The sequence below is a fragment of the Bufo gargarizans genome, chromosome 10 (genome assembly GCF_014858855.1).
Source record: "Bufo gargarizans isolate SCDJY-AF-19 chromosome 10, ASM1485885v1, whole genome shotgun sequence".
NCBI lineage: Eukaryota > Metazoa > Chordata > Amphibia > Anura > Bufonidae > Bufo > Bufo gargarizans.
The window spans coordinates 121,081,630-121,208,477 of NC_058089.1; the positions used below are offsets into that span (position 1 = coordinate 121,081,630).

At 47.2% G+C, this 126,848-nt stretch overlaps 4 protein-coding genes across 10 annotated transcripts; 2 read left to right on the forward strand and 2 right to left on the reverse strand.

The window, feature by feature from the left end:
• Positions 1-3,026: 3,026 nt before the first annotated feature.
• Positions 3,027-15,984, forward strand: ATXN1L (ataxin 1 like). Of its 3 annotated transcripts, none has more exons than XM_044269846.1 (2): positions 3,027-3,168; positions 13,256-15,984. In XM_044269846.1, exon 2 carries the CDS (start codon positions 13,373-13,375, stop codon positions 15,446-15,448), a length of 2,076 nt encoding a protein of 691 aa, XP_044125781.1. In that variant the 5' UTR covers positions 3,027-3,168; positions 13,256-13,372; the 3' UTR covers positions 15,449-15,984. The 3 variants fall into 3 exon arrangements, with proteins under 3 accessions (XP_044125781.1, XP_044125780.1, XP_044125779.1); XM_044269845.1 differs by having other exon boundaries at positions 3,043-3,229; XM_044269844.1 differs by having other exon boundaries at positions 3,043-3,213.
• A 9,313-nt stretch (positions 15,985-25,297) lies between these two features.
• On the reverse strand, positions 25,298-34,791 carry ZNF821 (zinc finger protein 821). Its single transcript, XM_044269861.1, has 7 exons — positions 34,635-34,791; positions 33,828-33,914; positions 32,042-32,149; positions 30,510-30,643; positions 28,885-28,986; positions 28,601-28,767; positions 25,298-26,420 (listed from the first exon to the last, which is right to left on the reverse strand). The coding sequence occupies exons 2-7, from the start codon at positions 33,865-33,867 to the stop codon at positions 25,784-25,786; spliced, it is 1,188 nt and encodes a 395-aa protein (XP_044125796.1). The 5' UTR covers positions 33,868-33,914; positions 34,635-34,791; the 3' UTR covers positions 25,298-25,783.
• Positions 34,792-41,075: 6,284 nt separating this feature from the next.
• Positions 41,076-65,004, forward strand: IST1 (IST1 factor associated with ESCRT-III). Of its 5 annotated transcripts, none has more exons than XM_044269701.1 (10): positions 41,076-41,233; positions 50,245-50,344; positions 54,219-54,399; positions 54,624-54,711; positions 54,859-54,942; positions 55,020-55,130; positions 59,457-59,630; positions 61,108-61,224; positions 64,280-64,322; positions 64,424-65,004. In XM_044269701.1, exons 2-10 carry the CDS (start codon positions 50,257-50,259, stop codon positions 64,603-64,605), a joined length of 1,068 nt encoding a protein of 355 aa, XP_044125636.1. In that variant the 5' UTR covers positions 41,076-41,233; positions 50,245-50,256; the 3' UTR covers positions 64,606-65,004. The 5 variants fall into 5 exon arrangements, with proteins under 5 accessions (XP_044125636.1, XP_044125640.1, XP_044125637.1 ...); XM_044269705.1 differs by having other exon boundaries at positions 61,111-61,224; XM_044269702.1 differs by having other exon boundaries at positions 41,083-41,237.
• An 844-nt stretch (positions 65,005-65,848) lies between these two features.
• Positions 65,849-116,196, reverse strand: LOC122920118 (polycystic kidney disease protein 1-like 3). Its single transcript, XM_044269328.1, has 32 exons — positions 116,113-116,196; positions 114,637-114,768; positions 113,593-113,760; positions 112,620-112,747; positions 110,012-110,131; positions 108,974-109,095; positions 108,378-108,508; positions 105,689-105,771; positions 105,395-105,521; positions 102,530-102,658; positions 101,609-101,825; positions 99,844-100,037; positions 98,002-98,232; positions 97,825-97,926; positions 97,480-97,655; positions 97,166-97,312; positions 95,023-95,213; positions 93,300-93,502; positions 86,976-87,159; positions 86,709-86,901; positions 86,408-86,627; positions 84,645-84,744; positions 84,419-84,562; positions 76,791-76,973; positions 74,753-75,035; positions 74,534-74,667; positions 73,983-74,110; positions 72,766-72,926; positions 70,663-70,873; positions 69,460-69,561; positions 67,911-68,042; positions 65,849-66,028 (listed from the first exon to the last, which is right to left on the reverse strand). The coding sequence occupies exons 1-32, from the start codon at positions 116,194-116,196 to the stop codon at positions 65,921-65,923; spliced, it is 4,968 nt and encodes a 1,655-aa protein (XP_044125263.1). The 3' UTR covers positions 65,849-65,920.
• Positions 116,197-126,848: the final 10,652 nt, after the last annotated feature.

Sequence of the window (126,848 nt, forward strand, 5' to 3'; positions counted from 1 at the left end):
GGCCACATTTAGGTGCACCTGTGAGGCCTGGGCCATATCAGCCAGTCTTGAGTGGGACTCGCAGACTCCTCCCTCCTCCCATTGCAAGCATGGTTACATGCTGGAGGTAACTGGTGAGCTGTTTGTGAGTCGGCCTCATGCTCCTGTAATTTGCCCACTGGCTCCTGGTATTGCCCATACGGCTCAGGTAGGAGAGTGTTAGGTCCCGGGCTACTTGAGAAACCTTGGCGTGGTGCCCGGGCTTAGACATGTTCTACACCGTAGGACATGTTGACTAATCTCTCAATTTTAAAATCAGTTTGAGGGTTTAGTGAGACTGCAGAGTGCACCTGTCTTTGCTATTGTTTTGTTATATTGTTATATTGATTATGACATCCGCACTTGCTACCTTGTGTGAGATGTCTTGTGGTACTTGTGGTTCGCCGCAGGCATCCTCCACCGTATGCATTTTGCTGGGGATCGCCATTAGCAACGGGCCACAAGTGCAGGATTTGCTCCCCTGTATATATGCACGACTGCATGTGGGTTTGAGCACCTCCTGCTAATGCCACCGTCTTTTACATTGTACTACATACAATCAATACTAATTATTACGTTTCTATATTTGATACGTGTGCAGCCCCAGGATGGCGTTCTATTTGCTGCTTCTCTTTACTTTTTAACGGCATACTATTATTCTTTTTACATTTTAATCATGTTACAATAAAAATTATATCTTTACATACGGTACTATGAGCTCCGTTCCTTTGTTTTTTGCTTGTTTCACTCGGGAGCTAGTACCGAGTTATTTTGTATGGGTGACCTCTTGGTTTCATTGGGTGGACACTGTTTTCCACTGACTATAGACCGACTGACCGCATTGTTTACACCAGACTATGGACTGACCGCAGTGTTAACACCAGACTATGGACTGACCGCAGCATTTACACCAGACTATAGACCGACTGACCGCAGCGTTTACACCAGACTATAGACTGACCGCAGCATTTACACCAGACTATGGACCAACAGAGCGCAGTGTTTACATCAGATTATGGAACGACAGAGCGCATCATTTACACCAGACTATGGACTGACCGCAGCGTTTACACCAGACTATGGACTGACCGCAGCATTTACACCAGACTATAGACCGACTGAGCGCAGTGTTTACACCAGACTATGCACTGACCGCAGCGTTTACACCAGACTATGGACTGACCGCAGCGTTTACACCAGACTATGGACTGACCGCAGCATTTACACCAGACTATAGACCGACTGACCGCAGCGTTTACACCAGACTATGGACTGACCGCAGCGTTTACACCAGACTATGGACTGACCGCAGCATTTACACCAGACTATGGACTGACCGCAGCGTTTACACCAGACTATGGACTGACCGCAGTGTTAACACCAGACTATGGACTGACCGCAGCATTTACACCAGACTATAGACCGACTGAGCGCAGTGTTTACACCAGACTATGGACTGACCGCAGCATTTACACCAGACTATAGACCGACTGACCGCATTGTTTACACCAGACTATGGACTGACCGCAGTGTTAATACCAGACTATGGACTGACCGCAGCATTTACACCAGACTATAGACCGACTGACCGCAGCGTTTACACCAGACTATAGACTGACCGCAGCATTTACACCAGACTATAGACCGACTGACCGCAGCGTTTACACCAGACTATGGACTGACCGCAGCGTTTACACCAGACTATAGACTGACCGCAGCATTTACACCAGACTATGGACCAACAGAGCGCAGTGTTTACATCAGATTATGGAACGACAGAGCGCATCATTTACACCAGACCATGGATTGACCACAGCGTTTACACTAGATTATGGGCCAACTAAGCCCAGTATTTACACCAGACTATGAACTGACTGACCGCAGCCTTTACACCAGACTATGAACTGACTGACCGCAGCCTTTACACCAGACTATGGACTGACTGACCGCAGCCTTTACACCAGACTATGGACTGACAGATTGGACTATTTTTTCTAATCTGTCAGTCCATAGTCTGGTGTAAAGGCTGCGGTCAGTCAGTCCATAGTCTGGTGTAAAGGCTGCGGTCAGTCAGTTCATAGTCTGGTGTAAAGGCTGCGGTCAGTCAGTTCATAGTCTGGTGTAAATACTGGGCTTAGTTGGCCCATAATCTAGTGTAAACGCTGTGGTCAATCCATGGTCTGGTGTAAATGATGCGCTCTGTCGTTCCATAATCTGATGTAAACACTGCGCTCTGTTGGTCCATAGTCTGGTGTAAATGCTGCGGTCAGTCTATAGTCTGGTGTAAACGCTGCGGTCAGTCGGTCTATAGTCTGGTGTAAATGCTGCGGTCAGTCCATAGTCTGGTGTTAACACTGCGGTCAGTCCATAGTCTGGTGTAAACAATGCGGTCAGTCGGTCTATAGTCTGGTGTAAATGCTGCGGTCAGTCCATAGTCTGGTGTAAACACTGCGCTCAGTCGGTCTATAGTCTGGTGTAAATGCTGCGGTCAGTCCATAGTCTGGTGTTAACACTGTGGTCAGTCCATAGTCTGGTGTAAAGGCTGCGGTCAGTCGGTCTATAGTCTGGTGTAAAGGCTGCGGTCAGTCCATAGTCTGGTGTAAACACTGCGCTCAGTCGGTCTATAGTCTGGTGTAAATGCTGCGGTCAGTCCATAGTCTGGTGTAAAGGCTGCGGTCAGTCCATAGTCTGGTGTAAAGGCTGCGGTCATATTAGTAAATATACAGCTAGGGTTGTCAGCCAGCTTTCCCAGACTTCCTTATTTCCCTAATGAAACCTCCTAAGCACTAACTGTATGAATTATAATGGACGTCACAATGTACTGTCCTTTGCGTGCACCACTGCCCTCCCGTGGCACAAACAAGAACTACTGCTGGTATTTCTCCCCCGTTTCCATAACAACCATTCAGACTGTCTTCCGGCTCGTATTGATGATGACATCGAGGCAGAGTCACGTGGGGTGCGGTTGCTAGGCATGACGTTCTGCACACGCAATTTTTAGACGTCGGTTGCTAAGGAATCGTCACGGTGACGCGACGGCTGCTGTGCCTGGACAAGGCCGCAAGGAGGCGCCGGGGCCGGATAGAGATTGTCCTGAGACCTAGAGAAAGGCCGGGAGCAGGAAAGGGAGAAGCGGGATGTAGCTGCCCGGTACGTAGCGACTGGAGGGCGACTCCATCATGAGAAGATGTGCCGGTGAGCTGCCATAGCGGTGTGTGTGCGGTCTGCTGCCTCCTGTCTTACAGCCATGTTCCCTGGAGTTGTAGCCTCTTGTACTACCTGCTCTGGATCTAGGCAGGGCATTGGGTCTCTAGGCCTGGGCTGGGTAACTTGGGGCTCTTGGGCTGGAGTGGAACTACAAGTATCAGGATGTCCCAGGGCATGACATTGAAAGCTGGGGTTAGTTGGTGCCATCTGTCATACTGCAGCCCAGTGAATGGATGCGAATAGCACAGCATGGGCCAGACAGGGCGGTGGTGCACCCCGTAAAATGTGTGGGTGTTGGGTATGAGCACAATATTTTGGGCAATAATTATTTAAAAGGGGGGCACCAGGGCCGGGTGCTGGTTCATGTGGGCCCTTGGGCGATAAATCTCAGTGGGCCCCCTTGAGGCATTTTTTTTTAACATTTATATGTCCCCCTGAGGCTCCCACACGGTATAATGACCCCCACTGGCCCCTATACAGTAAATGACCACTAATGGCCCTTTACACAGTATAATGGCCCCCCCACACACAGTATAATGACCTCTAGTGGTGGTCCCCGAGGGTCATTATACTGTATGGTGGGCACTGGGGGTCATTATACTGAATGGAAGATCATTATAGTAAATAAGGGGCACTGGGGATCATTATACTGTGTAAGGGGCCCTCAGAGTGTAATGACCCCCCCCCCCCCCCCAGTGGCCCTCTCACATACCTATCATTGATGGAGCGCAGGGGAGTCGGCGGTCCTGTCATTTACTAACCGCAGCTCATCCCCCTGCGCTCCTTCTCTCCTCCGGTCCGCTGCAGCAGTGAGACACACGTCATGACGTCACCGCCGGGCCTGGAGGAGAGACGGAGCTGTGCAGTGATGTAGCTAGAACTGACTGGGCCCCGCAGCAAATTTTAGTAGGTAAAAGGGTATAAGGGGGCACAGTACAGGGAATGACTAGGGGCACTGTACAGGGTGTGATAAGAGGGCACAGTACAGGGTGGAGGGCACAGTCACATGACCCTGTGACCTTAGAAGGTCCTTATGGTGAATGCGGTTCAGATGCCACCATAATGAGAGGCAGAGGAGTGAGACAGGGGCCCTGGATGGACAGGAGGGGTGGACACAGCAGGTAGGTGGAAGGAGCTCTCAGGGGGATTCATACAAGAAGTAGTGGCAGGAGGTCTGTGCAGGGCAACGATAGGAGGGTGGAACAGGAGCTCTGGATACATGAGGGAGGAAAGGAGACAGAAGGGGATCCATGAGGATGAGATAGGACAGGATATGAGGGGGGGGGGGGCAGGTGTCATGGAGGCAAGCTGCTTAAAGGGGTTGTCAGAGCTGAACCTGGACACTCCTCCATTTTCACCCAGGCAGCCCCCCTGACTTGAGCATCGGAGCAGTTCATGCTAAATCGTGCAGGGCAAAGGCATTTTTTTGGGATCCCGTGACGTAGCGGGCTCTCCATGGGGCTGCCAGGAAGCTCGGTGATGTCACCGGCACTGATGGGCGGCAGGCTTTAGCGATGCCCTAGCCAGTAAAACGGCTAGGGCAGCGTTAAAGCATGCCCATCAGAGCCGGTGACGTCACTGAACACACTGCAGAGCGTAAACAAAAGAGCCCTTGCCCTGTGCGATCTTGCACAGGGCATGGGAGCACATCGGTGCATGAGATGCTTCGATGCCAACATCAGGGGGGCTGCCTGGGTGAAAATATGGGTATGTCCGGGTGCAGCTCTAAACCCGGACAACCCCTTTAATGAGGCAGTAAAACAACCAAATAGCATGAAGCTGCTGGTATACAGCATCCAGCAGCAACTCCGAGCTCAGCCTGCCCACCCTCCTGTCCCACAGAGAAGAGACAGTCACAGTGCGGACGAGCCGAGTGCTGACGCTGGCCCTGGGGGGCACCATGCAATTGACGTGAAGGTCCAGATATAAAGCATTTGTATAGGGCATTGCAAGGCGCCAGAATCGGCATCCATTCTTGTAACGCTCCCCATAGACGCCTAGAGAGATATTGCACGAGCTGTGCATTCACCCATGAGCCCTATGGACGGCCACGTCTTGTGCAAACCCCTGATATTTCCCTGTGTGCCCTAATATCTGCCCATGGGTGACACAAGGTATCGTGGAGACACAGTTAAAAGCAGAACTTCCCCTTGATGGATTTAGACCTTTACATCCATTGCATGTGTTTCAGGCTCAAAATATTTTTTAATGACTGTAGGTTTATATTTGTAAAAAAAAATTGGACCACCTGTTCATCCGATGGCTCGCTCTCCAGATTCCCTCTCTCCTCCTCTGAGTGATCTTCCAAGCTGACGTTCGTTCAATTGAGGGAAGAGGGGTCTGGAGCCCGAGCCGTCAGGTGGCCAGTCTGACAGCTTTGCCAGTGCACGGCCCCCTTCAGCCTGCTATATATTGGAATATACGTCGGCTGCAGAACCAAATGATCCAACATTTTTAATGTGAACCTTTTACTAAAGAAAGATTTCAGCCTGAGATACATGAAATAAAATGAAAATCCAGTGCAGACCAGTCCTGATGACTCTGGGTGTATACTGGTGTGGGTGGTGATGTGGATTGCTTGTGTTTTACTGTATTTATGGGGTCCCGTCATCTGTTGCTGGAGCCAGTTCAGCAGTCCTCTGATAATCCACTGTTGTAGGGATCACTCTTGATTGACTTGGGCATATGTCAGATGCATCTGTAACGGGACCTCCGCCTGCCATGGGCCATTTTCAATACCGGTGTTTTATGCGACAGCAGGGCCTTTGGGACCCCCTCAGGGCCACCTCTACACCCCAATATCTACTCACCTGGGGCTACGCACAGACTTTTCTCATTCAATTTGATATGCTTATGTTTGACAAACTGGACCCTAGCCTGACATTAGAGGAAAGGCAGAGGAGCCTATGGATCGTGGTGGGAACCCGACTCCCAGGAAGAGTAAGCAGAGTGCCACAAGGTTTACCTGCATTAGAGGAAAGGCAGAGGAGCCTATGGATCGTGGTGGCTGTCGGCAGAGATGGAGAGCAGAAGATCTAGACTCCAACACTCCTGGTTTTGAATGCTTTAGGCCTTGCTAGGTCTGGAGGAAATGCATCTGAATTTTGCAGAAAAAAGCCACATGCTGCTACCTATACGGACTCGGGTGCAGTGAAATTGTCTATTTTTGGCATGGGGCGACATCACGTGCAGCTGCAGGACCTTGGTGCATTGGGCCTAGTTCACACATCAGTGTTTTGATCAGTTATTTCCATCAATGACTGTGATCCTAAACTAGGAGTGCAAGGTATCATGGAAGATTTGCACCAGTTCTATGGTCTTGCAGCTTTTTTTTTTTTTTTTTTACTCCAAAGTTTGCTAATAATAAATGACCCCTGGAGGTCGTTTTGGAAGCTTCTCGTCTGCATAAAAGAGGCTAGTTGTCAGAATGACGGCACGATGCAGAGTCAGGGCCTGGATAGTTTTCAGGCAGAGTTTTCTTCTATTTCCATGATTATCTTCCTGATAAGAGGCTTGTGTAAATGCCACCGTTATCCTGACGCTCACCAGGTTGCTATCGACACCGGTTAGCAGGCGGCGGCAGGTCCAGCCTCTGCTCCGAGAAAGCAGGAATGGAAGCTTAGATTCCTAGATTTCTTCAGTCCTGTCTTCTTCTCAGTAACGTAGAAGGCACTCCCCGCCTTACCCCTGCATGGGGGAGACTGAGATCATCTTGTTGATGTGCATGGTTTTGTAACAATAATGTCTGCAAGCGAACCTCGTGCTGTCATCGTCTGGAAGGATAGGGTTACGCTATGTACATTATTCTCTTCTTACAGGAAAGGGAATCAATAATATCCTTGAGCCGTCCTCTTCCGTCGGGTATGGAGCCGTCCTCTTCCGTCGGGTATGGAGCCGTCCTCTTCCGTCGGGTATGGAGCCGTCCTCTTCCGTCATGTCGTTAAATATTCTATTGAGTCATTTCCTAGTTGTATACATTTCTGGGAAAGCTGAATGATGACCATTATGGCTTCCATGACGGTTCCCACAGGGGTTGTCTCCTCTTTTTCACGATTATGAACAGTAGATCTGCCCAGTTTTCCAGCGATATCTTCTCTGTTGCTGCACCATTGTCTTCTCGATTTGCCATTTTGAAGGAGCAGTCCGTTTTTTGCATTCCGTATACGGACCATATACGAAACCATTCATTTCAATGGATCTGCAAAAAAACCTGAAGGTACTCCGTATGTCTTCCGTTTCCGTTCCGTTCAAAGATAGAACATGTCCTATCAGGGGCCAGCTGTTCAGTTCCGCAAAAAACAGAATGCACTCATCCGTATTTTTTTGCGGACCGCAAAATACTGAAAAAGCCATATGCTGTGCAAGAGGCCTAATAGAGGGGCTAAGGGGTCAGGAGCATTACACAGGATTTCTCTTTGGTTTTCTTAAGGTCCCTTTACACTGGCCAATTTAGCAGGCAATCGTCTGGAAGGAAGCGTTTCTTTCTGGCAAGCACCTGCTCGTCAGTGGAAGAGACCGCTGCACTTGCATGTAGTACTCCACAGTATTAGGAGACGAGAGATCGCTATTGCCATCGCTTGTCCCTATACAGACCCGTTGTTTGCCGGCAGCAGAGGCTTTTTACATAGCGCGGTCTGCTGCCGGCAGACAACGATTTAGGTGCCTACATAAACTATCCTATTACCCCATGATTGAGCGTTTTATGTGTTCATTGGGTCATCGGCGACACCTTTACCCCGCCAGATAATCATTAACTGGCCCTCCTCATTAGCAATTATCTGGTGGATTCTCGGTGTAAAGGGCCCTTTAGATCCCTGTGTCACGCTCCACCTCCTCAGACCCTGCAATGAACATAGTGTTAAGGGGTCTTCCAGATGAGCAGGAGGAGAGATATAGACCTTCACCATTCTGGTGCTGCACCCTACTCTCAATATCTAGTCCTCATTTCAACACTCATCAAATTCCTATAAACGCCCATTCAGCTAATCTCTAATTGAGGCGGCATTTCCAGCCTGTCAAGATGGGAGCTTGAAGTAGAGATCAGCAGAGACTGGCAACGGTGGGGAATCTGTGGAAGTCCGTATCTTGTTTTTAAATTTTATTTATTTTTTCTGGGACACCCCTATCTGGTAATGCAGGGTAAGAACCTCTGTAGGGAGTCATAATGGTGGCATTATGGGTTGTATGTCCCTAATCTAAATTTGCACTGGGGCGTAAAGTAATTTGGTGTTGACTGTGCCAATCCTTTCCTTATATACTCCTCAACATCAAAATTGCAACAAAGGACGAGCCGTAAGGTTCTGCAAACTGAGGAAGTAGCAGGTGATCAACATTTCAAGCACATAGCTCCAATCTGTTTAATGTGGGAGGGGCATAAAAGCCAGACTGAAAGCAAAGGTTTTTTTTTTTTAGACACATGAACCCTCAGAAATCAGATCAAATCGTATGGGATGATTGTGCGATGCCTCCTGTTCGTCGAGGTACCAGGTATCACCACTTGTCACAAAGTGAGAGGGACAGAATCTTTGACCCGAGAGGTTTATTACTCCTGCAGGTTATTACCCGCCTAGGCCGATATGTCAGCGCTGTTCAACATTGAGTGTCCTGGTGGTTGGGAGAACAATGACAGCAAGAGGTGCACAGAGGAGAACCTCTACCTGGACAAATCGTCTGACTAGAAGACTGGCGCATAGGGATCCATTCTTTACTGAAAGTGAAACTGTGCATCACATCCCAAGCCTAGGGCGGCAAACAGTATCTACTCAAACCATCAGAAGGCCTCTACACAAACCATCGGACATTGGGCTACGAGGCGGACGTCCAGCTGCAGCTGTTCACTGATCTCACATCACTGCTGTCAAAGGCTATCACGGTGCACAGCAGGACAGTAATGGATGCTGTAATGGAGGTTTATCCTCTTCATTGATGAGTCCTGATTTTGTCTTGGATACAATGATGGCCAGAGATGGGTCTGGAGACATGGGCAACGCAATGAAGAGGCCCTTACAAGGGAACGTTACACCGGTCCTACTCCTGGGGTTATGGTAGCGAGACCCCTCTAGTCTTCATTTCAGGTACACTAACAGCTCGGCCTTACATTTGGTACGGCCATTTCTCCAAAGTGTTCCAGGAGGCAATTTTTAACAGGACAACTCAAGGCCGCATGTTGTCCGTGCCACGGTGTGCCCGCCTTCGTGCCTAAACATGCTCACATGGCCTACAGTGTTTCCGGACTGGTCTCCCACCGAGCACATCTGGGACGTCATTGGCCAGCAATTGCATAGGGAGCTGCCAGCAGCGGATCTTGATGATTTGTGTGCCCAAGTGCATTCAGCATGGCAGAACTTTCCTCAGACAACCATTAATAACCTCATAGCATGTAAGTGCATGCATTTCTGCGCGTGGTGTTCATACTTGACTTTTCCTTCTCAGTGTTGAGGAGCGTAGTAACCTATTTACCCAAGCATTAGACCTGCTATAGGTGGAACAGTGTTTGCTGATCTGATCTCTACTAAACCTATATAGCCTAGGGGGAGGCCCTGACTCTGCCTCAGGAGAACAGCTGTGTATGGAGAGTTAGTGGCAGTGCTCTATGGCAAAATATTATGCAAGAAGAGAGCCGTCTCACTAGTGCCACCTGCTGGAAGTAGCTTCTTATGAGTCAGTGTTCTACTTTTTAACACACCTTGGAACATGACAAGGGAGACGAGCCAAGACAAATAACCATCTGAAGGCAACTGTGTGTGTACACACTAAAGGCGCATTTACATGCACTGACTGAGCAGGCTAATTTTGGGAAGGAACTGTTCCTTCCTGATAACTGCCTGCTCGGCAGAGAAAGTGGGAGCTGCATTTACATGTAGTGATCACCTCCACTGTATGAGACGAGTGATGGCTACTGCTGCCGCTCATACAATTTATTGTTTCTGGCCAAAAGATCCCTGTTCACACAGCACAACCTGCTGCCCAGAAGCCATGGTTTTGTGGTCTGCCTAAAGGAACATTTCATCCGACAAACGAGCGGTCAAACGTTTGTTCCCGATAATCAGCCCGGCAATTCCTGCCATTATACAAGAGAATGTAATCAATCACTGATAAGGCAGCACTCCGTGCACAACTGAGCTGAGACCTGAAGGAATGTGTCATCAGAAAATTGCCTATTGTTTAAAGGGGTTCTGCAGTTTTTTAAAACTGATCTATCCTCTGGATAGATCATCAGCATTTGATTGGCGGGGCTCCGACACCCGGAACCCCTGCCGATCAGCTGTTTGAGAAGGCAGCGGCGCTGGCAGTAGCGTCGCGGCCTTCTCGCTGTTTACCGCAGGCCCAGTGACGTCACGGCTAGTATCACTGGCCTGGGCATGGCTAAGCTCCATTCTAGTGAACAGAGCTTAGCCCCGCCCAGGCCATTGATACTAGTCGTGACGTCACCGGGCCTGCAGTAAACAGCGAGAAGGCCGCAGCGCCGCCGCCTTCTCAAACAGCTGATCGACAGGGGTCCTGGGTGTGGGACCCCCGCAGATCAGATGCTGATGATCTATTTTTGAGGATTTTTGGTGTTTTTATTTTTTTTTGTTTTAATTTTCAAGGTAACTATCAATATAAAAAAAATATAAAAAATCTAAAATCGTGCGGTTGTTGAACTGACCACTAGGCCCAAAGGATGAGATTTAGAAAAACTGGCTTAGGTGCCCATAGCAACCAGTCCGATTCCACTTTGGAAAATGAAAGGATCAACCTGATTAATTGCTATGGGCAACTAAGTCAGTTTTCCTTTACACCATTTTTGATAGAATCTCACCCAAAATATGTTGAGACTTCCTGTTCTATACAGGTAAGTGTTCATTAGCTATTGCATTATCATCACAGACTGGATTACAATGACAAGTAACACCTCTATATAGAGAAGACAGGATCCTGAATTAACAATAGGTGATATCGCAGCTTATCTGCTCCCTCCTGACCTCTGCACAAATGAGCATGCCTAGAAAACTCTGCCATAGAAGCCAATGGGGTCAGCTCGTGTCCCTTGTGTCTATTGCCCAGGCGACCGCTCTCAAAGAACAGGAAAACTTGACATATTAGGCCTAGTGGCCAGTGCGAAAACTGCAGGATTTTAGGATTATTTTAGTGACATGGAAAGTAAAAAAATCTAATTACAATCTTTTCCCATAAAACTATACCCCAATGTGCTGCATTTTGTGTTTTTGGCCATAGATATTTCTGAGCTCTGGATAATTTTCATTTTTTTTTATTATTTTTTTTTTACTCCACTGAAGCAATGTCATTTTTAGCTTGCTTGATCTGCTCTGGTGCCTTCACGTTCTTGGTCTCACTAGATCATGACTACATCTCTTGAGGGTTAGTGATACAGGGTCCGTCATTTGTGGTCAGTGTGGTCATGAAGTCAATGTAAAATGGTGCTTCACGTTCTGAGATCTTTTCTCTTGATGTTTAGGAAATTTCCAGTAGCTCATGAAAGTTGTCTCCTAACGTAGGTTAACTCGGTCTTCATATCCATACAGTTGTTGTCCACCTTTGCTCCAACATCATTTCAATTTCCGACCACCCAATTACCTTCAGCCAGCTCATCATTACCTTCTACCCTCTCTTCTTAGTTACTGCATGTTGGTTTTATCACTAGCCAGACCTGGCGATTCCTCCAACAGCTCGGTCTAGGCAGCAATATGAGAAGAAACGCTACTTTAGTCTACCCAGCCGTTCTTACCTCTGTTAATTATGCCTGTTTTTGTCCTGGTGTTTGACATCATTAAAGGGAACCTGTCTTCAGGGTTAGGCCTCATGCACACGACCGTTGTTTGGGTCCGCATCCGAGCCGCCATTTTGGCGGCTAGGATGCGGACCCATTCACTTCAATGGGGCCGCAAAAGAGGCGGACAGCACTCCGTGTGCTGTCCGCATCCATGGCTCAGTTCCGCGGCCCAGCTAAAAAAATATAACATGTCCTATTGTCCGCGCTTTGCGGACAAGAATAGGCATTATATTGACGGCTGCCCGTTCCATTCCGCAAATTGCGAAAGGCACATGGGCGGCTTCCGTTTTTTTGAGGATCCGCGGTTTGCGGACCGCAAAAAAAGGAACGGTCGTGTGCATGAGGCCTTATTCTGTCTGAATTATGGGCAGCATGAAATCTCAGCATGGTCCCACCGTGACAGAGAGCAGTGTCATAGCTTTAAAAATGAGCTGCCAATGGTGAGATGGATGTGGGCACCATGACCCGTAGGAGAAGTCTGTAGTGCAACCTCTCCCCACACTGCTTGGCTTGATTGACAAGCCTCACCCTGTTGGCATATAGGGAGAGACCTTTGGGAGAAAAAGCAGGGTGGGGAGAATCCTCCTCTCCCTGCGCTGGCATTCCTTCCCCCATGCCATAGCATTGGCACTCCTTCCCCTATGCCATAGCATTTGCGCTCCTCTCCCTATGCTGCCGGTGCTCCTTCCCCTATGCCATAGCATTGGCACTCCTCTTCCTATGCTGCTGGCGCTCCTCTCCCTATGCCATCACTCCTTCCCCCATGCCATAGCATTGGCGCTCCTCTCCCTATGCTGCCGGCGCTCCTTCCCCTATGCCATAGCATTGGCACTCCTCTTCCTATGCTGCTGGCGCTCCTCTCCCTATGCCATCACTCCTTCCCCCATGCCATAGCATTGGCACTCCTCTCCCTAAGTCGGCACTTCTTCCCCCATGCCATAGCATTGGCACTCCTCTCCCTAAGTCGGCACTTCTTCCCCCATGCCATAGCATTGGCGCTCCTCTCCCTATGCCGGCGCTTCTTCCCCCATGCCATAGCATTTGTGCTCCTCCACCTGTGCCTGAACTCCTTCCCCCATGCCATAGCATTTCAGAGTAAAACGAAGCCCTCTGTCATGAGAGTCCTGGTCGGGATTTCATGCTGGCCGTGGTTTGAGCAGAACCTGGTGGCACAGTCCGTCACTAGTTTTGTCCATCCTTCTATATTCCTGTCTCGCCTAATTTGTCTCTTACTGATGTCTGTCTTTTCTCTTCCAGTTCTTAGACCAACAAGATGCCGACAGAATACACATGGTGTCATCACCATCAATTGCTGCCAGACACCCATGAAGCTTACCGAAAGTTATAGAGACCCCATTAAAAGCAGGAAGCATCATGAAGCCTGCATACGAAAGGAGCCAGGAATGTCTTCCACCAAAGAAACGGGATCTGGCTCAAAGCACTATAAACATAGAGCCGCAAGCACCCAAGGTAGATAACTCCTCCAGTAGTGGAAGCTCAGCTAATGAGACTCCAAACTGGCACCGAGGAGTATTGGTGGCTTCCGGACAAGGACATGGGGTGAGATATGAAGTGGCTGGAGATGGGGCTGAGGCAGTCACAGTGGATCAGTATGGAAATATGTACAAAATTGCTGTGCCACCTACCTTCTCCCCTCAAGGCCTCCACTCTGTTGTGAACATGGGGTCCATCCCTCCATCCTTTAATGTAGCATCGCCATTGATCCAACACCCAGGAATTACGTATCCACCCATCCATTATGCTCCCATCTCTCACACTTCCGTGCAGTTTCTTGGGTCACCTTATGCCGTTCCATATACCGTTCCTCCAGGCTTCCTTCAACGCGCTGTAATATCTCCTCCTGCCACACTGGCTACTTCTCATGTACCCCATTATGTGCCATATAACTCCATCATGACTGAGGGAGTGACCCCTCCCCCACAGCCTCCATCTCCTCAAGCTTTTAGTAAAGTTACCACAGCACAATCCCCCTCCGTTCTCATGGGCATGGTACCTGTTGATATCACAAAGGGACGAGTCCCTGTATTTTATCAGCATTCTTCTCAAATTCCGGCGGGTTATCCTGTACATGAAATGATCCTGACATGTCCTCCTCCTCCTAATGCAGAGCATAATCCATCCTCCCCCAGCGACAAACTAACTTTGATGACTTCTACCAACGGGTCCCAGAGAGGATCTGAATGTGCCTCTACCAGAAGAGGGAGCCAGGCCGTAGAACAGTATATTCATAATTCTGATGAAGAGATGGTAAGAGGTCAAAGCGACAATCTGTTGGACTGTGATACGTACTCAGGCCATGCAACACAAAGGAGCGAGGTGGCTCTGATGACCCATAGGAGCACCCCCGATACGGACCTCGAAGTTCAGAGAGTTGTCGGAGGAATGGTTTCACAAGAATACTGTGCCCCATTAGTTCAGAGAAAAGAACGGATGAGTCCATTAAATCTATCCAATGATGTTAAGCATAACTCAAAGAGAAGTAATAGTAATCTGACGAGTCCACCAAGAGCAGATCTTCGAGGTGCGTACAGCGTACAGCACCAGCATAAATATACAGACAAAAATGCACTTATTTCGAACGGTGAATCAACCCAAGGAACACTTAGTTCTGCCGAGAGATTTTCTACAATGGCTCCACAGCATGCCTCTAAAGAGACCAGATCTCCAGAAGTGCGTGGTCGAGGCAGAGACTCGCCACCCGCGGGCCCCCCACTGCCTCCTCATTCCACTACTTTACCATCACACTTCATGAAAGGAGCAATCATCCAGCTTGCCACTGGAGAACTGAAGAGGGTGGAAGACCTACAGACCCAGGATTTTGTGCGAAGTGCGGAAGTTAGCGGTGGCCTTAAAATCGATTCCAGCACCGTGGTGGATATCCAGGAGAGTCAGTGGCCAGGATTTGTGACTCTTCATTTTGTAGTCGGAGAGCAGCAAAGTAAAGTGTGTCTCGATGTCCCTCCTGAACACCCGTTTTTTGTGTATGGACAAGGCTGGTCTTCGTGCAGCCCGTCACAGACTGCTCAGCTTTTTGCACTTCCCTGCCACCGGCTTCAAGTGGGAGATGTATGTATATCGATAAGTTTGCAGAGTATATCCAAAAACGGTGCATCACCTGCAGCCGGCGCTTCCACGCATCAGGCTCTGCCGCATACTATTGAGAAAGCAGTGTTACAATCTAGGGAGTGCCCGGCGGTATCCGAGAGAGATGGCGATAAGCAACACCCTCTTCAGAGAGACGGGTTGGCTCAGATTTCCCTGGCCCAGGCCCCGTGTCCTCTTCCCGCAGCTCCGTCAAGCTGGTCCAGCCCAGTAGTCCAAAGATATAGCGGACAGAGCACTGAAGCCCGACCCTCGCCTTCACGCCATTCTTTCATTCCACAAGAGGTGAAGCTGTCCATCGAGGGCCGGTCAAATGCAGGGAAGTAGTCTATGACTCTCTGCAGACATAATAAATTTGCACAGTTAGAGTACAGGGATAATCATTGATGTGAGGCTGGGTCCCTGCTGCTGGAGGTGGGGTAGGGGAGGGTGATGTCTTCTGCACAGGCACGCCTGTTCTCCAGTTAGAAGACGCTGAGCTTTTTATTTTCTTGGTAATCATTGGAACCCTATTGTACCATATTTTTTACATATATATTGTACATTTCCATGAATTATTGCTGGTGTTTTAAGTATAGGGCACAGCGGAAACGTCTGAGATATCTGAATCATGACTATTTTGAGGAGAACGGATATGAGGTTGTTTTTTGGTAGGCGTCTTCCTGGGATTTGAAGCTTCCAGATCTGACCGCTAAATCTCCCCTACCTTGCTGAACGGGCACAGGCAGCAGGCGAGTACATTTCTTAAAGGGCATCTGTCAGCAGTTTTGTACCTATGACACTGGCTGACCTGTTGCATGTGCGCTTGGCAGCTGAAGGCATCTGTGTTGCTCCCATGTTCATATGTGTCCACATTGCTGAGAAATATGATGTTTTAATATATACAAATGAGCCTCTAGGAGCAACCGGGGGCGTTACCATTACACCTAGAGGCTCCGCTCTCTCCGCAGCTGCCGCGCCCTCTGCACTTTTCAGGATCAGGTGTGATGATGTTTTCACTCCCTGGCCCTGTCAATCAAATTGTAGCGGGCGCAGCAGTTGCAGAGAGAGCTGAGCCTCTAGGTGTAATGGTAACGCCCCCGTTGCTCCTATAGGCTCATTTGCATATAGTAAAAAAAAAAAATCTCAGCATATGAACACGGGGCCAACACAGCTGCCAAGCGCACATGTAACAGGTCAGCCAGTGTCATAGGGACAAAACTGCTGACAGCTGCCCTTTTAATATAGGTGGTGGTTCCTTGCAAGAAGTATTTCAGTTCGGCACACCCAGGACTTTTGGAAGCCAGCCGTAATAGTAACTGACATTCCCGAGCCAGCACCTCGGGCGCGATACAGCAAGGTGCCTTGGTCACCCCCAAAAATATATATACCCAGAGTGCAATAAAAAGTATACGTCCTGTTGTAGCATGGACCCTGGCTCTCCTGCACCTTGACTTCTGACCGAAAGCTTTACCTGCAGAGACATCTTATATTCTATATATTGAGTTCAGATCTGGAATACACTTGGCGTGTAGTAGTAATGCTATTTTTTTAACGACGACTTTCCACACTGCCAAACTGGCTTCAGAAGACACCCGATCCCGCTCTGAACATCACTGGACACTACATATACTCCCGACATTTCCTTCTAAGAAGGCCGGACGAGTCACTGGATAAATTAAAGATCACCCACGTCTTTAATAATTATATAGATGCTATAATAGGAGCAAAAGCAAATATTGTTCACAAAGCAATTTCAGTGCCCCTCCCCCCTTTCTTCAGGGGGGGGGGGGTAGGGCACAGGGGGCGGAGCTTAATGCATTGCTGGGTTTTATCGGATGCCTTTTGCATAACGGTCGTGCGAGCAGAAGCGTTTTCCTGCCGCAGACCACAGTGTTAAATACAGCTTCAGACGGCGAGTGGAATGGATCATACCACTTCCCTGAATAGGGGGCGATGTAGGTCATGGCATTGGGCGCCCAGAACACCCACTTCATATGATTAACCAATAACCCGATATGCATCCTACAAAGCCTTAGATTAGGCAGGTGCTTCGATCCTGTTCCGCTACCTGATCTTTACCAGAGCATTAATCTATATTTTGTTGTGCTTTTTTGTAACTGTTTTAAATAAATCAATTTGTACTGTATATTTGTATTCCAGCTGAGGAGCTTTTTGGTTTTTATTTGACCTTTTTTCCTCCCTCTTTCTTCTCTGTACTTGAGCTCTATATAAATATATATATAAATATATTAAAAAACAACTGTATTTTCGTGCTAAGACACATTTAACATATGTAAGCCTTCAATGTACCAATATGCCTATATAAACACATGGCTCTTTTGTTCTCTGGGTGTGTGACTTTTTCGGGCCTTCTGATAATCCAGTGCTCCTCCAGGTCCTGCACGCTGATGGTTCCCTGCTGCTTCTGCAGTGTCTTTCCGCAGGTGTGAGGGGTTTAAATCCTGTAATAGCGGCGGAGGAGAGTTTGTAAGGAGAGTACAGTGTGACGTTTTTATTTCTATAGGGGCTGTATTATAATCGACTTTCCATCCTGAATATTATATAACGCCTTGGAGATCAGTGCATGGTAAGTAACGCCACGTCTGTGCCTCTGCTATTAGATTTTGTCATTTTAATGTTTGGTAGTAAGTTGTATTTGCTGTATAGTTTAGGCCGTGAGCGTGTCCTTATTTCGGTCTGCGGATACCTTCTATGTGCATTCTGCATTTTTCTTAATAGAAAGGGCTATTGTCATCTGCGATACAGACCAGGATGGACATGGTCTATTGTTTGCGGCCGGGGCGGACTGGAAACTTAAAGTGGCCCTAGAAAAAAAAACTAAAAGTGGCCCCAGATACCACAGTGCAGCACAAAATACTACCGCAACGGAACCAGATACCACAGGGCAGCACAAAATACTGCCGCAACGGAACCAGATACCACAGGGCAGCACAAAATACTGCCGCAACCGAAGCAGATACCACAGGGCAGCACAAAATACTGCCGCAACGGAACCAGATACCACAGGGCAGCACAAAATACTGCCGCAACGGAACCAGATACCACAGGGCAGCACAAAATACTGCCGCAACGGAACCAGATACCACAGGGCAGCACAAAATACTGCCGCAACGGAACCAGATACCACAGGGCAGCACAAAATACTGCCGCAACGGAACCAGATACCACAGGGCAGCACAAAATACTTCCGCAACGGAACCAGATACCACAGGGCAGCACAAAATACTAACGGAACCAGATACCACAGTGCAGCACAAAATACTGCCGCAACGGAACCAGATACCACAGGGCAGCACAAAATACTGCCGCAACCGAACCAGATACCATACCACAGGGCAGCACAAAATACTGCCGCAACGGAACCAGATACCACAGGGCAGCACAAAATACTGCCGCAACGGAACCAGATACCACAGGGCAGCACAAAATACTGCCGCAACGGAACCAGATACCACAGGGCAGCACAAAATACTGCCGCAACGGAACCAGATACCACAGTGCAGCACAAAATACTGCCGCAACGGAACCAGATACCACAGTGCAGCACAAAATACTGCCGCAACGGAACCAGATACCACAGTGCAGCACAAAATACTGCCGCAACGGAACCAGATACCACAGTGCAGCACAAAATACTGCCGCAACGGAACCAGATACCACAGTGCAGCACAAAATACTGCCGCAACGGAACCAGATACCACAGTGCAGCACAAAATACTGCCGCAACGGAACCAGATACCACAGTGCAGCACAAAATACTGCCGCAACGGAACCAGATACCACAGTGCAGCACAAAATACTGCCGCAACGGAACCAGATACCACAGTGCAGCACAAAATACTGCCGCACGGAACCAAGATACCACAGGGCACGCACAAAATACTGCCGCAACGGAACCAGATACCACAGAGGCAGCACAAAATACTGCCGCAAACGGAACCAGATACCACAGGGCAGCACAAAATACTGCCGCAACGGAACCAGATACCACAGGGCAAAGCACAAAATACTGCCGCAACTGAACCAGATACCACAGGGCAGCACAAAATACTGCGCAACTGAACCAGATACCACATGGCAGCACAAAATACTGCCGCAACTGAAACCAGATACCACAGGGCAGCAACAAAATAACTGCCGCAACGGAACCAGAATACCACAGGGCAAGCACAAAATACTGCCGCAACGGAACCAGATACCACAGTGCAGCCAAAATACCAACCAGATACTACAGTGCAGCACATACTGCCGCAACCCAGATTACCACAGTGGGCAGCACAAAAATCTGCCGCAACGGAACCAGATACCACAGGGCAGCACAAAATACTGCCGCAACGGAACCAGATACCACAGGGCAGCACAAAATACTACCGCAACGGAACCAGATACCACAGTGCAGCACAAAATACTGCAGCAATTAATTAATTCTGAGATCATCAGATCTTTATGTACCTGGCTTTTGGCTAAGAGGAGAGCTAGGGCGGCCCTCTGGACATCGCCCCACCAGGTTCTATGGCCAGTCCGCCCCTGATTTGCGGTATGGCCACATGGATTAATGTGTGCAGGGCCCCATGGATGAGAAATAAAGTCCTTTTCCTCCGAGAATGGGGCTGTTCTCCAGCGGCCGCAGCAGTTATGTGCTCATACACCTTCAACAGCTGTTGTCCAGATGAGAGCTACTTCCCCCAATTCCGCCAAACGTATACAAGTTTGGATCGGCTAAGTGTGCATGTTTTCAATGGCAAGAGAGAGCTGCTGCCAGACATCTGTGGTGGCGGTTTATTACATTATGGCTATGAGTGATTTATACTTACGATCTGTTTTATGGTTTAGAGCTAAAATCTTCCAGCATTTCTACGTGGCCCAAAGTCAGATTAGAGGCACAGTGTAGTAATAGGGTGTAGGAGAATCTATCTGGGTGTTTCTGACGACAGATTTGTAGTCTGTTGCCAGTGACAACCAGCAGAATTGTGAATGTGATTTCTAAGCTGAGTGTTTTTGCACAAGGTAATTGTGATGTGTATGCACTGAATGAACCAAGTTAGGTCTAAGAGTACGACTACACTGGTCGCACGACAGCCGTCGCAGCCAGGTTCGCTGAGTAGCGGCGATCCCATAGAAATGAATGGGATCTCCATGCCTGTTGCAAAAAATCCAGCAGTGTTGGCAGGCAGAAGAGACCATATAGCGGTCTGCTTTAGGCCCCTTTCACACGGGCGAGTTTTCTGTGCGGGTGCGATGCGTGCGGTGAACGTATTGCACCCGCACTGAATCCTGACCCATTCACTTCTATGGGGCTGTGCACATGAGCGGCGATTTTCACGCATCACTTGTGCGTTGAGTGAAAATCGCAGCATGCTCTATATTGTGCGATTTTCACGCGACGCAGGCCCCATAGAAGTGAATGGGGTGCGTGAAAATCGCAAGCATCCGCAAGCAAGTACGGATGCGGTGCGATTTTCACGCATGGTTGCTAGGTGACAGTCTATTCACTGTACTATTTTCCCTTATAACATGGTTATAAGGGAAAATAATAGCATTCTGAATACAGAATGCATAGTACAATAGGGCTGGAGGGGTTAAAAAAAAAAAATTAACTCACCTTCTCCTCTTGATCGCGTAGTTCCCGGTCTCTTTACTTCTTGAATGAGCTGTGGGCTAAAGGACCTGTGGTGACGTCAGATCACATGCTCCATCACCACGGTGATGGACCATGTGATTGGAGCATGTGATCTGACGTCACCACAGGTCATTTAGCCCACAGCTCATTCAAGAAGTAAAGAGACCGGGAACTACGCGATCAAGAGGAGAAGGTGAGTTAACTTTTATTATTTATTTTTTTAACCCCTCCAGCACTATTATACTCTGTATTCAGAATGCTATTATTTTTCCTTATAACCATGTTATAAGGGAAAATAATACAATCTTCAGAACATCAATCCCAAGTCCGAACTTCTGTGAAGAAGTTCGGGTTTGGGTACAAAGCATGCGCGATTTTTCTCACGGGAGTGCAAAACGCATTACAATGTTTTGCACTCGCGCAGAAAAATCGTGCATTTTCCCGCAACGCACACGCCTCTTATCCGGGCCAAAAACATGACGCCCGTGTGAAAGAGGCCTTAGTGTATGCTTACATGTGGCAGGTTTGTTGTAGAAAAATCCTTGCATCTGAAGGGAGGTGTTACTGCAGCGTGTGCATGGAGTTTTACAAACCAAATTAGATTTGACCCCTTCTACCCCGGGCCTGTATTCACCTTCCTGCCTAGGCCATTTTTTTTGCAAATCTGACGTTTGTCACTTTGTGGTAATTACTTTGGAACGCTTTTACCTTATCCAAGCCATTCTGAAATTGTTTTCTCGTGAGACATTGTACTTCATGACAGTGGTAAACTTGATTTGATATATTTCATCTTTATTTATAAAAAAAAAATCAAAAATTTGGAAAAGTTCACAATTTTCTAAATTTCAGTTTCTCGACTTTTAGGACAGATAGTAATACCTCATAAAATAGTTATCAATCAACATTTCCCATATATCCGCTTCATGTTGGCATCATTTTGTAGGTTTTTTTTTTTTTTTAGCACGTTCGAAGGCTTCGAATTTTAGAAGCAAAGCCATTTTTTTAAGCACCAATTCAGTTATAAACCACCTAGATATTACCCCATTTTAGAAAATACACCCCTCAAATTATTTAAAACTGATGTTAAACTGTTAACCCATGAGGTGAAATATAAAAATGCTATTTTTTTTATTTTTATTCATGCTGTGTTGAAAGAAAAAAATTATTAACCGCAAAATAAACCTTTTTAATGTGTATTACTCAGATTCTGCAGTTTACAGAAATACGCCACATGTGGTGGTAAACTGCTGTAGGTGCACATGGCAGCACTGGGAAGGGAAGGAGCGCCATAAGGCTTTGGCAGCGCAGATTTTGATGCATTGGTTTACGGGCGCCTTGGGTTTTCATTTTTTTTGGGCAATTTTCGTATGTGTGTGTGGGGGGGGGGTGCTCTTTTTTTTACATGATGGGGGTGACGTTTTCATTGGTGTGTATATATGACTTTTTGATCACTTAATATTACGCATTTTGTAAGGTGAGGTGACAAAAAAAAAAAATCTTCTGGCACGGTTTTTAGTTATTTATTTTTACAGCGTTCACCTGACAGGGTAGATCATATGATATAACTATAGAAACCTAGAATGTGTCGGCAGATAAGAACCATTCGGCCCATCTAGTCTGCCCAATATACTGAATACTATGGATAGCCCCGGCCCTATCTTATATAAAGATACAGAGCTGGTTGTTACAGACACAGTGATACCTAATGTGTCTTTTTTTATTTTTGTTAAGTTTTACACAGTAAAAGCATTTATGAAAAAAAAAAAAAATTGTTTTTGTGTTACCATTTTCTGAGAGCCATATTTAGTTTTTTTTTTTTTTTGCGATTGTCTTAGGTAGGGGCTCATTTTTTTGCAGGATGAGAAGACTGGTACCATTTTGGAGTACATATGACTTTTTGCTTGTTATTATACTTTGTGGGGCAAGGTGACCAAAAACGGCTGTTTTGGCACATTGTCTTTTTTTTTTTTTTTTTACAGCATTTACCTGATGGGGTATAGCATGTGATATTTTTATAGAGCAGGTTGTTACGGACGCGGCAATACCGAATAGGTCTACTTTTTTTTTTTTTTTTACTATATTATAGGAGTTAATCAGAAAAAAAAAAACACGGAAGTTACTCTGTGTGCATTCAGTTTCCATATTTCCGTTCCACAAAAAAATAGAACGTCCTATTATTGTCTGCATTACGTACAAGGATAGGACTGTTCGATTAGGGGCCAGCTGTTCTGTTCTGCAAAATAGGGAATGCACACGAACGGCATCCGTATTTTTTGTGGACCGCAAAATACATACGGTTGTGTGCATGAGGCCTAAGGCCCCTTTCACACGAGCAAGACTGATTAGTAGTGTTGATCACGAATATTCAAATTGCGAATTTTAATCGCGAATATCGGCACTTCGAGAATTCACGAATATTTCGAATATCGCAAAATATATTCGTAATTGCGAATATTCGATTTTTGTGAAAATACCAGTTCATGCGAATTTTTATGCGAAAATTTGTATGCAAATTTTCGCAATCAAGAAAATTAATGCCTGGAGATCATGAATTTGCGAATATTCACCCAAATATTCGCGAATTCGAATATTGCCCCTGCCGCTCATCTCTACTGATTAGGTCCGGATGCGTTCAATGAAACTCGCACTATTTTGCAAGCAAGTTCACTCAGTTGTCTGCGATTGCGTTCAGTTTTTTCCGCACGGGTGCAATGCGTTTTGATGCGTTTTTCACGCGCGTGATAAAAAACTGAAGGTTTACAAACAGCATCTCTTAGCAACCATCAGTGAAAAATGCATCGCACTTGCTTGCGGATGCAATGCGTTTTTCACGCAGCCCCATTCACTTCTATGGGGCCAGGGCTGCAGTGAAAAACGCAGAATATAGAACATGCTGCGATTTTTACGCAACGCAGAACTGATGCGTGAAAAACAACGCTCATGTGCACAGACCCATTGAAATGAATAGGGTCAGGATTCAGTGCCGGTGCTATGCGTTCACGTCACGCATTGCACCCGCGTGGAAAACTCGCTCGTGTGAAAGGGGCCTAAGAGTACAGCCGACTGCCCAATGGGGCTGAACCATAATTGTTCATCCTTTAGCCCTGGAAACAGCAAGAGGCATTTCCACCCCTGATGCAGTTAAGTAATGCAGACCCTTCAGTGTGCACTTTGCCCATAGCTCTTTGTTTAGCACCATAAATATCAGGAAACTCCATAATTGTGTTAAAGGTGTTATCAGAGTTGTGTAAAAAAAAAAAATATATAAAAAGCGGTGTAAATCTGATGGTCAGCAATATATACCCAAACTAAGCAAGTTTTAGGCAACAAAAATTCTATTTCCTCATTTCCCTAGTTCTGTTCTGGCCCCTTTGTTGACGTGCAGTTGCAGAGCTGTGGGGGCATGTAACAACAACAATATTTGAGGGTGTCAACAAAGACTTTGCGCTGCAAATGGAGTGAATAAACTAGCTGCCCGGTCTGCTGGGATACTCATGGTGTATGTGTGGGACTACAGGTCCCAGCTGTACAGTACAATAACATTGCTGATATGCACAAGATCTTACCCCTACCTGTTCTTGTGCAATGCTCTGCAGACACCTCTTCTGCGGGCTTGTGAGGAACTCCTGTGGCCTGTGTCTGCAAAGTAAGGAGGGAGGATCCTGTGCAACTGCTCAGTACCTGAGGCAGAGCCTCCAGCCCTGAGTCTGTGCTGCTGATGGTAAAAGGGGTTAAACTGCTGAAGAATCCTGTGGGAGGAGACACAGGGCAGGGGGTGTGGCTTGTTCTAACCAGCACAGCCTACGGTGAGGTTTCCTGCACAAAGGCAGAACTGCTCCCCCAGGATTGTGCATGAGAGAAGATGACATCACAGGTCATGTGACCCTCAGCTAACTAGGAGAACGGCTACGGGAGAGGAAGGAATTGAACTTGGACAACCCCTTTAACACAAAATAATCGTCTTGTTGGAAATGCACTCTCGTATCTAGATCATTACAGGGTGGGGGTTACACCACTATGGGAGAAATCACCCAAAGTACAGGTAGTCTATGTAAGGGAGAGTTCACATCACCGTTTTTTTTCTGTTCTTCTGATACGTAAGAAGAGTAGAAAAAAAAAATCCTGTGCATTAGTTATGCACATTTGGCATCCCTTTGCGCCATTTCCATCTGAGATCCATTTTTTTTTTTTGACAGAAAAAAGTACTACTCTATAACATGCTGCATGTGCATGGCGACCGGTTCCCTTTAAGAATAACCAGCACTCACCCAACCACCCCGTTTAGCATTTCCTATAGACTTCCATACAAACGCCAAAAACAGGCTGACGCTCTGGGTCTGCAGTACACGGGTTCCCTCAGCCTGGGCTCTGCTGCTGGCCTGTAAATCCCCTGATAATAGGGTAAGCTCGGTGCTTCCGGCACCTTCCCTTCCAATACTAAACAAGCGAATGCTATTTATGCCAAGTTTTAATCTGAAATTAAAAAAAACATCCATCATATGTGAAACTCTCCACTAGAATAAATGAGGACAGAAGCGCCGGCAGTCACAACCCCATATTAAAATAATTTATTGGCTCCACACTGTACACGGATGCTCGGTCATACACATAAATAAGACATACTACACACACACAGCTCAGGTCAGACACAGCACAACAGGAGCCATGTGAGCAAAATGTGATTTCGGCTTTTTTTTTTTTTTTAATCCATACCCTGTATGTCCCAGTCTCAGGACTGCGCTGGCCGAGGAGATCAGGAGTCTGGGCTGCGTCTTCAGTACAATAGAGTCCATAGATTTGGACCCTGCACAGATCTTATAATAGTCTCTTTGTACGAACCTATAATATCCACACTACAACTGCAGACATTGAGCGCGTCCCCCCTCCAGCAGCTTTGTAATCCTGAGCAGTGGATTTCAATACAGACCACCCGAGGCAGGGAGGAGAGGGGCTTCTCAATTCTGGAGAGACCCAGTAGAGGTATAGAGGAAACACGACTAAAGTGTATCACATTCTGACAGGAATGACGTTGTGCCCGATCAGTGCGGCGTCCCGTTATTCTGATCGTCCAGTGCAATCTTCCCAAGAATCTGCTGATCCAGCTCATTATTCCCCACCGGAAGCTGAAAGAAGTTCATTTCGGCGGCCAATGCCGCCATTGCCGATGGGTCCTGCCCAAACTGTGCTCGGAGCATCATGTCCATCTTTTCAAGTCGTCGTTTTAACCGTTTGGCCTCGCGCTCCCGAACGAGCCGCGCCTGCCGCTTCTCTGGTGTCTCGTTGGCCCGTTTCAAGCGCATTGCCTCGCGATCTCGCTGCAAGCGTCTTGCTCGCTGCTCATCCGTCTCCTGCATTCTCTGCTGCCTCTTAGCTTCTCTGTCCCTCATCCGTCTCAGCTCTCGTTCCTCGGGGGTCTCGCTGTCTCGTCTGCTCTTCTTGGCGGTACGCTCTCTCTCCAGCCTTTGCATTCTTGCCTGCACAGGCTCGTTCTGTCTACGACCAGCCCACTTGCGCACCGTGGGGGTCTGGCTTGCCATCATCTGCCTATAAGCCACACAGTTATTGCACACTAGTAAAACTCCCGCAGGGTAAACCGCATTGAAGTCCGTACCATTGGGGCTTTTGTGGTCGTTCTGATCCCAGCTTTCTGGGGACAAAACCTCTGGCAGCTTTTCACTGGAAGTAAACAGAGTACGGTTATTAGGGTGAATCGTGGCAGATTTCCATTCCATTCATCTGAATGGGGTTATTCCTGCAGCCTACCCCAGTAAGATGAATGGGCAGGTGCAGAAATTTCCGACCTTATATTACATAGTCGTAGCAAGTTATTTTACCAGAAAAGCCAGATGTCTGGATGGTGGACAAGAGATTGAAGGCTTTACCCAGATCTTAGACTGTGTGATACCAGCGGCTGCAGGCAGTGACCATGCTGGAGCTACACAAGGGCATGTAGATTCAAGGTAGTCACCTCAGCCTGCCTATGCCACCTAGACAGCTTTAAAGGGGTTGTCTCACCTCATCAACTTATTATGTGTATAAGGGTCCATTCACGCGTCTGTTATTCTGGGTCCGCATCAGTTCCGCAATTTTACGGAAGGGGTGCAAACCCATTCATTCAAATATAGAGCATGTCCTATTATTGTCCGAAATTGCGGACAAGAATAGGCATTTCTATCATAGGGCCGGCCATGGGCGGTCCACAAAATGCGGAATGCACACTGCCGGTATCAGTGTTTTGTGGGACCGCAAAACACTTACGGACGTGTGATTGCACCCCAACATTGATAAAAGTAACATTAGCAGTAATGGCTCTGGTCCCCACTTTTATTTTTTTTACACACAGACTGCTCAACTCTAGGGGTTATGGCCACGATTGCGCACAGCAAGAAAAAAAAGCTGGCCTTTCTGGTGGACGGGAATAGCTGGAACGAGTGCGCACCGGACTACGTGCATACGCATTCGCTCCCATTCCTGGTCACTTCTCAATCTCCACTGGCATCCTCTCCTTTAAGAAACAGATCGCTGCAACCACTTGCTTGTCACGGTCTGTACAGGGTCTGCTCTGCTGAGACTCCTAGTGATTCTGATACACTAGCAGCCTTAGGAGCGTGCGCGGACAGGCAAGGGGCGGGATTACATTATGCCAGAACCGCTGACTGCGCCATCACTGACAGCAGGAGCCGTGCGCGCCGAGGACTAAAATCATTAGGTGAGACAACCCCTTCAATTAAAAGGTCAAACTAACATGGTTTGGTGAATCAAGGATTGAGGATTTCAATTGCGCCATTTTATTACAACTAGTATGTCCTTAAAAGGGCTGCTAGGATTAGGGAAAAAAAATAATCTGTTTCCAAAAACAGCACCACTGTTGCTCACGGGCTTTTGTCATGTATTGCAGCTCAGCCATATTCACATTGAAGGGACTGAGCTTTAAAACCAGGCAGACATGATTAAAGGGGGTGGTGTCCGAACCCCAAAGCAGTTTAATTACAGCCCTAAGGCCCCTTTTTAATTTATGATGCTATGTAACCCTTAGAGGTCTGGAATGTACTGGATAACACTGACATATTGCTGTCAGTGTTATCCAATACGCTCCAGAACTGTAAGGGTTGCACAGCATCATAAATCAATATAATGCTATGCGACCCCCGGCTGTGCTGGGAGGTCAGGACGGAAGCTGCGAGTCAGGAGCGCGACACTCGCTCGTCTGAAACCAGCCTAAAATTGACTAGCGTAAAAATGCACTCCCCTGTCCACCGGTGCTCTGTTCCAGTGCCGAGGGTCTTGCCCCTGCTACGGAGCGCAGGTGGAAAGGAGTGCACTTTTTTTTTTTTATAATCACTTTCAGGGCCACAATTAAAAGGTTTGTTTGTGATTTTTTTCCAGTTTTTAAACGATGCATCTGAATACTTTTTGTAATTGCATGTAAATTTAGTATAGCCGAGTTATTCAATTAATTCTATCTGCACAGCGCCACCTGCTTTCTCTGTCCCTGCTCACTGAGGTGGACACACATGCTCAGTTCCATCTTTTAACTGAAGCAGCCTGGACACGCCCCCTCAGGGAGGACACGCCCCCTAGCTAGGTTTGATAAAGGCTACCATGTAGCCGAAACGTTGCCGTCTGGTTTTTATGGTGCACTTTCTGTGAAGCTCGTCCCATAAAGAATGCACTGAAGATGCTGCCGTCGCCTCTTTTCGTTCACGTTCCCCGAGCCGTCAGCCTGATATACATCTAGCGGAGCAATGAATGGGGTGATCTCTAGATCCATGTGAGGTACAGGACTAGCAATTATTATTTTTTTCTAATCTTGGATGAGCCCTGTAATCTCAAACTTTGGAGCTTGCAATCCTCACCTGTTAAAGGTCTCGTGGCTGGAGAACTGAGCACCGCACACAGCGCAGTTGGAAAGCTGATCCTCTGAATGTATGAGGAGATGTCGCCCTAGGGACCCCGGGGAGCTGAGGGCTCGGCCACACACTGGACACAGATAGCTCTTTGCACTCACCACAGCAGCTGTGTGCTGAAGACAAGAGGACAGGTTAGTAGCGGAATATAAAAAAAAAGACAAAAAGTCCCACGGTCCGATATGAGGACCGTGCTGTGATAGAAGGGAGCACTAGGACTGTCCGTCACCTACCTGATACACGTGAGTGATCAGCTGCTCGCGGCTCTCGCAGTCAAGGTGACAAAGTGGGCAAATAAGTGCAGAATCCAGGCTACTGTCAAGAGACTCAGAGGTCTAACAAAAGAGGAAGGAAGTGTTACTAAGATTTTTTTTATTTTTTTTTTTTTTTTTTTTTACAATATTTCAGATAATTATATAGATAAGATAATCATATAGGCCCGGTCAACAAGGGAGCGAAAGGAATAGGCAAGAGCCTAACCAGTTTAGAGACCCCCCCCCTTCCTTCCTTGATCTGCACTTGGCCGATTTTACAAATCTTGAAGAACTCCTTGAAATAATACAATTCTAGCTGCCAGTTTCGTCGCTCCCCACTGTATGCAAAAACAAGGAGGGCACCCCTTTGGAAGACACAGATGCTGCAGCGCCAAATGCAGAAGTCTGTGACCCTGAAGCAACACTGAGATCGGCGCATGCGCAAATGAAAATGGATTCCTCTGCAAAAGAAACAGGGCATGTGCCAGTCCAATACTGTCCTGCGCAACAGCGATGTGGATGACACGGGGGACACGCCGCTCGAAATCTCATCCACATCAATCAAAGAAGGAGCGGTTCGCTTTTGGCTAGCAGCGGGATGCTGCTCAAACCCATGGCTCAGGGGTCACCGGATCAAGCCACTTCCAGTCCGGTGGGGATCACAAGCAGCTGGAAAACTGGGGAAGAGCAAGTTCTGTCCGTTGGGTTCAGTGGCTCCTAGCCCAGATGACCCCTTTAAGTGTTAATATGCCTTTAAGTGGATATCAGCATTTTGTTTGTTATAGGAGATCTGTAAAGACTCCTTCACACATCAGTGTTTGGTCAGTGATTTCTATCAGCGATTGTGAGCCGCAATCAGGAGTGGAGCCTCCACAGACATCAGGTATAAGGGAAAGATCTGCTTCTGTTCTGGGTTTAGAGCCGCACCTGGTTTTGACTCACGATAACTGATGGAAATCACTGACTGTGTGAATAAGGTCTAAGGGTCCTTTCACACTAGCGTTTTTCTTTTCCGGCATAGAGTTCCGTCCTTGGGGCTCAATACTGGAAAAAAACTGATCAGTTTTATCCTAATGCATTCTGAATGGAGAGCAATCCGTTCAGGATGTCTTCAGTTCAGTCTTTTTGACTTTTCAGGACGGAGATAATACCGCAGCAGGCTTCGGTTTTATCTCCGTCCAAAATTCCGGAACACTTGCTGGAATGCCGGATCCGGCATTTTTTCGCATTGACATGCATTAATGCCGGATCCGGCCCCGAGTGTTCCGGCAAAACGGGTCCGGCATTGTGGTCTGTGCATGCTCAGACCGGAAAGAAATAGGCTGGATCAGTTTTTCTGGATGAGAGACGGATCCGGCATTTCAATGCATTTGTCATACGGATCAGGATCCTGATCCGTCTGACAAATGCCATCAGTTTGCATACGTTTTGACGGATCCGGCAGGCAGTTCCGGCGACTAAACTGCCTGCCAGAATCCTCTGCCGCAAGTGTGAAAGTAGCCTAACTCACATACTGTGACTGTGGCCATTTTGTGGACTATGTGGTGTAGTACCACAGCAGGCAGATGGCGCTAGAAGTATCTTTTATCCCCCCCACCCCTTACCATAGACATATTTTCTCGTTTCATGGTCTTTCTGCTTACACCCGGTTCTTCTTCTTCTTCTTCTCTCTCAGGGTTGTCCTCCTCAGAGGCCTGAGATGACAGCTCATCAATGGTAGTATCATCATCGCTGTCGCCTGGAATAAGGAAAACAACATTAAGGTGGAGGCTACAGTGCACTTACAAAAGGAACTATAGACGGTAAGGAGAGGTTCACACAGGGCAGCAATACGGCCAACTCCAAAGAGATTGTTGCAATTAGAACAATGGCTTTGATTTTTTTTTTTTTTTATTGGAAACAGTGCCACTCTTGTTCATGGGCTGTGCCTGGTACTGCAGCTCCAGACAGTAGACAAGAGTGGTGCTATTTCTCGAGAATCCCTTTAAGGGTCTATTCACACATCCGTGTGTGTTTTGCGGATCCACGGATCCGTAAGACACGGACATCCGCGATGCGTGTTCCGCATTTTGCGGACAGCACATCCCGGCACTTAATAGAAAATGCCTTTTCTTGTCCGCAATTGCGGACAAGACTAGGACATGTTCTATTTTTTTCGGGATCAGAATTGTGGACCCGGAAATGTGGATCCGCAATTCCGGATCCGGGCAGCACATCGTGCTGCCCCATAGAAATGAATGGGTTCGCAAAATGCAGAAACGAAGTTTGCGGTCGTGTGAATGGACCCTAATAAATAGGCCCAAAATGCAGTGAAGTAACGCGATGCACAATACTCCATAAATCCTCCTTCACTGCTGCGGTTAAACTCCTGCAGTTTTCGCACTGGCCACTAGGACTGATAATAGGTGCCACTTCTTGGTCTGTACAGATGACTTTACTGCAGTTATCTGCTCATCTGTCATTCTAATCCTGCCTGTAATGTTATCACCTGTGTGTATAGATAACACGGGATCCTCTATTCACAATAGGCGATTGTCAGAGCTTATCTTTCCCTGTACAATGATCCTCTGCACAGGTCACAGAGCATGCCCCGAAAACTCCCCCATAGAAGTCAATGAGGTCCCCTCCTGACCATTGTGTCTATGGCCCATGGGGCTGCCATAAAGCAGTTTTCTTAATGCTTTCTAAATGCTGTTAAGAACGGCTCAGGCAAGATGGCCGCCCCCGTAATTTCAGGAAAGAGAATAAATTTATAAATAAATCTGCAATCAGAAAAAAAAGAATGTGTATTCCTATCTGTTTTTAACTGGCAGAATAATATTTTTTTTTGATGGCCCTTGGTCGACTGCACTGTTCACACAGAACCCACAAGCTCAGGTAAGAAGTGGTTAAATGGGCATGATGAGAGTTATCCCCGCTGCTGCAGACGGGTGTCATCTGTATAACGCTGCGGGTTCAGCGCCATACACGTTTATAGCAAAAACCCCTTTAAATTTTTTAAAGCCTATATACACACAGTAGTGAAATGTAGGACCGGGATGTTTTTTTTTTTTATTTGCAATGCGTTCAACCATCATCCCCCTTTGTTCTGAGGAAGAAGAGAAGTGACAGCCCCGCCGCGCTGTGCCTGACTCACTGCTACTCCGGTCGTTCTGCTCCACGTCGGTGGCTTCCTCTTTTACAATCTCCGTTTTCATCATCGCTTCACAAGCTTGTCGTTCCAATCCTGCAAACATGTTCTCCCCTGAAGAAGGAAAGAGAAGCCCGTGACACACGACCCATGGTTCGCCTTCCGCTGGAGACACACTGCTGCATCACAGAACTGCGCGCAAAGCGATCCCCTAATGTTACGAGCATCGCCGCTGCAATTCCAAATACAAAGAACTGCAGGAAACTGGCTGAGCCCATAAGGGGTTAAAGTACTGATCTATGGGACTTGTTAGGTAAGAGGCCCACAGACATTACATCTCATGTCCATAGGAAAAGCAACCAACCAGTAAAATCCATGACCATCCGACTGGTTGGATGTGTACCTTTGGTTCCTCTGAGGTAAGTGACACCAGACGTGTCTTGCTGCTCTGTCTTAGGTCACCTATCAGTGGGTAATGGTGCCTGGGTGTGTGTGTGTGTGTATCTAATATATATAAGTTTGGGATATTTGGCTTGTGGGTGAAATTTCAGGACCAACTGAAAATGTGCTGTTCACCGAGCAGAAATGATGGAGACAACAAGGAGAGCGCTGTGCATCAGCCACTGTGTGAATGGTCCGGCGACAGCCCAGACTACTCGAAGAACGTCAGTAATCCAGTCATTGTGCCTCTGCAGGAACAACACAGGCCTAATGTCATCTTCATGGAGGACAAGTGCACCAGCTCATCGAGGTCCATCATTAGGGAACGGCTGCTGGAGACTGGGAGACCTCACATGGAGTGACCTGCACTTTCTCCAAACCCCATTCAAAACCTGTGGCATCAGCTGAGTCGCCGTGTAGAGGCTCGTAACTCTGTACCCCGGAACCTCAATGACCTGAGGGCCGCCCTTCCAGAAGAGTGGGGAGCCATGCCTCAGCAGACGATAAGGCCTCTTTCACACGAGCGTGACGGATTACATCCAGGTGCGTTCAGTGAAACTCGCACAATTTTGCAAGCAAGTTCAGTCAGTTTTGTCTGTGATTGCATTCAGTTTTTTCTGTGCAATGCATTTTGATGCGTTTTTTACGCGCGTGATAAAAAACCTGAAGGTTTACAAACAGCATCTCTTAGCAACCATAAGTGAAAAACGCATCGCATCCGCACGCAATGCGTTTTATACTGAAGCCCCATTCACTTTTATGGGGCCTGAGCTGCGTGAAAAACTCGCTATTGTGAAAGGGGCCTACGGTTGTCAAGCTGTAACTGATGCTCAAGGCCACAGGACAAGTTCCTGACATTTGGTGGCGGTGTACCCAGCACTGGTGTCAGCTTTTGTATCAATAAATTGTTTGAGATGAGGAAATCGCCATCGCTGCTTCTACTTAATGCCCGACTTTCATCATATAACATCACTGGAGCCAGAACTTTTTATGTTTTCCATAAATTTCACTAATATATATCTCACGCGATCCCCTTCCCATTTACATGCAGAGGTCGGCCGAGCATGCATGTGCTGTGAATGGGAGAAAGACCCTCGTCTACTGGCAGCATCTCCACAAGAAGAAAGGGATCAGGCATGTTGAACTCCTTCTGCCAGATCCGTAACTCCCCCGATATCTGCCATTGGGGTAGTCGGGATGTCTCCATTGATTTTGTGCACAATGACCCATACAAATCAATGGTGCAGTTCGCGCCACCCAGGGCCGTGCACCATTCTGGACCGATGGCTGGGTCCATGTCCTACAGGAACACCCCGGATCCGGCCTTACTCCGCGCGGACCGAGTACTCACAATGTACTTTGTTTGGAGTCGTCTGTTTCCTCCGGGACATCTTACGGAGCTGGCTACATTCACGCCGACCCTCTACACGCAGCAGCTCTGAAATCAGGAGAAAAGACGAAGAGTCAAACGATGCAGGCGAGAAAACGGCCGGTGTTATGCATCAGGTCATAATGGGCGATATTTACCAAAACCAGGGCGAGAGAAGCCTTTCCAGCTGGACGCCCATGATCCAGCTACCGAGGAGATTAACGATGGAGGACACAAAGCCTGTACGCGTGATCCATGGCAGGGGGTCAGCAGCCTCTGGCAGTCCCGCAGTTGTTAAACTACAACTCTCAGCAGACTCCATTCACATCTATGGGCCTTCTGAAAATAGCCAAGCATGTGTGCAGGCTGGGAGTTTTAGTTCCATCATAGCTGAAGGCTGCTGATCCCTCCCCACAGCGGGACCCCCAGGCCTTAAGACTCCCCACCAGCAGCAGGATGTGGGTTGGGGTCCCTACAGATTGATAGGGGTCCCTGAGGTCCCCCCCCCCCCCATTAAATGTGTCACCTATCCTGGAGATTGGTGGGTGATAAATACCCCTGCAGACACCCCAATCCTCAGGGGTCAGTGGGGGTCTCCCCATATACTATATGTAATACTCCCCCAGCCCATGCCATTCTCCAGTGATCGCAGCTCGGGTATAGCCTATCCATGGTGCCGGGCTTCATAGTCACTAGGGGGAGCCCTGCACTGTGCACCTCACGGGAGACTGCGGCCGTACATCTGAGCTCTGGTGCCCGGCGGCGGCCTCGGCCCTCCCCACCACTCACCTGCATGATCCCCGGCAGCCGCCCGGCCCCGGTACCCGCGGGTGTCCCTGCTCCACACAGACGGCGAATGCTGCTGCCTGCCGGAGGGAGAGAGGCCCTCTGATGACGTCACGCGGTCATGTGACCGGGGTGGATGGGAAGTGCTGATAATGCGGGGTCTGTGATCCGCAGCAGGAGGGATACAAGTGCTTACATAGCAACTCCACGTCCAGCAGCATCCTATACACAGGCAGCCTCCGGCCTTTAGAGCCCCCCTATACACAGGCAGCCTCCGGCCTCTAGAGCCCCCCCCACTATACACAGGCAGCCTCCACCCTCTAGAGCCCCCCCCACTATACACAGGCAGCCTCCACCCTCTAGAACCCCCCCACTATACACAGGCAGCCTCCACCCTCTAGAACCCCCCCACTATACACAGGCAGCCTCCACCCTCTAGAACCCCCCCACTATACACAGGCAGCCTCCACCCTCTAGAGCCCCCCCACTATACACAGGCAGCCTCCACCCTCTAGAGCCCCCCCACTATACACAGGCAGCCTCCACCCTCTAGAACCCCCCCCCCCCCACACTTTACACAGGCAGCCTCCACCCTCTAGAACCCCCCCCACTATACACAGGCAGCCTCCACCCTCTAGAACCCCCCCCCCCCACTATACACAGGCAGCCTCCACCCTCTAGAACCCCCCCCCCACTATACACAGGCAGCCTCCACCCTCTAGAGCCCCCCCACTATACACAGGCAGCCTCCACCCTCTAGAGCCCCCCCCCTATACACAGGCAGCCCCCACCCTCTAGAGCCCCCCTATACACAGGCAGCCTCCACCCTCTAGAGCCCCCCTATACACAGGCAGCCTCCACCCTCTAGAGCCCCCCCCATACACAGGCAGCCTCTACCCTCTAGAGCCCCCCCCCCATACACAGGCAGCCTCTACCCTCTAGAGCCCCCCCCATACACAGGCAGCCTCTACCCTCTAGAGCCCCCCCCATACACAGGCAGCCTCTACCCTCTAGAGCCCCCCCCCCCCTCATACACAGGCAGCCTCCACCCTCTAGAGCCCCCCCCTCATACACAGGCAGCCTCTACCCTCTAGAGCCCCCCCCCCATACACAGGCAGCCTCTACCCTCTAGAGCCCCCCCCCCCATACACAGGCAGCCTCTACCCTCTAGAGCCCCCCCCCATACACAGGCAGCCTCTACCCTCTAGAGCCCCCCCCCCATACACAGGCAGCCTCTACCCTCTAGAGCCCCCCCCCATACACAGGCAGCCTCTACCCTCTAGAGCCCCCCCCCCCCATACACAGGCAGCCTCTACCCTCTAGAGCCCCCCCCCATACACAGGCAGCCTCTACCCTCTAGAGCCCCCCCCCCATACACAGGCAGCCTCTACCCTCTAGAGCCCCCCCCCCCATACACAGGCAGCCTCCACCCTCTAGAGCCCCCCCCCCATACACAGGCAGCCTCCACCCTCTAGAGCCCCCCCCCATACACAGGCAGCCTCCACCCTCTAGAGCCCCCCTATACACAGGCAGCCTCCACCCTCTAGAGCCCCCCCCCTATACACAGGCAGCCTCTACCCTCTAGAGCCCCCCCCCCCATACACAGGCAGCCTCTACCCTCTAGAGCCCCCCCCCCCATACACAGGCAGCCTCTACCCTCTAGAGCCCCCCCCCATACACAGGCAGCCTCTACCCTCTAGAGCCCCCCCCCTATACACAGGCAGCCTCCACCCTCTAGAGCCCCCCCCCCCTATACACAGGCAGCCTCCATCCTCTAGAGCCCCCCTATACACAGGCAGCCTCCACCCTCTAGAGCCCCCCTATACACAGGCAGCCTCCATCCTCTAAAGCACCCCCCTAGACACAGGCAGCCTCTATCTTAAGGAACACCCCCTAAACACAGGCAGCCTCCATCCTCTAGAGCACCCCTAGACACAGGCAGCCTCCATCTTCTATAGCCCCCCTAGACACAGGCAGCCTCCATCCTCTAGAGCCCCCGCTATACATAGGCAGCCTCCATCCTCTAGAGCCCCCGCTATACACAGGCAGCCTCCATCCTCTAGAGCCCCCGCTATACACAGGCAGCCTCCATCCTCTAGAGCCCCCGCTATACACAGGCAGCCTCCATCCTCTAGAGCCCCCGCTATACACAGGCAGCCTCCATCCTCTAGAGCACCCCCTAAACACAGGCAGCCTCCCTCCTCTAGAGCACCCCCTAAACACAGGCCAGCCTCCCTCCTCTAGAGCCCCCCCTAAACACAGGCAGCCTCCCTCCCTCCTCTAGAGCACCCCCTAAACACAGGCAGCCTCCCTCCTCTAGAGCACCCCCTAAACACAGGCAGCCTCCCTCCTCTAGAGCACCCCCTAAACACAGGCAGCCTCCCTCCTCTAGAGCACCCCCTAAACACAGGCAGCCTCCCTCCTCTAGAGCACCCCCTAAACACAGGCAGCCTCCCTCCTCTAGAGCACCCCCTAAACACAGGCAGCCTCCCTCCTCTAGAGCACCCCCTAAACACAGGCAGCCTCCCTCCTCTAGAGCACCCCCTAAACACAGGCAGCCTCCCTCCTCTAGAGCACCCCCCTAAACACAGGCAGCCTCCCTCCTCTAGAGCACCCCCTAAACACAGGCAGCCTCCCTCCTCTAGAGCACCCCCTAAACACAGGCAGCCTCCCTCCTCTAGAGCACCCCTAAACACAGGCAGCCTCCCTCCTAAAGAGCACCCCCTAAACACAGGCAGCCTCCCTCCTCTAGAGCACCCCCTAAACACAGGCAGCCTCCCTCCTCTAGAGCACCCCCTAAACACAGGCAGCCTCCCTCCTCTAGAGCACCCCCTAAACACAGGCAGCCTCCCTCCTCTAGAGCACCCCCTATCCACAGGCAGCCTCCCTCCTCTAGAGCACCCCCTAAACACAGGCAGCCTCCCTCCTCTAGAGCACCCCCTAAACACAGGCAGCTTCTATCCTTTAGAGCACCCCCTATACACAGGCAGCCTCCATCCTTTAGAGCCCCCCTATACACAGGCAGCCTCCATCCTCTAGAGCACCCCCTAAACACAGGCAGCCTCCCTCCTCTAGAGCACCCCCCTAAAGACAGGCAGCCACCATCCACTACTAGAGCACCCCCTAAAGACAGGCAGCCACCATCCACTAGAGCAGTGGTCCCCAACAGTGATGGCCAGCAAACACATGCGGGCTGCCATCTTTAGTAAGGTAGACTCACCCATCCAGCGATGCACAGGTCAGCCCCTACCTGTGCCGGGAGCCGGTCTGAAATCAAATGCGGTCACTGGGAGCAGGCAGTTCCGAGAACAGCCGCCGGGGACCTTCATCAGGCTGTTCTCAGAACTGCCTGCTCCCGATGACCGCATTTGATCTCAGACCGGCTCCCGCACAGGTAAGTACTTACCTGTGCATCGCTGGACGGGTGAGTCTACCTTAGGGTTTTTTTTTTCTGTTATGGCGCTCGCCACATAGGATTTTTTTTAAATATTTTACCAGTTTGGACTTTCCGGACATGGTGATACATAATATGTTTATTTATTTATTGTCTATATATAAAATTGGGAAAGGGGTTGATGTATCCTTAATATTTTGGTGTGTTTTTTCTTTTTACTTTTTTTTACTTTTTATTTAATAACTATTTCCCCCTTTAGGGCCTAGAACCTGGGATCTTTTCATCCCTCGTCCTACTGAAAATAACATAACAAAAACAAAGACAGGTGCACTATGCGGTCTTACTAACCCTCGTACTGGTGTAAAATTGAGAATTAGCCAACATATCCTGCTTGGAGGTCATGTTATTAACTAAGTAGCAGGACATGTAGAGCGGCGCCCGGGGATCTCCCTTACTATTATATCTGGGAGCCGCTCCGTTCGCTCGCTGTGGCCCCCGTTACCGTCTCCCGCGCCGTATGCTAATCACTACTATGGGAACACCAGGGAGGAGAGGAGACATCAGCTTCTCTCCCTGAGCGTTCCTTCTCCCTGACTGTGACGCTCTGTGCAGCGATTGGACACAGAGAGGAACAACAAGGGGGCGTTCTCAATGGACGAATACGCGCGGATTTGCAATATTTTTCAGTAGCAGAAAAGTGGAGGAGATTTAAAAAAAATAAGAAAAAGTCTGCGTCGTAAACTGATCTGCTCTAAAGATGAGAAATCCTGTATTACACAGGCCGATTGAGCAAGCGATTGTTGGGAGGGGGGCGTTCCCTCCTGGCATTCGCCTGCTTGCTAGTGGAGGAGACAGTTGCTATCACATGCAGCGAATCGTTACGCCATCGCTGTCCACGCAGCCATCAACTTCACCGTAAAACGCTGTGGATTTTCTGCTGCATTTTCACCTCTGGATGTACTGCTAGGACAGGGGCTGGAGGGGGGATCAGTAAAATGGCAGTGACCACATGGCTGCCGGCTCCGCGGGGTGTGATTAGAACAATGGGGGGGGGGGGGGGTCATGGTGGAGGAGAACCATTGAAAACAGGCCTAGGCCCGGGAGTGGATTAGAGGAAGCAGAGACGAGCCGTCTGATACGTTCCTGATCCGCTCCTCCCATCCTCTTCATTACATGTTCGGGATCGGATCTCACCAGTGGATATGGTTTATGAGCCACAGCCAGCATGCCACTAGTTTAAAGGGGTATTCCACCTTTTATTAAGTAATGGGATAGTCTAGCAGCTGATCTGCGGGGGTCCGACGCCCTGCGCACCCACCAGTCAGCTGTAGCAGTACAACACGGCGCCATCAGCAGCGTAGTGGATGATGCTGGTTACTACCCTGCAGCTCCCACTGACTTTAATGGTAGCAGCGCTGTAATAATGAGCAGCAGTTGACGGCGTTGCGTAGTCCGATGTTGATGCTACATCCACCCGGCGGGGGTGAGGACAGTCACTGCTATACCAGGCTCCGCTGCTGTAATCATACCTTTCACTTAGTGATCTGTTTCATTCTGGAGGAAAAGGATGTTTACTCCATATGCAAATGAGTAGTTAAGTGCACCAAGGGCGGGCCCGAGCCACTTTGTGCATCCTTGAAAATACTGGATCCTCTGCCAGCCCCTCCACTGCCTTCCTGATTGACGGCAATGCAAGAACCTGGCCATGTCAGTCAGAGGAAGCAGGAGGAGCGCGTCCCCACAATGGGGGCCCCCTGTTCTGAATAGTGCCTTCCAGGATCTCTCCAGTAGAGGGCGCAACTGTCAGATGAGTCCCTGCCCTCAATCAGCTGCTGATGTACAGAAGCTGCGCTAAAGCTACTTTCACACTAACGTTTTTCTTTTCTGGCATAGAGTTCCGTTACAGGGGCTCAATATCGGAAAATAACTGATCAGTTTAATCCCCATGCATTCTGAATGGAGAGTAATCCGTTCAGTTTGCATCAGGAGGTCTTCAGTTCAGTCATTTTGACTGATCAGGCAAAAGATAAAACCGCAGCAAAAAAAAGGCAAAAAAAAATAACGGAAGACTTGCCTGAATGCTGGATCCACCATTTTTTTTCCATAGGAATGTATTAGTGCCGGATCCGTCCTTCTGGTCTGTGCATAAGCAGACCGAAAAAAAAGGGGAAAAATATAAAACGCCGGATCCGTTTAGGCTACTTTCACATTAGCGTTTTTCTTTTCCGGCATAGAGTTCCGTCACAGGGGCTCTATACCGGAAAAGAACTGATCAGGCATATCCCCATGCATTCTGAATGGAGAGCAATCCGTTCAGGATGCATCAGGATGTCTTCAGTTCAGTCATTTTGACTGATCAGGCAAAAGAGAAAACCGTAGCATGCTACGGTTTTATCTCCGGCGAAAAAAACTGAAGACTTGCCTGAATGCCGGATCCGGCATTTTTTTCCATAGGAATGTATTAGTGCCGGATCCGGCATTCAAAATACCGGATCGCCGGATCCGTCCTTCCGGTCTGCGCATGCGCAGACCTTTAAAAATGAGGAAAAAAAAAAAACGGATCCGTTTTGCCTGATGACACCGGAAAAACGGATCCGGTATTGCAATGCATTGCAATGCATTTTTCTGACTGATCAGGCATTTTTCAGACTGATCAGGATCCTGATCAGTCTGAAAAATGCCTGATCAGTCAGAAACAATGATATCCGTTTGCATACAGTTTGCCTGATCAGGCAGTCAGTTCAGGCAACGGAACTGCCTGCCGGAATCAAACAACGCAAGTGTGAAAGTACCCTTAGCCGGATGACACCAGAAAGACGGATCCGGCATTTCAATACATTTTTCAGACTGATCAGGATCCTGATCGACCAGCCATGTCCACATTCTGCACAACAGAAGGACTCGATCACATGACAGTGACGTCATGAGGAAGTACCCTTTCTACACACCTATCTCTTCTCTACAGCTTCCCGGCCACGCCCATCGCAGGCACATGACCATGGCGTCATCGGGTAGGCCTTTACCACCGAATCGATTCCACGGGCCCGCCCACGAGCTTACCACATGACCGTGACGTCAGCGGAGGGCGTGTCCTGGAGCAGTTCTAGGTGCCTGACAGGTACGGCAGTCGGTGTCTGGGCGCAGTGAGGCCTTCAACAACCGGCGGGTGCGGTGACGGGTTTCCTGACCGGAAAGAGACGCAGCGCAGGTAGGTACGTGCTGTGTGTATTGGGCGGGGATGGGACTGCGCCTCCTGAATGTCCTTACCTCGGCCCCGGTCCTCTCTGGGCTTTGTACGGTGGGGTGCAGCCTGTACCCCGGATTCCGGGCATGGAAATCTCTCCACCCTACACCCCGGGGGGAAATGGGGTCTGTAACTTCCTGTTACACTTTGTTTCTCCATTCCTCCTCACTTTCAAGACCTCTGCTTGCTGTCAGTAAACGAGAGCGCTTGTGAGGCTCAGAACAGGCACAGGTCTGATGCTGCTCACTGCTGAGAGTTTGCTACAATTGAGTCCAGTCCAGACAATCCTCTGGATACATTGTAGCAGTGCAGGTCACCCCATCCCCGCGCAGAGCCCCCACCGCCTCCGCTCCCCGCCATCTACACGCTAACGCTGATCGTTGGCGCTAACATGCGTGTTGATGGCGTGACACGTTTCTGGTCCAGCGGAGGGAGAAGGAAGCCTGACACTATCCTGGTTTCAGAGAACCCCCAGAATCAGAGGTTATCCCCCACTCACAGTGTTGGCGGGTGTCTGATCACTGGGGTCCCACCTCTGGGACCCCTACTCCTCATGAGAACCGAGGTCCAGTGTGGCCGATCACATGTGCATCAGTCACAGTCTTTTGGGCTGCCGGAGATGGCGGTATTCAGAAACGGGACCCCCAGCGACACTTCTGTGGACAGAGCCCCTATTGCACTGGATGATTTTGGGGAATAATTGGTCCATGTGACCATGCCGCCGATCGGCCTGTAAACGCTGATTTTCATCGGGATGACACGTGTCGGATCATCGTCTGCTCCTTGTGTAATCAGGAATGTGCTGCTGATCACCAATAGAACTGAATGAGGGAGGAATGACTGCGGTAGAGATCATTCCTCCCCAGCCATGTAGTAGACCAATGCAAACGAGCGCTGATGGACGTGTTTATCATTGTTCGGCGCTTGTCCTGCAGTGCAATGAAGGTTCTAAGCTTTTATTCGGGGAGAACCCATTTAATGCCGGTGCTGAATTGGTGCACCAGATACTTCACAGGCATAGTCTTGGTGTGACACTAGCTCCGCCCTCTTTTGCTGACCAGTGTGGCAAGAAGTGGACAGTCCCTTTTAATGGGGTATTCCCTTCTTTATAAAGTGATGGCATATCACATGCCATTAATGTCAGATAGGTGCGGGGCCCACCTCTGGGAACCGCTTCTTTTTCTCCAGAACGGACCCCCAAAGAGAAGGCTTTTGGAAGGCACGCTTTGCTATTTTTGGGAGTCCCATTGCGGTGAGTGGAGAGCGCACAGCACATGCTTGGCCACCGCTCCATTCACTGCTATGAGACTGCTGGAAATGGCCAAGCCAGCGCTTGGCTATGTGGGGATCTCCCGAAGCAGTGAATAGAGGGTGACCGCGCGGTGGGCTCTCCTTCACTTCAGTGGCACATTCTGAAAATAGGAGTGGGTCCCACCGCTGGAGCCCTCACCAATCCTAGCAATATGATATGCCATCGATATCTGAGATAGGAATTCACCTGGAATGGTTGTCTGAGGAATGTTCTGTCACGCTGAATGCACATGGGCACACAGATCATCAAGATCCGCTGCTGGCAATCGCCGACCAATGATGTCCCAGACATGCTCAATGGGTCTGTGATCTGTCCGCCCCGCAAAAAAATAGAACATCTTTTATTTTTTTGTTGTGCGGAGGCACAGACTGAATTGCCACGGAAGCGCTCCGTATTGCTTCTGTGGCCTTCCGCTCCAGATCTTTTGGATTACGGACCCATTTAAGTAAATGGGTCCACATCCGTGATATGGTGAGCAAACCGCTGGGGCCCATATATTGTGGACCCACTGTTTGCAGGCCGCAGTACGGGCATGGACGGCACACGGTCATATGCTTGAGCCCTAACTCTGAGCTGTTAGTACCTGAAATGAAGACTAGAGGGGTCCAGCTGTAGCACATTATGCCACCCCACACCATAATCCTGGGAGTAGGACCACTGTGACTTTCTTTTGAGAAGGCCTCTTTATGACGTTGCACACTCACTCTCCAGAGTAATCTGTAGCCATCATGGCGTCTGAGACAAATGCAGGACTCATCACGGAAGGGTATAGATCTCCATTACTTTCCTGCTGTGCACCATGATAGACTTTGGGAGTGGCGGTGTGAGGTCATTGGAACACCTGCATATCCCAATGTTATGCAGACTCCTTCTGATGGTTTGTGTAGATACTGTTTGCCGCCCTAGGCTTGGGAATGGATCACTATGCGCCATTCTTCTAATCGGGCAATCTGTCCGGGGGCGGAGGTTCGCCTCTGCACTTCTTGCTGTCGTTCCGCTTTTTCATTTTTCTCCCAACCACCGGCACACTGTACGTTGAACAGCGCTGACATCTCGGCCTAGGCGCATAGTGATCTGCCAGAGTGATAAACCAGGGTCTCTCCGATTTTTTGCGACAAGTGGTGATAACTGGCACGTTGAAGGCGACATCGCACAACGAATGTAGAGGTTTCATGTGGCTAAGAAAACTGCTTTTATTCTGGCTTTTTTGCCCCTCGCACATGCCACAGATTGGAGCTAGGTGCTTGAAAATGTGATCATCTGCAGATCTTGGAGACACCTACTACTTCCTCGATCTGCATAACCTTACGACTTGTCCTCCTTGATGTTACAATTCAGCGTCCCCAGTCATACAAGAATGTGAAGAATTCTCGCGGTGTCTGTTACGATGTATCGTTTCACCCCTGGCCGGTCTCCGCCTGTTGTCAGGTGCTGCATTATCTCATTGCCTCGAGGTTCGGTCACATGATGTCTTTATGGCCGTCACCTCCTCTCCACCGATCAGTCATGAGGAAGTTGTTCTTTTCTACCCATGGTGCAGGTAGCGTTGTCTGTTCTCCGGCCAAGTGACGTCCTGAGCTGAGGCTCCCGCAATCACTGAAGCTGAATTATACCTGCAATTACCAAGCCTCTGATTGGCTGACATAGTCACATGTCATTGCTGCACCACTGTAAACTGGGGAGGAACCCCAAAAAGTAAACGCCCGTATCAAAATCAATCATAGTTTTAAATATGTAATAGATTTTAAATTTCTTCCCAGCCATTGACGTGTTGATTGTGGATTGTGTCCTCCCTGTCCAGGATGATGTTCTTATAGATGTCATTATATCTGTTTTATACCCTGAAGCATAAAAATAATAAAGATGAAGTAATATCGCAAATAGTTTTGCATAGAAATCACTGTCCGTTTTGTCTATTCAGCTCCTGTGCTGAACTATGTGTCTCCATGGTGACAGACTGTAAACACTCTGCTGTAGTCTTACTTTTGGGTAACATACTTCAGTAGTTTATAAAGAAGGAGCCCCTTTAAAGGGGTTGTCCAGGGTTAGTAAAACATGGCCGCCTTCTTCCAAAAACGGCATCACCACCGTCCATGGGTTGTGTGTGTTAGCGCAGCCAGCTCCAGTGAAGATAATCGGGCCGAGCTGCAATACCGCACACAGCCTACGGACAGGGGTGATGCTGTTTTTGGAAGAAAACAACCATGTTTTACTAATTCTGGACACTTTTTAATGAGGACTCGTCCCCTCTCCTGACATTACCCATGTAATAACTCTTCTGGTTTATCTATTCTCATGACTGTATGTTGTGCCATTCCTCTATTATTCCTGCTAGAATTTTTTTTTTTTATTTTTAATTATTGCCAGCAGTCACTGTTACCAGTAGCTGGTGTGCCTGACTCTGTCGAATAAGTGCTGTTGTTGTCAGACAGTGTAGGGGCACCCCTCCCTCCCCCATCTGTACCCTTAATGCAAACTGATTGTAATTCACTCAACTTCTAGCAGGGATAATAGAGGAATGGTCCAATTATTACATGGGGAATACGAGTAGTTACTACAGCAGATATGTCAGGAGAGGTGGCAGCATCTCTTTAAGGGCTTGTTCACACAGCTGTTGCCCCTCCGTTCCTGCGGGTCCGCAATACACGGGGCACCAGCCGTGTGCATTCCGCATCACGGATGCGGACCCATTCACTTGAATGGGTCTGCAAATCCAAGGATGTGGTACGGAACGGAACCCCACAGAAGTACTACGGAGTGCTTCCTGGGGTTCTGTTCCGTGCCGCCACACCGCAAAAAGATAGGAATTGCATGTAGCTGGCCCACGGTTGGTGCCCGTGCATTGCTGACCGCAATTTGCGGTCCACATCACGGGCACGGAGCCCTTACGTTCGTGTGAACAAGCCCTAAGGCAGTAATGCATGACTACACACAGTTTGTTTGCAGGCTGTAACCGTGGAGACACATAGGTTTGCATGGGAGCGGCAGACACGATATGGTTTGAGAGTTCTGTTTAGGACTGTTTGCGAACTTGCTTCATTTATTCCCTTTAGTTGCACTGGGAAAATGGTTTCAGTGGTGAAGATGTTCTATAATGCACTCGCCGATCGGTTCCTCCATCTCGGCCGAGCCGCGGGAGCCTTAGATTTTCTCTTTCTCCTCTTCTTGCAATGTTTCCGTGACGTCGCACTCTTTAGGTGACAGATGTCATAACGGAGGAGGTTACAGAGTTCAGGAGGTGCTCTAATAATCATCTCCAAGCAGACTGACTCATCCTCCGTGTGACGCGGCCGCGGTGACTCCTCTACCTGTGCATCACATGGGAGCGAGAGCCATCGCTGAATGCACACTTGGTGATTGATATCTGCAGTATATGTCCAGCTATTGACACTGTTCAGACTAATGGTGTCACATAATACCGCCATCTCCCCCCTGACATCCACAGAAACATTCACATTTAGCTCAGTATATATGAATATTCACTACCGTGTTTCTCCGAAAATAAGACAGGGTCTTATATAATTTTTTTTTCCTCTGAAAAAAGGGTTAGGGCTTATTATCGGGGTAGGGCTTATTTTGGCTCCATGAACAACAATCGCGCATTAATGCTTGGACAAAACAATCTAGATTTATTCAAATACAGTATAATCACAGTGGGTGGCACAGTACTACGGTATGATACCGGTACAGAACTTTCTGGTACCGTATGTACACTGCCCCCGAGCCCCTAGGCAGCAATGTGTACGGCACGTTACCAGGGAGATCCGGCGCAAAAGATGACAGGGTGCTGATCGGGGGAGGGAGCAGGACGCGCTCGCCACCAATCGGCACCGCCAGCTCCAGGCAGCAGAGAGGGACATCCTCCCGCTGCATCATTTTAGCTACGGTAGGGGTAAGTTAGAACGTAGAAATAAATTGGCTGGGCACTCTCAGGATATCTGCACCAATTGAAATTTATTAGCATATATTACAATAGCGCTGAACAACAGTATATATTGGCGGTAATAATAAACACTATATAACAATATATAAAAAAACACACAACATGCAGTAATATCATGTAAAACAACTGGAAAATAGAAATCTAAAATATGATAAAAATCGAGGAATAAAATGGAATACTCTATAGTAAACATTACCCCTTGGTAAGTGCTACTGAGGAAGGGGTAATGTGATACCCCGAAACGCGTCTAGCCTAGACAGGACCCCAGAAACTTGGACCACTTGGGAATCTGGAGAATCTACTGGATATCTGTTAAGAAGGAATCGTCTGTCACACGAATGGCTCACTTGGAATATAACCTGTAAGGCCTGAACACATGTGCCAAACAATTGCCAGTGTGCAAAGCTATTGACGAACTATCGGTCCACAGACTCGGAGGACCGGATTATTACCTTCGTTGAACTAACAAGGGAGACGGTCAGACCGTTTGATTTTATCCATCACTTTTATTCATATGACTCTCAGTCCAGTGAGACGCTGCTGGTGGATGTGATAAGCGGGACGCCGCTTAAAGTTGGTTCAGTGGACCACGTATTGGGACTGTAGTTTTGGATACCCCTGTGATTCAATCGAATAGGACAATATTAGAGGACACCGTTTATTGCGACCAGTATCCGAGGTGACTTTTCCATATAAATATTCAGTTGAATATTTATACGATCATTTTACTATCGAGTATTCCATTTTATTCCTCGATTTTTATCATATTGTAGATTTCTATTTTCCAGTTTTTACATATTACTGCATGTTGTGTTTTTTTATATATTGTTATATAGTGTTTATTATTACAGCCAATATATACTGTTGTTCAGCGCTATTGTAATATATGCTAATAAATTTCAATTGGTGCAGATATCCTGAGAGTGCCCAGCCAATTTTATTCTATATTTATTACTTCTGGGAGTGGACAGGGTGAGTCCACCCGACTGAGTGCACCTCTTGGGGCTGTAGTTACTCTTGTGCGTTACATTTATTTTTATTTTTCGTAAGTTAGAACGGGCGTGCTGGCGGCAGTACAGGGTAGAGAAGCCGCCCAGCAATGTACCCGTTCGGTACCGTAGATGGAATCGCGGCTGCCGGCATCATTTTGCGATGAGTGAAGCTTGTGGCTTCACTGAAGGCTAAGTGTTGGCAGCCTGCGCTGCTGTAACTCCTGGCCGCCTCCGACCAGCTGGACCTGTTTAGTTTCCCCTGAAGACGCCGACAGGCTCGGCGAAACATGTAGGGACACAGGTTGTGATTTTTAGGCAGGAGTAAATCAGGGAGCCCGCTACTAGGTCTCAGTATTAAGAGATGGTTTACCAGCATACAATTAAAACGATCAGGAAGGTGTAGACACAAGAAGTATAAGACAAACATATGTTAACTGGCAACTGACCCTGAAATCGTTACTCCTGAAGTTTTTAATATGTTCCCAGTAATATGTTGGTTTTAAAAGGATTATAATAAAATCGAGTTTTAATACTACTAATCGGAGGAGCTGCAAAAATACGCTTGGTCCGAGTGACCGTTAAAAATTCAAATTTATTGCTAAGAGTCGCGTAGCAACTCCTCTGAGGGAATTCTTTTGTTTGTTAATTTTGATTGAGGGCTTATATTTATGCCCTACTCCCAAAACCCTGCAAAATAGGGCTAGGTCTTATTTTTGGGGTAGGTCTTCTTTTCGGGGAAACACGGTAGCTGAGGGAATTAGCTGGTGCCAGGCACCCGTGGCAGCAGCTCATCTTACAACAGAAGCGAGAACTGGGCATATTAAAATCCAACATGCCTGGTCTAGGGTTGTTTCGATACCAAAATTTTGATTAGATTTCGATACCATAAAGTATTGCGATGTTCGATACTAGGGATCGACCGATATAGTTTTTTTTTTTTTTTGTTTTTTTTTAGGGCCGATATCGATAATCTGTGAACTTTTTGGCCGATAGTCGATAATTTATACTGCTATTCTGTGAATTTTCATTAAAAAATAAAAATTAAATCCTACTCAAATCTGCTAAAAATGACTGTTTATTGTTAACGTGTAGTTATTTTTTTGTAAGTCTTTCTTTTTCATTTAAAATTAATATTTTGTTTTTTTTACTATTAGCCCCCTTAGGGACTAGAACCCTTTTTCCTATTCACCCTGATAGATGTGAATAGGACCTCACACTGTCCCTGCTGCTCTGTGCACACAGCAGCAGGGAGCTTACAATGGCAGCCAGGGCTTCAGTAGCGTCCTGGCTGCCGTGTTACCCCAGGATTACACTGCTGGGGCTCCGATCGGAACTGCCACTGCACCACCGATGAGAAAGATGGGAGAGGGGACCCTGTGGCCACCGTCACCAATGATTAATACTGGGGGGCTTGGGTGGGGGGGCGCACTGCGCCACCAATGAAGATAAGTCTCTCATGAATTCATATACAGGAGGCGGGAGCTGGCTGCAGAATCACATAGCCGGCTCCCGACCTCTGAGTGGTAGCTGCAATCCGCAGCACCCTGAGGGGTTAACTACTGCAGATCGGCTATGTGATTCTGCAGCCAGCTCCCGCCTCCTGTGTATGAATTAATGAGAGACTTATCTTCATTGGTGACGCAGTGGTCACAGCCCCTCCCCTCCTCTTATTGGCGGCAGCAGCAGCGCGATCCTTGTTCCCCATATGTTATCGGTATATCGGCAAAATAGATGCCGATACCGACAACGTTCAAAATCCTTAATATCGGCCGATTATATCGGTAAAACCGATAATCGGTCGATACCACGTGAAAAAATAAAACGCCAAAAAAGCCGCGTGCATTCCACACGCCCGGGCCATAAATCATAATTTTGGGGGGGACAAGGTGACAAAAAATGGCGAATCGCGCAGTTTTTATTCTTTATATATTTTAATAGTTTGGACTTTAGGATCCAGCGAGGTGCAGAGCAGCCTGTACTCTGCTGAGATTCTGATAGACCAGCCATTAGACCAATCCATTTTTTGTACAAAGATATGTCCCCCTTCAGTCTCTGTCGACCCAGCACATATTGAAATCGCAGCACTGAGATTTCACTTTACTGCAGTGACTGTAATGCAACCACCCCCATCATTCTAGGCCTCATGGGGGGTCGCAGCAGTCAGAGACTGAAGACATTCTGTAAAGCCTGCAGCATTAAATTCTGTGATCGGCTGTAGGCATTAACCCTCACACACACATCACTGCCTGGGGGAGATCTCCAGCACTGTTCAGTCTGATCTCCCTGATTCATGAAGGGTCCTAACACGTCTGCCTCCTGTGTGCTTACCATAGCATCTATGACAGTCATTATCTAATTTACGCCAGATTTTGGCATAATAGGGTTGCAGATTTTGTCGCAAAGGTGTTTTACAACGCTCACTCCACTTTTGTGAAGCGTGGCAGATGGCGGTCCGGCCGGTTTCATTAATTGTTTTCCAGGCCAGTTTATGGCATCGAAAGTGGCCTTTAACCACGCCAGCAAGGGAGCCTGTGCCTCTACATAACATTAGCGCATCCACCGGCAGCACAGGTCAATTGAGACTGGCGTATATCTTGTCTATCTTAATAAATGTCATATATATATATATATATATATATATATATATATATATATATATATATATATATATATATATATTTTATTAATTTTCTGTTGAGCCGTTTAGAATCTTTTTCTTTAATTTCAGAAGATAAACACAATGTTGGGCTCCGGGTTCAAGTCCGAGCGTCTGCGAGTGAATTTGAGGCTTGTCATAAACCGACTGAAGCTCTTGGAGAAGAAGAAAAGTGAGTAAAAAGCCAGCAGTTAAAGGGGGGTTTTCTGGTTGCTTACATGTTTTTTATATTTGGGGCAAAACAAAAGAAGCATTGCTCACGTCACTGATCCCCTGGCTGCTGCAGTTGCAGCCCTTACTGTGTCCTTGCTGGTTTCCACTGCCTAACTTAAGGGTGTCACCGCTTTGGTGATTGGCTGAGCAGACATCTCCTGCTGTTTCCTGTGTGTCGAGCCAGGACCAGGAAGCAGCAGGGACCCAGTAAGCGTTATTGTTTTTTATAAACCCATTCTTCTCCATATCCCCTATTAAAAGGGTTGGTCCTTTAGGATGTCATCGGATGGTGTCTCCTGTTTAGGTCCCCCCTCTATGAGCCAGAAAGACCCTCTGACAAGCAGCGGATGTGGTGGGCTCAGATTATATATTACACATGGAGGGCCATTCATCTGTCAATTTCTAGTTCAGTGCCCACAATATAATTCTGCTTCCTCTGCAACAAAATCCGTCCTTTATTTAGACATCCATGAAGGACTGTCACACCGAATAGGAGCATGTTATTCATGTCTGGTCTGAATAAGTGCAAGAATTCAAAACCCAGTAAAACCAATTAAAGGTAGTGCCGTCACATAATGAATATAGAAAGACAAGGGTGAGATCTACATATTATACAATCCTAATGAGGAAACCACATAACCTATGTAACTACACAATAGATTTGCATGAGAGCTCGTTGGAAGAACGAGTGAAACGTTTTCGAGAAATCTACAGGACGTCCAGTTGCCTTGATTTATTCTTTACAGATATACCATGACCTGGATAAATGAGAACCTTCACAGACATACACAATAGATTGGTTCTGAAATTAAAGGGGTATTCCTATCTCGGGCAATGGGGACATATCTCTAGGATATGCCCCCATTGTCTGTCAGGTGCGGGTCCCAGCAGTGGGCATCTATCTTGCAAAGGCAGCCAGCAAAGTTCCAGAGGACGCACCATGCCTGCTGCTCCCTATTCATTTCTATGGGGCCATCGACAATGGCTCAGCACTGGCTTGGCTATTTCAGTTTGCCCCAAGAAATGAATGGGAGCGGTGGCCGCGCAAGTGCGGTGCACTCCGATTCACTTCTATGGAGAGCGTGCTCGGTGGTGGCCAGACCCGGGGAAACCTGGGGGCCTCTACTTTCCCCACTCCATTCTCCCAGAGGTGGAACCCGCACCTATCAGACAATAGGGACATATCCTAGCGATATGCCCCCATTGTCTATGATGGAAATACCCTAGTCTCCCACGTCGGTGTCCAGCAGGCTTCCCTTCTGGATACAGCTTTTTCCCCATCCTCACCGCTTCAAGGCTGATTTACACATTCCAAACCAAAAAATGTAAAAACGGTCAAGTGTTTCTTTTATAAAACTCAATAACCTGTTTTGCAGCCCCTCGTGAGTTGCTGAGTCCGTTCCCAATGTCTGGTAAATGTTCCACTGTTCCCTCTTTTTCCTTGTGGTTTGTCCACGGCATGTGCTGCACATAACTGGGTGGGAGTAGCAGTCAATGATTTTAATGTTGTAAGATTTACCGCACATTTTTCAAACGTATTCTTCTTAACCACAAAATGACAAACCTTGCACCTGCGTCTCCACATTTAAAAGGATTGTCCCATCTTGGCTTATTGCTAAAGTGGGAATGTCCCACAGTGAGCCCCGAGTTATAGAAAAGGTGGTGCGGCCTGCGCTCTGCTGTTTCCATGAGTCCCATAGCGGTGCGTGTGAGCTACACATATGACGCAGCAGGCTATGCTGTTTCTGTAGCTCAGGAGTTAAAGCGTAACTGAGTTTTCAAATATGCTTGCATAATGGCTGTGCTTCTTTGTACAATCATAACTGTGAAGGAACTGTTATGTTTGGGCTTCCATAATGTTTTTTTCAGCAATATTCAGCTAGATGCATTTCACTCAGAAGCAGGGTGTCTCCATTCTGCCGGCATGTATGCAGTGACCTCACTTCCCTTACTTTCTATTATGTTTTGAGCTCCAGAGCTCACAGAACGGATAAGTAGGGGCAGTGGAGAGCGTCAGAGCCCAGGAGAAGGTGAGCTTTTTTTCCCCTCAATGGCTGTGACGCTCTCGGTGTGATTGGACTGCGCCACAGCCAGGGAGAAGGAGACACCTACTGAAAAACATGGCCGTCTCCTCCTCCTTGTACCGATGCTGCTAATTAGCATACAGGGCAGCAAAAGTGATCGTGAAAACGAAGCAGCCAATGTGAAAAGCTTCCTGAAATCTCCTAATAAAGCCCTTCATGGTCAGGTTAATATCGTAATGTTAGGACCAGTGAAAGGTCCTCTTTAAGGAAACAGCGGGGCGCAGGCTGCTCATCTCTTCCGTAACTTGGAGCTGGTGCTCACTGTGGGTTATTCCCATTTCGGCAATGAAAGGCCTATATTTGGCCTCCTGCACACAACCCTATCCATTTTGCGGTCCGCATTGTTTGCAGGACCCACTGGTAAAAAAATAATAATCTGAAAAACACACAAGAATTGGATCGGTTCTATAATTTTTTGCCGGACCGCACAGATGACATCCGTGTGTTGTGGGTAACCACGAATGAATGGGTCCACATGCGGTCTGCAAACAATGAGGATTGGACAGAGACCGAAAATACAGTCATGTGCATTAAACCTAAAACTTATGACATTATGTCATTTATTAATTGACCGTTTTCAAATGTATATATATGTATGTGTGTGTGTGTTGGAACAGATTAAAGGGTTTGTCAGTTATTTTTATTAATGAACTACCCGGCACCCCCGCTAACAAGCTGGTTGAAGAGAAGGCTGCGCGCCGTTCGAGCACCGCCTTCCTTTAATTGTTTACCTGCTCGCTGTCGACATCAAGTGGTGATCAGTGTAATTACACAAAGCTGCCCTATTCACTCCAATTGGACGGCTCCTTCCTAGTGTACAGGTGAAACTCAAAAAATTCGAATATCGTGCAAAAGTTCATTTATTTCAGTAATGCAACTTAAAAGGAATTGCATTTATGCAACTTAAAGTTAGAATATTGTGAAAAGGTTCAATATTCTAGGCTCAAAGTGTCACCTCATTAATCCATAACCCCTGAGCAAAAGGAACCTCGAAATTGTGACTTTGGGGTTTCATAAACTGTAAGCTGTAATCATCCAAATTATATCAAATAAAGGTTTAAAATATCTCGCTTTGCATGTAATGAGTCGATCTCATATATTAGTTGCATTAAATGAACTTTGCACGATATTCAAATTTTTGGAGTTTCACCTGTATACTACAGAGCCGTCCCATAGAAGTGAATGGGGCGGCTTGTACCTACAGCTGCTGGCAATTAACAGAGAGCAGGTGAACAAACCAGGGAAAGGCAGCGCTTGCAAGGAGCGCGGCAACCAGCTGATCGTCAGGGGTGCAGGGTGTTGGACCCCCTCTGATATTGATGACCTATCCTGAGGACAGGTCATCTATAAGAATAACTTGGACAACCCCTTTAACAAACTTTTGTAAGGAGGGGGATTGGAAAAAACTATATTCAGAAGGGCAGCTTACTGGAGACCAGGTACGTGAATGGCCTTAAAGGGCTTGTCTGGGCCACAGAAGAAGCTCAGTCTTATTGTTTTACGTCTAGTTCATTGTCCACTTAGATTTCCAGCTTGCTTTGGCCACCAGCTGATTTTGGCAGGGGTCATGGGAGCCAAATTCAGAATGGCTTCCCTGTTAAAATTATTGATGGTTCTTCATTACGTTTTCTGCGCTAAATTGCCCAAAAGATGATGCGAATTGTAGTATTTCAATAACTGTAGAGCTGTAAATACCTTGCTACAGACTTTTCATCTTTTGTAAATGTCCTCCTCACCTTCTCCCTGCAGCCGAGTTAGCGCAGAAAGCCAGAAAGGAGATTGCGGACTATTTATCTACTGGGAAGGATGAGAGGGCGAGGATCCGGGTGGAGCACATTATCCGAGAAGACTACCTGGTGGAAGCCATGGAGATCCTAGAATTGTACTGTGATCTGCTCCTGGCCCGATTTGGATTAATTCAGTCCATGAAGTAAGTCTGCATTTGGTTTGTGAATGCCACGTTGCTAATAGAGAGCAATAGAGAGGAACTGTAAAAGTCTTGCATTTACTTCAATGTCTTTGGTCCAATCCTGACTCTGTCTAAACACGCTGTTCCTAGTATTCTGTGTGAATCCAGCCTAGGATTGCATGGCGTAAAACTCCAGTAATACTGCCCAGGTGGGTAACTATATATAAAAATCTGTCTATTTCCAGGGAGCTGGATCCGGGCCTGGGTGAAGCGGTCTCCACACTGATATGGGCGGCTCCTCGTCTGCAGACTGAAGTGTCTGAACTGAAAATAGTGAGTCCTTCATACACCTGTTATATTGCATGTGAAATGTAAAATACAAAGACGTTCCTGGGTTCGGGATGATAGAACTGCTGCACTGTGTGAATGGGTGCTTTACACCCAATCGCTGGGTCTGACACTACATCTCTCTTACCGCAGGTGGCCGATCAGCTGTGTGCCAAGTATAGTAAAGAATACGGCAAACTGTGCCGGACAAACCAGATTGGAACCGTCAACGACCGGGTGAGTTCTAGTGTCACCGGGTGCTTATTATACGGGAGAAGGCAATATCTAATTTTGGAAACCATTTTATTTTTTAGCTGATGCACAAGCTGAGCGTGGAGGCTCCTCCAAAAATCCTTGTGGAGAGGTACCTCATAGAGATTGCTAAGAACTACAACGTGCCCTACGAGCCAGATTCTGTGGTTTTGGTAGGTGAAGATTTGCTCTCATTTGTCTACTAAAGGAGTCCTTAAGCATCGCTGCCTCTTGTCTGCCATCTTCTAAATGGCTGTTGGTAATGTAGCGGTGATGTACTGTGTACAGTCTTCTTTAGGAAAGGTCTTGTATACAGTGGACTCTCTGCTTTGTCCGGGGACCTGGTAAGTCCACAGAATTTACCAAAATTTCAGTGTGGGAATTTTAGATGGAGTTCCAGCTGTTCCTCGTACAATGGATACTGAGACTGCCAGGTTCCTGCATAGTCCTCTCGTATGGCCTTGTCCATCAAGGAGAGGTACGGGTTGGCAGAGAAAGCAGGAGGAGCAAGAGTGCACAAAGTGGCGCGGGCCCGCCCGTGGTGCACTTTCACACCTGCATTTTTCCTTTCCGGTATTGAGAGCTGTCATAGGATCTCAATACTTCATTGTCATGGGGACAAAACTGAACTGAAAGGAACGGAGTACACCAGAATGCATTCCGTCTGATTGCGTTCCCATGCTGGACAGAAAAACGCAGCAAGCTGAAGTTTTCTTTCCATCATGGGATGCGGAGCAATACTGATCCGGCATGAAACACAATGGGAGTCAGTGGTGCCAGATCCATTTTCTCGGACACAAAACGGATCTGTCCCCCATTGACTTACAATGGTTTTACGTGCCGGTTCGGTCATGGCTATTTTAGAGATAATACAACTGGATCCGTTCATAATGGATGCAGCCGGTTGTATTATCTAGATAGAAGAATTCTGCCGATCCATGACGGATCCAGCAGAAATGCAGATGTGAAAATAGCCTTAAAAGGTGATCTGGGCCTAGTTTTGTAAAAAAAATGCTGTGTGTGTGTACCACCTGCATCGTAAAAGTAGAAAGGCTGTGTAATGACGAGTCTGACAATAGATTACAGGTGAGCAGCGGCTTGGGCACATAGTTACTCTACTGGTGGTTAGAGTCCTCCAGGAGAATTGCACTGGGCTCTTTGGCTGTGTTTGCAGTAACAATGATGGCTGTTAATTATTTGCATATTAAGCTGTGTCTAAGATGTAAGATCCTCCTGTGAGCTCACTGTGCATGTGCAGAGAGAGGACTGTGCCTAAACCGGAAGTTACTAGTAACGGAGAACCAGTGCGATCTGCGCATGCGTGACCACCTACACAAAGTGTCACTGGTGGAAAATTTTTGCCAAGATTATTATTATTATTTTTTTTAGATCAATTGAGTTTTTTCTGTTACCCTAAGTTCACATCTGCAACCGCCTGCTGAAGTTAACCGTATCCAGAATATCCAGATAATGCTGTGAACCACCGGGGATCCGGCCACTTCCCACCATAGTGCCGGCTTTTGTGTAGACAAATGGTTGTACATGCAGGACTTTTTATATTCTGTAAGGCTGCGGGGAAAGGTTATCTGGTGGTATGTGGCGTTATCCACCTATGCTGGATAAGGTGATCTCGGGCAGGCTTTTCCTCTGCTGGATTTCACAACGTAGATGTGAACGTAACCAAAGTGGGAATATCCTTTTAACTGCTCATTTGCATATGTATTAAAAGTAACTTTTCTCCAGACTGAAGCTCTGGGTTGGAAAGGGGCAGGTATAGTTGCACTCAAACCAGGCACATTGCACTGTAGGGCTAGCTTGGCTAACAGTTATATTCTGCTGACAGATTCCCTTTAAACATCAATGTGATCCCCTAAGGCCTGTGTGAACGTGATTCCCCCGTTATGGACACCGCTGATTTAGGGCTCATGCACACGACCGTTGTTTTGCGATCCATTGTTCCGTATCTGAGTTTATTTCATTTTTCTCTGATTCAAGTCCTCTTCCCTTCAGTTACTGCACAAAACATATCCGTATGGTTTCCGCATTTGATCAGTTTTTTGCGGATCGTATACAGAAACAGTAACTTATTAATCACCAAACACATGAGCAATATGGGCGGCTGGGCATAGCATTTCTACAGTATGGATCCGCAAATTACGGATGTGTTCAGTGTGCGTTCTGTATTTTTTGGCGGACCTATTGACTTGAATGACCCGTGATTTGCGGACAATAATAGGACATGCACTACTTTTTTGCGGAGCGGACAAACTGAAACGGAATGCGCACGGAGTAACTTCTGTATTTTTTACAGCCCCATTGAAGTGAATGGGTTTGCAAAAAATGGAACGGAAGCGGAAAGAAAATACGTTTGTGTGCATGAGCCCTTATAATGCGGTGTGTCCCTGCATGACCTTACTTCTACAAAATTATACGGACAGCATTATCTCGGTACTTACAGCATGATTTCTACACAGGACGCACTCGTCTCAAACAGCCCTTGTGGCTCATGCTCACGACCGTTGAATGTTTTGTGTTCCGCAAACTGCGGATCTGCAAAACGCTGATACCGGCCGTGTGATTTCTGCCTTTTAAGGAACGGCCGGCCCCTAATACAACTTTCCTATCTTTTGTCTGTAATGCGGATAATAGTAGGCCATGTTCTATTTTTTGGCAGAACGGCCATGTGGACACAATGCACACAGTTTATTTTATTTATTTTTGCAGACCTATTTTAGTGAATCGTTCCACATACAAACTGCAAAAAAATGGAACGGACACAGAAAAAAATACTAAGGATCAGCGCTGGTCGGGCCCTTCTGCCACTGATGGCGCATCACAGCTGCAGTTTATAAGCTATTATAGACCTCTGAGGACAGTAATTGTCTGCAGAGGTAACATGCTGGTTTAGACATCTGAGGACAGCAATTGGCTGCAGTGGTCATTTGCTGGTATAGACCACAGAGGACTGTAATTGGCTGTGGCTGCCATGTGATGTGGTGTGGCAGGTGGACTGGACCAGTGCTAGAGAAAAGGTTGAGTATAACATTTTTTATTTTAGGCTAAAGGAGGTTTTTTTTCCAAGACTTTTAATTATCTAAGACCATGGTGCACAACCTTTCCTGGTTGGGGGCCACATTGTCAGCCTGAACCAATTCCAAGGGCCGAAAATAAAACTTAAAGGGGTATTACCAACTGAAATACTGTATTTTTGGCATATTGAACATACAGTATATTCTATAAATGTTTAGTTACAGTTCCAGGACTCCCATCTAATAGAATACATGTAAGAAGCCATAAGACATACATGTCTTTTACCAGATGTTTGGGGGCCGCACAGAATGGTATAGAGAGCCGCATGTGGCCCCCGGGCTGCAGGTTGTGCACCCCTGATCTAAGACGACCCTATTTTAAAGGTGTTTTCCAGCTTTTTGTACTTCTTACATTTGACATCCAGCCAGCTGTACCTGTTGATCAGTTCCTTCTGAGCTGCTCCTTTGCGACTCACTTCTGGTGTCTGTCCTATGAACTTCTGGACAGATGTGGTGATGTGCACCACTGCAGCTGAAGGGTTAAACAGAATTAGCTGTGTGATCTGTATGAAGGACAAGGTTGGGTGACATCATATTGAAGGGTGACTATGTATACATTTACCTACTGTCTTTATAAGGAAAGTTTCTAGTCAGCATTATTATAATGAGAGCTGTATAAGGAACTGCTACTATTGTAATGAGAGCTCAGCTATTCTTGTATGTATGCTTGAAAGTATATAAGGCCCTGTACGACGAACAATAAATAGAACTGTTATTGACATCATACGGCATCTGTCATTGACACGTTCTCCAGACGTCTGTCTTCGGGGACACAGAAAGGAATCACGGTGCACAGAGAGAAGGATAATATTCTTTCAGCAGCCAGTTAGTTTCAGTAGTGATGTGACCCCCCAAGCAGGACATCCGGAAATTCACAGCGTGGGGAGATAGGCATGGAGGCAGGAAGCAAGTGAGTGGTGGGTGTTGTCTTTATTATATTTTTTTTTCATTTTTTTTTTTACTGGTACAGGTTGCTGACCTTGAATTTTAAAAACTGCAAAAAGCTGGATCCCCCCCCTTTAAGGAGCAGAATCTGACATGCTAAAAATTCTGATCCACACTACTGCTGATAATAATAATAATAGCTCTACAAAAGTTGTCCTGCTCTCCCCAACCCGGTGCTGTCAGCAGGTTGCTGTTTTTATTTTCTAAAGTTTTGAGCAGCGATGCTTAAAAATTTTCTGCAAAAATGAGCTGAATTCTGGTTACAGTTTGGAAAGACAATGCAGAATAACTAAGAATGTTCTGAAGCTTAGAAGGTATAGAGGCCTCGCCTGTATACAGTATATCTATGTTCTCAGTAACAGTTCGCGTGTCAGCTCGTTGAGTCCTACCACTAAACGTCTAGATTGGGATATGAGATAATTAATAGAATTTAAGGAATTACTAATCTCCAGTTTACATTTTAAGGCTGAGGTTCCCACAGGCGTGGAGGCAGATCTTATAGATGTTGGCTTTTCGGACGACATAAAAAAAGGAGGCGGAGGAGGGGGTGGAGGATTTGGAGTACCATTGCCAACCATGCCAGCTATGCAGATGCCCACCCCTACTATTCCATTCAGTTACCCTGCACCTGGCGGACCGGTATGTATGTGATCCTACTGGCTGATATCTAACGTCATTGGCATTGAGTATAATTTCAGTACTGTACCTGTAACAGTTTTATATGGGCACTTGTTAGCCTCGCGTGCAGTAATTGGTAACTTGGTAAGATATATTTAAAGGTGCTTTCTGAATTATGCTAAAATCATACTACTAAATGCCTTAAAATAAATAAATAAAACTCCATACACCCCTGCCGGCGTCCTTGCACGCTTTATATACAAGACTGCAGCAGTGACGTGCAGGTATACGGCATCTGACTGCAGCAGGAACTGCTGGTAAAAATGTATTCCTTTTGATAAGGTTTTGTATATTTTGTTATTTTAGGTTGTTTTATTGGTTGTATTCTTTCGTACAATAGTCATAGTTGTCACAGACGTGGCCTATTCTGTGTGGCTTGGGTCAGGCAGAATATGTACAGGGAAAACTTGAATGTATCTCTTATTTTCTTGCCGCTAGAAGTATGAATACAGGTGAAACTTTAAAAATTTTAATATTGTGCAAAAGTTCATTTATTTCAGTAATGCAACTTAAAATTAAAATTTTGTAATAAGGTTCAATATATTTTGTGAAAAGGCTCAAAGTGTCACACTCTAGTCAGCTAATTAATCCATACCCCCTGAGCAAAGGGGACCTTAAAATTGTGACTTTGGGGTTTCATAAGCTGTAAGCCATAATCGTCCAAATTATAACAAATAAAGGCTCGAACTATCTCGCTTTGCATGTAATGAGTCTATCATGTATTAGTTTCACCTTTTTAAGTTGCATTACTGATATAAATGAACTTTTGCACGATATTCTAATTTTTCGAGTTTCACCTGTATCTCTCTCTCATTTTCTTGCCGCTAGAAGTATGAATATAAGTCGAGCACAGCACATTGCGTCTGTGTATGTATCCTGCAGCCTGACCTTGTGGTTCCAAAAGAACCATGTGGCCCAAAAAAAAAAAAAATGAAATATGTTACCTTGGGGGTGAAGCTTTTGGATATTGCATGCTGTAAAATGGTAACGGGCCACAACTGTTTTAAGTCACACTAGTCCTAAAATGAGCTGCTTGTTAATAGGTTGTGATGAGATGTTCAGTCAGTAATTCTAAGATTTTTAATGCAGAAAACTGAGGGGGTGAATCTGTTATGCCTGATGCAGGGCATAACACGGTGGAGGTGATGTATTATTACGGTATATACAGAAATTGCCCAAAGCGGTGGCCCACGTTGTGTAATAAATTTGCCACATCTTGCTAGACACGTTTTCTTATGACACCTCTCGGTTGGATCACTTTAGACAGTTATGCCTCACTGGGCACAAAATATTGGTTTAAAGCATATGATCTGATACAGGGCACGCTTATCCAGTTTCTGATGCATCTCTCTTATAGATCTCCCTCTGTGTATTAGATTACAGATAGGTTTCTTTTTGCCTTATTGCAGAGGTTTCAGTTTTATATTCTGATTTACAGCAGGAGACCTACAATGGACCGCCAGTAGGAATCTATCAACCTTTTGGTAACCAAAATCCACCAGCAATGGGCATGGGGCCTCCACCAATCCCATCTTTGCCTCCTACATATGACTCTGTAAGTAGCTGGGGGTATATAAGATGCACCACAGTTGTTTCAGGGGCCCCTGTGGTCCGATCAGTGTGGCACAGCTGATCTTTCTGGTTTGTACCCATAACAAGCATTTTTGATTTAACCCCCTTCAAGTTCTGTTCAGACTTAGTTTTCCAACTTTAAAGCTCTGTGGTTCCTCGCTGGGACTCTATCTTTCTGTCCCTTTGTACCCATAACAGGACAGCATTATTCTGAGTAATCAGAATTAACCACATGTATCCAGCTTAGGAGCTAAGTATCCTACATATTTATGTTGTGTTTTGTCTATCTCTGACTCCTTTTGAGATCACCCCCTGATGAGCCTAGTGTGTTCTAGGCGAAACGCGTTGGGGTCTCGTTTGTTTTGTATTTGGCGAGTCTCAGTGGCACCCAATCCTGGGAACAGCCACTGACACTTATTTGTTGGGTCTCGGCGGTTCCCACCTCCTTTGAATAACCGCCGATACCCTCGACTTAGTTATCTTTCCCCCTACTAGGGTTCCCCTGAGTAGGATTTAACAGGGACGGGATAGTAATAGGTTCGGGGACAGGGAACCTCCACCATCGGGGGTCGCCCTGGGCTGAGCAGACTAGAGGGCAAACTAGGGTGAGAGAACTCTGCCCCTCCCTCCCCAGTTGTTTCCTTATTTCTTGCTATCCTGTTTACTGTGGATTTTTTGTGGGGGGAATACTCCCCCACAAGAAATTTAAGTACTCACATGTCTCTCTACACTATAGTGGTATATTTATACCAATACCCTTCTTTGATAGAATAATAAAGGTATTTTTAAAATTCACCTTCTCTTTCCGTTACTTTTTTCCTTTGACACTCTGACAGAAATATCCTGATACTAATCTGAATGATTGTTAATGTCTATATAAGATGCACCACAGTTGTTTCAGGGGCCCCTGTGGTCCGATCAGTGTGGCACAGCTGATCTTTCTGGTTGGTACCCATAACAAGCATTTTTGATTTAACCCCCTTCAAGTTCTGTTCAGACTTAGTTTTCCAACTTTAAAGTGTGACTACCAAATTTTAATTTTTGCAAATGTGTAGAGACATCTACTTTATTTAATGAAATTGCTTACTTTATAGTAGAAAACTTGGGCTGAAATGTCTCTTAGCTGCGCTCGTACGACTTATTGCAGTTTCACACCACTCACTCCAGTTTTGAAATAAGATTGATCATTGAAACTTTTTACTAAGTCACCATGTCACTCCAGGAGGAGGGTGGAGTAGGAAAACTGGAGGTTTTTTTAAGACAAGTGTTAGGTTTACCCTGGGTTCACACCTGAGCGTTCTGAAAGGAGCGCTCTGTATGCGCGATTGTACCGGCGTTTACAATCGCGCATACAGAGACAAGCAAACGCCCATTGTCGCGCATTCCCGAAAGTCTATGTACGGGAACGCGCGACAAAACGCCCCAAAGAAGCTCAAGAACTTTTTTGAGCGTAGGGTGTTTTACAGCGCGTTCAAACGCGCTGTAAAACACCCAGGTGTGAACCATTCCCATAGGGAATCATTGGTTTCTCCTTGTTGAGCTTTTTACAGCGCGTAGGAACGCGCTGTAAAACGCTCAGGTGTGAACCCAGTGTAAAGGATAAGACATTTATCACACAGTATGAGACGTTTAATAAATGTGGCATAAAGTACTCCAACACGGACTCGGGCAAAACCGACTTCAAATATTCCCCCCTAAGTTTTTATTTTCAGCTATTCGCTTGTAGTATATAATAATATCCTCGTTCACACCTTTGTAAATCCAGCACGGTCACTCTGAAGTGCCATATTGACATATAAACCTCACTGATGTCACTACGTACACCTACCTCATGGCACTATGGCTGCAGTGGTCATGTCCTTAATACAGCGTTGTAAAAATGAGACCTTAAGGCTGGGTTCAGACCTGAGCGTTCTGAAACAAGCGCTCTGTATGCGCGATTGTACGGGCGTTTACAATCGCGCATACAGAGACAGGCGTGCACACATTGTCGCGCGTTCCCGAATATCTATGTACGGGAACGCGCGACAAACGCCCCAAAAAAAGCTCAAGCACTTGTTTGAGCGTCGGGCGTTTTACAGCGCGATCGTACGCGCTGTAAAACGCCCAGGTGAGAACCATTCCCATAGGGAATCATTGGTTCTTGCTTGTTGTGCATTTTACAGCGCGTAGGAACGCGCTGTAAAACGCTCAGGTCTGAACCCAGGGTTAAGGGAACCTGTCATGTGGATATTTGATTATAATCTAACTAATTATATACAATCATTAACTACAAAAAAGTACCTTAGATGTATTCACTTAATGGTGTGACAGATGGTTATCTCATAATATACACACAAAGATGCCACATGCTAATGAGCTGATTTGAGTCCAGCGTGATGTTATTGAGTCCAGCGTATATTTAATTCAGAGCTATAGCCACTCCCCCGCCCACCTGCTGCTGATTCATATGGAAAATTAACTCATTCAGCAGCAGGTGGGTGGGGAGAGTCAGGAGCTCATGAATATTCATGACTCATCATTATCATCTGGAGCTTTTCAATACAAGATGTTGGCAGATTGACTGGGTCAATTAAAGAAAGTGACCCAGCATTTTGCTAAGAGAATGTCACTTATTTATGTTGCCGTTAGTTAGGACACCATAAAACTGGTGACAGGTTCCCTTTAAGACTAATGATGCTGGAGATTTATATACGTTTGTGGTCTGGATAGTTATGTTACCCCATCAGCAGCTCCCAGACATTTTTAGTGTTAAAAGCTGGTAAAGCCCTTGTGATTGTAAGTGTTCGTGCACACAGACCCCATGTATAGCACAGTGTCTATATGGGTGCATTTTACAGCAAGATGTAGTGGCTCTGCATTTTGGATTTCACACCACAAACCCACAACAATTTAAAGGATTTGTCTCGATTTTAGCAAAGGGAATTTATCGTTTACACAACTGTGAGGCGCACGGTTACAGTATGAGTCTGTACGTGCACTATAGAGCTGTACACTTGTATTTCTTACCTTTTTAACATATTGTCTTTATCGAACAGATTGGTGACCGTGCACCAGAGGCAAACGCTCCTCCTCAAGATGGTGAGTTTAAAAGGATGAGCGCAATTAATAGAGCAGTAATGGTTTATTATGCATATTTTAGATAAAGTCCAGCCATAAACAACATTTCTCTGTTTCTTCAGGTAATGCACTCCCTGTCGCCAAACCAAGAACAAAAATACAGGATAACTTTGTCCTTCCAGAATTACCCTCCGTTCCAGACACACTCCCCGCTGCTTCTGCCGGAGCTGCAACTTCCAGTTCAGAAGATATTGATTTTGACGACCTGTCACGCAGATTTGAGGAGTTGAAGAAGAAAACTTAAGTGGTTTGGCAGATTCTCTATTGCTGTAACATCTCGACCTGACCTCTGCTCAGGAGATAAATCTAAAACTCCCTTTGTACATTATATGCAGAGGATCTGCTCTCAAGTCCTAATGGAGGGTGGAAATGGTTTCTCTAGGTTTGCTGATTCCATGGCTGTGACTTTTGGAGAAAAGATCCAGTCTGATTTCTAGTCGGGCCACTGGCCTTGGCGAGTCAAAGCTGACATATTTTCTATGTTATGCAGGAATATCAAAGCGAGACCCAAAGGACTTGCCTCTGCTAATAATTTAATGAGCTGCTCTGTTACCTGATTTTCTAACCTTTGTACATAACATTTACAGACTTGTGTTGAGCTTGTATGAGCGTGCACGAATAAAAATAAAGCTGTGGCCTTCTAGATTGTCATGTGTGCAATATATAGAGCAGAAATGTGACCAAGAATATTTTTATATTTCAATAGTTCACAAATATATATATTTTTTAATATGTTGAATTGGCAATGTGAATAATTTCAATTTTTTTTTTAAAATAAAGGGATTGTCCAGGTTCAGAGCTGAACCTGGGCACAAACCCATCTGCACTCACTCACCATGAATGAGTGGAGTGTAAGTATAATTCCCTTTTTTTTAGTCCCCCTTAGAGCAGAGTTCCTCAGGGCCCACCTACTGGTTGTGATTATCCCACAGAATGACTACCTGAGGTAAATCCTGATGCTTTGACACTAATTATATAATTTGCTAAATACTAAGTAAATCCTGACCGGCAGGTGGGCCCTGAGGACTGGAGTTGGGGAACACTACCTTAGAGGACTTGAATATGCCATCTTCTGAATCGCTTGTTTCATAGACAGCAATAGTATACTATTGCAGTCTATGGGGTTTTGACAGGCAGTATGCTATGCCAAGCATGGAAGCCTTTACAATCCCCCAGGCTCCGATAGCAACCGCCTGAAGACGTGAAATTTTGCTGAGGGAGTCCACTGCCTCTGTCTATATCAGTGTTTCCCAACCAGTGTGCCTCCAGCTGTTGCAAAACTACACCTCCCAGCATGCCCGCACAGCCAAAGCATGCTGGGAGTTGTAGTTTTGCAACAGCTGGAGGCACACTGGTTGGGAAACACTGGTCTATATGACCAGGGTCGGAGTCAACTCTAATCCCAGTCACTGCAGATGACGGCTCTATTATACAGCTGTTACCAGCAGAGGATGGAGCGTTTAGGGGGTGTTTAGGGGGTGATTATATTGGTGAACCGTAGCAGCTCTTTATCTCAATATGTAATGACTTACAATCAGACTAAAGTTTTCCATATTTGATCAGGACTGTTTCTCTTTCGCTGCCTCCGGCTCCTCTTTTTTGTGTGCACCGAGCAGTCCCGATAGCTTCAGTGAGAGCATGTCCACAATTTCTTTTTCTTCATATGGCTAGTGGAAGAGTGAATATCAAGTATGAGAATGTGGATGATGATGATGGAGGAATCTAACATTTTATATATATTTTTTTAATCTTGTTGGTTTTACTCCTCATTTATTGAAGGGGCAAACCCAGTCTAAAATTGCATCACACATTTTGATGTTTTTGCACCTCAGCAAACTGCTTGTGACCAGTTCATCAAAAAAATCCCGGATGTACAGTTAAACATATTTGTCATATCAGCAAGTCTGAGCAATTCATACTCCCTCCAGTAAGATAAGTCTTAATGAGCACAGGGCAAATATTAAAAAAATATAAGTGCGATAAAGGATGAAAGAGTAAGAGAGGGTTAAAACAAAGGGAAACATCTGTTCTCCAACCTTTTTACTTGGCACATCATATTTATGAGATGACAGATACTGGTGGGGGTCAGGGATAGGTTGTTGCAGAGAGGGCTGTATTGAACCAAAAGGGTTAAATGAAATCGTAATGTTTTTATATGATTGTTTTCAGAGTGGAACGTTCACTATGTTTTAATATTAATTTTGTACCTTACTAGTATGTAGAATGGTTTTGTAATTTGTATATTACTACTTCTGCATCTTAGGCAGGGTGCTGAATCTTCTTAAAAGAGACCAGCCATTTGTGGAGACTTATTGGCAATGCTCCATGGGAAATGAATATGTACAGAGGTATCCCATGGAGCACTGCCAATAAGTGTCCATACTGTGGAGTACTTCCAGTAAGGCTCCATACATTACTGGTCTCTTTAAGGAGACCCAGCACCCCCGACTAAGCTGCTCCCAAGGTATCGCACTGAACCAGCCAGAATCCTACTTGGCTTTATTCCCATGTGAAATCCCAAAGCTTATTGGAAAGTTTGATCTTCTAATAGGTGGTGAGATGGTTCTCCTTTCTGACAGATTCCTCTTTGCGTCTTATGATACTATTTAAACATGGTTACCGCCTCTTTTGCCATATTTGATTTGGATAAGAATAAAAGTCGCTGAAAGTTATCTTGCCTAGAGGGTGGTGTGGGTATGAACTTAGACTTGCTGATATGACTAATAAGTTGAACTACATAGCTGGATGCTACCCAGCAAATATGCCAGGATTCCACCAAACTAAAACTGTTATGTGCGGTGGTTTTTGTAGCGACCAGATCTCTGCTGGATCCCATTATAGTCAATGGGTCTGACGGGCATGAGGTAACATCCAGAGAGCTCTGGAAAGCTATTAACACTAATGTGAAACTAGCTTAGTCGAAAGTATGCACTTTTGAATTAAATTTGTCCATATTTACTTTTTTAAAGAACAGAATAGCTCCATATACCAGATTAGTCTGTCCTGTAAATAAAAGTATGGAAACGTTTTTTTTTTTTTTTTTTTTACATTGCCGTCAATGAAAGATGGATGGAAACATAAGAAATTATGCTTCCATCCATTAAACATACCGGTTTGTTCTCAGATGAAGCTTTCAACGCTTCATTTAAAACAAGAAAGATACATTTTTCTTCTAGAAAACAGGTACAAAGGTACGCACATCCATAAAACTTATACTACGTAAAAAAAAAAAAAGCCTGAAAGATAACTATAATATTGCATATTTTATGTACACTTAAAAGTTAAACATACGTTAAAAACGAGACTTGAACAGCCCCTATTCCATTTACTGCCATTACAGTATTCTCTTCTTTGGAACAGAATACCGGAATGCCTGCCACAGAGATCGGTGTAGCTCCAAAAATATTTTTGGAGCTATGTGTTGTGAATATATGATGCCATATTGTGGTATTGAGCCCAGTATTTGTAGGTGTATTACTTGCCATGTGGCCACAATCTGCAATGATGGAACATCCTTCCCCCTTAATAAAGTTACTGCTTAGTTCTTACCGTTGGATTCTTGCGCTCACGGGAGAAGACATTCAGTAGCGCGGACAATAAGATATTGACAACTATAAATGCAAGAAAGATGACGCAGGTAAAGATGAGCAAAGAGCCAAGGACTGGGTCCAGACTGATAACCTGCAAACACAAGTTGAAATGTCACAAAAAAAGTCAAATGCTGTAGTAGAAAATATGTGTCTAGTTACTGTATGTGTGTATGTGTATGTGTATATATATATATATATATATATATATATATATATATATATATATATATATATATATATATATATATATATATATAAAAAACTTGGTACTAATTTCTTCTGGGCCAAAACATCAGGGCTCATGCACATGACTTTTTTTTTTTTTGTAGTTGGATGAGGACCCGTTAACTTCAATTGGGCTGAAAAAGATGAGGACAGCACACCGTGTGCTGTCTACATCCGTAAGTCAGTTTCACAGCATCTGCAAACCCACATTATTTTTAGCCCAAAATGAGTGAAATGCAACCATAGTAAATTGCCCCCGAAGGTGTACATCGCCTCTAATTTTATGCTGGCTAGAGGATTAATAATTCTGCCTCATCATTCTCCTCTCGGAACGATGCATAACAATGAGTATTTATTTCTGCGGTCCATGAGAGGTGTAGTATTATCCCACAGAACTCTGGCCTTATGCACATAGCGCCATTAGGGATCCACAATAGATACTGTCACACTTGCATATTTTGGTACATACTTTTCATGAAAAAACATTTTTAAGCCAAAACCAGTAGTGCAACCTACAAAGTATAAATGCAAGATTTTCTTCCATGTTTTGGACCCATTCCTGGTTTTGGATTACTAAGGCTGCATTAACGAATATGTATCATGTAAATGTGGGCTGGGTGTCCTGCACTTTTTGTGGGCCCCACTGAAAAAAAATATAAATGCCTATTGCCTGCAAAACCGACAAGAATAGGACATGTTCTATAATTTGCATCTCAGCTGCACAGATGCGTACAGCACACGGATGACATCCATGTGCTGTCCACGATTTTTGCGGCCCCATAGAAATGAATAGGTCTGGCTGTGTTCTGCAGAATTGGCAGATTGGATGTGGACTGAACATACGGTCATGTGAATGCACACTGATGGTCCCTTTACATGGCATAGCAGATCTAACCATCTACTGATGGCTAGCGGAGGAGGCTGCTGTATTTACATGCACTGATCTCCACCAGAGTATGGCGATCACTCTTCCCCATACGGTCTTCTTTCCAGGCAGCAGAGCATGTTTACACTGTACAATCGGCCACTGAGAAACGATGATCTTTTGTGTAGCACAAAAGATACAATTACCCGATGAACAAGCATTTTGCTTGTAAGGTAATCAGTGGTGCATTTACACTGCCAGATCATTAACGAGCGTTACTAGTAACGCTGGTTAGTAATGATCTGTTCAATTGTCGGCCCTTGATATTGATGCAAAACAAAGGCACAAGATAGAGGCTATAGACATCTGCAAGAGAAAACTATTGAGAATGAGCATATTGCTGTTTTATGTTTCTTACCTCCTCATAATTAAAAATGCCAATTAAAAGGCTGATAATGGTCACTGCAGAGTCTGTAACAGTTCTGTAATTGGTAATAGACCAGCCAAAAAGTAAATTGCACTAAAAAGGAAAAAAATATTTATCATATTGCTTCAGCATGACATCTGTGGTTAACACTAGTAACACTCTTTGCTATGGATTGACCCCGGTGCCATGGAACAGTATCCCTCTTAAAGGGGTCCTCTCACTTCAGTAAGTTGCATTTATCATGTAGAGAAAGGTAATACAAGCCACTTACTAATGTATTGTTATTATCCATATTGCTGCCTGGATTCATTTTTCCATCACATTATACACTGCTCGTTTCCGTGGTTACAGACCACCCTGCAATCCATCAGTGGTGGTCGTGCTTGCACACTATAGGAAAAAGCGTCAGCCTCTCTGGTGGCAGGGACCATTGGAGCGCACATAGGCTGGTGTTCTTTTCCTGTATTGTGGAAGCACGACCACCACTGATGGATCCAGCCAGCAAAGGAAGCAATATGGATAATAACAATACATTAGTAAGTGGATGGTATTCACGTTCTCTACATGATAATTGCAACTTACTGAAGTGAGACAACCCCTTTAAGGTTACAAACAGAAAATCCAAACTGATTTCAGCATTTCTGCACCAAAAACCACGTTACTTGCAATATTTTTGGTGCTTGGTGCAGACTTGATGCAATTTGGCTGCAGATCTCACGCTTGCACTGAAAAGGGTGAAATCTGCACAAAAGAAACGGACACGCTGCGGATTTCAACATGGAACGAAAAAGCAAAGTGTGCATGAGATTTGTCTACTCTCCTACACTTTGCTGGTACTGTATGACGGTGCATTTTTCCACACGAGGATTCGCACTATGTGCAGGTAGCCTAAAGGCACTTTAGCCCAATAGATACTGAATGGAGCAGCGTGTATAAGTGACCACCACTCCATTCAAACTCTTCCTAACTATGCAATAAAGATGATTAGGGGTCCTGGGTTCCACATTCTAGTGATCAATGAGGCCTCCAGCAATGAAACATTTTTCGCCTATCCTGTGGATAGGTCATAAATGTTCTTTATGGAATAACATTCGTCCTAAAGTGCTGCAATTGTTTTCACCATCGTCAGTGGGCAAGACCACCACGCTCCACAGGAGCAGTAGTTGCTGTAGTGCAGAAGTGCAAGGTACTCACAGAAATGGAGTAAGCCACCAGGAGGATGAGGATAGTGAGAAGGAAGCCACTGATTTCATTCCAAGCCTTCTGCAGCGTCGTTGTTATCAGGTGCAGATTTGGGTTCAGGTTGAGGAGACGCCAGAGTTTGATGGTTAGTAGTGCAACCAAGAAGGCAATACAATAACTATAGGCGCTGTCCAGAGTGCCAGTCTCATAGAAGCTGACAAATCTGCAGGGAAGGATGAATCATTACTGACCAGGCATAGGCAGCACACAAAGTATGAAGGTGCTGCCACACGCTCAGGATCCAGTTTTTGATGCCAAAATCCGACAGGGAACATAAAAGAAGTGAAAGGACAGATACTACTTTCCCTCTTTTTGAATGATCCACTCCTGATTCTGGCTTCTAAAACCCTTGAACATGTGGCAACATCCTGTATGGTTTTACATCATCTGCCTACTAAGGGACTGACTGGAGGATCCGGGGTAAGATTTGCACATATCAGAATATGAATTTTTTCTCGGCCACCACTAATGTGCACAGATCCTTACATGCTATAAATAATCAACTTTGCCCAAAAGAACACTTCAGCAAAATGGATACTGATAATGTATGTCTAGCGCAAGGCTTAATGGGGAGGAACATGACAAGGATTAATAAAAAGAAACACCGCCCTCCACCTTAGGCATAGCACAGTGTATGAGATTTGCAGTGTCAGGAAAATGCATGCTGTCATAATGGTTTTTGTGTATTCAGCTGCTGGTGCCTCCAAGAGAATATGATCTTCCCACCTCTGACGCCACTAACAAAACTGTAGGTAATACAATTTCCAAGAACTTCCCTTACAGAAACAGTATGGGCAATAATACCGATGCTGAACAATCTACAAAGAGTTCTAATAAAAAATAAAAATCAATGGATTAGATTCGATTTGTACCGGATTGGAAAAACATGGCTATTTCTTCCAAAACCAGAGGTCCACAGGATGCGAGTGGTAATGCAGCTCAGCCCCATCCACGTCATTATAGCTGCAATACCAGACACAACCAATGGACCGATGTGTGGCGCTGTTTCTGGGATGAGGTAGCCATGTTTTCCATCATCGAGAACAACCCATTTAGGCCCCATGAACACAACGATATTAGTTTTGCGGTCCACAAATCATTGCTCCACAAAACACAGATACTGGCTGTGTGCATTCAGCATTTTCGCCTTCGCATGTCCCGCCCTATGTTAGAAATGCCTATTCTTGAGCGCAAAATGGACAAAAATAGGACATGTTCTATTGTTTTGTGTGGGGCTGCAGAACGGATATGCGCAGTGTGCTGTCCCCATCTTTTGCCGTCCCATTAAAATGAATGGGTCCGCATCTGAGGGAGTTTATTATCTGCAGAGCTCACAATGTGTGGCAACGCGGAATACTTTGCCTCGTTCCCGTTTACCATGATACATATAAAAGGCAGCCACACAATTACATGGCAGACGTAGCTCTACTGCATCAGTACAGGTGATCTAGGCATTTATATACTACGATGAGTAAAAACATGGTGTCAGGTTAGACAAGTCTTTTTGTAAGGCTACTTTCACACTGGCGTTTCTGGGTCCGCCTGTGAGATCCGTTTCAAGGCTCTCGCAAGCGGCACAAAACGGATCAGTTCAGCCCCAATGCATTCTGAATGGATAAGGATGCATTCTGAATGGATAAGGATCCGTTCAGAATGCCTCCGTTTAGCCTCCATTCCGCTCTGGAGGCGGACACCAAAACGCTGCTTGCAGCGTTTTGATGTCCGTCTGACGAAACTGAGCCAAACGGATCCGTCCCGACTTACAATGTAAGTCAATGGGGACGGATCCATTTTTACGGACACAATATGTTGCAATTGAAAACGGATCTGCCTCCTATTGACTTTCAATGTAAGTCAAAAGGGATCCGTTTGCATTATCATGAACAAATGGTAATGCAAACAGATTCGTTCCGAACGGATACAAGCGTTTGCATTATAGGTGCGGATCCGTCTGTGCAGATACAAGACGGATCCGCACCTAAACGCAGGTGTGCACAGACATAGTCCTTCCTGTTGTAGATACCGAGACATGAACAGTATAAAGTGTAGTCTCACCGTGTATGATCCATATGGTAACGAGCTACATCCCGTTGGCTCAGTAATGCACGCTTAATGTACAGCCCTGTGATGGCAGAGCAGATGGTAATGATGCCCAAATCCAGCAGGTTCCTTGTCTGGCAAAAATAGGAGCATTTTTGTTGCTTCAAACGTATCACCTGTAAAGATCAGAAGAAGCCACTTGTATGAGGCAGGGAATCTAGTATCATTGCTAAGCAGTGGCGTTACCCCCTATAAAGGCAGACCTGCGATTAGTAGGGGAACCTGGTGGGAGGGCATTTTTTCACCACTCAATCTAGTTTTGCCATCGTATAAGGGTACTTTCACACTAGCGTTAATATTTTCCGGTATTGAGATCCATCATAGGGTCTCAATACCGGAAAAAAGCGCTTCCATTTTGTCCCCATTCATTGTCAATGGGGACAAAACGTAACTGAACAGAACGGAATGCTCCAAAATGCATTCCGTTCCGTTTGGTTGTGTTCTCATACCGGAGAGCAAACCACAGCTGCGGTTTTCTATCATGGGATGCGAAGCAATCAACGGGGACGGATTCGTTTTCTCTGACACAATAGAAAACGGATCCGTCCCCCATTGACTTTCAATGGAGTTAATGATGGATCTGTCTTGGGTATGTTAAAGATAATACAACCGGATCCGTTCATAACGGAGGCAGATTGTTGTATTATCAGTAACGGAAGCGTTTTTAGAATGGAGCTCTCAAAGTGAACAAGAGCACACGACGCATGCGAGGCTGGCCACGTGTGCACTGTGCTCTCACCTTCACTTTGAGTGCAGGTCCTAGAGGTGGGACCCACACCTATTTGACATTGGTGGCATTTCCTAGTAATATGCCATCAATGTTTGAAGTGAGAAAACCCCTTTAAATTTGGCGCAAATTAGGACAATGCAGACTACAGCTAAACTGACTACAAACCCCCTCATGATCTCCCCCATAGTGTTTGCCTGCAGTCAACATGAGTTCAGTAGTAGCTGTATAACTCCGAATGCAGTAAGCTCCCCGTAGTGGTGGCTGCGGGCATCCACAATGTTACCATTTATTTATATGGCTGTTGTGCAATCACATAATGTAGTATAAACATTTATTACAGAATTCAGAATTTTTGCTAGGGGATCTTACAATTTCTGAGTACGCCCCTGGGGGTACGGTTTAATTGCATGTCACAGAAACATCAGTGTGGCTTCATTCTCACCTGAACTATAATGATGTACACAAAGAGCACCATGGACAGCATCTCACTAACAAACTTTACGCTTGTGATTCCTTCGGTTGACTGATACAGACGCATAATTTGCAATTCACTCGACGGGTATAAACCTCCTGTGATGTTGAGCAAGAAGTGAACATGTAAAAAATGGAAAACAACTTTTTAATTACATAAGAAGTTCAATATATATTTCTTCTGAAATACTTTGTGCTGCTGGCTGGCGTAGACTTCAGCCACGCCCCCTTCCGCTAAGTCACGCTTCTTTCTCAGCACTTCGGGAATGTACCAAAAAGCTCAAGAAATCGCACATTATGGTGCACAGATGCTGTGCGCCTTAATGTGCAACTTTTTTACGCCACAATTGTGACGTATAGGGCTTGATAGATGTCCCCCAGTGTCTTATTCAGTCATTTTCAGGGATACTTGAGGATTAGGTATGAACTTTATCATATGAGTGGTTGGCCTAACCAATAAAATAAGACGGATGCCATTGCCAGTAGTAGGCACACATACACACACACACACACACATCCTACCGATCATAGTGGTTTCCAAGATAAAGTTCACAAGACAGAAGAGGTTTATATTGGCATTATACACATTGAACTCCACAAAAATCACTTTGGTGTAGCTGTCCAGCCAATTGCTTGTTTCTATGTCTGTAATCACACTGCAGAAAAGAAGAGGGGAAGCAAAGCGCCCAGTTAAACCCTATTCGGTTCCATACATCCCACAGAAAGTGTTCCATGTCATACCTGGCTGCAGAGCTTCTGTTTAAGCCCAGCTCTACCACATAACCCCCTCCGAGGTAGTAGCCCATCTGCGTCCAGACTGGATGAGCTCCCAGTTCATCCTCTGTGTGGTACACCCACATGTCTGCTGAATCATTGCTGCCGTCCAATGTGCTCCACTCAGGCCCATAGCTGCTCATATCCTCCAAGTTGTATAGCTTCTGGTTCCCTGCACTGTTAAACGGTCTCCGCTGCTGTCGGATACGGGGGCTCCCCAGGAGGAAGCAATTTCCATCAGTAATGAAACCTGATTTTAAAAAAAAGTCATAGAAAAGAAATACCTTATGTTTAGAAATGGAGCGTTTGTCAGCAGGGTCAACCCTGTTAAACCAGGCATACTGCCTAATAGGGTAAAACCTACTAATTAAAGTGATACCTGTCCTGTGAAAATTGGTTGTGGCTAGTGTTGAGCGAACTTGTGTTTTAAGTTCGGCGTCTAAAGTTCGGGTTCAGGTTATCGAAGAATCACGTTATGGATTCTAAAGCGGTAGCGGGATACTTCGATAACCCGAACTTTAGACGCCGAACTTAAAACACAAGTTCGCCCAACACTAGTTGTAGCATTCCTGATAATAAAAAACAAAAACCTTTTATTCTTCATGCAAACGAGGGCTTCAGTGCACCGAGGCACAGGGCCAGCACAGGAAAGCTCAGAAGCTGAGGTGCACCGAGGCACAGGGCCAGCACAAAGTTTAAGTGCACTAAGGGACTAGGCTCATTTGCATAAGGAATACTAAGCTTTTTGTTGGGAATGCAGCAACTAATTTTCACAGAAAAGGTATCACTTTAATCAACAAGATCAACCCTACCATGAAGTAAGTCTGGTTTAATGCAGATTATACTGCTGACAAGTGTTCTTTAAAGGGGTTATCTCACAAAAAATAATAACCTTTTGTGGATAGGTGATAAATATTGGATTGGGATGAGGGGTCCAACCACAGGGACCCTGAGCGATCCCAAGAACAGAGGCTCCTACAGTCCCCTCTCTAAATGGAGTTTAAAGGCATGTAGCCTGGTAGCTGATGACACTGACAAAAGCCATACCTTTCTTTCTCATCTCGGCAGTCCAGTGTTCAAGAAAAATAAACGTTTAAAAATATGCAAATGAGGTATTCGAGTCCGAGCACTGCTTCAGTGATGCCCCCGTTCATTCCTAATGCTGGCCTTCTCCACTTAATCACGCCTCCATGCCTTTTAAATGACAGCGCTAGACCCGCCGGTCTATCGCTGAGATCCAGCGCCTGCGCACTTGCTTCCTTAACGGCGCATGCTCACAGAATCTTTTCCTTCCTTCCCGGCTCGTGAATATGTCTAGCGCGCACGCGCCGCCACTTCTGGGTTCAGTGACGTGACGGTGGACACGCACTAGACATATTCACGAGCCGGGAAGGAAGGAAAAGATCCTGTTCGCATGCGCCATTAAGTAAGCAAGTGCGCAGGCGCTGGATCTCAGCAATAGACAGGCGGGTCTAGCGCTGTCAATCAAAAGGCATGGGGGAGTGATTAAGTGGAAAACGCCAGCATTAGGAAGGAACGGGGACGTAACTGAAGCAGTGCTCGGACGGCATAAGCCTGCCTCCGAGTGCTGGAATATCTCATTTGCGGACCACCGACATGAGAAAGAAAGGTATGGCTTTTGTCAGCATCATCAGCCCTACCATGCTACAAAGCCTCTATAATGTGCATGTTCGTCCTCCGCTCCATTCATTTCTATGAGACTGACAGTACTGTCTACACCAGTCCCATAGAAGTGAATGGAGCAGTAGAACAACATGCTCTGGGACCCTCTGTTCTCTAGGTCGCTCGGAGTGCCAGCAACTGGACACCCACAATCCAATATTGACGATCTATCCTGTGGGTATGTGATAATTGCTTTTAGTGGGATAACCTTGTATAATAAACAGTAGCTTCAGAAGATTTGTATCTGACTTTGGGAAAGCTGTTTGATAACCAACATGGCTTCCAATACATCTCCAATCTGATTGAAGAGACTACCACTTACCTTCATATTGGCTATACAGGTTTGATAGCAATGTGCCTTGTGACCATCTGTAAAAGTCTGGTATGGACTTAATGTTATTAAAGTCTGAGAAGCTGTTTTGAATGGCTGTGTACAGGTTATACTCATCTGGACCTTTGTCTGCATACACCATGATCATAGTGGTGACCAGAAAAATAATGTGCACTAGCAAAGGAAATATAGAAATGGACATTAGGTTGCAGACATAAAAAAATAATTACGAAAATAATTTTACTAATATCTCTTCACGAACATTGGTTGCAGGGTGAAGTTTTTTTTTTAAACCAAAACTGGGAATACATTTCAATCCCATCAGAGGGCAGATTGGTCATTAGAGAGAAGTAGGCCCTGCAGGTCAAGGTATCTTGTTATATACACTTTAAAGAAATTAAAGAGACATTTCTTTCAGAAATAGGTATTTTTAAAGCTCAATATGCATAGAAAAATTTAAAATGAACTACAAAAAGGAGATTTTTTGTATAACTTACCAGTTAAATCTCTTTCTCGCTCTTCCTTGGGGGACACAGACCTTGGGTATAGCTCAGCTCCCTAGGAGGCGTGACACTAAGTAAAACTGTTAAGCCCCTCCTCCATCAGCTATACCCTCAGCCTGGAGATAGAGGCTACCAGTTGCGTGTCCAAGTAGTGAAAGGATAACAACCAATAACGGAAACAACCAGCCAGCAACCCAACGGGGCGCCAGACCATAACCCTGTAACCAAACACAGAAGGGTGGGTGCTGTGTCCCCCAAGGAAGAGCGAGAAAGAGATTTAACTGGTAAGTTATACAAAAAATCTCCTTTTCTCGCCCATTTTCCTTGGGGGACACAGACCTTGGGACGTTCAAGAGCAGTCCAAGAAGGGAGGGACCACAAACCCAAGGCGGAACACCACCAGAGCATCAGGAAACCGCTGCCTGCAAAACCAGGCGGCCCAAAGCAGCATCCGCTGATGGATGCGTATGCACCCTATAGAACTTTGTGAAAGTGTGCAGAGAGGACCAAGTGGCTGCTTTGCACAACTGTTCAGCCGAGGCCCGATGCCTCATGCGCCCAGGAAGCTCCGACTGCTCTGGTGGAATGAGCAGTGACGCCGAAAGGCGGAGGTCTGCCCTTGGCTCGATAAGCCTCAGACACCGCCAGTTTAATGAAACGGGCAATAGCCACCTTGGAGACCGCCAACCCTCTGCGCGAACCCTCCGGAACCACAAACAGGGAGTCCGTGCGCCGAAAGGACCCGGTGACCTCCAAGTAAATCCTCAACGCCCTGACCACATCCAGACGGTGCAGTTCCCGTTCTCTGGGGTGGGAAGGAGAGGGACAGAGCGACGGAAGGACGATGTCCTCATTGATGTGAAAGGCAGGAGACCACCTTTGGCAGGAAAGTCGGGGGACAGGCCGAAGCACAACCTTATCCTGGTGGAAGATCAGGAAAGGTTCGGAGCAAGAAAGAGCCGCTAACTCCGACACCCGTCGGAGAGACGTGACGGCCACAAGAAAGATGACCTTGCAGGACAGAAGGCGAAGGGAGACCTCCCGTAAAGGCTCGAAGGGGGCTGATTGGAGCGCCGAGAGCACCACATTCAGGTCCCAGGAAGGAACTGGAGGGCGGTACGGCGGAACAGAGTGAGCCACCCCTTGTAAGAAGGTCTTAATTGGCCCTAGAGGGGCCAGGGGACGCTGGAGAAGAATAGACAGCGCCGAAATCTGACCCTTCAGAGAACTGAGGCACAGCCCCAGGTCCAGACCCGACTGGAGGAAGGACAGGATTGTGGGAAGAGAAAACCGGAGAGGTGGGATGCTCCGGGACTCACAGAACCCCAGATAGGACCTCCAAACCCGATAGTAGATCCTAGAGGATACGGGCTTACGAGCCCGGATCATGGTGCGGACTACGTCCGCGGAGAAACCCCGTCGCGTTAAGACGGCGGTCTCAATAGCCACGCCGTCAAACGTAGCGAGCCTAAATGCTCGTGGAAGATCGGTCCCTGAGAGAGAAGGTCTTCCCTGGAGGGCAGTGGCCACGGTGCGTCTGCCAACAGCAACATTAGGTCGGCGTACCAAGACCGGCGGGGCCAATCCGGGGCGATTAGAATCGCGGGGACGCCCTCTGCCGCGATCCTCCGAAGAACCCGTGGCAGGAGGGGAAAAGGAGGAAAGACGTACAGAAGGGAGAATTCGCGCCACGGAAGGACGAGCGCGTCGGCGCCGTATGCCTTCGGGTCCCGTGCCCTGGCCAGGTATAGGGGGACCTTGTGGTTGAATTTGGAGGCCATGAGGTCCACGTCGGGGCGACCCCAGCGAAGACAAAGGGCTTCGAACACCTCTGGGTGCAGGGACCATTCTCCCGGGTCGATGGTGGACCGGCTGAGGAAATCCGCCGCCCAGTTGTCCACCCCCGGGATGTAAATCGCAGATAAGGCCGGCACGTGCGTCTCCGCCCAGAGGAGAATGAGGGTCACCTCTTGCATCGCTGCAGCGCTGCCTCCCTGATGGTTTATGTATGCCACAGCCGTGGCATTGTCCGATTGGATCCGAACAGGGTGGCCCCTCAGCAGATGGGTCCAGTGTCTGAGGGACAGAAGAATCGCCCTCAGTTCCAGAATATTGATTGGAAGTCTGGACTCCGATAGAGACCAAACGCCCTGGACGGACCGGGGAGGGAAAACCCCCCCCCCCACCCCCGTAAGCTGGCATCTGTGGTAATCACCAGCCAGTTCAGTGGAAGGAAGGACTTCCCCCTTAGAGGGATATGCAACCACCAGCCGAGGGAAGACCGAGCCAGGGGAGGCAGAAGAAAGGTCCTGTCCAGACTCCTCGGTGATTTGTCCCAGGCCGACAGAATTGCCCTCTGAAAGGTGCGGGATCGGAATTGTGCGAACGGCACCGCTTCGAAACAGGCAACCATCTTTCCCAACAACCGCATGCTGGATCTGAGGGAAGGGCGGTGATGACGGAGGAGACTGCGAACCGACCCGCGAAGGGCCAGACGCTTGTCCGACGGAAGGCGGACCTCCGCCAACTCTGTATCCAGGAGCATCCCCAGGAAGATCAGCCGTCTGGAGGGGGTAAGGGAAGATTTGGGGTGGTTGATAATCCAACCGAACCGCGTCAGGGTCTCCAGAGTGAGTTCCACACTGCGGGATGTCTGAGAGAAGGAGGGTGCCTTGACCAGGATGTCGTCCAAGTATGGGAGAAGAAAAACACTTCTTGAACGTAGAAGGGCCAAGACAGGGGCCAGGACCTTGGTGAACACTCGAGGAGCCGTCGCCAGACCAAAGGGAAGGGCGACGAATTGGAAGTGATCGTCCCCCACCGCGAAGCGCAGGAAGCGGTGATGACATGGAGCAACCGGAACGTGGAGGTATGCATCCTGAATGTCGATTGAGGCCATGAAATCCCCTCTTTCCAGGGAGGCCACTGCGGACCTGAGAGACTCCATCCGGAATCTCTGCAGTCGGAGAAAACGGTTCAGGCGTTTTAGGTCCAAGATCGGACGCACTGAGCCTTCCTTCTTGGGAACCACAAAGAGGTTCGAGTAGAACCCCCTGAACCTTTCCGTCGGAGGCACGGGGGCGACGACACCCTTGTCCATTAGAGAGTGAATGGCCGCGAAGAAGGCGGCCACTCGTACGGGATCTCGCGGAGGACGGGATCGGAAGAAACGGTCTGGCGGAATGGACGCAAATTCGATTTTGTATCCGCAAGATACAATCTCGAGCGCCCATGCGTCTGAGATGTGGGCCCGCCATACGTTCCTGAATAGGAGAAGGCGGCCCCCCACCCGGGTGGGTGGGGGCGCACCTTCAGGCAGAGGGCTGCTGGCCTGTGGGAGCCCGTGCAGGCTGGGACTTGCGCCAGGTAGGTTGCATCCGAAAAAACGGCTTCTTGCGTCTATCCTGGGCTGGGCCAGAGGAAGAAGAACTGGCCGCGGGTCTAGACCCGGTGGGCTTGCGAAAGGACCGAAAACGGGACGAACCAGCGCGACCACGGGGGGCGCCCATTGGCCTGGACTGGGGGAGGTGAGTACTCTTCCCACCCGTGGCCTCTGATATAAGTTCGTCCAGACGGGTTCCGAACAGGCGGGAACCCGTGAATGGTAGGCCGGCCAAAGAGCGTTTGGAAGCGGCGTCCGCCGCCCAAACCTTCAGCCAGAGTTCCCTCCTGACAGAAACTGCCAGGGCAGAGGAACGGGCAATGAGGGCACCCGCATCAAGGGAGGCCTCACAGACGAATTTTCCGGCCTGAACAATTAGTTGGGCTAAGGAACGGAGGTCCTGAACAGGGACGACCGACCCTAACTCCCGTTCCAGTTGCAAACCCCATTCAGAGACCGCTTTGCCAACCCAGGCGGAGGCAAAGACCGGTCTAAGGGCCGAACCAGAGGCAGTAAATATGGCCTTGGAGAGGGATTCCGTACGACGGTCCTCAACAGACTGGAGGGAAGATCCGTCCTGTACAGGAATAGTAGTGCTTTTGGACAGGCGAGCCACGGGAGGATCAACCTTAGGCGGGGATGTCCACGTGGTCACAGAATCCGCTGGAAAGGGATAACAAATGTCCAGCTTTTTGGGTGTAATAAAGCGGACGTTAGGCCGAGTCCAAGCCTTGGATACCACAGAAGAAAAATCAGCGTGTATGGGAAAAACCTTGGAGGCCTGTTTGGGGCGGAGAAAGGACACGCCGGCCTGTTCAGAGCTGGGGGGGTCATCGTGTAGCTGAAAGGTATCACGGATGCTAGTGACAAGATGCCCCACCGCGGACGCCAATTTGGACGGAAGCTCTGAGTCCATGTCCACCTCCGAATCCGCCAGTTCTCCCTCAGAAAGCGTATCCCTTTGAGAGGATAGACTTGACTGAGCTCGCACGCATGGCGGAGAGAGCGAAGCATCTGGAGAAGATGTGCGCTCAACCCTTGAACGTTTCTGAGTATGCCGGGCCCTGGAAGATTCGCTGGGAGGCAGGGAACCAGTGGGGGCGGCAGAAACGGTAGTCCCAGCGGGTGCGACAGGGATTGTGGCAGCCTGCGGGAGAGGCGGTCTATCCACGAGACGGCCCACTACGTGTGTAAGGCTTTCCACCGCCTGAGACAGAGACCTAGCCCAGTCAGGGGGTTCAGAGGCACCGGGGGGCGCAGCGGGAAGCGGGCCCTGCACCGGGGCCTGACATGCAAGGCAATGCGGCTCAGATTGCCCACGCGGAAAAAGTTCCTTACAGGCGGTACAGGCATGGTACCAGGGTTTGGGGGCACCTGTGGGATCTGACATGCTGAAGTGTGGTTGTACTCTAATATAGAGACCACAAAGGGTTATAGCAGCTATGACCAGGAGGGTTAGGAGAGGGTTAACTGTCCTACCAGTGCCTCAGAAGAACGTCAGGAGATGGCCCAGATCAGCAGCAGCAGAGAAGCAATGAACAGCAGTGAGCAGCAGAGAGCAGCAGAGAGCGCCCACAGAAGCCGAGCGATGTACACAGGAGGTTAGAGTCCCCCACCGTGTCCCAGCTTCCTGTCAGGAGTGAGGAAGCGCGGGAAACCTCAGCAGAAAGCGCGGGGAACAAGCTCCACCCCCTCCAGCGCTTGAAATGTCTCCTGTGAAGGAGAACGTAGCTCCGCCCCCAAAATGACGCGCGTGTAAGCCCCGCCCCCTGCCGGGACCGCTAAGCCCCGCCCCCCGGTCTCGGCGGGAAGGGGGAGAGAGAGAAGAGAAAAAATGGAGTCAGCCCCGAATGAGGGGGGGGGGGAGAAAGATAGCAGCGTGGGGGGGAACGGCGTGGGGGTGCTGAGGATGCTGCTGTGCTGCATTGTCCTGCAGATGAGCGCTCAGAATGAGCGACCACGGGTGCCCCCCTTACCCAGAGGGGTAGATGCTGCAGATAGGGACGGGGTATGGGCTGGAATAGCCATCTCACCGTCCGACGTCTTCACCCTCAGTCCTTTCCAGCAGGGTCGCCCCTTCAGCCACTGGCACCGCAGTGGCAGGAAGCTGGAAGAGGGGCTTGGCGTGCGGGCGACCCCCTAGCTGGCGGGATGTAGGGGAGCCATTGCTGCCCAGATCCTCCTATTGCTTCTGTGGGGGAGGCAGCAGTGCAGATAAGTTGGCACTGGCGCAGCTCAACCCCGGGAGAGCAGAGAGGTCTAATGCGTCTCTGGTATCCCTAGGAAAAAATAAAATAACAAAATTAGAAGAAAAAGTAAAAATAACAAGGAGAAAACAGCCCTGCAGTAGCAGGGAGTGTCTTGCCTCCTTGGACACTAAGCTAAAACTGGTAGCCTCTATCTCCAGGCTGAGGGTATAGCTGATGGAGGAGGGGCTTAACAGTTTTACTTAGTGTCACGCCTCCTAGGGAGCTGAGCTATACCCAAGGTCTGTGTCCCCCAAGGAAAATGGGCGAGAAATATTGTCTTTCTGTAGCAGTCAGCAGAGAGATATAAAACTCCTATGTAGATAGGTTATCCACTGTCAGTTTACTGCTGCTGTGAAGGGAAGATGTTATCTGCTGGTATAATGGTATATTGTAAGATATGGATAACAATACGACAGATCTGTGATTCTGATAGGCCTACATAAAAATGCCCACAGAAGAGCATTCATCATTATTACAACGTTCTACTACACAACCCACTCGACCAGCCTACTGTTCCCTTTGGACGGTGCTCCCAAACATAAAATTGCTGGAGAAAGGAGGAGGAATATGTGACTAAACACACTGTATGTGTGTAGAAAATGTGACTCAAATACAGTGCCCTCTGTGCTGGGAGTCAGGCGCATTGTGTGGAGGAGGCGTCAGATGCCCCTCCATCTGCAGCCATTTTTATGGACAGGAGTTAAAGTGGACACCATTTAAAGAGGACCTTTCACCACTCCTGACAGTCCTATTTTAATAGCTACATGCATTCCCCACGTACTAACAATTCTGGAGCATCTATTCTTAGGGCTCTATGTTGTGCCATTCCTTTTTTATTTGCACTAGAAGTTATGAATGAATTGCTAGCAGTCTGCAATAAGGGTACAGAGGGGAGGTAACCAGTTGGGGGGGTGTACCTGCACAGTCTGAAAATGGCAGCACTGATTGGATAGAGTCAGTCTGTGCAGGTACACCCCCCCCCCCCCCCCCAACTGGTTACCGCCCCTCTGTGCCCTTACTGCAGACTGCTAGCAATTAATTCATAACTTCTAGTAGAAATAATAAAGGAATGGCATAAGACATAAGAAAAGATGCTCCAGAATTGTTATTACATGGGGAATGCATAAAGCTATTCAAACAGGCCTGTCAGGAGCGGGGAGAGGTCCTCTTTAACCTGGTGTAGTAGTCTCCTTTTGATGAACACATGCAATTTAAATGTATGCTGTAATGCCGATAGAATACTTTTCCATATGTGCTTGGTTGCTAAGGGTATTAGGAATACATTGACCAGCAACCACAGTGTTGTCAATGGATTTGTCAGGCGGTGTGTCCCTAGCAACGTCAGTCTCAAGTCACTCTAGTCTTTATCTCAAGGCAGTACAGCTACTTAAAAGAGAAAGATGCGGCACAGAGGATTGGCAGCACTTTTCCATCTCAGACATCACAGATGGCTGTAATCAGAGAAATATGAAAAATTTACTGTACCAACAATCTCATGGGTAAGTTTGTAAAGTTTTGACTCCATTGCCCTCTGTTTCTTCAAGCTGGTAATGCTCTTGTTATTTGGTGCCTGATACACTGGATTGGACGGGTCCCTGAAGCCTGAGAGCTCCCAGTCTGCACGGTTTACTGCAACAGAACGGATGCAATAAAAAGGCTGTCCATTGAGAAGGTGTCACCGAAATAGAGGCAGTAAAGAACCTGTACAAACCCAGCAAGGCAATAATCCCATACAGCTGCTGCTCCTCAGATGAATCTTCAATATTGCTTCTCTTCAGGATGCGATACATGAAGATAGTCTGTGCAAAAACCTGTGATAGAAAAATCACTGAGAGACATGTCCGGGAGAGGATATTAAGGCAAATAAATGGTGACATTTGACTAGTGAAAAAAAAGCAAAACACAAAGCTCTGGAGGTTCCTCTAGCTAAAGGAATAATTCTATTTATTTTCAGGGTGATATTCTACATGAATGTTTCCCAACATGCTGTTTACTGTGAATTTTTCTAATACCTTGCAGTTTATTCCACCAAAGAAGTACTGTAGCACAAACATGCACTTTCTTTGTAGCGGCATTATTTTTTATATTTTTACAAACACATGGCCACAAAAAACACATGCACTAAAATCACACGGGGGAAGCGTTTGTGCGCCAGTCTCAATATCCTCTTTAGCCACTGGAGGATGCTCCAACCTAGTTTATGAGGGATTGCACGCCTCATCCTCCAACAGTCTGTGCTACGAGCTGGCGTACATTTATGCAACAAAACTGGTGCAATGGCGTTTAAAAAGTTAGACTTTTTTTTATGCCAAGTAGTATGGGGGAGGGCGTATGATAAATTGGTCTTTATTAAAAGTATTGAGCCCTTTTTCTGTACAGAGCCGAGATGCTCTAGAAGCAGCCTGTGGATTCTCTCTCTCTTTTCCGTTATCTGGAGAGCTGATGGACTCCTCCTCTCTGACATTATAAACACTGATTATAGCTCAGTTCTTATCTTACTGATAAGAATGTGGCTTAAATAAGTGTTTATGACCTCTTAGTAGTTTAGAGATAATATTTATTAGATGGGGCACAAAGTGAAAGTACCAGTCACACAGTTAGAAAAAACTGTTAACCCTTTGTGACAGAACGGCTCAATATTTTTTATAAAAGCCAATTGAAAATATGATTTTCAGCCAAAAATTATTAAAACAAAAATTGCCTCTAAAGGTTTATATATAGTCTTTAAAACACATATAAACATTTCTCATGTTGACTTATCTCTCGCTGTCCTGCTCCTGCTGAGGACTCTATATACATGCAGAGAAGAGTCCGGTGGTTGGGGTAGTGAGAGGGTTTCCAGCATGTGCTCAGGGGAAGATCTATGATCTATACATCATCTGCACATGTTTAGCAGATCTCCTAGGATTGACAGGACTCCGGGTTTTATAACACTTTCATTGTAGGTTTTATTGATGCATTCCTTGGGTGCAGTGATATTTTTCTTTAATGAATGACTCTTGAAATGTCCTTTAATGCTGCGCCTGATACCAGTCACATGCGAAAAAAAGGGTAACCAAGTTTATGTGACGGACGCTTTCGAAGGGTGTATGGTGCATTATTTAGCACCAGAAGTGAACAGTGTTATACAATGAGGAATTCTGATGTGGAGCCAACATGCAGCTTTTCTATGCAGAATCTGCATGAAAAAGGAGCATGCAACATTTTTTCTTGTATTGAGATCCGTGTAGATTTTTTTTTCTAACATATGTGAACAGGGTTACAAAATATTTATCTATTCACATGTGTTGGAAGTGGAATGTTGGCGAGTTTGATGAGGATTGTGGCAAGAAATCCTAATCAAATTCTGAAAGTGTGACTATTTTGGTGGTGCATTTTGACTGTTGTGGTAATTAGAAATGCTGTTGCACTGAATATTCCCAAAATTCAATACAAAAAGAGCCGTTTTCAGAGTGTTTAGGTTTGGCTTCATACCTTAATAGGTGGTATCAAGAGGATACTCTGTAAGAGTGAGAGCAGAATGGAAATGAGCCAGCTGGTGGCCTTGTCTTTTGTCATGTCCAGGCTAATCAGCACCATGTAATAGGCAGAAAAAGAGCTGATTGCAAACAGGAAAAACCAACACAAGAAGGTAAAAATTTTTGGCATCTGACATCTTTTCTGATTTGTGGTAACAGGGAAACTGGTGGTCAAGCTAAAGAAGAAAAAAAACACCATTAAGCTTTCGCTCATTCATGTAACATTGATCTCACAGGTCATGGTTCGTAATGGGTACCTGCTTGGGAGAGGTGCCCCAGATACATTAAAGGTTTGCAAAAGTTCCTTTAGGTTAAAGAGAATATTTGAGGCCTGTATGTAATCAATAGGTTTAGGAACATAATTCAGATCCACCGAAGAGACTTGATACTGGAGGTTCTCCAAGACGTTGTAGAAGTAATGTAAGAAGTGACACTGATGTGGGGTGATCACTGCAACAGAAGACAGGAATTAATCATTTCAATTAGGAGAGTTGTTCGCATACGAGGTTGTAGGATATACGCACCAGTCACATGTTTGCTACTCTGGGAATTTTCTCCTGGAACACAAATATAAGATTCTACCAGATGGGACAAGGTCTCTATATAAGCAATCACTGAATCAGATTTTGGAGAAGTTAGATCGTCGGCACTCTCACCCAGAACATGGATTATATACTTCTGTAGGTAGTCAACAATACCTTTTAAATCCTATAAAACAGGAACAGAGAGTCAAGATAAAGCAGACAGAAATCTGGGTGACAACCCTATTGGACACTGTAATGGTTGCCACGCTTATCCAGAAATCGATTCAACTTGAATAGTATTTAGGGTATATGTCCACATGGGATATGATTTGCGGCCCAAAAATCTGTTGAGGATTTTAATGCAGATCCATGGCAAAAACGAGATTTTTGTATAACTTACCAGTAAAATCTCTTTCTCGCTCTTTCCTTGGGGGACACAGAAGACCTTGGGTATAGCTCATCAGCTCATCTCCATAGGAGGCGTGACACTAAGTGAGAACTGTTAAGCCCCTCCTCCACAGCTATACCCTCAGCCTGGAGAGAGAGACTGCCAGTTGCGTGTCCAAGTAGTGAGAAAAGGCAAAGTCCAAAAGTGGAACCAACAAGCCAACTACCCAACGGGTAAAACAACTCGGAAACAAAGAATGGGTGGGTGCTGTGTCCCCCAAGGAAAGAGCGAGAAAGAGATTTTACTGGTAAGTTATACAAAAATCTCGTTTTCTCGCCCAATTTCCTTGGGGGACACAGAAGACCTTGGGACGTTCAATAGCAGTCCAAGAGGGGAGGGACCACAGAACCAAGGCAAAGCACCCGAAGGCATCAAGAAACCGCCGCCTGCAGACCAGGCGGCCCAGGGCAGCAGACGCCGAAGCCCCAGTGCGCACCCTGTAGAACCCAGTAAGGTGCGCAAGGAAGACCAGCGACCGCCTTGCACAAAAGCATGGCCGAAGCCTTATGCCTCCGGCCCAGGAGGCACCGACCGCTCTGGTGAAATGAACGGTGACACCAAAAGCAGAACCCTGCCCTTGGTGCGGTAACCACAGCAATAGACACAGAGAGCGAAGGAAAGCCACCCTGGAGGCCGTCAACCCTTTGCGCGGACATCCTGGAAACACAAGAGACCGAACGCCGACAAGAGCCGGAGATCTCCAAGTAACAACTGCAAACCCAAACAATCTCCAAGCGGTGAAGCGCCCGTTCCCGGAGACGGGAAGGGGATGACCAAAGCCTCGTAGATAAGAAGGCAGATACCACCCTCAGAAGGAAGGGACGGGATGGAGAAACAGCCCCGTCCTGGAAAAGGACAGAGGGCACAGAACACGAAGGGCCACCCATCAGGCACCCGTCAGACATGATGGCAACAGAAAACACAACTGTACAGGACAGCAGGAGTAGGGAGAACTTCTACAACGGCACCAAGGGAAAGAAGGGGAGCGCCAAGAGCTCAGTGTGTAGTTCCCAGGGCGGTACCAGGGAACGGTACAGAGGAACCAAAGAGCCACTCTGTGGAAGAAGGTCATGACAGGCCCAGGAGGGCCAGAAAACGCTGCAAGGGGAAGGACAGCGCCGACACTTGACACTTCAGTAACAGAGCCCCAGTCCCAGGGCCAGGCCGGACTAGAGAAAGACAGAACCAAGGGAGAGAAAAGCAGAGTGGGGGAATGCCCCACTTACCACAAAACCTAGTCAAGAACCCTAAGTCCGACAACCGAACCTGGACGAAGCACAGTCGGGAGCGAACACTAGCGCGCTCGCAGGAATCGCCTGGCAAGCGGGAAAAAAACCCAATGTGATCAGGCGCAGACCAGTAACACGGCCCAAGGGTCGGAAGAAAACTCCCGTCGGCCCCCGAACAACATAGTCCCGTATCCAACCGGAGTGGGTGAGCAGAAGGACAGACGGAAGAAACCGGAAGGGTCCGCCCAGCAGCCGACAGATGCCAGGACAAGACAGGCCAAAGTCCAAGTCGACGTAGCCACCACAGGAAGGAGTTCTACAGTCCTGGTGAGGGAAAGTCAAGGACAACCGTGACCGAAGGGTAGTCCTCCCAAGTTACCGAAAAGGTAAGTCCAGCAGGACCATATGCCCAGAATGGAAAGGCAATCTGCACCCAGCGGGAGGACAGAACGCAATAGGCCTGGCAAACAGGCACACAGCTAGTACTGCCAGCGAAAACGAGGGAGACGGTACGAGACCACAAGTAACACCGGAACCATCCAAGTGAACAACCATGCTCACCCCCGAAGGGGAGGGGGCAATGACGAAACAGCCTCTGAGGCCTGGCCGGTGCAGAAGCCACCTCGGAGTGACAAACTCAGAGAGGAAGCCAAAACGACCGAGCCGGCGAGGAAAAGCAGTCGAGACAGAGGCCGGCATAACACCCTCCAACCCGAAAGGAGGAATGGCAAACAGGGAAGCCACAGGACAGTTCAAAAGTCGAATACCTGCTACTCTGTGAGACGACCTGCACATCGCCTCGCAGAAGGCGAAAACCCTGAAGAACCCAAAAGTGGAGGTCCCTCAGACCTGGATAGACGAGCACCCAAGAGAAGTTGGGTGACCTACCCGAGAGGAGCGGTCTGTTCCTGGTAGCAGATCAGACTGAAGTGCAGAAGGCGCCAAAGACAACGCTCTCGACCCGACGGCTTGCGCGGGGAAGCAATGTCACGGGAGGACGAACGGGTACGCATCAAGGTACCCCGAACACTCCCCAGGTGGAAGGGCCAATGAACATGGCTGGTGCAGTCACAACGGGACCACACCAGAGAATGAGTGCCACCCAGCTCGGTGCAGTAGCGAGCCAGCAGAGCCCGTCTACATATATACAAGGTATACAGCGGTGAATACATTGGGCATTCATTTGTTGTGTGTTGGACAACACCTTAGGCTCATACAGGTGGACAGAATGACCTCCTCAGAAAAGAGTGCAAAGCTAGCGACAAGCAGCCTCACCCCAAGAGAAAAAGGTATGTCGCAGGAGGAAGGGAGGCATACGTACTAGCAAACCGCAGGCAGCGAGAAGGCCAACCCACCCACGGGAGGAGAAGGCAAACACGGCCCAAACAACGCACAGAGCGCACAGCCAAGCATCCCACAGTATCCATGGAAGTGCAAAGTGCAACCCGAAAGGGAGTTATGCACAAGGCTAGTACAGGGGGCATGCTATGGAACGCAAGCAGTCCGCCCAGAAAAGGGGAGAGAAAGGCACCTGGCAAACTCTGCAGACGGCAAGAGTGCAAAGGCCCGCACCAAAGGACCTAGTGAAGGGGGAAGGGCATGCACAGGATTATCCTGGCATTAAATTATTGTGCAATAATCCACCCAACACCGAATTTTGTGAGAGTGCAACGAGTAGTTCGCCAATGAAAGGGGAACGTCCAGTACAGCATATAGAAGGACAGCCGCGAATCTCATGAGCGCGCAAATTACCGCCCACGGAATGAGAAGTGGTCATGCACAAGGCCAGCACAGTTTCCAAAGGGAGTGCAAGCAGCGCACCCATGTTTAGAGGGCCATGCTCCTGGCCAGCAACGTATTCGGTGAGGGTGCAATGAACCGCACATGGCAGCATCGCATCCCAGGAGAGCGCGAGCACCCCGCCACGGACGGGGCCATGCACATGGCCAGCAACGTACTGGCGCAAGAACAAACACCGTCAGTGAAGGTGCATGTATGTCGCCTGAGGAGAGGAGGCATGCCCATGCCGGCAGCAAAGCCAGCGAGAGTGCGGTCCACCGCCCAAGGAAGGGGGGGGGGGGGCCATGCCTATGGCTGGCAGCGGATCCGGTGAGAGTGCAAGCACCCCTGAGAGTGCCGCGCTCCTCAAGGAGGGGGGTCGTGCACATGGCCAGCACCGTATCCGGTGAGAGTGCAATTCTTCTGCCCCAGAAGGGGGTCATGCACCTGTCCGGCATTAAATCCAGTGAGAGTGATGCACATGGCCAACCTGTAACAGGAGAGGCGACGTTCTGCCTATAGACGGGGCGCCTGCCTTTGGTCAGCGCCGTATCCCGGGAGATGGCAAGGGTCCGCCTAGAAGGGGAACATGTAGCTGGCCAGAACCGCAGCCGAGGATCGCAACATGCCGCCTACGGAAGGGGGGCATAGCGTGCGGCCAGCACTACTGCATCAGGCTGCAGCGTCCTGCGCAACCATTCCGTTATTTATTAACTTCATTATTCTTTTTTTTTTTTTTTTTTTTTTTTAAAACACAGCCACTCTGAGGCAAAAAAAGGGGCCACCATACAGGGGCACAATCTCATACAGGCCCACCAGGAAGCCCAGAACATAGAGGGTGTCCTCTAGATGGGAGCCGGCCCCTGGCGGCCGGTACCCAACAGGTTAACAAACATCCGGCCTAGGGGGCGGCGCTGCGATCCCCTGGGGGCGGGGGACCTCCAGGCGGGAAGAATTCGCGCCGCGAGAAGTTCCCGCCCCCTCCAACCGAGGCTGGAAGTTTGCGGCCTAGTAGGCCGTGAAGCCGGGGCCTAGATTTTCGCGGCGCCCGGCCGACCGGGAGTACCGGCGGTCGGCCGGGACCGGGAGGGAGCCGGCTGACGCATGCACTAACGGCCGCGGGTGCCCACCCCGCGGACCGGCAGAGACAAAGGGCCGGATTGCGGCCGTGCAGGCCGAAGCCTGGGTCAAAAGTTTGCGGCACCCGGCCGGGACCGGGAGGGAGCCGGCTGACGCATGCACTAACGGCCGCGGGTGCCCACCCCGCGGGCCTGCAGAGACAAAGGGCCGGATTGCGGCCGAGCAGGCCGAAGCCTGGGTCAAAAGTTTGCGGCTCCCGGCCGACCGGAAGCCTCAACAGACAGCCGGGGCCTGCTGGAGCATCGCGCTCAGTACATGCAGGCCGTGAGGGCCTTGCGTCCGGCAGCTTCTGGAGCGGGCCCTTGGCCCTAGACACCGGTAAGGAGGGCGGGGGGGGGGGGGACCCTGAAGTCCCGCACTGCACCCCCTGCCCTAACGGACCAGGCGCCCGTGGAGGAGGGACAGGGCAGTCAGCGCGGGCCCCCTGTACTGAATCTGCGACCGGTAAGGGGGGAGGGCCGGCATAACCCCTGTGTCAGAGGCAGCTAGGAGCGGGTCTCCGGTCCTAAAGCAGAATTCCTCCACAGCAATCCATTGCTCACCCCTGTGCAATGCCCTATGAAGGGGCAGTGTATAGTCGCCCCGCGGTCACCAGTATGGTGGTGGTGTGGGGCTATATGATTATTGGGCAACAGCTGGATATGAGAGACAGCCCTGGAGCCAGAAAAATGGCTGTTCCCAACGACACCTCAGGGGCCAGCCTAGGTCCAGCAGGGACCAGTATGGGGGTCCAGCACGCAGGAGACCGGGGAGGGAATGAGGGGAACGTAGGGCTGGAGAAGCCTCTCTCTTACCACAGCCGTCTTCACCCTCGGTCCGTTCCAGCAGGGTCGCCCCTTCAGCTACTGGCACCGTAGTGGCAGGACGCTGGAAGAGGGACTTGGCGTGCGGGCGACCCTTGCGCTGGCGGGATGCAGGGGAGCTGGGCTGCCCTGGTCCACCTTGCCTTCTGTGGGGGAGGCAGCAGTGCGGATGACCGGCACTGGCGCAGCTCGACCCCGGGAGAAACAGAGAGGTCTAGTGCGTCTCTGTTGTCCCTGATGATCTGAAGAAAAAGAAAAAAGCAAAAATCAAAACTAAAAACCAAACAGGAGAAAAACAGCCCTGCAGTAGCAGGGAGTGTCTTGCCTCCTTTGACACTAAGCAAAAACTGGCAGTCTCTCTCTCCAGGCTGAGGGTATAGCTGTGGAGGAGGGGCTTAACAGTTCTCACTTAGTGTCACGCCTCCTATGGAGATGAGCTGATGAGCTATACCCAAGGTCTTCTGTGTCCCCCAAGGAAATTGGGCGAGAAAATCACATAATTTACATTGGATTTGTGGCAAATTTTACTGCAGATTTCACACAAAGTATTGCATAAAATTGGCATACTGGGTATTTAAAACCCTTTGAACCACTGATTTTTTTTCCAAAGTGTATTGCATAAATTGGCATGCTGGGGATTTAAAATCCTTTGATCTGCAGATTGGTTTTGTAGCGTCTGGACAAGATTTCTTTAAATTGCATTTACTCTGTGTATTTGGAGCACACATGTCTGTGGCAGTAAATCCACAAGGTTTCAGTCCCGAAGGTATGGATGCCCATGCACAGTGCAGTCCAGCCCTGAAATCTGCTCGTAGATCACAGCTGATTGCAAGTCCATAAGTAGCAAGTACATGTCCGGTGGCCGGATCACACCATGTACAGCACCTTACTCAAGTATATAATAGTAGTAATTGAATACTTTTACCTTAAGCAGCTGCTGTGCCACAGCCTCTTTGGTTGGTGGTTTTGGAGGGCGGAAGACACGCAGTTTATTTAGAGTTGGCGTCACCTGTTTCACTTGTACTTGGATAAGCTGGAACATCTGTACAATCAAAAGGTTCACAGGCAGCAGGATGGCAGAGGACTGGAAGCTGATCTTAATCTGAGTGAATGTTATAAAAAACTTCCCTACAAACAAATAGATCACATACAGGATTACAGTATAGACAAGCATATGAGAATACAGAGGAGCATACACTGTAAATTCTAACTAGAATTAACATGACATAGCTTAGGTATGGCTCTGTTCACATTGTTGCTCAGAGCCTCTGTCTTGGTTTCTGTCACTTTTTACGGGAACTGTAAGGGCTCTTTCACACGAGCAGATGCCGTGCGGGTAATCTGCTGGGTAAAAAAGAGCCAAGCCCCGTTCCAGACAGCAGAGACACAGAGCATTAGCATGATTGATGATGCTCCATGCCTCTCTGTCATCATTTTACTACAAAATCAGTGAGATAAAGTTGCCACTGTAATTTTGTGGTAAAAAGGTCACTGAGAGGCTAAGAGCATTATCAATCATGTTAATGCTCCGGGTCTCTGCTATCCGGTGTGGGGTTTGGCAGTCTTTCACGCAATGGATTCCACGCACGGCACCCGCTCATGTAAAAGAGCCCTAAAGCAGCATTCAGTACCATTCTTGCGATCAAAGCAACCTTTAGGCTGCTTTCACACCTGAGCGTTTCTCAAACGCGCGTTTTACACGCGTTTTTGTCGCGCGTTTTTATGCGCGTTTTTTGTAATAGTAAACGCGCGTTTGACGCGCGTTTGTGTGATTGACTGCAGTGTCCTATGGCCACAAACGCGCGTCAAAACGCCCCAAAGAAGCTCAAGTACTTGATTATGCGTCGGGCGTTTTACAGCGCGATCGTACGCGCTGTAAAACGCCCAGGTGAGAACCATTCCCATAGGGAAGCATTGGTTTTCATGTGTTGAGCGTTTTACAGCGCGTTTGAACGCGCTGTAAAACGCTCAGGTGTGAACCCAGCCTTATGGCACCATGACGAAGTCCATTAGAAGTCATTGGACTTGATCAGTCAGTGTCCATTAGTCCCTTCTTTCTATACGTTTTTAGTTTACTTTGTGTTTCACTTCCATACCATTTTCATGATCTCTGCTTGTTGTCAGTACATCGACAAAGTGATTCCTAAATTTTTATTTTTTTTGGGCTGTATAGAAAAGAGTAACTGTAATTTGGGTGTAAATTTACAGAGAATGGGGCATCTGGTCAGGAGAACAAAATTACCACTCGGTTTAAAATATTAAAAGGAATTACAATTAAAGTGGTTGGCTAGTTTCCAATACTGATGACCCCTCTTCAGGATGGGTCATCAATAAAAGATTGGCAGGGGTCCAACTCCTGCTGATCAGCTGTTTGAAGAGAACGCAGTGCTGTCTTCTCTTTAACGTTTACCTGCTCGCCCTCGACATAGCAGTGGAAAGCAGTGTTATTACAGCTCCTCAATTTTCATTCACTTTAATGGGAAGGAGCAGACGGAGTGTAACTCAGGACAGGTCACCAATATCAGACTGGTGGGGATCAGACTCCCACCACCCCCGCCGATCTGACACTGATGATCTTATCCTGAGGATAGGTTATCAATACTGAAAATAGGCCAAGCCCTTTAGGTCTCAAGTCTGTTCTTGTGTACCTGTCTGTGAGTCCTCATCTGAATGATCGTTCCAGAACATGATATTAATGACCAGGCCACAGAACAAGAGACACATGCAGCAACAGATTCTCTGCATTCGGGTGAATGGGCTCCAGGGGCAACGAGTCCACACAGAAAACCACAGGTGATCTTTCAAGATTTTCTCAACTGTGCCTGAGAAAAGCAGATACCTGCAAACATAAAATGGGGAGAAAAGCTAGAGTGCAGTAAGAGCAATGCAGATAAGAAAGTATTATAAAATAAACAGAGGCACATGTACCATAGCATTAAAGGTAATGTGAATAACATTGATTATCTTGTGACAATGGTTCATGTCAAGGGTTGCAAGTGAACAGTGAGTTCTTGAAATTGATGAGTTGGAAGCAGGAAAAATTTGCAAGAATAATGATCTAAGCAACCCTGACAAGGGTCAGACTGTGATCGCTAGATGACTGGGTCAAAGCATCTCCAAAACAGCAGGTCTTGTGATCAGTGGGGTGTTCCCGGTATGCAATGGTTAAGGGTGGTCCAGGGAAGGCCGACTGGTGAACAGGCAACATTGGCGCCTAAAGGGAGCTGATCCCACAGCAGAGATAACATAGCACAAATCTGATAAAATTATAGTGCCGGCTATAATATAAACATGTCAGAACATACAGAGCATTGTAGCTTGCTGTGTATGGGTCTGTGCAGGTATCAACCCAAACAAAGGAGCAATGGAAGAAGATGGCCTGGTCTGGTGAATCAGGCCGACAGGTGGGTGCATGTTTACCAGGATGCACTACATAAAAATATAAGCTGGGGAGGCAGTGTGATGCTCTGGGCATTGTTCTATGGGAAACTTTGGCTTTCATGTAAATGTGGCACTTTCCACCTCTAATCACTGTACCGACCAAGAACACTCTTACTGGAGTTGTCTCATCTCACCGTCACTAAGCCGAGATGAAACTAAACTCCGACCACCAGTGGGCTGTGAAACAGGGAAGCAGGCTAGCCCTCCCTTGTTTTAGTAGCTCCTATTGCAGTGCATGAGAACTACTTAAACAGCATAGCACACGAATCTATGCTTTTTCCGAGTTAGGGAAACAGCAGAGCTCGCTGTGGTACTATGTTTCTGTAGCTCTCATGCACAGCAATGAGAACTACTGAAAAAGCGGAGTGCTGGCGTGCTTTACTGTTCCCAGCCACCTGGTGTTTGGGGATTAGTCTCACCCTGCCTTAGTAATGGTGAAATGAGACAACCCATTTAATGGCAGCAGTATTCACTAATGACAATGGTCTCTTTCGGCAGCATAATGCTCAACCACACTGCAGAAATTTTTGGGAATGGTTTGAGAAACATGACAAAGAGTTCAAGATGTCAGTTTGTCTTCCAAATTTCCCAGACCTCAATATAATCAAGCATCGCAGGTAAAGCAAGTTCGATTCATGGAGGCCACAACTTACAGGACTTAAAGGGGTTTTCTGAGTATTTAATATTAATTACATATCTGAAAATAGGTCATCAATGTCAGATAAGCAGGGGTGGAACCGATCAGCTGTTTGTCTTCGCAGCTTACTATGCACAGCGTCACCCATTGGAGATGTTCTTAGTATTGCTGCTCAGCCATATTCACTTGAATGGGACTGAACTGCACAAAGGCCACGTAACGTCACTGGCCTAGGAAGAGTCCACAGCGCTCACTGGAGCGCCGCCATCTCTTTCAGCAGCTGATTGTCAAGGGTGCTGGGAGTTAGACACCCACCGATCTGATATTGATGACCTATCAGGATACACTATCAACATCAAAATCTTAGACAAAACATTTAAAAGATCTGCTGCTAATGTGTTGGTATCAGATACCACAGAACATCTTCAGAGGTCACATGGAGTCCATTACTGGGACGGACAGAGCTGTTTTTGCAGCAGGAGTGGGACTTATATTAGGCAGCTGGATTTAATTTTGCAGGGCTAATTACTGCACATCTTTCTTCAAGGGTACATGTCACTGGCCAAGTCTGTGTATTAGGCATTTATAAGATGCACTTGCAGATATGAGGCTGTGTAGAGATCTAATGTTGGTAAATGTACATAATTGTGTGGTTCACTTCCATTAAAAAGCATATGTGGCACTTCCTTTCATTGTCTTATGCGATTCCATACCTCAGAGACATTAAGTTGGCTTTAGACGCAGAAGCAAAGATTCGATCCATCTGGCAATCAGCAAAGTCGGCAGAAAGCCAAGAGTCGCAAAGAAAATACCACGTCTTCTGAGCAGCCAAATCAGTCACAGTAACACGGTGCACATACCTGTCAGAGGGAGTCAAACGGTGTGATTTGGTTCAACTGCTGCTTATGGAATAGACCTATAGACTCTAATGGTAAATTTGCTGTTCTCATAAAAAAAAAAAATCCAAACTACATTTTAGAATACATTAATCTGTTCCTAGCTTATTGCATTGTCCCTCGGCTCTTACCAAGAAGGACTGACTCCAGAGTTACTGTGCCAAAGTCTCAGGCTGTGAAGCTCTCCCAGATACCGTGTCTTCAAGAGGAAAACATCGACTGCTCCTTTGTGGAACACTTCTTTCCCAGAATCCGATAGGAGATGGGGATCAGACTGCCCTTCTGAACCATATAGGGTCAAGACCACCTACGAGAACAGAGATATAATTAAGTAGCAACTCCATCACATGGTTTTGCTTATATAACAATTGTATACAAATGGAAATGTGAAAAAACTCTGAAGAAAGCTCTGAGATTAATGTATCCAAGATTTATTCTCACATGCGCATATGAGGTTTAATATACACAGCATGTACCTGTGAGGTGGTGCCAGACCCCATACGATAGCCGGTGCATACTTTGACCATATATCTATGGTGAAAAGCAGGGTCGTTGTCTGCAAGGATGGCAACCCTGACCTAATTAATGACATAATGTTAATATGAACACATACAGCCATATCCTCATGTCCACAGTCCAGTCATGCATCTTACCTTTTTAAGATCCTCTTTATCTTTTTTCCAGGCCCAAAATAACACGATCAGGAAGAATCCTATCAGGCTAGCGAGCAGTGCCAGCCCAACTGGGTTATTTGCCACATTTGCAAAGAGCATAAGAGTGTCACTGAGATCCACAACATGTGGCATGACCAAGAAAGAACTTGCAAAAAAGGTCAGGTGGTTGCACAGACAGTGGGTCTCAGACTCTGTGCTTCTGGGTCCAACCTTTTAAAGAAAAATGGAGGTTCTAAATTATGTAGGCTGCAAACTTTACTAAAAATTAGCATAGATTTGCCCGTGAATAAAATGGAGCCCTGTATTAAAGATCAATGTCGTGACTCGTATTCTATCCATACGTTACAAAATTCTCTATTACCTAAGCATTTCTATGCATAGAACTTTCTAATATACTTTATCCCTTACCATTTCCAAGATCCCTGTTTGCAGTCTGGTGCTGCTCATGTCCAACTGGAAGAGGTGTAGGGCGGGTTGGGGTACATTTACATATTTTACATTTAGCAGACTAGTTAAAGAAATTTTTGCAATTAAAAATCTGTCTTACACATGTGAATGGCAGCATGCCCATGGATTTCTGCAAACCCCATTCAGATAAATGTTGCCAGAAGTCTGTACACTGTGTAGTGTCCATGCCTGGTTTCTACAGCGCTGCTCCCATTTAAAGGGGTTATCCGGTTTCCCATATTGATGACCTATCCTCATTAATATCAGATCGGCAGGGGTCTCACTATGGGTACCCCTGCAGATCAGCTGTTTGAAGAAAATGCAGTGCTACAACAAATGCTGCGTTCTCTTCACTGCTCGCCGTTGACATTGCATCGGCGAGCAGGTGTAATTTCAGCTCCTCTGGCAGTTGTAGTTACACTTCGTCCTATTCAAGTGAATGGGTCACAGGTAATGTAATTACACTGCTTGCCACTGCCAATCTGATATTGATGACCTACCTTAAGAATACATCATCAGTACTGAGTATGTCACTGAACATTGAAATGAATAGTTCTGCTTACGGTACACAAAAACAGAACGGACACAGAAAGAAAATATGTTTGTATGCATGAGCCGAACATGAAAACATGAAGAAGGCGTAGTAGAGAAGACCAATGAAAAAATTCTCTGATTAAGGCCTCATGCACACGGCCGTTGTGCGGCCGTTCCGTGTATCGGGGACCGCAATTGCGGTCCCCAATACACAGGCAACAGCCGTGCAGCGGGCTGGACCCATTCAACTTGAATTAGTCCATGGTCTGTCCGCACTGCCAATACACAGGCAACGGCCGTGCAGCGGGCTGGACCCATTCAACTTGAATTAGTCCATGGTCTGTCCGCACTGCAAAAAAAAATGACATGTCATATTTATTTGAGGTGTGGAACAACGGAAAGAAACACTACGGAAGCACTCTGTAGTGCTTACGGTGTTCCGTGACTCCGTTCCGCATCTCCAGAATTGCGGACCCATTCAAGTGAATAGGTCCGCATCCGTGATGCACGCGGCCGACGGGCGTGGATAGCCGAGCCGCCGTTTGCGGGCCGAGATATGGCCACGGCCGCCCAGCGGCCGTGTGCATGAGGACTAAGAAGACAAATTATAGAAGCAGATTTTGTATGCTCAGGGTATGACCACACGGCCAGGTTTCTGGAGCAAAATACTTAATAGTGAATTCAAATAAGGCTTCAAGAATAGGCAGTTATATTAAAGGTCGCCCGTGCCGTTCCACAAACTGCGGAAAGCGCACAGACGTTATCCCACTTTCCACGAAGCCACACCCCTCTGATATTGGGGACACACTGGCCATATATAATATAAGGTCAAGTACTCACGTAGCAGCCATAATCATTCCATATTCTCAAATTTTCTTCCCAGTAAACACACTGTGCAGCGAACAGGCTAACAGAATAAGCCAAACTTGTCCGGTGCTCCCATATACTTCCATTAGTCAAAGTCACACAGACATAGTAAACACCGGTGCCATTTACAAAGTACTCTGGAGTCAATACCCAGGTATATAAACCACCTGTCAATAGAGAGAAGACATAACATGTAAATATACACCTGATCACAAACTGGGAGCAGGGAGATGTCTTTTATGGGTAATTGAATAATGCAGGCTTTGTGTGGTTTAATGTATTGTTCTGGGGTCTGTTGCAACCCGACCGCCCTGTTATAGGTGTATCCTGAAGTACCTAAGTCCTAGTCCGGACGCTATATTTTGGTCTATCTCCTATACACCACTGCTGTCAACCAGTGGCAGACATATCGGACATGCAACATCAGGGCTCCAGACTAAAAAAAAATATCAAGGAGCCATTCGCTCCTAACCTGAAAAATTTAGGAGCCAAATTTAAATTTTTGGTTGCTAAATTCAAAATCCATTTAATTACGGTATAATAATAATAAAAAATAAAATATAAAAAACAGACCTGTCACGATACCAAAATTTGGACTCGATATCATAAAAAAGTATTGCGATACTCGATACCACGGTAAAAAAATAAAACAAAATAGCCGCGTGCATTCCAGATTTTATGGAACGTCTGGACCATAATAGAACAGTCCTAATTAATTTTTGTCGGGACAAGGTGACTAAAAAATAGCAAATTGCACATTATGAATTTTTTTTTCGGTTACGGCGCCACCAATGATTCTAGTTTATATTACTGGGGTTGAGGGGGGGTTCAGTGCACTGCGCCACCATTGTATATAGTTTATGCTTAATACAAATGCAGGCTGCGCTGCGGGTGCCGGCCATATCCAATACCCGGCACCCAGCCTCTGTGACTGCGTGCTGCGATCCACCACTATTAACCTGTCAGGTGCGGGACCTGAGGGGTTAATAGCGGCGGATCGCAGCGTGCAGTCATAGAGGCTGGGTGCCGGGTATGGGATATGGCCGGCACCCGCAGCGCAGCCTGCATTTGTATTAAGCATAAACTATATTCATTGGTGGCGCAGTGGTCACAGCCCCTCCCCTTCTCCTCGCTTCTATCAGCCCATTGGTGGCAGCGGTGGAGGGGGGAGGGACTGCCTCCTTCTCCCCTGTGATGTTGAGAAGAACATGACAGCAGTGCGTGAACAGCTTTCACTGGGTACTTTCACACTAGCGTTATTCTTTTCTGGTATCGAGTTCTGTCTTAGGGGCTCAATACCAGAAAAGAACTGATCAGTTTTATCCTAATGCATTCTGAATGGAGAGAAATCTGTTCAGGATGCATCAGGATGTCTTCAGTTCAGTCTTTTTGACTTTTCAGGACGGAAATAATACCGCAGCATGCTGCGGTTTTATCTCCGTCCAAAATTCCAGAACACTTGCATTTTTTTCCCATTGAAATGCATTAATGCAGGATCCGGCAAAACGGATCCGGCATTGCGGTCTGCGCATGCTCAGACCGCAAAAAATGTGAAATTAAATAAATGCTGGATCTGTTTTTTTCCGGATCACACAGGAAAGACGGATCCGGCATTTCAATGCATTTGTCATATGGATCAGGATCCTGATCCTTCTGACAAATGCCATCAGTTTGCATGCGTTTTGATGGATCCGGAAACCTCTGCCACAAGTGTGAAAGTAAATGAACAGGTCCTTACTGTTCGGCAGGGACATGTTCTGCAGGAAGAAGCTGCTGTTGGGTTTTTCCTCAAATCCGAGATAGAGGATAAGCTGTATTGGAAGTTCTGGCTCCACTCTTAGGACCACAGATTGGTTGGCAGAGGTGACATTTACAGTCAGGATGATGTTCTTGTCTTTGGTCAGGTACATCTGGGATTCATTAGATGGTGAGCTCTGGTTTTTTATCAACACGATCTAAAAAGCAAGAAAACAACATTGCACTGGGAATTACAAAAACATGTTCTAATATAATTGATATCGCTGGCACATGGTGTCTCGCACATTGTACTGCAAAGGCCTATAAACTTGAACGGAAAGGAAGAAAGATCCAGCACCTTGTTTTTCTTGCTTGACGTTTATTCCACAAACCAAATGTACAGCGGTGATAGAAACCTCCAGAAATAAGCCCCAGTACGGTCTACATGTTTCGAACCAGATGGTTCTTAATCATGACCTCCACAGTAAATTTCCAACACAGTGTATATATAGAGAGGTGAACACAGAAATCCCTCCCCCATTAAACTAGCAGGGCGGTGCTGGTTATCTCAGGTGTTGTAATTAAAAGTGCTAACAGAAATTTAAGTGCACAAAAACACATTCAGAATTAAAAATTAAAATCCAAAATGAGCCATTATGAACAAACATTCTATAATATTATTGCATCCAGCAGGTAGGGAGGAGAGGGCCTGGCAGGATGAAAATGCCAAACTTGCAAGGACATTCATTGCTTGACTTGCAAAAAACGATTGTAGAAAAACGAATGTAGAAAAAAGATTAAGCCAATTACAAATTAAGAGCAGAGCTGTGCCTCATCGCCTGGCAGTCATCCCTTCGACACACAAGTGGATGTCTCAGACTATGGCACACTGAGAATATATTAATCCAGAAGTTCTGCCCACCTCAATGTACTCTGGTATGTTGTCAACGTCAATGCCACCCTGATCAGACCCGAGAATTATGTTAACCACAGGGCCCACTATTTCCACAGGACACAGGTGACTAAATGGATTAACAGACAGAGCCAAGAGCTAAAAAGAAAAGCAGAGAAGGGGTTAACGTTGTGGAGACAGTGTGCAATCGATTACAGAACGCATATTAGTATATCACATACAAAAAGTAACGCCTGGTCCACAGACATCACGTGGTCCTTCTGATCCAAACTTAAAGGGGTCCTCTCACGTCAATAAATGGCATTTATCATGTAGAGAAAGTTAATACAAGGCACTCGCTAATGTATTGAGATTCACCATATTGCCTCCTTTGCTGGCTGGATTCATTTTTCCATCACATTATACACTGTTCATTTCTAGGGTTACGACCACCCTGCAATCCAGCAGCGGTGGTCGTGATTGCACAGTGCTGTATAGTAAAATGCGCTGGCCGGGACCATGCGCATGGTACACATATGCACCAGTTCCTCTCCTAACCCCTGGGTATGAGCCGTGTATAATGTGATGGAAAAATGAATCCAGCCAGCAAAGGAGGCAATATGGACAATCACAATACATTAGTGAGTGCCTTGCGTTATTTTATCTGCAAGATAAATGCCATTTGCTGAGGAGAGACAACCCCTTTAAACCACCAGGAAGGGGAAGGGGTTGTTTAATATGTTGTACTTGTTGTACCGCTCTTGTACTTGAAAATCCCAATAAAAACTGTCTAAAAAAATAAATAAATAAAAAAACACCACAGAAACCCAGATCCCCAGGCTGGAAGAAAGAGTAATATGTGCCATCTTCCTGCAGTGTTACACTAGGAAACACATTAAAATATTTTCTCATCCGTATCATTGGGGGACGCAGGCTTGACAATGGGTATAGCTGTTGCCACTAGGAGGCGGACACTAAGTACAAAAGTGTGAGCTCCTCCCTTCAGCTATACCCTTCCTACAGGGACTAAGCTAAATCAGTTTTTAGCCTAGTGTCTGTAGGAGGTAGACCTCCCTGCTTAGCAGGTCTGCTTTTTCTTAAATTTTTTTTTTCTTTTCTCTTTTTTCTTTCTTCCAGCTGGATTACAGGCAGTCCTAGCTGCCTGCATTCCCACCCAGGATACGGGAGACCAGAGTTTTCCGTGGAGTCAGTTTACGTTTCCTTACATGTTTTCCCCTCTTCCCCTCATTCCTCATCTCCTCCGGAAAATCTGGTCCGAAGGTCTGCTCGCCATTTTCATGGCCCCAGATTGGCCGCGCCGAATGTGGCACGCATCCCTAATCGCCCTCCTCGCCAACGAACCCTGGCATCTTCCCCTTCTGGAGGACCTCGTCGCAGGGACCGATATTCCATCCAAACTTAAGGTCTCTACATTTAACGGCATGGCAGTTGAAGCCGCCATACTAAGGGCTTGGGGTTTCTCGGGTGCAGTTGTCCAGACCATGATTTGTGCCAGAAAGCCGTCGTCTTCCCAAATTTTCCACCGGAACTGGAAGTTCTACTTTTGTTGGTGCGTCACCAGCTATGTCTCTTGTCTTTCCTGCAGTCGGGCATGGACTTGGGGCTGGGTCTTAGCTCCCTCAAAGAGCAAGTTTTGTCTCTTTCTATTCTTATTCAGCAGAATTTGGCTTCGGTCTCTGCGGTTAGGACCTTTCTGCAGGGAGTTGCACACGCTGTACCCCCTTACCATCCTCCGTTAAATCCTTAGAATCTTAATCTAGTGCTCAGCGCTCTCCAGTCTTCACTGTTTGCAGCAAGTGTCCCTTTGCTTCCTGTCCTACAAGGTGGTCTTTTTGGTGGCAATCACTTCCAGCCGTAGGGTGTCGGAACTAGCAGCTCTTTCCTGTCGGTCGCCCTTCCTGATCCTCCATCAGGACAAAGTAGTCCTTCGCCCTGTTCAGTCCTTCCTTCCGAAGGTTGTGTCGGCATTCCATCACAAATAAGAGATCATTCTACCTTACTTTTGTCCTGACCCGTCTCATCCTCGTGAACAGTCGCTCCACACTCTGGATTTGGTACGAGCCATTCGCATCTATTTGTCCCAGACGTCATCTTTACGACGGATGGATTCTCTGTTCGTCATTCCAGAGGAGCCGAGACGAGGTCTGGCTGCGTCCAAAACTTCAGTTTCCTGATGGATTCGTTTGGCCATTGTGGAAGTGTACCACATCAGTGGCCGGGCCCCACCCTTCCGGGTTACTGCTCATTCTGCTCGGGCAGTAGGGGCCTCTTGGGCACTTCATCATGGGGCTTCGGCCCTTCAGGTATGCAAGGCAGCTACCTGGTCGTCTTTGCACACCTTTTCCAAATTTTACAGAGTACATGCCTTTGAGTCTTCTGACGCTTCTCTGGGGCATTGAATTTTGCAGACAGTGGTTCTCCGATTGGCAGGAGGGTTTCTTGTTATGCCCACCCTTGGGACTGCTCTGTAACGTCACATGGTCAAGCCCGTGTCCCCCAATAATACGGATGAGAAAACTAGATTTTTGTACTTACCGTAAAATCTGTTTCTCTTCCGTTCATTGGGGGACACAGCTCCCACCCGTTCTCCTGTTTACGGCCCTTTTATGGCCTATGTGGTTCTGGGTTTGTACATAGTTTGGTTTTCCTGTTTTTGTCTTGCTTCTCCTACTGCTTTTGCACTAACTGATTTAGGAAGGGTATAGCTGAAGGGAGGAACTAACACTTTTGTGCTTAGTGTCCGCTTCCTAGTGGCAACAGCTACACCCATGGTCAATGCCTGTGTCCCCCAATGAAAGTAAGAGAAACAGATTTTACGGTAAGAACAAAAATCTAGTTTTTACTGTCCAGCCCAGCCACATAAACGTCACTTACCATTACAGTTACCGTCTCATAGGGCGCAAGTTTTTCTTGCAGATTTGCAGAAGTGGGGAAGGTGACTCTGCAGCCAGCTGGACTGTCAGTGGTGAAAGATCCTGAGGTCAGGTTTGAAGACACCACTCTAATAAGCCAGATTCCATGCAAGAAAATAAAGAAATTCTAACAATACATCATCATTTCAGTGTCTTCCACATTACAGAATGCCACCGGAGACATCCAGCGACAAATCACAGCAGGTTGAATTTGACTGACTGCAAGTAGCAGATGTACACCTAAAGCTGGCCATACACATAGATGTTAGATGTTGATTTGCTCCCAACTCTACCATAAACATGGAAGTACATCTCGGCTAAGGTTTTCTTAAAGGGTTTCTGTCAACAGAAAAATGGGTATTAACCTGGCTGACATTAGTGATGTGCTAATGTCAGCTGAACATAACTATATTAGTCCCATGTCACTATGTGCCACTGTTATTTAAAAAAAAGAACTTTTATAATATGCAAATGAGCCTCTAGGAGCAGGGGGGAGGTTGCACCTGCTCCTAGAGGCTCCGATTGCCCACCTCTTACCACGGCCTGCTACACTTGATTGACAGGGCCAGGCCAGCGTTGGTCTCCTCCTGCCGGCTCTGTCTGCCCGGGAAATCTCGCGCCTGCGCTGTCATGTTCGGTATTCGGCACAGGTGCAGTATGGGAAGGACGCTCGCCGGCTTCCTCACTACGCCGAATACGTCGCAGTGAGGAAACCGGCATTTCTTATTCGTGTTTTCTGTCATGTTTCTACCTACAGTGCAGTATATAGGAAAAAGCCTGAAAAATGCTATACTTGAAGCATGCTTCATTTTGAGAGAAACCTCCATGAACCCAAAAAGCGCAAAACTGCAGTAAACAGTGTTCGCAATAAGTTTCATAATTCTCTATTTAGTTACAACTAACACCTGGCTACTGCATTTTTGCAATTAAAAACATTATGGGAAAATTTAGCACCGTCTCTGTGCAATAAAACTGGCAGCAGACAGATACCAATTTAGGCGCTTTATGCAACAAATTTATTAAGAGGCTTTTGCCTCTTAAGGGGGTTGTGTCACAAAACATATTCTAAATTTTTTCCATATAGCGCCACCTGCTGTTTGTTCTTTTCCTTATACTTTATCCTTCTCACTGAGCTGGTCGCACATGCTCAGTTTAAATCTTCAACTGCTACCAGCCATATCTTCTGTTAGAAGCTGTGGCAGTTACAGGGAGACAGCTGCAGCAGAAAGGACACGCTACTTGAACAATCAGGCTGAAGATAATGTAGCAGAACAATTGGAACAGTGAATGTGGAGATCTCTGGACCCATGTGAGGTACAGGGCTGGTTCTAGTGTAATGTACTATATGATGTCTCATTTTCATTTTTTACATCAATCATGTTTGAAGCATTTACTTCAACACACCTTGCAATAAGACTGGAGTATGAGCACTGGTCTTAGTAAGTCTTCTCCCTCGGTGTGTTTTACACATAGGGTTAGATTTACTATTGGGAATACTGAGCCAGATTCACCTGTAAAATCTCTCTCTCGCTGAGTTCATTGGGGGACACAGGACCGTGGGTATAGCTGCTGCTGCCGCTAGGAGGCGACACTAGGCTAAAAAGTGTTAGCTCCTCCAATCGGCTATATCCCCTCCAGCCTGGAGAGAGCATATCAGTTTGTGCACAAGCGGTAGGAGGAAAAGAAATCAGAAATGAAATAACATAACAATAACCAGTGGGTCCGAATTCAAAACGGAGGACCCTACCAGTTAATTAACTGCAGTCACCTGCAGCACAATTAGAAACAAAAACAAAGGGTGGGAGCTGTGTCCCCCAATGAACTCGGCGAGAAAGATTTTACAGATAAGTCCATAAATATCTAATTTTCTCGCTTGTATCATTGGGGGACACAGCACCGTCCCAAAGCAGTCTACGGGGAGGGAGAAACCACATTCCCATGGAAGTCACAGCTGCGGGAGTCTAAGACACCGCAGCCCGCAAGACCTTGCGGCCCAGAGCGGCGTCTGCCGATGCAAAGGTATGCACCTAGTAGAACTGTCATGCCCTGCTCGGACTACGTGCGGAGGTCTGCCAGATTAGCAGCACGTGTCTAGTCTTTTGTTTTGTTTTGGAGTCGAGCTAGATCCGCCTCTCTTCAGGTGCACTGGGTGGGGTTGTTGGTTTAAATTACACCCACTCCCAGTGTTCCGTGCGGGTTATAGCTTCTGTCTGGCTCTGTGGAAGTAAGGAAGGAAGGATTGGCTGTTCCTGCTCAGAAAAGATAAGTTGGTTGCCGTTTTTTTTGTTGTTAGCTGTTTAGGCTGTTAGAGAGACACCTGTCCCCTCCAGGTTCTGAGGGAGCAGGCTGACTCTATTCCCCTTCACCATCTTAGGGATTTTAGGGTATTTTCAGCCCAGGCACGAGGACACGTTATTCCCACCTTAAGGGTCTGAACGTGGGCATAGCAGTATAGGGAGAGCTGGTAGGGATTTGTCAGGAGGTGACCCTGATCCCCAGCTTCTTGCCTAGATACTTGGTTGTTTATTTTTCTATGTATCTGATATCCTGTCCGCCGTGACAAGAACTTGGTGTGCAATGAAGACCAGGTTGCAGCTTTACACAACTGTAAAGTGAAAGCCTGGTGGAAACGGGCCCAAGAAGCACCCACAGCCGTGGTTGAATGAGCCGGGATACGGAGGGGCGGAGCCTTGCCCCAGGAGCAGAGTGCCTCGGCAATGGTCAAGAAGATCCACCTGGTAATCGTTACTTTGGAGGCTGCCAAACACTTGTGAGGACCCTCAGGAATAACAAACAGTGAGTCGGTACGCCAAAGCGACTCTGAAGCGGATAAATAAATCCACAGGGCACGAACCACATCCAGCTGGAGAAAGGCCCGTTCCATAGGATGTAAAGGCGAGGGACAAAATGAGGGGAGAACGATGTCCTCATTGACAGGAGACTACCTTCAGAAGAAAGGAAGGCACAGGGAGAAGCAGCGCCTTATCTTGGTGCAGAATAAGAAAGGGCTCCCTACAGGAGAGCGCCACCAATTCCAACAGACGTCTGATGGAGGTGACCACCACCAGAAAGGCCCCTTTCCAGGAAAGAAGGCGGAGAGAAACTGTGTCAAGAGGCTCAAAGGGAGCTGATTGGAGAGAACCAAGCACAAGGTTCAAATCCCAACAGGGTAAAAGGGGGGGGGGGGCGGGGGGGACGATAAGGAGGGACAGTGTGAGCCACCCCTTGGAGAAAGGTCTTAACTAGGGCCTTTTGCGCCAGAGATCGCTGAAAAAAGATTGAAAGTGCCGACACCTGCCCCTTTAAGGAACTAAGACCCAGACCCAAATCCACACCCATTTGCAAAAAGGAGAGGACTGTGGGAAGGAATAAACGAAGTGAAGAGAGGCGACATTCCGCACAGAAGCGCAGAAAAGACTTCCAAGTCCTGTGATATATCTTGGATGACGTCGGCTTCCTGGCCTTAATCATGGTGCAAATTACTCCATCGGAGAAACCCCGCCGCTTCAGAATGGCGGTTTCAATAGCCATGCTGTCAAACGTAGCGATTCTAAATGCTGGTGGGAGCCGGGACCCTGAGCGTAAAGGATCAGATCGGTGTACCAGGCTCGGCGCAGCCAATCCAGGGTGATGAGAATAATCTGGATGCCCTCCCTCTTGATCCTGCGAAGGACAGGGAGAAAGACGTACAGGAGGGAAAAGCTGTCCTATGGGGGCACCAGTGCGTCTACTGTGCATGCCCGGGGATCTCTTGTCCGCAAGATGAAGGTGGAAATCTTGTGGTTGATCCTGGATGACATCAGATCCAAGTGTAGACGGCCCCAACGGAGACAGATGGAGACCACTTGCCTGGGTCCACAGTCTTCCAGCTGAAGAAGTCCGCCGTCCAAATTTCCACTCCTGGAATGCATACTGCTGATAGCGCTGGTACATGTTTCTCCGCCCACTTTAGAATTTTGGCCGACTCTGCCATCACCACCCGACTGCGGGTTCCCCCTGGCGAATGATGTATGCCATCGCTGTGGCATTGTCCGACTTGATCCGGACCGACAGTCCCCTAAGGAGAGGAGTCCAATGAAGCAGGGACAAATGAATGGCCTGAAGTTCCAGGATGTTGATGGGCAGTCTGGATTCCAACAGAGACCATTTGCCTTGGACTGTCCCAGGTGGGAAGATTCCGCCCCATCCGAGGAGGCTGGCATCGGTGGTAATGACTGACCATGAGACCAGGAGAAAGGATTTGCCGGAGACGAGAGCCACCACCTGAGTTCCAACCGCACCTGCAGAGGAAGGGCGATGGTATGGTCCAAGGAACTCTGTATCTTGTTCCAGGATGACAAAATTGTCCGCTGGAGAGGACGAGTGTGAAATTCCGCAAACGGAAGCGCCTCAAAAGGAAGATACCATCGTTCCCAAAACTCGCATGCAAAACCGGATCGACGGACGTCTGCGCCGGATGAGAAGACGAATAGACCGCTGAAGGGATAACTGCTTGTCCGAGGGGAGGCAGACTGTCGCCGCGGCCATGTCGCGAAACATACAGAGGAAAGTAATCCACCTTGTGGGATGCAGTGCTGACTTCTGGAAGTTCACCAGCCAGCCGAAATGTGCCAGGGTGATGAGTAAACTGTCCTCGCTCTGACCAAAGGTCGCAGCCTTGACAAGGATGTCGTCCAGATAGTGGATCAGGACGATGCACCTGGAATGGAGAAGGGTTAGTAAAGGAGCGAGCACTTTCGTAAACACTCGCGGTGCTGTTGCTAGGCAGAAGGGTAGAGCCACAAACTGATAGTGGTGAGACCACCGCAAAGCGAAGAAAACACTGGTGCGCGGGAGCAATGGGAATGTGAAGGTACGTGTCCTGAATGTCCACCAAGGAAAGGAACTCACCCCGTTCCAGAGAGGCAACCATGGAGCGGAGAGACTCCATCCTGAAGTGCTGGACCTTGACAAACCGGTTCAGCAACTTGAGGTCTAAAACCTCAGCCCAAACTCAGTCTCTGGTCAGCTGGGAAAGGAAGAATCGGTCCGGCGGGGTGGAGGTCAACTCGATCTTGTAACCTAAGGTTACTGTCTCAAAAACCCATTCGTCGAAAATGTGGGACTGCCAAATTTCCTGGAAAAGGAGGAGAGGGCGGGGGCTCCCCTTCATGGTGAAGATTGTCTATTGGCCTGGGCGCGGGAGGGTTGTGCCCGCGGGCGCCAGGCTGGTTGGGGTTTAAAGGACAGCTTTCTCTTCGGCTCTTGATTTGAAAACCCTGGGTGGCGCCCCTGTCGATGGGAGTGTGTCAGAGAAGCGTAGAAAAAAGTGCAAATGGGAGCTCGAGGGCCTGGAGTGAACTGATTGCTTGGCCTTGCCCTGTGGGGGGGTGGGTACTTTTACAGGCCGTGGCCTCAGAGATGATCTCGTCCAACTGAGTACCGAACAGACGAAAACCTGAAAAGGGAAGCCCCGTAAGGGAGCGCTTTGACGAGAAGTCTGCAGCCAAGACGTTAAGCGACAGCTAACGCTGTAATGGCGACCGTGGACGCGGACATTCGGGCAACAAGAGTGCCCGTGTCCAAACAGGCTTCGCAGAGGTACTTCCCCGCCTGAGAGATCTGGAGGGCCAAAGACTGGAGGTCCGCCGGGGGAAGATCAGCCACAATGTCCTGGTGCAGGGGATTAGCCTATTCAGAGACAGCCTTAGCCACCCACGCTGAGGCAAAAATGGGAAGAAGCACGGAGCCAGCTGCCGCAAAGGCGGACTTAGTAAAAGACTATAGGAGGCGATCCACGGGGTCCTGAAGGGACGTCCCATCGGCAACGGGGATAGCGATATGCTTAGCAAGACACGCGACCTGCAGATCCACTTTGGGCAGGTATGACCATTTCGCAACCAAGTCTGGCGGAAAGGGGTATAACAGATCAAAGCGCTTAGAAGCGTTGAGACGACAATATGGATGGTCCCATACCTTGGTAATGATAACCGAAAAATCGCCATGCAAGAAAGGCCTTAGGGGCTTGTCTCGAGCGGAGAAACAAAACTCCCGGGCAGCTAGACGAAGGAGAGTCGTCCTGAACCTGACCAGGCTATCTACCATGGAAGCAATCTTAGAAGATTGTTCCTGATCTATATCAGAGTCTGAATCAAGTACCTCCCCTGCGGACAGTATCTCGCCTGGGAGGGAGGACATGTCCGAGAGTCTTTTTCTTCTTAAGGGAGCTGGACTGGGAGGGAAGCCGACCCGGGCCATGGTCCCCAGGAGAACAGGGAGGCCAGGCAGCTCTGTTCCCCCAACTTGAAAAGGGAATTAAATAAAAAAAAAAAATAGCAGAATTGACCCTGTAGAGCAGGGAGGTCTGCCTCCTACAACACTAAGATAAAAACTGATACTCTCTCTCTAGGCTGGAGGGGATATAGCCGGCGGAAGGAGCTAACACTTTTTAGCCTAGTGTCGCCTCCTAGCAGCAATGTCCACGGTCCTGTGTCCCCCAATGATATGAGCGAGAAATATAGCACAGGCTGTGTACCACATTCATTACTTATTATTCAATGGCCAACCATGAATAGATAGGGAGACGTAGCGACAGAGGGAATGTGGCTTAATATGCACCAAAATTCAGATGCAAGATTGTAGCACAAAGTAGACCACCCCCATCAGCGGTAAAAACTTAGACTAGATTATCAAAGGTGCGCCAAATTTATCATCCATCATCAGCCCCTGTGATAAAATTTTCTAGTGTGTAGACTAGTTTTGCACTGCAATCTGGCCCATGTTTTTCTGTGAGCATTTTAGCCATTTTTCACTGCTTTTTGTATGTGGCCATACCTATAAATTATATAGAGCATTGTGAAATGCACTACATTTGTTGTTTTGGGGCACTTCTGCATCGTGGTTGAGTGTTTTTAGCATTTTGCTCATTTTTAATATGCAAAATGCGCTTTCCTTAGGCTTCTCTATAGGACTTTAAGAACACCAGCAAAAAACATATGTTTATGTATTACAAGTAAAAAAATGGCATTATAAATCCTGGAAAAAGCCCATGTGAAGGAGGTCTAATAATGCTGACTCCTACGGAGCGGAATGGTTTCAACATACATTGTTCAATGGGCATATGATGCTAGCACAATGCTTAGTTTAATATGCTATGTTATTTAATAAATTAGGGTACAAGGAATAAATATTAGATTCATGTACTGTACCTGGTCAACGTCATGCTGGATAAGTTGGATGAAAAAGAGTGACTCTGTATAGAATTGTTTCTTAGGGACAACAATGCATCTTCTACGTAATCCATTGATGATACTGAAGAATCCATGATCCAAATCACCTGTGTAAAATGGGAAAAAAAGAAAAAAAAGACAAGTATGTCCATACCCAAAAATTCTAAGATCGCCAAAAAAAGAGACAAAAAAAAATCAGTGACTGCTAATCACACAAAATAACATTATAACTCTAAGGCGTTGTGCACACGAGCTATGTATTTTTCGGTCCCCAAAAATGGATCCGCAAAAAATCCGGATGACGTCTGTGTGCATTCCGTATTCTGGCCCCTAATAGAACAGTACGATCTTTTTCGGTTACGCGGACAATAACAGGACATATTCTATTTTTTTGCAGAACATAAATACGGAAACGGAATGCACACTAAGTACTTTCAGTTTTTTTTGCGGACCCATTGAAATAAATGGTTTCATATACGGTCCGCAATAATACCGGAATGGACACGGAAAGAAAATATGTTCGTGTGCATGAGCCCTAAGGGGGAGATTTATCATTCCCATTACGCCTGAAAAGTGAAGTTAAAAAGACACAGGTGCAACTTTTTAAAAAAATTGTCTCATCTCCCCTTTTCCGCCATCCTTGTCACTTTTGAAAAAAGGGGTATGGCAAAGCCGCTGACGGGGCGTGGCGGGAGGCGGTGACAAATTTATCTTCATTTACTTCAGTTTTCTGGTGTACATGAAGACAGAAATCAATGGCAGCTCTGAGCTGTTGTAGATTTCTGGTTAGGCGCACGGACTGCAGGAGGATGAGACGTACGACTCGTCATATATTAGGTGCATCCTCCGGCAGCGCAGGGGATATGAAGACCGGAGCAGAAAGCATCAGTATTGATAAATCTCGACCATAGTATTTAATTTAGTACCACAAAATTTAAAAATGGGAGAAAACCTGATCAGAGGTCAAGTTCTCAGAGTTCTCCAGAGACGCCTTCATTGTGATATCAAAGGTGTTGAATAGAGACTGCGCTGCGTCGATCACCACCTGACTGGAGGTATTAACATCCAATGAGCCCGACAGCTGCCCCCCGAGAGTCAGCAGAAGATCACTAGCGTTGACCTAAAACAAATAGCAAGATAATTAATGGTTTATAATCTGCTCAGAGTAGAGGGGCTCCTACAGTAAATATAAAAATGGGGCCCCAATGCTAATGTGGGCCAATTGCACCACTACTCTGGTACCAGTTCAATGTAGATCCCTGAAGTGCATATGTATGAGTTTTTGACATGCAGAATCCACATGGTACAGTAGCTGCACTGTTTGAGGTGAGTGTGGCATGTAGTTAGCTTTGAGAGGTCTGTGCTTTAGGACTCGGGCTCAGTCAGACACTGTATGTGTGAAGTTGTTTCCCCTACAGGTAATGATTCTATGGGCAAGTCCACCGTACATGTTGAGTCCCACAGAGTATGTCACCCTTTTTATTCTGTCCATTTCTGACAGAGAAAAACCCCATATGCTACTGTTAAAAAAAAAAATAAAAAAAAATTAATAAATAAAAATCGGACCTCTATAGCAGTCATTGGGATGGATATGCTGTGGATTTACTGCTACGGGTTTGTATGCAAATGTCATTCACATGCTGGCAAAAAAAAATCTGCAGAGTAAATTGACCTGTGTTGCGAATTTGAAATCTGCAGCATGACAAATTATGCTGCAGCGTTTCACTGTGGATTTCTCCCTTTTGCAATGCACAGGGTGAAATTCGCAGCAAAATCCACAAAAAATCTGCATATAACCCACACAGATTTTGCTGCAGATTTATTGCCGATTTAGCCACTAGTTCACAGAAAATTAAGTCCTGTGTGGACGTACCCTAATACAACTATGTGCATGAGTCCTGGACGTATGCAGTAGCTTCAACAGGTTTCTACCTGCAGATCTGTAATACAATCCAGAGTAATGTTGTCCAAGACGAACCTTAGCATATGCATTTACCTGAGTCTCTGGTGACAACAGATTACTGGTGTTGATTAGCTGTGCCAGGATATCCGAAGCCTTTGATACAAGTGCCGCATCCCAGATGTCTGGCGCTACTTTCCCCAGCTCAGCTACGATGTCTGAAGTGATCTATAAATTAGAAGGTAATGAAAGCACAATTAACTTGTTATGTTACCAGTGGCGTGCCCGGGAGGGACACACACGCAACCCCACAATAAAAAAGTTCCGGGGGAAAAAATAAGGTGATGCAAAGAAACAAAATGTTTTTCCAATAGGAAACTCTAAAAACAAAACCCATAAAACTTTTTATTTTTATTTTTATTATAATTCCAGCCATTTGGAATTTTTCTCCCGCTTCCCACTACATTGTATGCTACTGTAAATGGTGCCATTAAAAAATACAACTTGTCCAGCAAAAAACAAGCCCGCATGTGGCTGGGTGAATGGAAAAATAGAACACCTTATTGCTTTGCGAAGTATGGGGATTTAAAACAAATGAAAAAATAATAATGAAAATGTCCTGGTTATTAAAGGGGTCCTCTCACTTCAGCAAAAGGCATTTATCATGTAGACAAAGTTAAAGGAGTTGTCCCACGAAAAACATTCTACAGTTTTCAAACCAGCATCTGGCTCTGAATACTTTTGTAATTGCATGTAATAAAAAACTGCATAGCCAATGAGTTATTCAATATATATCTGTATAGCTCCACCTGCTGTTTTTTTTCTTATTTCTTTGTCCTGCTCACTGAGGTGGTCGCACATGCTCAGTTTCATCCTCAAACTGCCTCCTGAGTTGTGATAGGGAGAGCATGGACACGCCCCCTTAGATGCAGCAGAAAAGACACTCCCCTTGAGCTGCCAGTTTGATATACATCTAGCAGAGCAATGAATGGGGAGATCTCTGGATCCATGTGAGGGGTCCAAGGCTGGTTCTAGCTTTGTTAGAAAGAGATTGTCATGAACTATATGATGTCTGATTTTCATTTTTTACATTAGTCATGGGATAACCCCTTTAATATAAGGCACTTTCTAATGTATTGTGATTGTCCATATTGCCTCCTTTGCTGGCTTGATTCATTTTTCTATAACATTATACGTTGCTCGTTTCCATGGTTACGACCACCCTGCAATCCAGCAGTGGTGGCCACACTTGCACAGTATAGGAAAAAGCAACTGTCTATGCACACTCCAATGGTCTTGGCCACCGGAGAGGCCAGCGCTTTTTCCTACAGTGTGCAAGCACGGCCATCGCTGCTTAATTGCAGGGTGGTCATAACCATGGACACAAGCAGTGTATAATGGAAAAATTAATCCAGTCAGCAAAGGAAGCAATATGGATAAATCACAGTACATTATTAACTTTCTCTACATGATAAATGCCATTTGCTGAAGTGACACAATCCCTTTAAGGGGTTAAATACGAGGTGAAGATATTTTATGTAGCAGTATAACAATTTATGTATAATGTCTAACCTGTTTTGCACTATCAAGCGTTATATTATTAAGGGTCTCCTGCTGGATAGGTGTGATGACATTCAGGTCCGGGGGAGAAACCATAGCATTTTGCACTGGTTTTGTCACAGTCGGTTTTTTGGTGGTGGTCTTTTTTGTGAAAAAACAGACTCCCCACAAACATAAAGCACGCCCCTGAAGGAAAAGAAAACTATAATTATAATTCATTCCTTTATGAATACTTAGATTCTTGTACAATAGCATATGAGTAAACATGGGTGTATGTGGATAGGCAATGTATACATTCTATAGAATACCTAAAGTATTTAGCCAAAGTATGAAATGTCTGTGTTATTTCAGGCTTTTATATACTTTGCCCAGGCATTATATAGAATGAAGAGTATGAAATGTTATAGAGGACCTCTCACCGCTCCTGACAGGCCTGTTTTAATAGCTTTATACATTCCCCATGTAACAACAATTCTGGAACATCTATTCTTATGGCTCTGTGTTGTGCCATTCGTTTATTATTTCTACTAGGAGTTATGAATGAATTGCTGGCAGTCTGCAGTAAGGGTACAGAGGGGTGATCACCAGTTGGGGGCGTGTCCCTGCACAGACTCACTCTATCTAATCAGTGCTGCAATTTTCAGACTGTGCAGAGACGCACCCCAACTGGTTACCCCCTCTGTACCCTTACTGCAGACTGCCAGCAATTCATTCATAACTTCTAGTAGAAATAATAAAGGAATGGCACAACATAGAGCCATAAGAATAGATGCTCCAGAATCGTTATTACATGGGGAATGCTATTAAAACAGGAATGTCAGGAGAGGTGAAAGGTCCTCTTTAAGAAAGCTTTATTGATGTTAAAATATGAAAGAAATGCAAAACAGGATATTTTTTTTGTGCTTACCTGTAAAATCCTTTTCTCATTGAGAGACACAGGAGACCATGGGTATAGCTGCTGCCACTAGGTGGCGACACTAAACTGAAAAGTGTTAGCTCTTCCTTTCAGCTATACCCCTCCTGCAGACACTGAGCTAACCAGTTTTTACGAAAGCAGAAGGAGCAGCCATGAGAAGCCAACAGAAAAAAATAGTTAGGGCTCTTGCACACAAGCGTGTTTCCCCCATGCTGTGGACCACAAATAGTGGTCCGTAATGCAAGGGCGCCGCGAATGTGGATCCACTGATTTGAATGCAGTGCGGAGGCATGAACCAAAATCCCATGGAAGCGATTCATAGCACCTCTGTGGGCTTCCGCTCCGTGCTTCCGTTCCATTCCATATCTTGAGGATTGCGGACCTATTCAAGTCAATGGGCCAACATGTATGATATGCAGTACACTTGGCTGGTGCTCGTATACTGCGGACCTGCTGTTTGCGGTCTGCAATACGGGCATGGAGCACAGACGTGTGCATGAGCCCTAAGAAAGAAAGCTGGAGTTGGGTCAGACGCAAGAACAGGTGGGAACCATCCAGCAATGTAGTTACGGGGTGGGAGCTGTGTCCCCCAGTGAACTCAGTGAGAAAAGGATTTTATAGGTAAGCACAAAAAATCCTATTTTCCCACTTGTATCATTGGGGGACACAGAAGACCATGGGGTGTTCTAAAGCAGTACCATGGGGAGGGAACAAAAGACCAGAATAAACCTAAGTCTGGCCAGAAGGTCCCACATGGAAATGTGGGGGAAGGATGCATGGGAACTAACCCTAACCCTGAATAGAACAGGAAGAACACAGAACAGAAAGGCCAACCATAGAGAGAGTGTCGAATACATAGAGTCTGAGGCTGGGCAGAAGAAAGAATAGACCAGAGAAACTAAGCCAAGGGCTTAGGAGACTTCAGAAGAAGGACAAGCATGAAGACAAGTCAACCACCATAACAAACGGAGAGACTATGGAACAGGCATGGCCAACCTGTGGCTCTCCAGCTGTTGTAAAACTACAATTCCCACTATGTCCTGCTTTAGGCTGATAGCAGTTGGCAGTCTGGGCATGCTGGGAGTTGTAGTTTTGCAACATCTGGAGAGCCTCAGGTTGGCCATCCCTGCTATAGAAGATGAAGGAGTCAACAACTGTGACAATATAGAATGAGAAGAAATAAAAAAGAAGTCTGTGAAGACTGGCGATAGGAGCAGCGCAGAAAGAAGCCAAGGAGACCAACTCTATGGAATACTGATTGGAAGGAGACCGACTGAAAATAATGTCCGGGAATGCTCATCAGGATATCAAGGACTGCAGAACTGCTGCTGTGGCTGCTCTCGTCTCCCATGGGGACAAAAAAGTAGGGGGGACACAGAAAACTAGATTTTAGATTTTTGTACTGTAAAATCTGTTTCTCATCCGTCTCATTGGGGGACTCAGGCTATAGCTGTATATGTATATGGGTACAGTTGTTGCTGCTAGGAGGCGGACACTAAGCACACAAAGTGTAAGCTCGTCCCTCTTCAGTTATATGCCTCCCTGCAGGGACCAAGCTAATCAGCTTAGTGAAAAAGCAGTAGGAGAAGCCAGACATAAGAAAAATCACATTATGTGCAAACCCAGAACCACACAGGCCCGAAAAGAACCATAAACAAAAAACTGGGTGGGAGCTGTGTCCCCCAATGAACGGAAGAGAAATAGATTTTACAGCGAGTACAAAAATCTAGTTTTCTCATACGTCTCATTGGGGGACACAGGCATTGACCCTGGGACGTTCCAGAGCAGTCCCTGAGGGTGGGCTTAACTACAACCCCCCTGCCAATCAGAGAACAGCTGTTTGCAAAACTCTATACCCCAAAGGCAACCGACAGAACAAAGCCGCAAGTTCCAACATGGATAGAAGTAATTGCAACCCAAAAAAGCCACCTTATAAAACAAGAAGCGCAGCGACATCTGCTGCAAAGGCTCAAACGGAGAAGATTGGAGAGCGTTGAGCACTAGATTAAGATCCCCAGGATCCAATGGAGGACGGAAGGGGGCGCAGCATGCGCCACCCCCTGCAGAAAAGTCAGAACCTCCAAAAGCAAAGCTAAATTTTGCTGAAAAAGAATGGAGAGAGCCGACACTTGCCCTTTGAGAGAGCTGAGAGCCAGCCCCAAGTCCATGCCCGACTGCAGAAAAACCAAAAGTCGCGGCAAAGAAAAACAAACGGGAGACAGCTGTCTCCGCACGCACCAACTAAATTAGGACTTCTCAGTCCAGTGGTAGATTCTGGCTTCCTGGCACGAATCATAGTCTGGACCACTGCATCCGAAAAACCCTGAGCCTTCAGTACAGCGGCTTCAACAATGCTGTTAAATGTAGCGACCCTAAATTTGGGTGGAAGATTGGCCCCTGCGACAGCAAGTCCTCTTGAAGAGGAAGACGCCAAGGTTCGTTGGTGAGAAGTGCGACTAGGGATGCGTGCCACCCCCTGCGCAGCCAATCTGGGGCCAAGAGAATGATGGGCAGTCCCTCGGACCTGATCTTCCTGAGAAGCCGCTGAATGAGCGTAGGAGGCGGGAACACGTAAGGAAACGTGAACCGACTCCACGGGATCACCAGTGCATCGCATGCCAGGGCCCTGGGGTCCCTTGACCGTGCAACGAAGTCCTCGACCTTGTTGTTGAACCGTGAAGCCATGAGATCCACATCTGGCTGACCCCACCTCTCGCAGATGTCCCGAAAGACCTGCGGGCGAAGAGCCCACTTGCCTGGATCGAAATGCTCCTGGCTGAGAAAGTCTGCAATCCATTTGTCTACGCCTGGAATGAGAACTGCCGATAGCGCCGAAACCTGTTTCTCTCCCCAGCTGAAAATCATCCACCGGGCTCCCATTAGCGCCCAATTTACGGGTCGACCACATGGGGACCATCACATGGGGGGAGGAGAGGGTACTGTGGTCAGTCTCCTACTCACCTGTCCAAAGTCTTCTGCTCCCCTGGCTCCAGCCGGATCACCACCTTCGGTGTTTCGGCCCCTTGGTGAGGGACGCTACACTGGAAACAGAGGGGACTTTCGCTGGGGCGGCCGTGGTGATGCGCTTGCTGGCGGGAGACAGAGGTTTTTACAGGGACCTCTGGTCCTCCTTTTCTTCTAGAGATTAAGCCAGTTTTTTTTGGGCGACCCCCTGGTCTCCTGGGTGGGAGCACAGGCAGTTTTTACCCGGACTGCCTGAAGCTTCCCGCTAGAAAAAAAGAGAGACGAAATTAGTAAACCAGAAGACCTGCAACGCAGGAAGGTCTGCCTCCTACACTAAGCTAAAACTGATTAGCTTGGTCCCTGCAGGAAGGGATATAGCTGAAGAGGGAGGAGCTTACACTTTGTGTGCTTAGTGTCCGCCTCCTAGCGGCAACAGCTATACCCAAATGCCTGTGTCCCCCAATGAAACGGATGAGAAATAGGATTTTTTGTGGTTACCTGTAAAATCCTGCAGACACTGAGCTAACCAGTTTGTACAAAAGCAGTAGAGCAGCCAGGAGAAGCCAACAGAAATCAATTGTATGAAAGAGAGCTGGAGATGGGTCAGAACCAAGAACAGGTGGGACCGAAAACTGACACCCCTAGCCCCAACTGGAGGCAAGAAGGAGTTAATTTTAAACAATACAGCCATGTAATAGGGAATCCAGCCTCAGTAAGGTGGCAGGCAAGTAAGGTTTGTTTTTGTTTGTTTTTTCCCGGACAGAGAGGCCGGGGGCGGAGCTCAGCAGGCTCCTGGAGAAGGGGGACGCCTAGGAGAGAAGATTTCATGCCCGGGAGACAGTTCCCGCCCACCTAACTGCAGGATGGAAGTTGCGGCCTAGTAGGCCGCAAATCCAGGGACTCGCGTAGGAGCGGGCCGACCGGAAAGACTCCCAGCCGGAACAAAAGGCCATGGGATTCTCGAACCCCGGACTGAGGAAATCCTGGACGTCCGGCAGCTGGATGCAGCAGTTGTCCCAGGAGGGGATCTGACCGGTGGGAATTGGTACTGGTCAGCCCCGGAGGTATGGGGTGGAGAGAGGGGGGCGCAAGGAGAGAACACAGGCCGGGAAGAAACAGCATTAGGCCGGGGAATGGAGGGGTGAAGAGGGGGAAGAATGGAGAGGGGAGCTGGGGGGTGAGAGATTGGGGAAGGTGGTGGATGGAGGGGGTTATGCTCACCCTGTGTTCACAATACTCACCCCATCTTCATTCTCTTCACCCCCCTCCCCCTTCTGGGTACCAGCAGGGTCACCTCTTCAGCCACTAGCACCGAGGTGATAGTGAGGCTCGAGTGGAGGGGGGGGGGGGGGCTGCAGAGATTCAGGTGACCCCATGGCTGGAAGGATGCAGGGGAGCAGGGCCACCCTGGTCCACTTTTGCCTTCTTGGGGGAGGTCGGGCAGTGAGGGGAACAGACACCGGCCTTCCTGCCCGGGTAAACAGAGAGGCCAGGCGCTGTTTCCCGTACCTAAAGGGGGAAAAATAAAAAATAACAAAAGAAGACGCCCTGCCTCCTACAGACACTAAGCTAAAACTGATTAGCTCAGTGTATGCAGGAGGGATATAGCTGAGAGGAGCTAGTACTTTTTTTTGCCTAGTGTCCCCTCCTAGTGGCAGCAGCAGCTATACCCATGGTCTTCTGTGTCCCCCAATGATACAGGCGAGAAAAATTAAAAACCCAAAGTGTACGCCTGGCCTGGAAAGAAAAAACACACTCCAGCAGGAGGATGATGAAGTCTGGGCTGGAAATCCAGAATGCCTTGCCTGACAATAGACCCTGAGAGAAGGCAAGAGAAGTCTACCCAATAGAAATGGGTCTGTAGACCTAGCGACTGGTGGACCTAGACAAAACCTTACCAAATGAGTAAGTACTTGGAAGGGATATTTAAACATAGAAAAAACTTGGTAAATCTGGAAGGAATAAAATGAGGAGAAGGCAGTGGACCAGTTCTGGAGAGACCTCCCAGGTAGATTATGCAAACATCTGTGGGTTGATTCATAAAATTACAATGGAGAGTACCAACTCCCTTGGGAAAGACCAAGCATGATGAGAGGAAAAAAATTATGGAATATAATCACTCTTTAAGAGAGAGAGATAAGTGATCACCAAGGGAGATGAAAAATCACAATGCAAACTAATCAGTGATACTGACCTAAAAACCTTAAGAAAATGGGGAGTAGCCTAATAGGAAAAACAGTGCCCTTGGGGATCAATAACATCCTATTCAGTCATGTGGCCGAGCGGATTGCATTATAAAAGTGTAACCACACCAACACCAGTCCCTGGACAAAAGGACAACTGTGTGAGTGATGGTGGACCCAGGATAATATCAGGAATAGTGCTAGTTAGACTGAGCAAACAGAGCAGAGACAGAGCACTGTGAAAAATCAGCAGAGGACATGCGAGAGAGATCACATACGCTGGACAGGAGTATCTAGAGATGTCACTACGAGTACACTCATGGACGCATATCCAAAGTTAAAAGCCTCAGAGTACAGCACTGCAAAAAAAAAAAAATAGGAGCTAAAAAAACAGTGGTGCTCCCTAAGGAGAATCGCAATGTGGCAAGCAGATGCACGCAGAGCCTTTTTGTAAATATTCCAAGAGAGGGGAGTAACTGCCTGATTGTCACAGAGAAAACTCCACACCGAACACAAGAGGGAAGAAAAAAGGTACTAGGCCTGGAAACTAGGGAAAGGTCACCACCTAGTGAATACCTAAACCGAGCCCTGACTCTATCAGTACGAACAGACCTCGATGGTAGGAATGTTCATACGCAGGAACCTAGAAGCCCTATGTTATCCTAAAGGGCCCTGGAAATAGTGTCAGGGCAAAAGATGACCTGTTCCTTCCAAGCTGAAGAAACAGGAGACTCCCCATAGTACTAAAAGATAGGGGAAAACAACAAACATTAAATAGGGAAAAGACACTTAACTCATAAGTACGTGGACGAGCAGGAACTCAAAGGAGAACCAAACACCAGCACTTCCATAAAGAAAGGAGTTATCAAACACATAGCATGATGGGTGAGACCAGACTAAATAGAGGAGTTGGAATGACCACTTAAGCTACACCTGAGACAAGAGGTGTGGCCATACCCAGCAACAACACAGAAACAAGTGAAACTACAGAGGCTGTCAGATCACATCACGTGAAGCCAGTCTCTTAGATCTTCTGACCCCTGTCATGGGGGAGACCGTGACACTGATACTCCACAGAAAAACTGCCTGGAACGGGCAGACCTAATAGAAAGCTGAAGAAAAAAATACCTTGCCAATAGGTACAAGTGATGCCGATGCCTGAAACATTGGAGGTGTGTAGCCTCGTCCCAGACTATCTACCGCCATAGTGTAGCAACCTCCGCCTGAAGAAGGGGAGAATGTGCTTATCAGAGGAATGCACAAAGTGGCCTGACAGCAACCAGTCTGCTGTGGGGAGTAATGTAGTCTTACAGCATGTGCACTGAATAGGTAGGTCCGCTACAGCAGGACGTCAGTGCAATCACTTAATCTCCTAAAAAGGGGCAATGCTGATGCTGTCACAAAATAAACTGTGAGCGCCAATGTCCCACTTGTGAAGGGAAAAATGCAGAAGACAAGTGCCACAGAAACGAGTAGGTTATGCCAGCTGAACTCCATACTAGAGAACACCAGAAGTGAGGAGAATCATCAGCATCCTGTGCTATTGCTAACACCTAGTCTGTTGATGGAGGTGGTGGAGTTGACCAGTGCCATCAGGAATGAGTGGACTTGTCAGCTACAGCCCCAAGTGCCAGCATAAAGACGACACCTGTTGGAGCTGCAGCACCCATTGGTAGCATAAAAAGAGAAAAAGATCCACCAGAAAAGAAAATTCAGAAAAAATGACCACATTTAGGACCAGAGTGAAGGCTCTGGGATGTGGATGAGGGAAATGTGTAGCAGTAACAAGGGCTGATACTCCGCATGGAGTAGAAGGTAATGCGGTAGAAACTGCAGATCAATGCCCAGTGTCAATGCGTCATGTGAGGAAGGAACTAACAGGGTTGCCATCACTGCTTTCAGGGTGAACGGAAATACTCCAACTGAGAAGGGGTTATACAATAATAGTCACAGTATCCAGTGCTAGGTCCAATATTACACTATGGCCGGAAGTAATGCGGTGGTAGTCACAGTATCCAGTGTTAGAAAAATTACTCCACCTGTGGAAGGGGGTAATGCAACAGGATGTACAGTATCTGCATGATGAAGGGGGTAACCTGACGGCATATACAGCATCCAGCGGACAGGCAATTACTTCACCTGTATTTTAATTATACATTTATTTAATAATTAATTTATTGAAATCTTAAGCCCCAGCTTCAGTTAGGTGGCGAGGCAAAGAAGGGGTTAATAAAAAAATGTTTTTAACGAAGTGGGGACGGAGCTCAACAGGCTCCTGGAGGAGGAGAATATATGGGCGCTAATATTTTAGGCCCTGAAAGGAATGGAGGGCGGGAAGAACGGCTGCGGTGGGGGACTTGTTATAAAATAGATGAACAGAACTTTCTTACTGAATGAAAAAAGAGACTAGTATTGTGCTTGCTCATCTCACCTTAATGATGTGGCGCTTGTTACTTTTGGGAATATCTAGGAAAAATACGAAGACCAGAGTAAGAATGATAAACTGCATATTACAATAATAACAGATAATATGCAACATATCAGTAATTATACAGATTACTATAGTTCATCTTTTTTACAATTATCCAGTGCTCTACCAGGTTCAGTGTCAGACACACTGTGGATCCAATTCTACTTTTGCTGCTGCAAAATTATGAATTGTGAATGTATTCTATGTAGGTTTGCTAAAATCATTATCTTATAATTTGTATAACCCATAACTACTTGTAAGGGGGTAAAACGTTATCCTCCCCTTATGTAAAAGACATAACATTACTTGGCTTCTAGACCACTGTTTGGTTCCTCAGCAGACAAAGAACTTGTCGGTACTGCCCTTTAAGAAAGTGTCCATTGTTGTTATACTGTAATTGTTATGCATATATTCTGTGTGTATTCCATTTAAATAACGTGTTTATACTTGAATGTATTGTTTTGCCCTTGCTCATGCATCATGTGGTCCAAGTAAAAGTTGGCTTGTAGACCACAGTACACGACACCGCTACCATGTCCTACCCGAGTAATTGGGCAGCATGAATCATTTTCCTGGCTGCGGCTTGCAGGAGAGAGCATTGGTCCACTGAAATGCTGCGCTGCAATGTTAGTCGGAGGGGGCTTAGGGGAGGCTATTTAAAGTCAGGGTTTGGTGTGCCTTGAAACTAATGATTGGTAAACTGGAATCTAAGTAATGGTGCACTCGAGTGAATTCCGAGTGACTTCTGATATTCTCACAGGGATCCAGATGTTCAGACTAGTATGGCATAGCAAATCAAGAGCGTGAGCTGACTGAGGAAAGTATCCTGTTGACTATAATTAGTTCAGCCCTAACTGAGAAACTTCACGAGAACTTCAGACATGAAAGTGAGCTATCAGATGGCATGAGATTAGTTGCCCCATGGCCTGGTAAGAGCACTGTTTATTCCAATCCTGTGACCAAATGGACTGGTTTCGTCAAGACGGTCAGAGACAGCCCAAGGGTCAACTAGATCCATTCAGTTACAGATAGAGACGCTGGTGAATTACAGGTTATGTCTGAAGCCTGTAAAGTAGCTCTGTGAAGTAAGTGGACCGGCTGGGAGCAGTGAGGCATGCCCGAATCATCCTTGCAAAGCTAAGTAATAAATGTGTGAAGTTACAGATGTGTGAATTTATTCCTGTCTCTGCACGTTAAAGTGGTCGTCTCACCTCAGACACCGGGGCATATCGAAAGAGGTAGGACCCGCACATACTTAGAACGTAGTCTGCAAAGTGCTGGTGAGCACAACGTGCATGCGTGCGTGGCCACCCTCCATTCATTTCAATGGAAGCTCTGAAAAAAAGGCCAAGCGCGCTGCTCGGCTATTTTCGGCGCTCGCAGCTGAGCAGTACTTTGCAAGGAAGCACTATATTGACTAGGCTACTGTCTGAGCCTGTACAGCTATTACAGTTTAGGCGTCATGCATGTTTGCATATACCCAACAGAGGTTGACTGGGAGCAATTCTGCCAAAGGTTGCTACTTAGCGTTGATGAGGACCCAGGGCATTTCTATACAAAGAGGCAGGTTGTGGCAAGAGTAACCTTCTAGAAACTCACAGTGGCACTGTAGGATGGATAAAAGCCATCACCAACTTTGAACACGATCTGTCAGTGGATCTGTGGAGTATCACAGGGCCCCCTGACCCCGGCAAAGACTCAAATGTGAACTTAAGAGCTAATTTCAGAAAAATTAAAGTGCTTATTACAAGCCTGGTCCTCTTTGTGCCTGCAACCATCAAGTGTTTGTACCTACTTGTGAAGAGTATACTTCTGCAAACTATGTTCTCTAACTATTCTACAAAGTGAACTCAGCAAGCATCCCTAATATGCTGTTTCAACCCCCCCCATATAATTTGACACTTACCAAAGGAACAGATGAATCTCCTCTTGTCCTCACATGCTGGAGCTGTTCTCCATTTTTCCTGGGCACCTTTATATATTATAGTGCACCCTGAACTCTGTTGTGCCATCCTTTTGACCCGTCTGTATTTACCTGCAAAATGAAGATGACTTTTCATTCTGTCCTTCAGGCCACACATCCAAGCCCTTACCTCCTCAAAAACAATTCTTGAGCCTTGAGTCAGCAGAAGAAAATTCCCTTTTCATCTTATCTACACTTGTGCAACATTCTTCTCTATGTATGTATAGCCTCTACATACGATGTATTACCATA

Bases quoted from the DNA above. Each gene is read 5' to 3' on its own strand.
- ATXN1L (XM_044269846.1), top strand. From the start codon at position 13,373: ATGAAGCCTGCATACGAAAGGAGCCAGGAATGTCTTCCACCAAAGAAA.
- ZNF821 (XM_044269861.1), bottom strand. From the start codon at position 33,867: ATGTCCCGGAGGAAACAGACGACTCCAAACAAAGTACATT. The intron at 28,768-28,884 runs GTAGGTGACGGA...TCTTGTCTTCAG, and splicing joins TGATCACTCACGTGTATCAG to CACACAGCTGCTGTGGTGAG. The intron at 26,421-28,600 runs GTGAGGATTGCA...GTTTACTTCCAG, and splicing joins AGCCACGAGACCTTTAACAG to TGAAAAGCTGCCAGAGGTTT.
- IST1 (XM_044269701.1), top strand. From the start codon at position 50,257: ATGTTGGGCTCCGGGTTCAAGTCCGAGCGTCTGCGAGTGAATTTGAGG. The intron at 50,345-54,218 runs GTGAGTAAAAAG...TTCTCCCTGCAG, and splicing joins GCTCTTGGAGAAGAAGAAAA to CCGAGTTAGCGCAGAAAGCC. The intron at 61,225-64,279 runs GTAAGTAGCTGG...TTTATCGAACAG, and splicing joins TGCCTCCTACATATGACTCT to ATTGGTGACCGTGCACCAGA.
- LOC122920118 (XM_044269328.1), bottom strand. From the start codon at position 116,196: ATGGTTTCTCCCCCGGACCTGAATGTCATCACACCTATCCAGCAGGAG. The intron at 97,313-97,479 runs GTAAGAGCCGAG...TCCCTCTGACAG, and splicing joins TCTGGAGTCAGTCCTTCTTG to GTATGTGCACCGTGTTACTG. The intron at 84,563-84,644 runs GTTTGTACAGGT...GTTCTGTTGCAG, and splicing joins TGGGATTATTGCCTTGCTGG to TAAACCGTGCAGACTGGGAG.